General features: G+C 42.9%; 3 pseudogenes; 2 read left to right on the forward strand and 1 right to left on the reverse strand.

Annotated features, from left to right (window-relative positions):
• The window catches only part of LOC123484130, a 13,831-nt pseudogene extending 8,533 nt beyond the window's left edge, over positions 1-5,298 (forward strand).
• An 11,966-nt stretch (positions 5,299-17,264) lies between these two features.
• LOC123484131 lies at positions 17,265-44,154 on the reverse strand (annotated as a pseudogene).
• An 8,646-nt stretch (positions 44,155-52,800) lies between these two features.
• LOC123484127 lies at positions 52,801-93,230 on the forward strand (annotated as a pseudogene).
• The last annotated feature ends 50,949 nt before the right edge of the window (positions 93,231-144,179 follow it).

The following is a 144,179-nucleotide window of genomic DNA, read 5'->3' on the forward strand; positions in this document are numbered from 1 at the left end:
TCTCCATAACATGGCATCTTTAAAAAAGTGCCATGTCAGATCTGACAGTTGAAACTACATTTGGAGAAATTACCTCCGAACTGACACAAGTAAAAATTTTCTAGAAGCCATTGATTTATAAACATCAAAATGTGATTATCTGTTTTAACCTGATAAATTGAAAGGATATTTTTGTAATTAAAAACATTGTTGTTTGACCAATCATGGAGGGTGTTTGTGATACAAACCATACAACATCTCAGCTTGAGGAACATTTGTTGGATTTTGGTTTGCTTGGTGGATAACTGCGGTCAAGTTATAGTTTGGGGGTGCAGAGTCATGAGGAGTAGAGTGTGAGACATCGAGAGGCTCTGACCATAGATAAACCATTGAAACTCAGGTACCACAGGACCCAAGTGTGTGTGTGCATGTGTGTGCGTGTGCGTATCTGCATTCGTGTGTGTGTGCATGTGTGTGTCCAACTGTTAATTCCTATTCCTGTGTGTGACAATGTGTGTGTGTGTGCGCGTGTGTGTGTGTGCATTTGTGTGACTATGTAAGTTCCTTGTCTGACTGTGTGTGTGTTTGTACACACTTTGGAAAACCCCTTCCCAGAGTAGCCTGAATGGGCATGCTTCCCTGTGTGTCTGTGCCACATTCCCAGCTGTCCTGTGTGGCTGAAGTTAACACAGCAAGGGGACTAGAGACCAGTCAGACAGAGGCTCTGGTTACATCCTGCTCCTAACTACTGATTTGGGATCAGTTGTCTTCAGTCTTCCGACTAGTTCTCAATTAAATCATTTTGAACTAAACAACACAAGTCCAGGACCAGTTTTTACGGGTATAGATGGCCGCAAGGAACTGGACATTCCCTGTTAGAAAGTAGTTATTTAAAGGGAAGGCAGATGAAGCACCAAACAAGGACTTTGTGTGTGTGTGTGTGCGCGAGTGTGTGCGAGTGTGTGCGTGTGACCATGTCCTTCCGGTTTAGAGACACTAAAGTAGCAGATCACTGGATCATTAAGCGCCATTGTTTTTTAAATGTATTTAGTGGGTAGATCAGCTTTAATATTGCAGAGCTCCATTGTTATTGGAGTCCCAGTTTAAAGCAATCTTGAAAGAGAGAGAGATCCGTCACACTGTTCTGTGTTCTGGTATGATTAGAACAGAATTTAAAGACCTACTCAATTATTTTGCAATTCAAATACACTACCAGTCCAAAAAATTTTGAACACCTACTCATTCAAGAGTTTTTCTTTATTTTTACTATTTTTTACATTGTAGAATATTAGTGAAGACATCAAAACTATGAAATAACACATATGGAATCATGTAGTAACCAAAAAAGTGTTAAACAAATCAAAATATATGTTATATTTGAGATTCTTCAAATAGCCACACTTTGCTTTGATGACAGCTCTGCACACTCTTGCGCATTCCCTCAACCAGCTCATGAGGTAGTCACCTGGAATGCATTTCAATTAACAGGTGTGCCTTCTTAAAAATAATTTTAATGCGTAACAGTCAATCAGTTGTGTTGTGACAAGGTAGAGGGGGTATACAGAAGATAGCCCTATTTGGTAAAAGACCAAGTCCATATTATGGCAAGAACAGCTCAAATAAGCAAAGAGAAATTACAGTCCATCATTACTTTAAGACATGAAGGTCAGTCAATACGGACAATTTTGTGCAGTCACAAAACCATCAAGCGCTATGATGAAACTGGCTCTCATGAGGACCGCCACAGGGGAATGGAAGACCCAGAGGATGAGTTCATTAGAGTTACAAGCCTCAGAAATTGCAGCCCAAATAAATGCTTCACAGAGTTCAATCTAACAGACACATCTCAACATCAACTGTTCAGAGGAGACTGTGTGAAGCAGGCCTTCATGGTTGAATTGCTGCAAAGAAACCACTACTAAAGGACACCAATAATAAGAAGAGACTTGCTTGGGCCAAGAAACACGAGCAATGGACATTGGACCGTTGGAAATTTGTCCTTTGGGCTGGAGTCCAAATTGGAGATTTTGGTTCCAACTTGCGTGCCGTGTCTTTGTGAGACATGGTGTGGGTGAATGGATGATCTCCACATGTGTATTTCCCACTGTAAAGCATGGAGGAGAGGTGTTATGGTGTGGGGGTGCTTTGCTGGAGACACTGTCTGTGATTTATTTCTAATTCAAGGCACACATAACCAGCATGGCTACCACAGCATTTTGTAGCGAGTACGCATCCCATCTGGTTTGGGCTTAGCGGGACTATCATTTGTTTTTCAACAGGAAATGACCCAACACACCTCCAGGCTGTGTAAGGGCTATTTTACCAAGAAGGAGAGTGATAGAGTGCTGCATCAGATGACCTGGCCTCCACAATCCCCCGACCTCAACCAAATTCAGATGGTTTGGGATGAGTCAGACCGCAGAGTGAAGGAAAAGCAGCCAACTAGTGCTCAGTATATGTGGGAACTCCTTCAAGACTGTTGGAAAAGCATTCCAGGTGAAGCTGGTTGAGAGAATACCAAAGATGTGCAAAGCTGTCATCAAGACAAAGGGTGGCTATTTGAAGAATCTCAAATATAAAATATATTTTGATTTGTTTAACACCTTTTAGGTTACTACATGATTCCACATGTGTTATTTCATAGTTTTGATGTCTTCACTATTATTCTACAAAAAAATGTAGAAAATAGCAAAAATAAAGAAATACCCTTGAATGAGTGGGTGTTCTAAAACTTTGACCGGTAGTGTAGGTATAGGTGTTACTTTGTTTATTGTACCTTTGTTTTTTCTACATTTGAATTTACGATTTAGCCTAATGTATTATGGCTGATACTGATATAGTGTCACATAAGTATATACAATATGGTTTTTCAAGTCTGTAATATGTATTGCTGTTGCTTAATATTATAGATTATACAACGGGTGGGTCTAATCCTGAATGCTGATTGGTTAAAACCGCATTCCAGCCGGTGTCAGTTCCACAGGGAGTTGCCATCGAAATCTATGACGTTAAAATGCCTATTTACTCTGTTCCATCTGACTGCGCAATCCATTGTCTCATCAGCCCAGCCAGGCAATTTATAAACTTGATCTTCCCACTATAAAAAGCATCTAGACATTATCAACATTTCTTTTAGACTAACATTTTCAACAGAACCTTGCTTTTCTGTCTCTCCGGCATTTGCAATATTGTTTCAATATTCAAATTCGATCTCCTGCTGTCCCATAGTAATGAACATGTTGGGAGTCGGGACGAGACAGACAGGCAGGCAGCGTTTCTCAGCCAGTCGAAATCATGAATCAGCTGGCATCATTTCTATGGAAAAAGGTACATTGAAAAAAGGTAAAATGAACGCAGCTAATTGCAGTCTTTCCAGCTTCAGTTTGAAGTGATTGTGTTACTGTAGCTGTGTTGTTGGCTAGCTCCTCTGAACAACAGTGTCCAGACAAGTGAGCACATTTTCTATGCCAGGCGAATCGTGCCTCATTAGCTCATTGTTATGGATGTATCCAAATAAATGTCACTAGAAAACAGCTTAAACAAATGCAAATGCAGCTACTTTGCTGTTATTCTGGCTGTACTTTTTGACGTGACTGTAAGTTAGCCATAGTTGGCTAGCTAGCAAGCAAGGGATAAGAACGTTGCCAGCCAGTATGGCAATGGAATATTTAGCATGAACGACTGGGTCGCGTCCATAGATACAGAACAAAAAGCTAGCAACCCTAGATCTGTGTCGGGACTATATATTGTGGAAGGATGAAATAGTATGAATAAATTAATCAAAATAAAGTTTTTAATGAAAATATGTCAATCATTATTTAAATATGTTGGTAACCCGTTGTATAAAAGTGATAATGCCCTCGGAACCGTTGTTTGGAGGATATATTCGTCTCGGGCCTAACAACACCCGTACCAATATATCCTCACAAACAATGGCTTTTCTAGCATTATCACTTAAACTCTGAACTTCTAAACTCTAAAAGTGTCCTGAATAGCCTTTAAAGACTATATTCATATAGAAGTAGAGTACAGACACTAGGTCCCTCTCTGCCGTACAGATGCAGATGAGGCCTCACTTATAGGACCTGTGACCTCCTACAAGAAAGGCCTTGCTAATTGTGTCAAGGGACTATAGCAGCTGAAAGAAATAGAAACTCCATCAGAGGTTTCAAAATCCTCCGAAGAGCCAAGTCACAGTCTGTGTTCCAAATTACACTCTATTCCCTATATAGTGCACTATTCCCTCAAAAGTAATGCACTAAATAGGGAAAAGGGTGTCATTTGAGACTCAGCCACAGTCTCGAGATGACATAGCACGCCGCATGCTCACAAACTCATATGCAGTCTGGGGAAGATGTTTCCGGTCGGACCAGTTCCTATCATTCTCACACATTTACATCTGTTCAGTGAAAAGAGGGTGATTCTATGAGAAGTTTAATTCAAGAATTCAATTGATTGTGTTTCAGATTGTAGCTTTGTACAGCTATCATTATTTGACTGTTGCATAAGACCCACACACACATAGTGTCACACACACGGCCCCCAAATAAGCCATGGTTGGGGTTGACAGGAATTTCCCCCCTCACACGCTTACACAAACACCTACACAACTGCACAGTTGGTCTATATGTGAACACACACACACAGCCCAGCTGTATGGAGTGGAAACATTCGGTGTCACACATCCCCTTTGCTGTACTCAGCGACCTTTTGATAGAAACAATGGCTGACTACCTACATTTACAAATCCATTAATTTCAAGTCAGATGATGTGGCAAAACAGTTCCTGGCGCCACTAGGTTTCCATTAACCGGGTGTCTACGAGATCTGTCCCTGTCATACACTTTTTTCAGCAATGGGAAAACTTAGCCTGACACTTATCTAGACAGACTAAGCAGAATGGATAGATGTGGCCTCAAAATCTCATGTGTATCCGAAAAGAATGGGAAATTCCCATAAAGGGAATTCCCAACACACTCTCTGGTTCACTTGAAAGTGGAGCGTGGCAGCTCCATACTTGGGAGCTGTAGATCATTATTAGTTATAGGTGGGTGGAGGTGGTTGGTATTATTGCCAATTCCCTTTGTTCGTTTATTTTATAAGGAAGGCCAGTTCATTGGTTTAGAGCGGTTCGCCACTTGTTGGTACAAAATGCAATTGTGGAGTATAATATGTAGGAAAGACTGGGGTTCCCCCCCAATGACTGGGGTCCCCCCCACACTGATTACAAGCTACAGGCAGCCATCTGAAAGCTCTGATCCCCTCTAATAACCCTGTTGCCTCTCCTCCCTGTAGTTAGAGCTCTGCCCTGTGTATTGAAGAATCAATGGCACCATGATATTTTTCTAACCACAGTCATCACTGGCTAGGGATAGAGGTCAAAGCGGAGGCCAAAGCCAAGGATGGTCAGATTTCTTCAAAGTAATAGTGATGCAGATAGGTTTTTTTCTATTCTTTTTGTTTTTTTAATGTAGAAAACGTAGAATCAGAGTAATGTCATACATGCACCCATACTTGTGGTCCTGTATGGCTCAGTTGGTAGAGCATGGCACTTGCACTGCCAGGGTTGTGGCTTCGATTCCTGGGGCCACCCCCCATACGTAAAATGTATGCATGCATGACTGTAAGTTGCTTTGGATAAAAGTGTCTGCTAAATGGCATATATTATGTATCTGTGATGAGGTGGTGTTGAAGGAGTCAGGCGCAGGAGGGTTAATCACAGAATAACAGGCATTTAATCCTCAAAATACAGGTTTACGCAGAACTACGTCAAATACACTCCAGGGCACAAAACAGGTGCACTGGAAAATACAAGGCAAACGGGAAAATACTCCCGTCGAACAAAATACACGAGCTCCACAATAAACAATCACCCACAAGGACAAGGGGGCAGAGGGAACACTTATACACAGACTAATTAGGGGATTAGAACTAGGTGTGTGTGATAACGAGACAAGACAATTGTGATGATGATTGGGGCGGCAGTGGTTAGTACTCCGGTGACGACGAAGGCCGAAGCCTGCCCAAACAAGGAGGGGAGGCAGCCTCGGCCGAAGTCGTGACAGTACCCCTCCCCGACGCACCTCTAGCAGCGCACCGACCCCGGCCTCGGGGACAGCCAGGAGGACCGGCAGGGCGAAAGCCGGATGGCAACGGTGGAAATCCCACAACAGGGGAGGATATCCCTCACTGGGACCCAGCACCGTTCCTCGGACCGCACTCCCTCCCACTCCACGAGGTACTGAAGGCCCCACCCGACGTCGAATCCAGGATGGCAGGGACAGAGGAGGTGGAGGAACCTCCTGCACCTCAGACTCCTGGAGCGGACCAACCACCACCGGCCTGAGGAGAGACACGTGAAACGAGGGGTTAATACGGTAATCAGGGGGAAGTAACAACCTATACGTAACCTTGTTGATTCTCCTCCAGGACTTTAAACGGCCCCACAAACCCGGGCTCAGCTTCCGGCAGGGCAGGCGGAGGGGCAGATTTTGGGTCGAGAGCCAGACCCGATCCCCCTGTACGAAAACCGGGGCCTTACTGCGATGACGGTCAGCGTTGGCCTTCTGATGACGCGCTGGAGGTGAACGTGGGCAGCGTCCCACGTCTCCTCCACGCGCCGAAACCAGTCATCCACCGCAGGAGCCTCGGTCTGGCTCTGCTGCCACGGAGCCAGAACCGGTTGGTAACCTAAAACACATTGGAGTGGTGTTATCAAATCAAATCAAATTTTATTGGCAGGTGCAGACATTACAGTGAAATGCTTACTTACAGCCCTTAACCAACAGTGCATTTATTTTTAATAAAAAAGTAAAATAAAACAACAACAAAAAGTGTTGAGAAAAAAAGAGCAGAAGTAAAATAAAATAACAGTAGGGAGGCTATATATACAGGGGGGTACCTGTGCAGAGTCAATGGGGGGGCACCGGCTGGTTGAGGTAGTTGAAGTAATATGTACATGTGGGTAGAGTTAAAGTGACTATGCATAAATAATTAACAGAGTAGCAGCAGCGTAAAAAGGATGGGGTGGGGGCAGTGCAAATAGTCCGGGTAGCCATGATTAGCTGTTCAGGAGTCTAATGGCTTGGGGGTAGAAGCTGTTGAGAAGTATTTTGGACCTAGACTTGGCACTCCGGTACCGCTTGCCCGTGCGGTAGCAGAGAGAACAGTCTATGACTAGGGTGGCTGGAGTCTTTGACAATTTTGAGGGCCTTCCTCTGACACTGCCTGGTATAGAGGTCCTGGATGGCAGGAAGCTTGGCCCCAGTGATGTACCGGGCCGTACGCACTACCCTCTGTAGTGCCTTGCGGTCGGAGGCCAAGCAGTTGCCATACCAGGCGGTGATGCAACCAGTCAGGATGCTCTCGATGGTGCAGCTGTATATCTTGAGGATCTGAGGACCCATGCCAAATCTTTTCAGTCTCCTGAGGGGGAATAGGCTTTGTCGTGCCCTCTTCACGACTGTCTTGGTGTGTTTGGACCATGATAGTTTGTTGGTGATGTGGACACCAAGGAACTTGAAGCTCTCAACCTGTTCCACTACAGCCCCGTCGATGAGAATGGGGGCGTGCTCAGTCCTCTTTTTTTTCCTGTAGTCCACAATCATCTCCTTTGTCTTGGTCACGTTGAGGGAGAGGTTGTTATCCTGGCACCACACGGACAGGTCTCTGACCTCCTCCCCTAGGCTGTCTCATCGTTGTCGGTGATCAGGCCTACCACTGTTGTGTCGTCGGCAAACTTAATGATGGTGTTGGAGTCGTGCCTGGCCATGCAGTCATGGGTGAACAGGGAGTACAGGAGGGGACTGAGCACGCACCGCTGAGGGGCCCCCGTGTTGAGGATCAGTGTGGCAGATGTGTTGTTGCCTACCCTTACCACCTGGGGCGGCCCGTCAGGAAGTCCAGGATCCAGTTGCAGAGGGAGGTGTTTAGTCCCAGGATCCTTAGCTTAGTGATGAGCTTTGAGGGCACTATGGTGTTGAATGCTGAGCTGTAGTCAATGAATAGCATTCTCACGTAGGTGTTCCTCTTGTCCAGGTGGGAAAGGGCAGTGTGGAGTGCAATAGAGATTGCATCATCTGTGGATCTGTTGGAGCGGTATGCAAATTGGAGTGGGTCTAGTGTTTCTGGGATAATGGTGTTGATGTGAGCCATGACCAGCCTTTCAAAAGCACTTCATGGCTACAGACGTCAGTGCTACGGGTCGGTAGTCATTTAGGCAGGTTATCTTAGTGTCCTTGGGCACGGGGACTATGGTGGTCTGCTTGAAACATGTTGGTATTACAGACTCAGTCAGGGACATGTTGAAAATGTCAGTGAAGACACTTGCCAGTTGGTCAGCACATGCTCGGAGTACACGTCCTGGTAATCCGTCTGGCCCTGCGGCCTTGTGAATGTTGACCTGCTTAAAAGTCTTACTCACATCGGCTACGGAGAGCGTGATCACATAGTCATCTGGAACAGCTGGTGCTCTCATGCATGCTTCAGTGTTGCTTGCCTCGAAGCGAGCATAGAAGTGGTTTAGCTCGTCTGGTAGGCTTCTGTCAATGTGGCTGTGCTTCCCTTTGTAGTCTGTAATAGTTTTCAAGCCCTGCCACATCCGACGAGCGTCAGAGCCGGTGTAGTACGATTCAATCTTAGTCCTGTATTGACTCTTTGCCTGTTTGATGGTTCGTCGGAGGGCATAGCGGGATTTCTTATAAGCGTCCGGGTTAGAGTCCCACTCCTTGAAAGCGGCAGCTCTACCATTTAGCTCAGTGCGGATGTTTCCTGTAATCCATGGCTTCTGGTTGGGGTATGTAACGCACGGTCACTGTGGGTACGACATCATCGATGCACTTATTGATGAAGCCAGTGACTGATGTGGTGTACTCCTCAATGCTATCTGAAGAATCCCGGAACATGTTCCAGTCTGTGCTAGCGAAAACAGTCCTGTAGCTTAGCATCTGCGTCATCTGACCACTTTTTATTAACCGAGTCACTGGTGCTTCCTGCTATAGTTTTTGAAAAACTTTTTGTTAGGTTAGTAGAGGATTGGCGGAGAGAGTTCTGGGCATATTCTGCCCATGGCAAGAACACCGACCACTCCCCTGTAGGACCGCAGGAACCTACCCACATCCTGATTTACTCGTTCCACCTGCCCATTTGACTCGGGGTGGAACCCAGAGGTCAGGCTGACCGAGACCCCCAGACGTTCCATGAACGCCTTCCAAACCTTGGACGTGAACTGGGGACCTTGGTCGGACACGATATCCTCTGGCACCCTGTAGTGCCGGGAAGACGTGAGTAAACAGGGCCTCCGCAGTCTGTAGGGCCGTGGAGAGACCGGGCAGAGGAAGGAGGCGGCAGGACTTGGAGAAGTGGTCCACAACGACCAGGATGGTGGTGTTAACTTGGGAGAGGGGAAGATCAGTCAGAAAATCAATACTAAGATGAGACCATGGTCGTTGTGGAACCGGTAATGGTTGTAGCTTACCCGTTGGGAGGTGCCTAGGTGCCTTACTCTGGGCGCACACCGAGCAGGAGGAGACGTACACCCTCACGTCCTTAGCCAAGGTAGGCCACCAGTACTTTCTGCTCAAACAGCACACTGTACGGCCGATTCCTGGGTGACCAGAGGAGGGTAACATGTGTGCCCAGAAGATCAGACGATCACGGATAAGAGCAGGCACGTACCGCAGCCCAGCTGGACACTGCGGTGGAGATGGATCTGTGCGTAATGCCTGCTCTATATCCGCGTCCATCGCCCATACTACCGGCACTACAATGCTGGAGGCCAGGAGTATGGGGGTGTTGTTTCTGGGCCTCTCCTCTGTGTCATACAGCCGGGACAGTGCGTCTGCCTTCACGTTCTTCGTATCCGGAATGTATGATAGTGTAAAATCAAACCGGGTGAAGAATAGGGCCCACCTAGCCAGGTGAGGATTCAGCCTCCTCGCTGCCCGGATGTACTCCAGGTTACGTGGTACGTCAGGGTGTTCGAGCCAATGCCTCCACACGTTCAAGGCTCGGACAACAGCCAACAGCTCCCGATCACCAACGTCGTAGTTCTGCTCCGCGGGGCTCAGCGTCTTAGAGAAGAAGGCACAGGGGCGGAGCTTGGGTGGCGTACCCAAGCGTTGAGACAGGACAGCTCCTATCCCAACCTCGGACGCATCCACCTCCACTACGAACGGTAGTGATGAATCGGGGTGGGCCAGTACTGGGGCGAACAGACCCCGCAGTTTGCTGAAGGCCAGGTCAGCCGCAGCAGACCAGCAGAGCCGGGACGGCCCACCCTTCAACAGGGAGGTAATGGGAGCTGCGACCATGCCAAAGCCCTGGATAAACCTCCGATAGTAGTTGGCAAAGCCAAGGAAGCGCTGCACCTCCTTAACCGTGGTTGGAGTCGGCCAATTACGCACGGCTGGAATGCGATCTCCCTCCATCTCCACACCTGAGATGGAAATGCGGTATCCAAGGAAGGAGACGGACTGCTGGAAAAACATACACTTCTCTGCCTTAGCATAAAGGTCATTTTCCAACAGTCGGGCCAGCACCTTGCGAACCAGGGACACATGCTCGACGCGCGTAGCGGAATAAACCAGGATGTCATCGATGTAGACCACTACACTGCAACCAAGCATGTCCCGAAACACCTCGTTCACAAAGGACGGGAAAATTAGGGAGCATTCATCAAACCATAGGCCATCACCAGGTATTCATAATGCCCCGTGGTTGTGCTGAATGCGGTCTTCCACTCATCTCCCTCTCGGATACGCACCAGGTTGTACGCACTCCTGAGATCTAATTTGGTGAAGAAGCGCGCTCCATGCATTGATTCAATCACCGAAGGAATGAGGGGGAGAGGATAACTAAATCTTATCGTCTCCCTGTTCAGTGGTCAATAATCAATGCACGGGCGCAGACCTCCGTCCCTTCTTCTTCACAAAGAAGAAACTCGAGGAGGCGGGTGATGTGGGAGGGACGTATACCCCCTGCCGCAGGGACTCGGTGACATAGGTTTCCCATAGCCAACCTTTCAGCCTGTGACAGGGGGTATATATGACTCCTGGGAGGTACAGCGTCTACCCGGAGGTTTATCGCGCAATCCCCCGCCCGATGAGGTGGTAATTTAGTTGCCTCCGTTTTAGAGAATGCTTGCGCCAGATCGAGGTATTCAGGGGGAATGCGCACAGTGGAGGTACTGTCTGGACTTTCCACCGTGGTTGCACCAATGGATACATCTAGACACCTACCCTGACACTCTCGCGACCACCCCGTGAGAGCCCTCTGCGGCCATGAGAAGGTGGGGTTATGGAGTGCTAGCCAAAGGATACCTAATACCTCAGGGAAAGCAGGAGATTCAATAATCGTAAAAATAACCTGCTCAAAATGAGTCTCCTGGGTGATCATGGTGACTGGTATCGTGATTTCCGTAACAAACCCGGACCCTATTGGTCGACTATCGAGTGCTCTGATGGGGAGTGGAATCGATAGGGGAACCAATGTTATGCCTTGACGGCATGCAAATGCCCTGTCGATAAAGTTCCCAGCTGCGCCTGAATCGACTAGCGCCTTACACTGGGGAACTACCATGAAATCGGGAAAGTGGATAGGTAGGGTACAGTGCGCATTAGAGGGCTCTGAACAAGTGTGGGTGTTCGATACCTGGGGTGATGCGTGAGTGCCCTGCCTGCCGCCTCCCGGCCCAAAAGAACGTTGACTACGACGTGTAGTGTATTGTCCCTTCGTACCACCAGAGTGGCACTGTCGCTGTCCTCCTCCCCTCTCTCGGCCGGCGGCTCCACCCAGCTCCATCGGCTCGGGATCCGAGTCGTCCGGGGTGGAAACGGGCAGACCCCTACTAGGACGTCCTCTGGCTGCCAGCAGGTTGTCCAAACGAATGGCCATGTCCACCAGTTTGTTGAAGGACAACATTGTGTCTCAGCAGGCTAGCTCACGTTGGATGTCCTAACGCAGATGGCACCAGAACTGGTCGATCAGGGCCTGCTCGTTTCACCCGGACCCCGCTGCCAGCGTCCAAAACTTCAACGCGAAGTCCTGCGCGGTCCTCGTCCCCTGCCTTAGATGGACCAGTCTCTCATCGAAGACCGCCTGAAAGAGGCGAGCGAACTCCCTGTCGTCTTCCAACGCGGCTCCTCGCCTTCGTTCCACACCGCGTTGGCCCACTCCAGGGCTTTCCCACAGAGGCAGGAAACAAGGACGGATACCTTCTCCCGCTCCGATGGTTCCGGCCTGATGCTGGTGAAGTAAATCTCCAATTGGAGGAGGAATGCCTGGCACAGCGCCGTTGTCCCATCAAACGCCCGTGGTCGGGATATCTGGATCCCTCCGGGTGCTGGGGTGTAGGTGGCTGGATCCGGTTGGCCAGCTGGTCTCGACAGATCGGATTCTCTCCTCTCCAGGCGTTGGGAAGAACCCGAAAAGCTGGCCAGCATCATGGAATGCTCCTGGACCCGTGTCACGACTCCAGGCATGCACTCTTCTCCCGCTGACTCCATATTCAGGGTGGGTGATTCTGTGATGAGGTGGTGTTGAAGGAGTCAGGCGCAGGAGGGTAAATCACAGAATAACAGGCTTTAATCCACAAAATACAGGTTTACGCAGAACTGCGTCAAACACACTCCAGGGCACAAAACAGGTGCACTGGAAAATACAAGGCACACAGGAAAATACTCCCCTCGAACAAAATACACGAGCTTCACTAACCTTCACAATAAACAATCACCCACAAGGACAAGGGGGCAGAGGGAACACTTATACACGGACTAATTAGGGGATTAGAACCAGGTGTGTGTGATAACGAGACAAGACAATTGTGATGATGATTGGGGCGGCAGTGGTTAGTACTCCGGTGACGACGAACGCCGAAGCCTGCCCGAACAAGGAGGGGAGGCAGCCTCGGCCGAAGTCGTGACAGTATCATACATGTTCATTTTCATGAGCTTTGGACACTGGGGGATTCCTGAAAAAGGAAATAAATAATACTTTCCTCAATGTATAATTTACAGTAATTTAAATTATGTTTCACAAATACCTGAGAAAATGTTAATGTCCTTGTCTAGTTCAGGTAGTCTTTTCTTGCACACCCTCGCTTACTCAGAAGCAGATGTCTGTTCTTACATCATTGGTGACTGATAGCGAACACACAGTACATCATTGGTGACTGATAGCGAACACACAGTACATCATTGGTGACTGATAGCGAACACACAGTACATCATTGGTGACTGATAGCGAACACACAGAACAGGCAGAAAGTCAGTTGGTCAGCTATTCATTACAGAAATAAACAATGACTAATTTCAGCTGTGCTGTCTTTTCAATCCATACTGTTTTTACTTCTCTGCGTGATGAAAAATTCCCGCATTTCTTTAATCAAATGTGTATGAATAGTGACTATTCATTATGAAACCCATCTATGATAAGAACAGTTGATCCTTGAAAAATATGAGGAAGCAAGCAATAAGGGAGAATGTCCTACCATTGTTACTCAATTCCTCTTCAGCGTGAAATGTTTGATTAAGTCACTCCACCTTGTTTTACATTTACATTTTAGTCATTTAGCAGACTCTCTTATCCAGAGTGACTTACATTAGTGCATTAATCTTAAGATAGCTAGGTGAGACAATAACATATGACAATCGTAGCAAGTACATTTTCCCTCAACAAAGTAGTTATCATCAAAGTAGGAAAAGACAAGTGCCATGGGATTTATTTTAAATACTCTTCAATGAGGTATGTAGTTTTAAGAGTTAAGGTTATGGGCAAATAAAACTGTATTTGATGAGTATGTAATGTTATGAGAAAACTTTACTTACAATGCATTATAATGCGGTTATAATGCACTGTAAGACTTGTCATAAAAATGTATGGCCCATTAAAGTCATTTGGGGCAGTTGAAAATTTGCTACAAAGATTGATATAACATCCTTATAATACGACATCATAAAGGCTCATACATGCTTTTAACAAGTATAAAGCCTTATACCTGTCAGTTTTAAGTAGGTGTTACCGAACTGAACTGTAGCAGACACAAATCTGCCTCACAGGAAGTACATACTGGTTACTGTGTGACTGTGACCTCATTCCTGTGTGAACCCTTAGTGCAAATGTGCAGTTACTCATGCAGTAAAACAGACAGCAAATCTACCTAATGACTAGTTTGTCCCCCAGAGCAAACTGTCTTTTGTTAAATTAATCTCGCTTGGTGTCATGTGACAGAGGGTGCTTGCTCAACCGCGCACTATGGCGCTTGGCAGGATGCAAAAATTTAATAATGGAAGTTCAGAAGATGACATATAGCTTCAAAAAGTTCCCTTTTGTAGGGGTCATAAAAAATTTAATGAATGGGGGTTGCCATTGGGGGTTGAAAATCATGTGGTTTTCCATTTCAAGAGCACATCACCCTGGGCCCCCTATGAATGTGCACTGCTTTCATTTTAGGTATGTTAAACTGGACATAGAGTGCCTTCAGAAAGTATTCATACCCCTTGACTTATTCCACATTTTGTTGTGTTACAGGCTGAATTCAAAATTGATTAAATATATTTTTTTTCTCTCACCCATCTACACACAATAACCCATAATGACAAAGTGAAACCTGTTTGTATAAATTTTTGCAAATTAGCACACCCCTGAGTCAATACATGTTATAATCACCTTTGGCAGTAATTACAGCTGTGAGTTTTTCTGGGTCTCTAAGAGCTTTGCACACCTGGATTGTACAATATTTCTTCAAGCTGTCATATTGGTTGTTGATCATTGCTAGACAACCATTTTCAAGTCTTGACATAGATTTTCAAGGAGATTTAAGTTAAAACTGTAACTCAGGATCATTCACTGTCTTCTTGGTAAGCAACTCCAGTGTAGATTTGGCCTTGTGTTTTAGGTTATTGTCCTGCTGAAAGGTTAATTAATCTCCCAGTGTCTGGTGGAAAGCAGACTGAATCAGGTTTTCCTTTATGATTTAGCCTGTGCTTATTAGCTCCATTCTGTTTATTTTTTATTCTGAAAAACTCCCCAGTCCTTAACGATTACAAGCATGCCCATAACATGATGCAGGCACCACTATGCTAGAAAATATGGAGAGCGGTACTAAAAAATGTGTTGTATTGGATTTGCCCCAAACACTGTATTCAGGACAAAAAGTTAATTGCTTTGGCACATTTTCTGCAGGAAAACAGGATGCATGTTTTGTAATATTTGTTATTCTGTATAGGCTTTCTTCTTTTCACTCAGTCAATTAGGTTAGTATTGTAGAGTAACTAAAATGTTGTTGATCCATCCTCAGTTTTCTCCTATCACAGCAACTCTCAATGTTTTAAAGTCACTACTGGCCTCATGGTGAAATCCTTGAGCAGTTAAACACAATTATTATTATTGCACATGTAAATTATTCAGCACATTTTTACTCCAGAACTTTAGGCTTGCTATAAAAAGGGATTGAATACTTATTGACTCAACATTTCAGCTTTTAATTTGTTTAAATTTGTAAAATAAAAAAAAAACAATTCCACTTTGTCATTATGGGGTATTTTATGGAAGCCAGTGACAAAAACATCTACGTTTAATCCATTTTAAATTGAGGCTGTAACACAAAATGTGGACAAAGTCAAGGGTTGTGAATACTTTCTGAAGGCACGTTCCCACAGAAGCTTACATTTAGAGTAAATATAATTTAATAAGAATATAGTAAGAGGCTCAGACAATGCCAACAGTGTCATACAGTAGTTTGGAATGTAGGCATCTAGGACCTTAATTTCTACCAGACTACCACAATGTCATTCCACAAACACATCATCCATTTACCCGCCAAGGAAAACCTTCAATTTCATAACACCGTCATCAACCATGTTTTCCCCAGGGTTCTGTGAGTATCGAGGACTCAGAGCGACTTATGTTCTTCTAGAGGACTGAGGGCAAATAACCCACACTCACATTTCACCACTGACTGACATATGATAGTCAAGTCAGTCACTTACCTTTTCAGTCACTGCTTCGAGAATGTGGGGTCCCACAGGACTCAGTCATAGCTCCACTACCATTTGATCGTGTGACTGACTGACTACCATCGGTGGTGGAGATCCCGGAAAACACACGGTCCTCCACGTGACTCACTGTCCCGTAGCCTAGTGTGGCTGCACACCACAAATGGAGAAGCATCAGTGATGTCTTTATAGGCCAAATATTCCCTGAGAGCACATCCAGTAAATATTACTCACCTTGGGAGGATGGTAATGGTGGACAGTTAAAGTCACTTCGTATCGAGGGGATGATAGTGCTACAGCATCTTCTTACTTAACCAATAACTTAGCCTACAGCTCTCTATAAATCGATTTCAGTGTATAATGTGCAGATGGATATGATTTACAATTATCACCAGAGGTCGGTCCAGGTACGAAGGAGAGAATGGACCTCCCCTATACATTTTGGGAAAATTTTAAAAGACATAAATAAAACTATACTAAATCCCCCCCCCACTGCACCAAGGAAATAAGTACAGACACAAGACACACACATCCTGCCATACTACTGTATTCCATCTTTCAAAAAAGAAAGATAAGATTTTAATATTACTTAACAATATGTTAAAAGTTAGCCAGTTTGGCTTCAGTGTTAATACAATATACACTCTATTACAGATTGATAGTGTGCATTGTTCTTTTCTTCAATTTCATTCTGAAAGTATTGTGATACAAGCTGGATACAAGTCAGGAATAGGAAAGAAAACGAAATAAAAACTGTAACTGGTACACTTTTACTTATCGGTTTTGTTAAATGGAACTGAAAAACAAACAAAAAAAGAACATTGTCAAGTATTAAGCCAAGTTCCTCTCAGTGAAGTGAGAGTTGTTTGGGCAGGGGAGAGTGCGGCAGACCATGCCCATTCCCTTGTCAGTTATCTGAATGATATGCCGTGCTAGGAATTGTGGGTAACAAGGGGATAGTAAGCCACAGTGACTGAATTAAAAGGTTTAAATTCATCATATCTATTTTTCTTCTCAGAATTTTTCCATGTATGTCTGTTTTCGGAAGGCATACATAGTAAGCGTCTTTTGACTACGAGTCAGCCAAAAAGAGAGAAAATGAATGTCAGAACATGGCTTTTTTAAGTCAAGAGAAATGCCCCACTCACAGACTAAAAAGCACACAAACGAGCGATAAAAACAAAATCAGGTAGAAAGTAGCATTTTGTGATTCTTCTTTTGTGTGTGTCATTTAATTAATTACTTTTTTTCCTCTCTCAGAGTTCTGTTTGGGGATCAGACCGGAGGATGGGTTCATGGTGAGAACCGCACAGCAACAAGGAACAAGGCGAAGGCAGCGTGGGTGGGCGCGATTTGGGCACAGCATGACTAGGGGTGTTTGCATGGAGGGGTGGGAGGGGGAAGTGGGTGCTGATTGCTTCCTGCCAAAGTCTATTTTTCTTTGCCCTACGCGTGGTCGCATCAGTGGGCGCGACGTTGCTTTCTTCAAGCTAAAGTTGGACCAGTTGATGGACAGCCGTTGTCGGGTCTGCCTGGCGGAATCCAAGCAGAACCTGGGGAGGGAAGGCAAGAGATCGTTTAAGCAATTTTTTCTTTCAACAAAGCTTTATGGAGTCAATGCGAAGCATGAGATGAATGCGTGAATAGAATTAGGTCCGTACCTTTTGAAATACTCCACCTCCCTCTCAGTCTCGTCCATGTCAGTACTGTCCAGATCAATGTCTTTGGGCAGGAAAACGTCATCTACAATAAGAGAACACTCGGTCACAAAATGCCAACTTAACAAATGTAAATGTATGTTTCATATTGTCCCCGTCTCAATATGTCTGGATGTTGTATGTGCCTGTGGCACTTCTGCAGCCCTGAAACTAACCGTCTTACAGGGATAAATAAAACTGCATAGCATAACATAGCATGCTGACCTATTGAGTTGTTTGTCTTGTCGGCCTTCTTCTTCTTGTTCTTCTTGGCCTTGGCCTTGGGCTGGGGGGACTCTGCGCTGAGGGGTTTGCTGTTCTGCTGGGGCTGCTCCGTCTGCGAGGCACGGGAGGGCTCCAACAAGGGCTGGCTCCTCTCCTCTTTCACCTGGCTCGCCGACTGCTGATGGTGCTGCCTTTTCCCGTTGCTCCTCTCCTCCTTCCTGGGTCCCGGTGCCGGAGGGGCGACCGAGTCTTCTGCGGGAAGCCTGGGTCGGGTCACTTTGGCATCTGGTGGTAGTTGTGGTGTACAGTTGGTGGTGGTCACCATCTTGGGCGCTTCTGGGGCTTTCTTGACATTCGTTGTCTCGCTGGCGGCTTGCCTGATTGGCTGCTGCTGTTTAGGCTTGGCCTCAGTCGGTTGTGGTGCGGCGGATGTGCCGTTGTGAAGGAAAGGGGCCGGAGTAGGGGCTTTCTCCCTGCTGCTCTTTGGGCTGTGCTGTGGGGGGAGGCTGGGGCCGGGGCTGGGATCGGTGCTCAGTCGGGGGATCCTTGTGGCCAGGGAGGCGCATGAGGCTGTGCAGGAGCTGGCTCTTGCCGTTGCGGGAGGGTTCTCCAGGACGTTCTGGGCCGTCTGTTTGAGGGGCTGGGGGTTGTTCTGAGGTACGGGGCGGGGAGGGGGTGGCGAGCTCCTTGGCTTTCTCCTTCTTTTTCTTCTTGGCGACGCGGAGGTGTTGCAGCTCTTGCAGCCGGAGGAGTTCCCGTTGGAGGGCCTCCTCCTCCTCCCGCCCGCCGCTGCTCCTCCAGGAGCCGCTGCTCCTGCTGCTCCTCCCGCTCGCGGCCTCCGCCTCAGACGCACCTTCTCCTCCATCTGAGCACACACAGAGACACACACAGTTCATATCCGGTTGGTCCTTTGCTTCATTTAGTAACAAAAGAAACTCTGGTTTGAACCAACTCCCTTTTGAACTAAGTCCTTCCGAAAGGATATGGTTTGCTTCGACAACACCAATGTTAAAATTACACCTTGAAGAGATAGTTCAGTCCAAAATCATGTGTGGATTATCAGTGCAACTATAGACCACTTTTGAGGTCTGAAAATGCCTGGGGTGAACGATTACTTTAAAGTGACACTTCAATAACACTGTCGTCTAAACAAAAAGGGTAACACTTCAAACACCTTAAAAAAGTTTTCTAAATGCTTTAAACCACTACCTTCTTCTGTTTGTGGCGGGCCCGCTTGGCGGCCTTGGAGCTGGATGCGGGCTTGTTGTCGCTGGCGCTGTTGATGAACTGCAGCAGGTCCTCCACCCGCCGGTGGTCCTCCACGCCGTCAGCGCCGCTGTCGCGCTCCACCACTGCCGGCTGCTCCTCCCTCTTGGGCTGCTCCTCCTTCCGCTTGGTCAGCCGTAGGCGCAGCTTCTCACGCATTTCCGCGTAGTTGCGGCTGGTGGGCGCCGCGGGGGCTAGGGTAGGAAACAAGGAAATAGGGTTTTAGATTATTCTGGTAGTTTGAGTTTAAATGTGTGTTGAATATCAGAGCCCTCAATACTAACTAATGGGGTGAGTTAACTGCATACAATGTGTTGGGGACCTAATCAAAAAGTGCTATATAAAGTGCCATCTCTCTAGACTAGGCCAGTTCAGCTGCTGGCTAGAGTGTTCAACAGGCCATTCTAGTAAAGATTTAGATATTGTATTCCACAAAATGTAATTCTACATCATAAAACACTATAACAGACTTCTGTTTCTGACTTTTCTGCAAGTTGATGCATAGTAATCTGCTCATATTAGTACATGAGTATATGCGGGCATGTCTTACCCCGCCGTGGCCGAAGAACTCGCAGTAGCAGCAGTCGCAATACTTCCCTTCCTTCTGGTTGGTGGAGGTGGAGGTGGAGGAGCTGTGCTCTGAGCAGCTGTCCTCGTCCTGGCTCTCCTCGCCGTCGCTAGCCCTGATGGTCGTACGCCCGTTGCCCTCACAACGGTGGCCCTCGCACTCGGGGTCACTAGAAGGGGTCAAACGACAAGGTCAAAATGTAAATGTGATGCCAATATGAAGTAGTTGAAGTGCCGGTAGGTAATTTCACCCAATAAATATCTGGAACTTTCTGTACTGTCAAATAAAGTGCTTCCAATTGAAAAATACTTTTTTTCCAGAAGGAACTTCAGTTGTGGCAAGTCAAATAAGATAAAGATGTATAGTAAACATATAAAACAGAAACGTTCACACATGACAGATACAAATACTTGCAAGGTATACCTTGTAAGATAAATGTAAGGCACAAAAATCTATTTCATTAAAGAGCTGTGCTATACAAGATACACACTAAGTCACACAAATCAATTTTCACTTAAAAGCCGTACTGATACCGATACAAAACTGTTAGTAGCTCTCTTGGCTTGAAGAGGTAAAGACCTGAGTCTGTTCCCTGATGGCAGTACTGCATATTGGCTGTCCAGTGGATGTGTAAGATCCAAAATGATTTCTTTAACCCTCTCACGTGTGCGCTCTTTGTAAATGTTGGAGAGCCTTTTGCCTTCTCCCTACAATCTTACCACTGACCTGCACAACTCTCTCTAGGATATTCTGACTTGCCCATGTGTTAACACAAAATGTTAAGACAGGCTCAATATAACAATCTGTAAAAGGACTAAAACAGATGTACATTAGGCCTTCTAAGTCTACGAAGGAAGTACAGTCTGGATTGACATTTAGATAAGACTTCTCTTTGTAACTCTTTTTGCTTCTTTTATTGGTGCTATTTATTTTCTCATTTAATGTTGTTTTCAGTTCCTTTGTAATGCAGGGCTTATTATTTGAAAACACTTTCACTCTTTTGAAGGGACCACTGTATCCTCACAAAAATGTATGCAATCAGACAAAGCCTCTAAAGTCTCATCCAGTGTGGCATTTTTCTGAGAACACAGTCCAATCGGTACTGTCAAAGCAGTCTCGCAGCACTGCACTGGAGGGGTCATTCCACTGTTCAACTGATTTATAGACCACTCCCTCTCTCTGTAGTTTAGTTTGGTAGGCTGGAATGAGGTGGACTGCTATATGAACCGCGGTGCTTAGGAGGAGCCTTCTGAATAGACTTGTAGGCATGTTTAATAAGATAAATTGTTTTACTACCCCTTGTTGCACATGTAACATATTGCTGATAAGAAGGAGTCTTTTTGAGAGTACAGCTGTTGAAATCACCCAGTATTAATACAATCGGGGAGTCCGGTGATTTTGACTATGCGCTGCACACATGACGTGATAACATCTGCTGTGTGAGTAACATTGGCTGTGGGTGGTACATAGACAAGAATGATAAAGAACTGACCGAATTCACCGGGCAGGTACTTTGGTCTGAAGGAGAGGGATAGTACCGCCACATCCGATGAGCAGTGTTACTCCAGAGTGGTACAGTATACTACGATGCAAGCTAGATCTACTTAGGCTTTTATAAAGCTAGCCAACTTCAGTTAACTTCACATTCCAGCTGAGACTTCATTCATACTACGATAGTGGATATTGCTCGTCCGCCTGCCTTTAACTCTAGGAGGCTTGTAACTGCGCGTGCGAGTCGCACGTGGCGAGTCGAACACCTAACTCTTCATTGAGACTGCTGAAAAATCAATCGATGGGCGAGTCAGTGCCACATTTTAATTTGTGGCGAAATCAAATGAAAGAAGAGTTTTCTTGCAAATTCAGCAGGCTATGGTGTGAAATAGGCAGTTAGAATTGCTGTCTTTATTTTATTACGCATCTTTAATGATGTCTTTGGTGTGCTTATCAATGCAACAGCAGCTTTTTTCCCACTCCGATCTAAAATAATTGTATTAGCTAATTCATACAAAAGGTGCGTGAAGTTTCAAACGCATTCTGTCATTAATAAATGTGCTAGGTATTTTAACATTACTATATTTAAACAAACACACAAAAAAACGTTGATTAATAAAATATTTACTCAGTCATCTTCGTCAAAAGAAGAATGAATGGTCATCAAACCGCAGCTCAGACACTTCATTCAGGGTAAATGGAGTTAGCCCCGAGTTAGCCTGCCCCGGAGCAAGTTAGTTCTGAAGGACTCGTTGCAATAGAAATTTACCTGGCTAAAAGGTGAGTCACATTCGTATGACCGAAGTTACCTCACTAACTCTTCAAACCTCATTCGTAGTATAGGGCTCAGGAAATTGGCAGATCTGCTCCACGCTTTGTTGACATAAATGCAAACCCCACCTCCGTGCTTTTCCCCATGTCTCCCGAGTGGCGCAGTGGTCTAAGGCACTGCATCACAGTGCTAGCTGTGCCACTAGAGATCCTGGTTCGAATCCAGGCTCTGGTCGTAGCTCTGTCGTAGCGCCGCGACGGGAGACCCATGGGGCGGTGCGCAATTGGCCCAGCATCGTCCAGGGTAGGGGAGGGAATGATCGGCAGGGATGTATCTCAGTTGATAGAGCATGGCGTTTGCAACGCCAGGGTTGTGGGTTCGATTCCCACAGGGGGTATGAAAAAAATAATAATGTATGCACTAACTGTAAGTCGCTCTGGATAAGAGCGTCTGCTAAATGACTAAAATGTAAATGTCTCTGTCATGTCTGTATGGTGTTACGATTCCGACCAAGCTCAGTTCTGAGTCAATGGCGTGTCATCTAACCATCTTTCAGTAAGACAGATCAGGTTGGCCTCTCGGTATGCCCATTGGAACGTAATGTTGAAATGTAGCTCATCCATTTTATGGAGTATAGAAGGGAGCGATGGGCTTCAAATGTTCTGGTTATGAGTAAGACCTAGTTGATTAGGAGCCACCTCAAAGCATCAGTTGGTGGTTACGATTCAATGCGCTCCAATAGCCATCGAGAGGTAGTAGGCAGAAGTAGTGCCCAATCAACTGATACGGGATCAGATTTTAATTCATACCTTTAATGGGCAATATTAGTATTCGGGAATAGGTTAATCTAATCCCAGAGCTGTGGTGGTTAAAGGCAACTGAATTAGTGCTCTGTTGACATTTCACAGAGATACATACGCTTGTTTTTGTGATAAGTCTTTGAAAAAGAACAGGAACATCGCATTAATATGAACAGCGTATACTAAAATATGTAAAATGCTACGTCATGTCTCAAAATCGATATCCATTTTACCTCGTTTTATGTCCTCCAGATTTGAGAAGAAAGATAACGAGTTAAATGGTATGTCTGTGAGGTAGCCTTAATTCTCGCACAGCATCCAGCCTAGTTGACGCAATGCTATTTTCCGGAGTTTTGACCACTTTCTTTCCTCTGGCCTCCATTGATTTAGTCACCCAAATGTTTTACCATTCTACAAGGGTAAAAACTCCAATAAATTCTGAACAGATGATAGAGACATGAGGTTTGGACCATTGGTTTTCTTAGAGGATTATCTACACAATGCGTTTTTGATTGGACACCGTATATAGGCCTTGATATTTTCTCATCGCTCTACTGTTCAATGTTAGTATCAGGAGTAGGTTAATCTGATCTTAGATCTGTGGTAAAAGGCAACATAAACAAGGGACTGACCTGCACACGCTGGGTGGGCGCTGATGGTCCCGTCGGCTGGGGCAGCACTGGGCGGCTCGGCGGGTGACAGGCACATGCCCTGATGGTGGGCCTCCATGAAGCCTGGAGCCGGGGTGGCAGTCGTTGGGAAGGGGCTGCGAGCCCATGCTGGGGTAGTGGTGCTGGGTGGTGGGGCCAGGGGCAGGTGGCAGGGCTGGGCCAGATGAGAGCGAAGGGGAGGGAGGCCAGGCCCGTGGGACTGTTCCTAGGGGCGATGGGGGGTGGGTTGTTGCCTATGGTCCTCTTTACCTATATTGTGAAATACGTCACCTGGCAGAGACATAAGAAAAAAACAAATACATACAAAATGATGCACATTCAGCAGCTGGTCAATGAAGATCAGAGACAATTTACATTAAGTCATCTCAAATGCATCAATAATGGAGGAAATACATTTACAATCTATCAACGCTAAGTCATACCCGTTTTTACCCGTACTGACCTGTTGCACCCTCTACAACCACTGTGATTATTATTTGACCCTGCTGGTCATCTATGAACGTTTGAACATCTTGAAGAACAATCTGGCCTTAATGGCCATGTACTCTTATAATTTCCACCTGGCACAGCCAGAAGAGGACTGGCCACCCCTCAGAGCCTGGTTCCTCTCTAGGTTTCTTCCTAGGTTCCTGCCTTTCTAGGGAGTTTTTCCTAGCCACGTGCTTCTACATCTGCATTGCATGCTGTTTCTGTATAAGCACTTTGTGACATCTGCTGATGTAAAAAGGGCTTTATAAATACATTTGATTTCGGGTCATCGGGTATATTCTGACCTCTGCTTGTCGATTGTGTATTCGGAACATGCCAAATTACAATCAATGCCGCAAACACTTAACACTTTCCCTTTCGCCTTCTCAGGCAGCTAGCCCTAAGAAACACTTTGCTGCATCTCAGTGGTCTAAAATGGCTTCCTCTCCTTGTCTCCTCTCCTTCATCAGCATCAGCACTGATCTGAGAATAAAGGAAAGGTGAGAGCAATGACAGAAGCAGCTTCTCAGAGATTTCCTTTCACCTTTCCTGTCACATCAGTACAGATCAAGGATATGTCAAGGAGAGGAAGCTAATTCAGGCTATTGAGACACAGCCTTGGGGTTAGTGTCTGTTAGCCCTAAGCCCCCCACCATTTTGTCACATAAGTACAGATCAAGGAAACGTCTAGGAGACATGGAGAGGAAGCCACTTTAGACTATGGAGATATGGCTCTGCTCCAATACCCACACTAGCATACTTCTTAAAGCGTCCGCATGCTTCCCAGCCGAAACAGTTCGGAAGAGTTCGTGCATATATTATGACGACATTTTGTGACATTTTTGTTAGTTTTGGACTTCAGTAAGGGTTTTTAGACTGTTTGGGCACAAATGTTTTCTTGAGGCAAGCAGAAGTCAGTAGCCGAAGTCTACACCCCTTTGTCGGTGATTGGTCAACAGTAGGGATTCTTCAATGATCTTTGTTGTCATTTTACGAGAGACGACTTACGTTTTTCATGCAAGTTTTTTCATTGTGAAATACTGCAAACATCTTAGATAGATGTAAAATTGCACGACTAAGATCTTCTCTACAAAATCGTGAATTTATGACAGATTTCTTGAGTTATCTTAGATTAATTCTGACTACGGCGTCTCAAAATGGACAACCAGTACTATTGCCATTTTTTTATCATTTTTAAAAGCGGTCTTTTTTTTGTGTGTATTTTTGTATACATTTTTTGTACACATTTTTGTACTTTTACCCTTTTTTCTCCCCAATTTCGTGATATCCAATTGGTAGTTACAGTCTTGTCCCATCACTGCAACTCCCCTACGGACTCGGGAGAGGTGAAGGTCGAGAGCCATGCGTCCTCCGAAACACGATCCTGCCAAGGCGCACTGCTTCTTGACATACTGCACGCTTAACCCGGAAGCCGGCCGCAAAATGGGTCGTCCAGCTGGCGCACCGAGGTCACAAGGAGTCGCTAGAGCGCGATGGGACAAGGAAATCCCCGTCCGGCCAAACCCTCCCCTAACTCGGACGACACTGGGCCAATTGCGCGCCGCCTCATGACTGTCACACAGCCCGGGATCGAACCCGGGTCTGTAGTGACGCCTCAAGCACTGCAATGCAGTGCCTTAGACCGCTGCGCCACACGGGAGGCCCCAAAGCGAAGGTCTTTTAAGGGAGTATGCGAGCACACTCGTTCGGGTTCGCCTTGCCGAGTTCGGCGCCAGCCAGATTGAAGCATGCTGACGCCTTTAGAACGAACCAAATGTATCGGGCATGTGGTGGTGTGCTAGTATGGATATTGAAATGTAGATGTGTGTGCCATTGGGCTAGCCCTAAGCTCCGCTCCTCCACCTCCTCAGTTTTACCTAAGGGAGTTGGGTCTTTTAGATGAAACTTGGATGTGATTATTACTTGACTGGACAGTGGTTGCTGTGCAGGAGACTGAGGCAGTGGAGGCAGAGGTGGCCATCACCACTTTGTTGGCCTCCAGGAAGGCATCTTGGAAATTGTAGAGACACTTCTTCTTGGCGCCGTTCTTCCTCTCCCTGGGCAGGGGCTGTTGCTGCTCGGATGGCGAGGGGGGAAGGAGATGAAGGGGGGTAGGCTCAGATGAGGCGGTGTGGGTGTGGTCCCCGTAGCCGGAGGAGGAGGAGGGCGGGGGAGGGGCACGTCGGGGTGGAGGGGTGGTCCCAGCATGTCCCCTGGATATGAAGACAAACATTTTATTTAACCAGGCAAGTCAACAAATTCTTATTTACAAGGATAGCCTGGCCGAAAAACATTTGAAAAACAAGAGTTAGCCGCATGTTTAAGATCCTGTGTAAGTCCAAAGATTTAGACGGGTGAGAAAGAACATCAGACACAAACCATAAGGATGGCTGTCGCTGTATACAGAGTTAAAGTGTACATTGAATTCTATGGCACGAGGGTGGGAACGATTCTACTTCATACAGCCAAAAGACACAAACACGACACTGAACCTTGTCGGGACCCATTCTTGTATAAACTACAGAGACAAAGTCACACCACACCCCTCGGGCAAAGACACTGGTCCGACAGGAAGGAGGAGGAGCTGGGGGAAGGAGGCTGAAATGGGAGTGGAATGGGGCCTCTTACTACAAGAGCAGGCATGTAGTTGCAGGCAACGGAGCTGAAATAAAATGAGGCCCTCTTCCTTTAGCCTACATCAGGGATGGCCGAATCATCCTCCTCTTGGAGAACTACTTGGTATGCAGGATTTTGCTCCAGCCCTGTTGTACCACACCTGATTGAGCTAATTAATTAATTATTCCGTGTGAGCAGCTGATTAGTAGAATCAGGTGGGCTATATTAGGTTTTGGAGTGAAAGTCTGCAGTAGGGTAGTTAGCTCCGTGGTGACGTTCCCTCACAGATCTAGGATCAGCTTTCCCTCCCCCAATCTTAACTGTAACCATTAGTGGGGAAAATGCTAAACGGACCCAGTACCAGCGTCAAGGGGCGGCTTCACCTTACACCAGCTCTCCAGGAGGAAGTTTGGTTGTCCATGGGCTAGATGAAGAGGTATGTTCTCACCTGGCAGGGGGCTCCTGCAGCAGCACCGATGGGTTCCAGTTCTTCATCATGGCAGCGTCGCAGATGTTCTCGAACTTGAGCGAGAGGCACTGCAGCGAGCTGTTCCAGTCGCCAGCGCCGCCGCCAAAGCAGTTCTGGTAGACGTGGTCCGGTAGGGAGGGGCTGAAGGCCTGCTGTTTGGGCCCAGTGTGGCTCGACATGGGGGCAGGGGGGAGAGGCTGGGAACAGGACAGAAGAGTTCTGTGTTTGATCTGACAATCTTGATGGTTGTACAGTAGGACCTCAGCGTTACTCTGGACCCTGACCTCTCTTTTGACGAAAATATCAAGAATATTTCAAGGGCAGCTTTTTTCCATCTTCGTAACATACTTTTATCCAGAAATGATGCAGAAAAGCTAATCCATGCTTTTGTCACTTCTACATTAGACTACTGCAACGCTCTACTCGCCAGCTACCCGGGTAAAGCACTAAATAAACTTCAGTTAATGCTAAATACGACATTTTGAGTGCTAGCCTTGCCACACGCTAGTCACAAGCCTCCTTATTGTCCATAGAATTTCTAAGCAAACAGCTGGAGGCGGGGGCTTTCTCATATAGAGCAATATTTTATGGAATGGTCTGCCTATCGCAGACTCATCTCTTCAGTAGGTCCTACGATTGAGTGTAGTCTGGCCCAGGGGTGCGAAGGTGAACGGTAACTGCCCTTGCTGTCTCTGCCAGGCCAGCTCTCCTCTACAATGGGATTCTCTGCCTCTGACCTATTACGTGGGCTGAGTCACTGACTTACTAGTGCTCTACCATGCCGTCCCTAGAAGGGGGTGCAGTATCTATGCTGCAATAGTCTATGTGCCGGGTGGCTAGGGTCAGTCTGTCCTATCTGGCGTAATTCTCCTGTCTTATCTGGAGTCCTGTGTGCCTGATGACTCCTGGCTGTTTTTGACCCTGCTGGTCATCTATGAACATTTGAAATTTTATTTTATTTTACTTTTATTTAACTAGGCAAGTCAGTTAAGAACAAATTATTATTTACAATGACGGCCTACACCGCCAAACCGGACGACGCTGGCCAATTGTGCGCCGCCCATGGGACTCCCAATCACGGCCGGTTGTGATACAGCCTGGAATCAAACCAGGGGGTCTGTAGTGACGCCTCAAGCACTGAGATGCAGTGCCTTAGACCACTGCGCCACTCGGGAGCCCTGATGAACGATCTGGCCTTAATGGACATGTACTCTTATAATCTCCACCCGGCCCAGCCAGAAGAGGACTGGCCACCCCTTAGAGCCCGGTTCCTCTCTAAAGTTTCTGCTTTTCTAGGGAGTTTTTCCTAGCCACCGTGCTTCTACATCTGCATTGCTTGCTCTCTGGGGTTTTAGGCTGGGTTTCTGTATAAAAACTTTGTGACATCTGCTGATGTAAAAAGGGCTTTATAAATAAATGTGATTGATAGTCCTACAATAAAAATCATTTTATATTGAGCTTGCTTTTCAGTCCAGGAGTAGACTTAATCTGGGTCCGGGAAACTGGCACATGGTGCTTGGACCCTCAGCCCATATTAATTATGTGTCTGAGAAAAAAAGAAAAAAAAGTAATGCCAATAAATGGAATAAGGACCCCTAGTCTCTCAGCATATTTCCAATAGTGAGGCTTTTTACAACAACACTTGGCATAACCAAGTAGATTTGAGCTCATTTGATACAATGCGACCTCTTGTGGTATATCCATGCAATTACAGCAGAATTTCCAACCAAAAGGTATAACAGTTGAATCACTTCCAGACTTCGGTGTAAATCCCCTGAAGGGAATGTATCAATGGGCAAATTCGTTTTGCATGGCCCAGTGCCCCGGTTGGGTGGAGATTTCACTTAAGGACCAATGAAATGGTCTAAGATTTAAAACTCCACCCACCCGGGTCACCGGGCCATGCAAAACGAACTCGCCCAATGAAAAGTTCCCAGGGTGAAACCACCCAGAATTACCAGTTAAGAGGGATATGAGAGGTGTTACCACTCAAATCATATCCTTAGACTTAAATAATGTAAATCCCCATCAGTTTTCTAGACAATGTATAGCCAAATACAGTGTCTGTAACTAGGCTGTGACGATTATAATTTTTGGTAATGATTGTCATGCAAATGACCACTGTTGAAAATTTGAACTTTGAAAATTTGCTACAACATACCTAATGAATACAACACAGCTTTGGTGAAACCGCTGTCTCAAAAACAAATGGATTTGAATGCTTGGAACTTTTGGAAATGCAGCTTCTCCTCCCGACCATGCAGTTCTGCTCGTAAAATGATTACCAACTTTACCCACTTCATGTAAAAATGAAAAACTGCTATTGGGTAAACTACACATAGTTCTATCCCCCATTCTCCTAAAATGAATGTACTAAGTCGATTATGGCGAGACCATTGAAATGGCTTTCACATATCAACATCCTTACAGAGCAGTGGTAAGATCAGTAAGGGACACAAGTAAAGGAAGCCTGTATCTGTCGAGCATTCAGGAGGAGTAAATAGAAGCTGCCCCTAACCTCAGACACAGGGTCAGATTTCAATCACCCCCCGACACCCCAGGTCAGTATTGGAAGTAGGGTAATAATCTGACCTTAGATCTGTGGTTAAGGGCAACATCTACCCCAAGCTAGTACAGTTTTGGTGGTATGTGTGTGTTCACTCACATTGCTGTGTGAAAGGGTGGGGCTGGGGTAGAGTGTGGGGTGCAGTAGAGGCCGGGGCAGGTGGGAGAGGTTGTGCAGAGGCAGGTGGCCGTGGATGTGGGGGGTAGAGGTGGAGGGCTGGGTGGCTGGGGGTCTTGTCGCCGCCCCGGTGAAGAACTGTTGGTGGCCGGAGGGGGGCGCGTGGAGCCGACTGGGGGAGGGGGGGGGAGCTGGGCCCAGGGGGGCGAGGGAGGACAGGTCCTGGTTGCACACATGGCACTCGCAGGCATGCTGTTGCACCTGGAATGAGAGAAACAAGATAGCTACCGTGAGTTTCTCTTGTCGTTTTGTCTCCTCCTTTCAGCATTAAGACTACTGTGCGAGCGTTTTGAGCTAGATGGTGACATACCCAAACGGTATGGTATGTGGAGGCTGTGTGCCCCATGCATTGGAATCCATTCAAATTGAATAGAATCTTTCTCTAGGTATTTTATATCTCAGTAGGTTAACCTGATTAGAATTCTACCTCAAGCCATAGTTGTGTGGTGTGGTTGTACCTGTTGCTGGGGGTAGTAGGGCGGAGGGCTGTTTCTCTTCCCTGGGGAGAGCTCCCCCCGCTGCCCCGGAGGCTCCCCGCCCGTTCTCCCCGTCAGCCTCCTCCTCATCGCCCCACCGACGAACTACTGCTGCTGCTGCTTCCTCCAGGAGACTGGACAGAGAGAGAAATCAGAGGAAGATGGGAGAATGAGGTGGAATGGAAAGAGACAGAGAGAGAAAGATGGAGGGGGGGAGAGAGGGAGGGAGGAGGAGGGGGGCAGAGGATGAGAGGGAGAAAATGTTGAGGAAAAACAGAGGGAGGAGAGGGGAGGATAGGAGATGTGGGGGGAGAGAGAAAGAGAGAAAGGCAGCAGGAATGAGTCAGAGTCAAATAACATTTCCTCAATCAAATCTTTCCCAGTCCAGGAACTTGGCACAGAAATTCAGCAGAGAAATGTGCCAAAGTTGCATTAAGGGGCACCGTCACACACGGTGTAGGTGAAGTTACCCAGACGCTGATCTTGGGCCAGTTTTTCATTTTCCCCCCAAATGGTTAAGGTTAGGATTGGGGGAGGGGAAGCTGATCCTAGATCTGTACCTAGGGTAAACTTAACCCCGGAGCTGTCAACCACCCACACACCTCATCTTTGAGCGCCATGTTCTCCCCGCCTCCGTTGAGCTCGCTGTGCAGGCCGTTCATGCCGGCCACCACCCCCGGGTCCTCGTAGCCGCCCATGGGGTAGATGTCCGCAAACTTGCCCAACAGAGGAGGCACTTCGTCATCGTCGCTACCACTGCGAGGAGAGGAGGAAGAACAAAGAGAAAGTGAAAAAAAAGAAGGTAAATATTTAATGATAAAATGATTATAGGAAATTACATTACATGATTAGAGAGCACATACCTGATAACAAGGACTTATAACTACATATACCACAAAAGTAACCATAACCCCAATAAATACAACCATAACTCCATCTAGATAATGGGATAAATCCTGCTGGTATCATGAACTAGAGCTGGGCAATATGAACCAAAAATCCATATCACAATAAATTGGATGTATTATCACGATAATGATAAATTCAACGACAAGTTTATAACATTAACAGTAATTTTTTATATTACCCAAAAACTACTACTTTGAATGTTGCAGTTATCAATTGCAGCTATCAACAACTACACATATTAGCAATCCTATTTCATACTTCACATTTCTCTAGTAGGGACCTATAGGTTATTTATCGTAACGCACAATGTCAGCAAAATATCCACGATATGGTCGTGGTCGATCATTTTGCTTGATCGTCCCAGCTCTAGCATGAACTGATAAGGCCTTTCTTTGTGCATTTAGTACCAGTCAAAAGTTTGGACACACCTACTCATTCAAGGGTTTTTCTTTATTTTTACATTGTAGAATAATAGTGAAGACATCAAAACTATGAAATAACACATATGGAATCATGTGTCATGTGGTAACAAAAAGTTTTAAACAAATCAAAATATTTTATATTTGAGATTCTTCAAATAGCCACCCTTTGCCTTGATGACAGCTTTGCACACTCTTGGCATTCTCTCAACCAGCTTCACCTGGATGAATGCTTTTCTTCACTCGCCATCCGACTCATCCCAAACCATCTCAATTAGGTTGAGGACGGGGGATTGTGGAGGCAAAGGTCATCTGATGCAGCACTCCATCACTCTCCTTCTTGGTAAAAAAGCCCTTAAACAGCCTGGAGGTGTGTTGGGTCATTGTCCTGTTGAAAAACAAATGATAGTCCCACTAAGCCCAAACCAGATGTGATGGCATATCGCTGCAGAATGCTGTTGTAGCCATGCTGGTTAAGTGTGCCTTGAATTCTAAATAAATCACAGACAGTGTTACCAGCAAAGCACCCCCACACCATAACACCTCCTCCTCCATGCTTTACGGTGGGAACTACATATGCGGAGATCATCCGTTCACCCACACCGCGTCTCCACAAAGACATGGTTGAACCAAAAATCTAAAATTTGGACTGCAGACCAAAGGACACATTTACACCGGTCTAATGTCCATTGCTCGTGTTTCTTGGCCCAAGCAGGTCTCTTCTTATTATTGGTGTCCTTTAGTATTGGTTTCTTTGTAGCAATTCGACCATGAAGGCCTGATTCACACAGTCCCCTCTGAACAGATGATGTTTAGATGTGTCTGTTACTCGAACTCTGTGAAGCATTTATTTGGGCTGCAATTTCTGAGGCTGGTAACTCTAATGAACTTATCCTCTGCAGCAGAGGTAACTCTGGGTCTTCCATTCCTGTGGTGGACCTCATAGAGAGCCAGTTTCATCATAGCGCTTGATGGTTTTGCGACTGCACTTGAAGAAACTTTCAAAAGTCCCACTAAGCCTCCAGGCTGTGTAAGGGCTATTTTACCAAGAAGGCGAGTGATGGAGTGCTGCATCAGATGACCTGGCCTCTACAATCTCCCAACCTCAACCCAATTGAGATGGTTTGGGACGAGTCGGATGGCAGAGTGAAGGAAGAAGCAGCCAACAAGTGTTCGGCATATGTGGGAACTCCTTCAAGACTGTTGGAAAAGCATGTGGTTGAGAAAATGCCAAGAGTGTGCAAAGCTGTCAAGGCAAAAGGGTGGCTATTTGAAGAATTTCAAATATCAAATATATTTTGATTTGTTTAAAATTTTTTGGTTACTACATGATTCCATGTCATTTCATAGTTGAGAGGTAAAACATACTAAAAGCAAATACATTACAATAATGTACCTATATATACAGTGGGGAGAACAAGATTTGATACACTGCCGATTTTGCAGGTTTTCCTACTTACAAAACATGTAGGAGGTCTGTAATTTTATCATAGGTACACTTCCAACTGTGAGAGACGGAATCTAAAACAAAAATCCAGAAAATCTCATTGTATGATTTTTAAGTAATTAATTGGCATTTTATTGCATGACATAAGTATTTGATACATCAGAAAAGCTTAACTTAATATTTGGTACAGAAACCTTTGTTTGCAATTACAGAGATCATACGTTTCCTGTAGGTCTTGACCAGGTTTGCAAACACTGCAGGAGGGATTTTGGCCCACCTCCATACAGACCTTCTCCAGATCGTTCAGATTTCAGGCCTGTCGCTGGGCAATACGGACTTCAGCCCTCCAAAGATGTTCCTATTAGGTTCAGGTCTGGAGACTGGCTTAGGCCACTCCAGGACCTTGAGATGCTTCTTACGCGAGCCACTCCTTAGTTGCCCTGGCTGTGTGTTTGGTCGTTGTCATGCTGGAAGACCCAGCCACGACCCATCTTCAATGTCTCTTACTGTAGAGGGAAGGAGATTGTTGGCCAAGATCTCGCGATACATGGCCCCATCCATCCTCCCCCTCAATACGGTGCAGTCGTCCTGTCCCCTTTGCAGAAAAGCATCCCCAAAGAATGATGTTTCCACCTCCATGCTTCACGGTTGGGATGGTGTTCTTGGGGTTGTACTCATCCTTCTTCTTCCTCCAAACACGGCGTAGTGGAGTTTAGCACCAAAAAGCTCTATTTTTGTCTCATCAGACCACATGACCTTCTCCCAAATTCTCCTCTGGATCATCCAGATGGTCATTGGCAAACTTCAGACGGGCCTGGACATGCGCTTTGGCATGAGCAAGGGGACCTTGCGTGCAGCGTTGCAGGATTTTAACCATGACGGCGTAGTGTGTTACTAATGGTTTTCTTTGAGACTGTGGTCCCCAGCTCTCTTCAGGTCATTGACCAGGTCCTGCCGTGTAGTTCTGGGTTGATCCCTCACCTTCTCATGATCATTGATGCCCCACGAGGTGAGATCTTGCATGGAGCCCCAGACCGAGGGTGATTGACCGTCATCTTGAACTTCTTCCATTTTCTAATAATTAGCCCAACAGTTGTTGCCTTCTCACCAAGCTGCTTGCCTATTGTCCTGTTAGCCCATCCCAGCCTTGTGCAGGTCTACAATTGTATCCCTGATGTCCTTACACAGCTCTCTGGTCTTGGCCATTGTGGAGAGGTTGGAGTCGGTTTGATTGAGTGTGTGGACAGGTGTCTTTGTATACAGGTGAACGAGTTCAAACAGGTGCAGTTAATGCACAGGTAATGAGTGGAGAACAGTAGGGCTTCTTAAAGGAAAAACTAACAGGTCTGTGGGAGCCGGAATTCTTACTGGTTGGTAGGGTGATCAAACACTTATGTCATGCAATAAAATGCAAATTAATTACTTAAAAATCATACAATGTGATTTTCTGGATTTTTGTTTTAGATTCCGTCTCTCACAGTTGAAATGTACCTATGATAAAAATGACAGACTCTACATGCTTTGTAAGTAGGAAAACCTGCAAAATCGGCAGTGCTTATCAAATAATTGTTCTCCCCACTGTATATATATATAGTACATTATTGTAATGTATTGCTTTTTTAGTATGTTTTACCTCTCAAAAGTTTTTCTGTGATATTTTATTGCTTTTACATGACTTATACTCAGGTCTCGTTTGGAAAATACCATTTGCTATTGTCTTCTGAATAAATAACTTCAAATATTTTATAAAACAAAGAAAATGCACCCTGGTGGACTTTACAAGGTGGTGATGACCCCTTCTGGCAGGATGAGCGCGGTGCTGCTGTATGGTGATGGGGGAGCTGGAGGCCGGAGCGGACGCTTGAGCTGCCCCGGAGGAGAGAGACTGGGGGGTGCACTCGGCCAGGTAGTCCCGGTGCTGTGGGGGGCTCCGTGACCTGAAGCGGCAGCTTGATGTGGAGTCTCGGCAATGGGCGAGTCCATGATGCCGCACGTCAGGATGTGGGAGAGGCTGCAGTCGTCGCAGGTGCATCTGGGGGAGGAGGGAGGATTGTTAATTAAAAGGGGGGTTTCACAAAGGTTGGGTAGGTGGCCAGTGGTGGTGTTCTAGGTCATCGTATATTGATGTGGTTCATGAGATGCTAAACACTGCTATACCCATTTCCTTCGGATCACTGAATAACACTGGGTACTGGCTAGAAACAATGGTTTGTTTTACTTTGGGTTAATAAATGATGAATAAAAACATACCCGGACAAAAAGGTTTGAATGTTTCATTGGACTTGTGTCATACAAAACCCATAGGTTAAAAAAAAAAGTATTTTACTTAGACACGCAACAAAGAAACAAACGCACCATCTGTAAATCACAAGCAAAACGAATCCTACAAACTCACCGTCTTCGAATAATTGCAATTTGGACAGTCTGGAATGCTGAGACGAGAGGAGAGCATTCTCATCGTGTCGTCAAAGTTACTGTCACCAGCTAAAGATTTCTTACTGTTGGTTAACTGCAAAGAGAAAAATAATACAATTCACGTACAGAAGTTTAAAAAGGTACACGGTCAAAATCTGTCCGACCAGTTTAACTATTTGTCCATCATACCTGTTCTTCTATAAACCTCCTCTGCTTAAAGAATTCCCAGTCTTCCTTCAGCATCCGTTGTTTTGTTTTCAAAGTCTGGAAATAGGTAGACATTAATTATGAGCTTTGACAGATTGAGGTCGAAATGTCGGCTTTTAATAAATAAGAGCACCTATTCACCTTTTCTCTGTTGGACTATATAAATAATATGACATAAATAATAGGTAAAAGGGTTAGGGGAATAAAAAAAGATAGACAATGCTCACACCTACAGTAATTGTCTTATATTACATGTTTGATAAACCACTTACATTTTTGCTAATTAAAGACTTATGTGGTTCCGTCCGTTGATTTGTGAGATTCTGGCCCTCTACCAAAAGCAGCTGCCAGAGAGAGAAAAACTAATTGTTAAGCATCAGAAAAACCAAAAGAAAACCTTCAGGACATCACAATATGTCATGGACATTTATTTAAGTCCCATTGTCACACACAAGGAACAGCCCGTGGAGAGTATCAGAGAAGCAGGGAGTATATGTGTGTGTATGTGATGTGTTTCTCTCGGTCTGTGTGTATGTACCCCTGTTCGTCGACGTAGTCAGTCAATCCTCTTCTCACACTCCTGCCACTTAGCCGCCACGCGGCCATCTCCTGCTCCAGGCTGCTGGTGCTCTCCAGCAGGGTCCTGTACATGTCCTCGCTGGCTCAGTCGGTGGGGAGGCCATGCGTGCCTAATCAGAAATTGCATAATTTTTTAAAGGAAACATTGAAGACACAGCTAGGCCAGTTTATCATACAAATGGCCTATTTAGGTTTGAGGATCGACCCGGGTTTAATGATGTTGCTATACTAAGACAAACTAAACGAAGGGATTATATAAGGAGACTATAAAAAAATATATATAATAATCCTCACAGAAGCATACACTTCAATAACATTATGAGAAATCCGCTCCTTAATGGCTGTTTTGTCATTAGACTCAATCTTACCTCAGCTGTGCAACTAGTGCTGGTAAACTGCTGTGCAGGATGGGCTTCCGGAGAACACCAGGTTCTCAAAAGGTGCTTGCTGTGCAGCTCCCACGTCACCTGGAACTTCTGCAGGTGTTCGTTCTCCTGTGGAACCCAGACAAAAAAAAAGAAGTGTTAGAAAAACAAGTTTATGCGGCGGGTTCAGCTGCACGCGCAGCCTCCGGTCACCGTCTACTGTGTTGGCATAGGGTCGAATCCAGCCCTTTGACGCACAACCTTTCTGTCTTTCCCCACTATCATCCTCTATCACTATCTGCTAACTAAAATTAAAACATCTGAAAATCCTTTAATATACAGTGCGGTCCAACATTATTAACACCCTTTGATGAAGATAACAAAAATAACTGCATAAAATAAATAATTAAAATACTGTGCTATATTGTATGCTCAAGCACACATCAAAAACCACAAAGGAATACTTAATTGGTCACAAAATCTACATTTTAATGGCATCTCAGTCTCGGACTTGAAACCCATTGAAAACATGTGGTTTGAATTGAAGAGGGCAGTCCATAAGCACAGACGAAAGGATACTCAAGGATCTGGAAAGGGTTCTGTATGGAGGAATGTTCTAAGATCCCCCACAATGTTTCTCCAACTGGTGTTTTGATTAAATTTTTAAGGCTCAAAGTGCCGTTATCCTCAAAGGTGGGGTTATTGGTGTCTATAATTTTGACCCCTACAAGTGAGATAATTTTTTTGTATTACTGGATAAACAAAATCGCTTTCTCTGAGCAATTGTATTAGTTTAAAATATAATTTACTAAATGTCTTTGAGCATAAAATATAGCTCAGTATTTAAATTATTTATTTTATCCAGTCATTTCTGCTCATCTTTGTCAATAATCTGGACCCCACTGTGTGTGTGTATATAACTTAACTGAACGTCACCATTGTCAGGTGGCTTAACGGTTGCCACCCCATATTCCAGAACCACAGCAGTGGCAGCTGCCCAGGCTGATGACTATTGGGTCCCTAAGCCAAGGCGAGCAAGTATGAGTCATCCTGTGACACCGTCTGTGGCTTGTACCTGAGTCTCTCTCGTGGAGATTCTAAAGCCTATGTTAATCCTGGGTGCGTAGCATGAGGCAACGCCACTTATTAGCCTTCACCTATTGGGGGCAAGTCTGGTCTAAATCCTGACGGCTGTCGCCAAAACTCAGGCTAAACCCCAAAGAGACACTGAGCAACACCAAGCATTGTCCTCTGTGCTAGTTGATGCTAACAAAAATGGCTAACACAAAGGCACCTCAGTAAGGCAATAAAAGGTAACGCAAAATAAGCCAATGCAAAAACTAATGCAAATATTGAACAAAGGCTTAGCACAAAGGCTAGTACAAGGCACAGAAGGCCAACAGTAAGGCTAACAGTAAGGCTAACAGTAAGGCTAACAGTATTAGGTAATGGCTATGCAATGGCTAAATAGAAATGCTAACCCCTTAAAAAGTATTGAGCAAGACTGTTTGTTAGCCCACTGGTCTAAGACTAAGTTATTTCTAATGCTAACGTGATGTTAATCTTTAATGCTATTGCTAACAGCGGAAGACCTACCCAGGGTAAGGAGGAAGCTGCTGATGGTGGCGCAGCCTGCAGAGGGCGCTGTACCCTCCAGGAGCAGCGTAGATGAACTGGTGGGCCTGGGGCTGAGCTGTGCGGCCGGGCAGCCGTGGAAATGGTATAGGGGGGTACCACCTTCATTTCGCCAGGACGTAATCAAGGCCTGCTGCTCCAGCCTCTGCAGAGCTGGGTAATGGTCCTTCTCGCATTGAGCCTTCCGGAACAGGAGGTGGGTAAGATGGACATCATAAGACCTGTGTGTACAATAATAGGCTAAACAATAGAACAGCTAATACTTGTAGTGATTATCTGTAGGTCCGTCATATGATCAGACCTAAATAAATGCATCTCAAACACTTCAAATGACTGAGTTTGATTGGGCTTCGGTACAATCAGAATAGATGGTTTAGCCTATAGTAGGAAACAACAGAGGAAGGTTTTCATTTGGAAATGGCTTACATTTTCAAGTATTTTTATCTGGCAAAATTGGGTAAGTGAAAGTGAGTGTAACCACTCCTAAATAATAATTTGGTACCTTTGTCAGATAACTGATCACTTTGAAGATCAAAGTGAAAAGATGGATTTGGAAAAGAGGATGGTAGTGGATGGGAGAGCATGGAGGGCAAAAAAGGGAAGAAAGGAATGAGGCAGGAAGAAAGCGAGGAGATGGAGGTAGGAAGGAGATATGTAAAGGAATGTAGGGAGGGAAGGAAAGATGATAGGAAGGAATAGAAACAGGGGGAAAGAGAGGAATGCAGAGGCAAACGGAGGGAGGGGGAAGACATGCTGCCTTCTCTCTAGCTGGGTTTCTTACTGTCCACCAACTCCTTCATGCCCTCCCTTGTCGGCAACCAGGGTCGTGGTCGCCGGACAGCGGCGTGCCTGTTCATGTAGATGCACTAAAAGACTAGGTAGCGCATCTAACCAGTGGTCCTACAGCTGCTGGGACTCGGGGATCGGTAAAATCTTCCCAGAGGGGGTGAAGGCTAAGAGGTAATTTGATGCATCAGTGAGAGGTCACTGGGTGCTCTTAGACAACTGTTTTTATGAAAACAGCCCAATCAAACCACACATCAACAAACTTCCCTCCCGCACGAAGCGATGGTTGATGATCAATAGATTACGACTGACAGGCAGAAGAAGAATCATGCTGGTTTTCCAACAAAATTTATAGTTAAAGACCGAAGCAAAACTATTTCCAAACATTTTAATGAAAGTGGGGAACAGCCAACTTTCCACGACCGGCTGTGCCGGAAGTCAAGAGTCAACAAAGCATGTGAAAAGAATTTCCAAACAAGAGAATGTAAAAACTCCACCAAACTCCAACTAAAAACAAAAAATTACAACTGCCGCCAAAATTCCCATTCATTAAAATCACAACTTAACCAACACCCATCTATTTTTGTGACTACATGGGCCTATTCAATTGGGTTTTTAAGTATTGAAACCAAACCATATGGATTTGAATGGAAAGTATTTTAATAAACATGAAAAGACAAATGTAAGAAGCTTAACATCACTTCAAATAGCTACATGTATATTACACAGCATATAAACACTCCAAATAGGCTGTGGAGCTAGACAATATATGAAAATGAATTATTTAGTTATATTATTCAATTATTTCAAGAAATACATTAAGAAGTATTTATGAAAAGTGGACATAGTAGGCTGGTAGGGAGCATAAGCGATTCAGCATTTAAACACTTTGTAGTATTAATAATTAGTTATAAATTGCCCATATAGGATGTGACATAGAATTAAATATAAATTAAAAATTATGGATAATAGAAACGAAAATTTAATTGAAATTTTTTACTAAATACTTTGCTACAATGACATACTTTAGTTATCTACCCACCCTTGCCTCCCTTTCGTTTTAGTATTACGCTTTGGGATATGTGTTTTTTCAGATTGCACAATGATTCTTTAGTTGTGGAATTTACATCACCGCACTCCTTCTCTTGGTCCCTACTCCTTGTAAGTCACCTTGATTTATCAGTTTTCTTTTAAGGAAAATATTTGTAATGAATCATGAAGAAGCAAAGCACAAACAGACACAAGTAGATTACAAATGCATCCTGGGCCGGGCATGCCCTGAGCCTATGAAGTGAGCGCTACTGAGCGAAATTGAGCTGGGCGAGATTGCCGACGCTCCAGCCTTTGGGGGAATCTCGGAAATTGGGCACGCCCGCCTTCCAGCTCCGCCACATACTCTGGTCCTAACACCCACCACAAAAGAGCAGATCAACGTGACCTAAGCAATAGCAGGGACATCTGTGGTAGTAATGTGTATTTCATGGAATGACTTTGACTGATTCCGAGAATCATTATTAATTTTTGTTTTAACTGCTGGGCCGCACAAATCAAGAATTTAGGTTGATACACGCCTCTGGCTCAAATGGCTCTAGAGACATGTTCAGACCAACAACTGTCTATCATACTGCGTATAATAGTAATAGATCATGCTGCAGGCAGCATATAGACGCATTCTCAAGCTTAAAATCATACTAGAACTGAGCACATTACATTTTATTACTTTTAAATTAAATGGAACATGACCAACAACAACAAAAATCTTCACTAATTTGGTTTTGATACAGATAACAAAAAATATTTGAGATCTGGAGGGACTAGATATCAGTCATGGGCAGTGAAATATTTTAAGCAACCAACCAAATTCACATAGAAATGTGAGTTTAGATGTACCATTCTACTTGAAAGCAAGTTAGGAAGCGAGTGTTTCTATGTGCACTATTTCTATGCTTCCTGCTCTTAAGTTTTGTTTTTGAGTCGTTTACTTTTGGTTTTTACACCAGCTTCAAACAGCAAAAACAACATCTTTGGTTACTGGAAAATATATTTGCTGCCGTTTAGATGGTACAATGATATCTACAATACACTAGCTTATTTTGTCGATAACGAATGGCAACCAGAATGGTAGAGCGATTTCTGCATAGTGTGCAACTTTTTAAATAGTATTTGTATTTCCTTTGAAACATTGAGAATTTCACTGAGGCTGCCTGGAGCGCTACATGAGTGTGTGTTTGCACGTTTGAGACTATCCCATTGGTTCATTGCACCAGGCAAGCTTCAATCACTGCAGTTAGAGAACTAAAACTAGTTGTGTTGTTTCGGCCTTGACTCCAACCATAGATTTCCAAGTAAGTCCGTTCTGGGGGCGCTGTGAAACCAGAGACTGTTCAAGAGAGAGAGCCGGGCCAGGGTTAGTATTATCTGACAATGCTAGGAAAGGATGGTAGCACAGGTGGTGCCTTCTAGAAACTTCCTGGAACACATAGCCTAATATGTCAAACGACAAACACTTACTCTTTGCCTGCCGTGGTATCTAGTGACCACCACAACGTCATCCAGCCTACCGGTTACAACTGCACACTGTGTCAGCAGTATAGGATGAGGTCGGGGCGGGAAGAGTTGGGAGGTTGGGGCGCAAGCACCATTGGCGTCGCCTCGCGGTTGGGTGTCGGCCCAAGCCCTCCGCTACCCACAGGCATGTGCAAAGCAGGAAGTTTGCTCTGGGGGAATGAGAAATGAGAAAACAGGAACGTGCATACACCAATAAATGCAAAAAAGATAATGCAACCAATGCTGTATCATAAACGTGAGTTAACGAATCAACACTTAGGTCTGTCCTCTGAAGTATTTCATTGCAGCAAAGTGTAATAGAGGTCGATGCTTATTATACTAGAGACGCACCCAGAACAGGAAGGAAATTCAGAGAATCAAGCAAATAGCAGAAAGAAGAGGGAAAGAAAAACAAGTGCATTCCAGGACAGAGGGGCACTCCAGGAATTGTGTTCCTCAACTTGGAATTCCCATTAACCTAGCCATTAGTTAGGACGTCGCTAACACAGAGTGGCCCTTATGAGTGAGGCAAGGCAGCACACGCTGAACAGCCATTAATAGAAGGTATCAGCAAGAGAGACATCTAAACACTGGTTTGGCTTTCTGTCTGATGTCATTGTTTCCCGCCTGATAGTAGTAAAGGAGGAAATCCAAAGCCTCTATAATGCTGAGTCATCAGACAGACGAAACTGTAATTGCTATACAATGTGTGTGTTTGGGTCAGGACTCAGGGCAGCCAGCCCTGCTGTACTCCACCTCAGCGTGCCTGGTGTGTGTGGTTCGCGCGCCTGTATGGTGGGCATGCTGGTCTGGTACGCTGGCGATCGGTGTTCTCTCTCCTGGTCATGGTTCGAGAGCACTCAAATCGGTGATGCATTGTGGGTAAATGGTGACGGACTGACGCATCTACAAATAATAATGAGTAGCGGCTTATGATACAAGGTAAACAGAGATCAGTCAGCCAGCAGTCGCCCTGCAAGCCTCCTGTCTGTCAATGTACCCTCTTTATTCCTTGTTGTGCTCTACCTTTAGTATGCCTGTCATCATCTCGCTCTTTGCGCGTCTCTCTATGGGTGTGTTCGAGAAGCACTGCTTACAAAAGCCGACTAGACGAAAATCAGCCAAGTGAATGGGAGGCATCACGCGACAGTCCGAAAGTCGGACACTGTAGTGGTTTTCCAACGACGAAGTGTCAACATACTGCTATTGTTTAGTAGTTGTTCTTTGCAAAATGTCCAAAAAAAAACATTTCTACACCGCATATCACACTCACAAACTGGAGAAACAGAACGGTGTTAAATTAATTGATTACAGAGTCTCAATTACCACTTTCGTTTGTATCCCCTGTATCTTTAGAATCGCAGTAAAGTTGGTTTCCTGTTTCCAGGTCACATTCGCGTACGGTCAACCAAAAACACCTAATGATTGATTGACAAATAGTGCACTTCCCACAATGCAGAGGCATTGGCTGCATGGTGCAGTTGGTGAGAAACAACTACAGCAGCCGAAGGCGACTTCTTAAGAAACTGCATGACAACTGATCACGGTTTTGTCAAGTTCATGCAGTGCGACCTGGAGAGTGCAAGTAGGAAAATGTTTGTTCGCATAATGCAACACACTTTGAGGCTAGACAAAATGTATCTGCTTAGGCAACGGCCGGTTTCTGTTGCCTGATATGATTACCAATGCCTGCCTGCATCCATCTGGACTTGGCTGTCTACTTCCAACTGTACACAAATATCCACGCCCAAGCTTGGCCTTTGTCATTCAGTTCATTGGTCCAGCCTCTGCCACTGCATCACCCTACTTCTCCCTCCCTCCACCACCCCTCCACCAGGCTGTAGTGACTCACCACCTGTGACTCCTCCAGGCAGGCGCATTGGCGGTCCTCTTCTCCACCGTGTGCGGCAGTTGAGCCACACCCCACAGAGGCAGCTGCAGGCAGCAGGGGACTTTGGGGACTCATGCCACCCGTTCTGCCCCCGCCAGGGAGGCCCGTGTCAGGATGGGGTGTGCTGTCAGGCTTGCGCTCACTCCGGCACAGGAGGCCGAGCGGTGGCCTGTGTGGTGGAAAATGTGAACCCTCTGAAAACCAGGCCAAATGTGACGGGGTCTGGTGGTTTGAGGATGGGAGTGGATGTCAGTTGAGCGAGAGTGTGTGTAGGACTACTGTAGTGGCAGTAACAGTAGCTATAGCTTTTCCTCCAATATGTAGCCTACCCAGGCAGGTTCCAAAGTTAATTGGGCAAGTCAGTCCACGAAGTAAGCACAAGCGGGTGGAAAATGTTTTAAATTGGAAACTGATTGGTAGCTATTATTGGTCATACGGTTTAGGATGGGCCTTCTGTTTCGACCACTGCTTTCATATATGTGTGTGCCTACTGAGCGCCACCCCCGGGGCTTTTCAGTCCACACAGAAAGTGACACTCTGTAAGGACAAGCTGAACGCTGATGCTGATCTATGTTACCGTGCGCTAACTGGAGAAGCTGCAGAGACAAAGTGAGTGAGTGCATTACCTGAGGACTCCAGAGAAGTCCGAATTCACCGGCCCCTCCGAAAGCACTGTGGCGTGTTGTTCATGGGGACCTGGAGGACACAAAGGGCCCGACATGGAACCAACACCTCCGGAGTCACCCCTCTCAGTAGCTTACTGATGCCAAGCGTCCATTTACAAAGGCTATCTGAAGCATGTTAAGCACTTGACTGGCTGGGGGCTATGCCCACAATTAGTTAGTCTCCAAATTACGTTATTTGAACTACAAATAAAACACAAAGCAGTTGATGATGTCTGTCTGGCGATATTTCAAGGAACCTATGCAGATATTATGTTTCATATTAATGAGGATCCAGCAGTATATTGACTCGGCCAGCAAGTTCACCTGCTGTTTCTGTCCTTCCACAGTTGATCTTTACGTAAGCGGGGTGTAGTGCACGATTTGGAGTTGATAGATCAATACAGTGTATGTATGCACTATGCAAAGATTTTGTAAGCATCTGAAGAATGAATCAAAAGACATTGATGAAGGTTAGCAAGAGGTTTTTTATGAGAGAAAATTATATTACTTCTTAGATGTAAATAATAAGTCTGACTAGTGTAAATACTGAGCAGATCTAGGCAAATTCCTTCCACAATCAGTTAAGTTCATCTTGACTTTCCAAGAAACAAAGATTTAAGATAAGACCACTATCATAATCACTGATGTTGCTAGACTATATTACCGTTCAGTGTATTCACAATATGCGTTCTCCTCACAATTTATTTTCTGGAACACTTTGTCCCACATCCCAAATGGCACCCTTTTCCCTCCATAGTGCACTACATTTGACCAGAGTCCTGTGGGACCTTGTCAAAATAGTACATTACTATAGGGGAATAGAGTACCATTTAAGAATGCAACCTGTCACCTCTGCAAAGTCTCCCTCCCATGCTTCTTTGTTTGTCTTGGGTGGGCCTAGCCCAAACCTCCCCCAAGACAGTAGCTTAGATGCCATGTAAAGTAAGTACACTACCCAGCATCTCTCTTGACAGCCGTCTTTCTCTCTCCTTGACTACACAACCAACTTAACATGTATAATTTGAGCCAATAACCAGATCACCTGAAAGAGATAGGGCCAACTGAATGTGTATGGTAGAGAAACTGTCTGGCATATAAGGCTAGCTAGGCTAATTAAACTCCAATCTTTGAATGAGTAGAGTGCAATACAATCTCTGCGTTGCCCATTTTTGCTCAAATCAGACTTCATGGATTTGCTTAGACAGTGACTAGGTATGCAAGTTATTAACAAGTCCGCATTATGGACTTGTTTGGGACTATTGGCTCATCATGAAAGTTCTTCAGCCCTACAGATGGTAAGACCGATACGCATATGCCAATGACGTCACATGCAGTAGGCTAGTCTTCGGAGATTAGTGGATGGTATTTCCCTAGCTAATGTTGTCTATATAGAAGAAGGAGCAGACAAGGCATTGCTACAATATATTGAAGGGAGACCAAAAACCATGAGTGAAACCAAGACACTCAAATGCCATTTGACAGCCAAGTATATAATTTTTAGCTATGCCATTGGTATATTGCAGGATGTGGTGGTTAGTGGAAGTAACTTGGCTCACTTGGCTGTCTGACAGTAGTCTTGCAGTTGTCTTACACCTTCGACCTAACTAGTAATGACCTACCTATTAAATAATTGGTTTGAGTAAACAAACTGTGGCCTACTTAGCAGGCTAACTCGATGAGCTTGCGGCAGACTCGACTGAGACTTCCTGTTTGTAAACAGTAACGTTAGTCTGGTGAGCCACTACTCCTGCTAAAATTGTGAATCATGAGCTTAGCAGACCAAGAAATGAAAGGCCAGCTGGCTGTCCGGGTAGTCTCGCGCATTACTAGCTAGCTAAATACTGTTAATAGTTAGCTGCTAGTCGGGTACAATACTACAGCGTAAGTTTTAGGCACCAGTGCAGTGGCGATGGTCGTCATAGCTAACGTTTGTTGCTGGCTAAGCTGGCGTGTAAACTAACGTCCCACTCACACACAACGTCGCGAACAGTTAGCTAGCTAACGTAGTTAGCTAATAAGATAACGACTGTCCAGTAAAACAAATTCTGCTATTTTCGGGCTGTCAACATTGTGGTTGTCGAGTAGCTAGAACAAGACGGCCCTTAAACGTCAGCCAGGCTGGTCATGTTCAGGATTGAGCAAAGTAGTAACGTTAGAACTAACGCGTTACCTTATAAAGAAAAGTTCACTAGTTAGCCAGCTAAACTAACTTGTTGGCTGGCTGTCGACGTCAGGTTGCCATATCAGGAGTTAGCTAACGTTAGCTAGTTATTTCAGCTTCCTCAGTAAGCCAACTTCTTAACTTAGCTTCTGCTTCTGAGGAATGTCAGACCTCAAATGTATCGCAGACTCTAGTGTTCAACACGTCGACTGTATATTCTCACCTCTCCGTTCAGGCCTGTGATAGAGGCCATGTTCCCATTTCCAGAGCTCCCTGATGTCAAAAAGCCCATGGCAGACACGGGTGTTTCCAGTAGCTTGAGGACCTAGGGCCGTGGCTGAAACCCCGGCCTTGCCACTGGTACTGCAGACAGTACTACTGCAGCTACTGCTGCCACCGCCCCGCTTGTTCTTCTGCGTTTAGCTCCTCGTTCCCAGCATCGGTTGGACTCATTTTTCCCACAAAAGTCAGAGACAAGCTTGCCGTCATACAGGCAGGGTCTCGATTCGGGTGGAATTTCTAGCTCAAATCCCTCTGGTATAAATAGAGGATATTTTAAAGACTTCCAGTAAGACAGCCACCCAGTGCCTTCAGAGTCCTAACAGACTTGAGATTCCAATATGGCCACTGGACAGGAATTGGCTGCTCGAGCTTACGTTGCAACAGTCACGTCCCACTCTCTCTTTGAGGATTCATGGGAAATGCTGTTTTTTAAATTAGTGATGTGAGATGAATGATGACAAACTGGTTTTCTGACTGTATCCCCCAAAATTGGGGAAAAACGCCAGAAGTGACCATTCATGATCCACATTCACAACCACTCCTGTTCATCAATGCAAGTGGCAATTTGTAGGTTATTGGTTGTGTTTGTGTCCTCAGAGAGGAGTGTGGCAGAAGTATTTATAATTTCAGTCGAGTGATCTGTGCTAGGTCATGACAGATTGTTCATTGCATTAACTAGGCTTCACCATTTATATCCTTGTTCATCTTCGTCCAGTGTGTGAATCATTTCCCTGGAGGGTAGCTTTCTCCGTCTCTGCCACTTGCGTTCTCCAGCCTCGGTCTGTAGACGTACTTTCCATCCTAACGCTCTTACCCTCATCTCAGCTTTCTCTTTCTCCACTTTCTCATGCAAGTATCCTGGATATCTCTGGTGGTGAGCACTTGAGCAGCCAGATCGTCCTCCACCATCTCTGCCTCTTCCAGAGTCTCTCCTGCTGGGCCCACTGGTCTGAGAACCTGGCCTTGTGTCGAGTCCAGTCCAGCACTAAAGATTTGTTCTGCTCCCATTTTCACTTTCTGCTCAAACTTAGCAGAATATTGGTCGTTGGTCCTTGTGCTTGGGTCTTCATGCTCCTTTCTCCTCTCTCCTCATCCATTATGTCCCCTTCATACGTTCAAAACCTTGACTTGAGTTTTTTCCAGCAGTTGGAGCAGCTTCGGCAGCAGCCCGCTCTGCTGTTGCCACTGCCTTGGCTTGAAAAGGGTGCATCCTTACATCTTACAGGCCTGTGAGAGACAGATAGAGACAGTTCAATTGCTGCTAGCTTTATGTCCTTGTGTGCACATACAGTGCATTCGGAAAGTATTCAGACCCTTTGACTTTTTCCACATTTTGTTCGTTACAGCCTTGTTCTAAAATTGATTAAATAGTTTTTTTTCCCTCATCAATCTACACACAATACCCCATAATGACAAAGCAAAAACAGGTTTTTTAGAAATGTTTGCTAATTTTATTAAAAAATAAAACATGGAAATATTATATTTACATAAGTATTCAGACCCTTTACTCAGTACTTTATTGAAGCACCTTTGGCAAGCTATTATAGCCTCGAGTCTTCTTGGGTATGACGCTCGCTGCCACCTTTATTCGGGAGTTTCTCCCATTCTTCTCTGCGAACCTCTCAAGGTCTGTCAGGTTGGATGGGGAGCGTTGCTGCACAGCTATTTTCAGGTCTCTCTTAGAGATGTTTGATCGGGTTCAAGTCCAGGCTCTGGCTGGGCCACTCAAAGACATTCAAGAGACATGTCTGAAGCCACTCCTGCATTGTCTTGGCTGTGTGCTTAGGGTCTTGTCCTGTTGCAGGTGAACCTCAAGGATCTCTCTGTACTTTGCTCGTTCATCTTTCACTTGATCCTGACTAGTCTCCCAGTCCCCTGCCGCTGAAAAACATCACCACAGCATGATGCTGCCACCACCATGCTTCACCGTAGCGAAGGTGCCAGGTTTCCTCCAGACGTGATGCTTGGCATTCCAGGCCAAAGAGTTAAATCTTGATTTCATCTGACCAGAGAAAATTGTTTCTCATGGTCTGAGAGTCTTTATAGTTCCTTTTGAGAAACTCAATCGGGCTGTCATGTGTCTTTTACTGAGGAGTGGCTTCTGTCTGGCCACTCTACCATAAAGAGGCCTGATTGGTGGAGTGCTGCAGAAATGGTTGTCCTTCTGGAAGGTTCTCCCATCTCCAGAGGAACTCTGGAGTCTTTCCAGAATGACCATCGGGTTCTTGGTCACCTCCCTGACCAAGGCCCTTCTTCGATTGCTCAGTTTGGCCGGGCGGCCAGCTCTTAGGAAGAGTCTTGGTGGTTCCAAACTTCTTCCGTTTAAGGAATGTTGAGGCCTCTGTGTTCTTGGGGACCTTCAGTGCTGCAGACATTTTTGGAACCCTTCCCCAGGTCTGTGCCTTGAACAATCCTTTCTCGGAGCTCTACTTCCTTCGACCTCTTGGATTGGTTTTCGCTCTGACATGCACTGTGACACAACTGTGGGACCTTATATAGACAGGTGTGTGCCTTTCAAATCATGTCCAATCAATTGAATTTACCACAGGTGGACTCCAATCAAGTTGTAGAAACATCTCCAAGGATTATCAATGGAAATATGATGCACCTGAGCTCAAGGTCAGGTCAAAGGTTAGTTGACCCGAACATAAGCTTTCCTATGATATTTGTTAATGAATGTGTAATAACTTGTTCTCTACTGCCATCATTTGTCATAGGGTAAAATCCTATGTGAAAACTGAATGGGATGGGGGGATGTAAAGAAAGAGTGATAATAACACACAGAGATCTACCACGTGAAATACTAGGCACACATTTTCCATCTCTAGGGACTAGACCTTCAAAAGAATCACTTTGAGACATCGACCCAGAATGGTTGACAGCCAAAATTTGGTGGTCTCGCGAATGGACTCTTATTATTGGCTACTTGTGGGAGGATTAGGCCTATAATTCCCAAGGCTGATATTGAATGAGTTTGATCATTTGGGGCAGATGACCCGCCTTGCCCCTAGCACTGCATCACTTCACAATCACATTTATTTATTTAACCTTTATTGTACAGAGACTTTATTGTCCCAATTGAGACCAGGGTCTCTTTTTCAATGGTGCCCTGTGTTACAACAAACAACGATTCAAACAGCTTAAGAGATACAGTTACAAACAGAGCAGAAATTATATACAGTTTAAAGTTTTATTTGTCACATGTCCAGTGAAATAGTGGAAATAAATAGGGATTTCTGTTTTTAATTTTTATAAATTAGCAAAATTGCTACAAACTTGTTTTTTCGCCTTGTCATTTGGGGTATGTGTGTAGATTGATTGAGGGAACAAATTATGTAATCCATTTCAGAATAAGGCTGTAACGTAATTCAAAATATGGAAAAAGTCAAAGAGGTTCTGAATACTTTCCCGAAGGCAGGGATTAGGAAAGTGACTGGTAGCAGGATAAATATTAATAATAATAATAGTAAAGCAGTTGGCAGCAGCATAAGTGGTGAGTGGGTGTGTGCGTGGTGGTGAGTGTAGGTATGTGTGTGTGTGTGCAAGAGTGTCAGTGTAGGCGTGATAGGCGAATATACATGTAAACAGGAGTAATAGTGACCAGTAGCAGGATAAATAGAGTAGATACTAATGGTAATGGCAATCAATAATCAATTAACAGCAAGCGGAGTGGTAGTAATAAATCTAATCAATAATCGATTTTAGCAGAGTGTAGGTGTGGGGAGTGTGTGAGAGTGGGTGTGTGTGGTATGTGGGGGGTGCGTGTGAGTAAGAATGACAGTAAAGGTGTGTGTGTGTCTGAGTGGGTTAGAGACCTGTGGATGGGCATAGAGTCAGTGTGGATAGTTTGTGGGAGAGGGAGAGCAGTAGTTGTTAGCCATTTAAGGGGGATAGAAGCTGTTTAGGAGTCTGTTGGATCTAGGAAAAATGTATCTTTCCTAGATCCTTTCCTCCTTTCCTAGCTCTCCCTTTTCCTAGCTTCCTTGCCTTCTTCCTTTCATTTCCTCCTTTTCTTTCCTAACACTTTCCATCTCTATCTCCCTTTCCCCTAACTCCTTTCCTTTCCTAGCTCCTTTCACCTACCTTTCCTTGCTTCCTTTCCTTCTTCCTTTTTCTTTCCTAGATTACTTTTCCTCGCTGCCTTTCCTTTCCACCTTTCCCAGCTCCTTCTTTTCCTCCTTTCTAGGTTCCTTTCCTTATCATATCTACCTCCCTTTATCTCTCCTTCTTCCCTATCTCCCTTTCCTTATCTCTTTTCCTAGCTTTCGAGTTTCCTTCCGTTCCTTCTCTACATCCCTTTCCTCGCCTCTTCCTATCTCCCTTTCTTTATCTCCTTTCCTTTTCCTAGGGAAGGGCTTAAGAGATAGGGAAGGTGGTTATATCCTGCCTAGTTGGCCCTGTCCAGGGTAACTTCAGACAGAACCACAGTATCCTTTTCAGGGTCTGGTCTGGCTCAAACAGAGTTGTCTGCTTAGTTTCTATAGCCACAAAGTCATAAACCCCCGCCCATTTCTACAATTTATCTTCTTAAAATGTGATTTTAACCCTAACCAGTAACCATAACCTTAACCACACTGCCTAACCTGTGCGTAACCCTAACCTTAGAATTAAGACCAAAATGCACATTTTTGTAGCCAATTTTGACATCGTAGCTGTAGAACCTGACTTTGTGACCGCGGAATCTGACTTTGTGGCAAGGCTACTGTAGAAACTCAGAAGCAGGGCTGACACCTGTGTGAAATGCAAGGATGAGCCACAATAGTGGAATTTGCGGTTCGACTTCAAAATAAAAGTATCCCATTGAAACTGTAGTGGAAATACAAATAGTGGAATAATGCCATATTTGGACTAGATAATACTTAACAAGTTTGGAATGTTGTTATATAATTTTAAAATGAATACAATAATTAATGCAGTAAGAAAAACTGTTCAAATCCCACTGTGGATGTATTAGACTGCATATCTGCATTGGGGACATATATATATATTCAGTGCATTCGTAAAGTATTCAGAACCCTTCACCTTTTCCAAAAACAGGTTTTTAGAAATGTTAGCAAATGTATATTAAAAAAAACCCCGGAAATATCACATATCGATCCTGACTAGACTCCCAGTCCCCGCCGCTGAAAACCATCCCCACAGCATGATGCTGCTACCACCATGCTTCACAGTAGGGATGGTATTGGCCAGATGATGAGCGTTGCCTGGTTTCCTCCAGACGTGACGCTTAGCATGATCAATGGAAACAGGATGCACCTGAGCTCAATTTAGAGTCTCATAGCAAAGGGTCTGAATACTTATGTAAATAAGGTATTTCTGTTTTTTATTTTTAAGACATTTGCAAACATTTCTAAAAAACCTGTTTTCGCTTTGTCATAATGGGGTATTCGTGTAGATTGATGAGGATTATATATATAAAAATATATATTTTAGAATAAGGCTGTAAGGTAACAAAATGTGGAAAAAGTGAAGGGGTCTGAATACTTTCGAATGCACTGCATGCGCTCTGTGCAGCTTTACCTATGCACCCATTAAATGGGGTATCAGCCTACTCAGTGACACCCACAGATAACATTTCCAAAGAATTTACAAAAATGTTAGCGTCATAGCTCTTATTGCAGGACTTTGACTGTGGGGAAATCACCTCCCCAGTCATTCTATTGTGTGTATTGGATAAAAATTGTGTATGTGTGCCATTCAGAGGGGTGAATGGGCAAGACAAAATAATTAAGTGCCTTTGAAAGGGGTATGGTAGTTAGGTGCACCGCTTGAGTGTGTCAAGAACTGCAACGCTGCTGGGATTTTCATGCTCAACATTTTATTGTGTGTATCAAGAATGGTCCACCACCCAAAGGACATCCAGCCAACTTGACACAACTGTGGGAAGCATTGGAGTCAACATGGGCCAGCATCCCTATGGAACGCTTTCAACACCTTGTAGAGTGCATGCCCCAACGAATTGAAGCTGGGGATGCAATTAGGTAGGTATCCTAATGTTTTATACACTCAGTGTATGTATGCCCCCAATGCAATTATGCAGTCTAATACATACACAGTGCGATTTGAACTTTTTTTTTACTGTTTATTGTTAAATAAATTATGTATTGTATTTATTTGTATGTTATATAACAGCATTCCAACCTTGTTTAGCATTATCTAGTAATATTCCACTATTTGTATCCGTTTCAATGGGGAACCTTTATTTTGAATGCGAACCGCAAATTCTACTGTTGTCCTTATTGTGGGTAGCTTCACACAGGTCAGGGACACAATGCCAATGGGCGCCGAATTACATTTTATACAGTGAGTAGTGAGCTAGCTGTATTTTCTTCCCAAATCCCGGGAGTGGAACTTTTTGCACCAAGAAACACAGAGAGATAAAGGTCCGGACAAAAGCTGCAGGTACATTTTCTGACCACAATCAGTTGCATATTTACGTTTTTTAAGCACAACAACAAGCAGTCAAGCTAGCTAGCTAACTTTAGCTATCAAGCTAAGTTTAGTTAGCGACGGTCTAATGACCGTGTCATGTGACTTAGCTGGTTAGTTAGGGAACGTTAATGACGTTTGTGTGTAGAGCAAGCTAGTTGGGTACTGTAGGTAGTTATAAATGTTAGCTCTCGTGTCACCGCTAGTTTCCGCGTTTGGTGAGTGTACTCAGCTGAACAAATGCAGAAAGTGGCACATCCAACGTTAAGCAACGTGTTGCGTTCTTCTGACTGACTGTCGTGTCGTCATAACTAATCTGTAGCGTTACAGCTAGCAGGCAACTGTTACTGTACCTGCTGGCTAGCCAGCTACGTTGCAATGTTGTCTAAGTTAATGTTTCCGTAGCTAGCTAGTTAACTAAGACATATTATAACGTTAGCCAGGTAGCTACTAGCTAGTATTATAAATCAAAAGTTAGTTCTGCTTTGTTAGAATGGAATGCTAGGCGTAGCAGCGAAGCCAGACAACGTTTCAGGGTTTAACTCACAATCAATTAAGTTAGCCAATAGTTTTATTTTGATTCAATAAATGAGATAGGATAACCAGCAGATGAATAATATAGCTAAGTTGCAAACTTGTGAACTCTACCGTTTACGTGTCCATTATGACGTTTAGTCCAGATGGGTGAGTTCGTTTTGCATGGCCCCGTTTGTATATTTTAGACACTCCGTTGGGGCACCGGGCCATGCAAGCGAACTAACTTCTCCTGTTTATTTCAATATTCTCTATAGAGGCCAACAAATCACTAAATTCAGACATTTAGGCCTAACAACACCCTCTGTTATGGAATCAAGTGTTCAACTTGGAAATGTAATTTACATACACACTAAAGCTTCAATTCTGATGTCACACTTGAATTGGTTTATAAAATAGCCTAATAACAACCATATCCAACATTACCAACAGTTTCCAACAGTTTCCCTCATCCCCTCATTCCCTCATCCCCTCATTTGGATATCTTTTGTATATTTGGTTCATGACATCATGTCAATCGCTTCCTTCACTGAATAGGATGCATCAGCACCCTCATTTTAAAGTACAACATGACTTTAATGTTATAATGAGTAGAATGTTGAGGAAGAGTATAATGTTCTATGTTCAGAGGTCTAAATGGTAATATTCTTCGCCTCCTTAAATCCTTTTTTTAAACTCTGTTTTCCATGACGTATACGGTCTAATATCTGGTCATCTACAGGAAGCACAGTTGTAGCCACAGTCTTGTGGTATAACCAGGAGATAAGAGAGAACAACTATGTTTGCCTACAAAGCAGGAATGGTAAAAGTCATAGAACAGTAGGCCTATACACTGAGTGCACAAAACATTAGGAACACCTACCTAATATTGAGTTGACCACTTTTTGCCCTCAGAACAGCCTTAATCTGTCGGGGCATTGGACTCTACATGGTGTCGAAAGCGTTCCACAGGGATGCTGGCCCATGTTGACTCCATGTCTTTTGGGTGGTGGACCATTCTTGATACACACAGGAAACTGTTGTGTGTGAAAAACCCAGCAGCGTTGCAGTTCTTGACACACTAACCGGTGCGCCTGGCACCTACTATCTATACCCCGTTCAAAGGCACTTAAATATTTTGCCTTGCCCATTCACTCTCTGAATGGCACACATACACAATCCTTGTCTCAAGGCTTAAAAATCATTATTTTAACCTGTCCCCTTCATCTACACTGATTTGAAGTGGAATGAGCAGGTGTTCCTAATGTTTTGTATACTCAGTGTGTACTACCAGGGCACTGAAGGTTAAAATGTCTGTTTCCTCCACCAGGACGAGATTCTGTTTAACAGTCATAGAAGTTAAGACTGAAAAGAATCAGCAAGACCTGACCCTCCAGTCCTTAAAATGTTCTTGAATGTCAGAGTGGATGCTTCCTCCCTCCATGCTAGACATGCAGGGCCGCTCCTAGCCATTTGGGGGCCCTAAGCGAGATTTTGTTGAGGGGCCCCCACCCTCAAAACATTTTAGTGGCCACCCTCTTGACTGTGGAGAGAGAGGGACATTTAGTTTTAAAGTTAATTTCCTGCAATTCTACACATTTGCCATTCGGTGTAGAGAAAATGTTGCAGTTTTAAAACAATGATTCTGCAATTCTACACGTTTTGCAATGGAGTCTGGTGGAGAGAACTTTGCAATTTTATAACAATTTTCATGCAATTCTACTCATTTTGCCACGGGGCAGAGAAAGCTTTTGCAGTTCTACAGCTAATTTCCTGCAATTCTGCCACTTTTTCCAAAAGGGTGGAAAGACATTTTTTCAGTTTTAAAAGGTAATTTCCTGCAATTATACACATTTTGTAATTTACATTTACGTCATTTAGCAGACGCTCTTATCCAGAGCAACTTACAGTTAGTGAGTGCATACATTTTTCATACTGGCCCCCGTGGGAATCGAACCCACAACCCTGAGCGTTGCAAAGCGCCATGCTCTACCAACTGAGCTATGCCATGTTTACATGTTATGCCATGTTATTTGGATAAGAGCGTCTGCTAAATGACTTAAATGTCAATGTTATGTTATCTGAGTGAGCATGACTAACAAAATCAATCGGGGCCCCCTGGCGGCTGGGGGCTCTAAGCGACCGCTTATGTTGCTTATGCCTGGAATCGGCCCTGCAGACATGGGTCAAGATCCCTGCACAAACAATGATTGTGTGGTGATGAACTAGCCTATCCAGCAGCATAGCTGTCCAACCTAATTTGTCAATTGCCATTGTATGCAAGAATGTGCATTGACATTTGTTTCTCTGGAATAGTGGCCCAACCCAGGTTCTTTATACCTCCCCACCCTATGGAGTTGCATTTAAAAAAGGCCTAGTATTTATTCTTAACAATAGTCAGCCTGTGTAATAACATTACACTTTTTTTACACCTTGTTATGTTAAGTCTTAGTAAAACAGAATCACCAGACAAACAAGAGTGCCATGAGTTTAGGCTACATTATTTCCCGCAGCAAATCAATAACTTGAAAGGAGGTTGAGGTGTTGACCACCAATGCAGCTACCTGGGTCGATGCCCTCTATGTTATTAAATGTGGTGGTTGGCAGGGACCTATTCATGCCCTCCTATCTGTTTGTTTTCAGGAATGTCCGAAGTTAGTCTTGAGGCTGAGTCCGGGAAGGCTCCAGCCCAGGGACTGCAAATTAATTCTTCTAAGGAGGCTCAGAATACTGAGGACTTTCAAAGAGAGAGCGAGGAGGATGCTCACAGCTTTGATAGTACTGAATATGTTCTGAACAATGATGAAGTGCCTCATGATGACAGAGCTGAAAACGACAGTGATGTTCAAAATGACAACGATAATGCTGAAAACAGCGATGATGCTCAAAATGATGATGATGTTAAGAGCGACAATGACATTATGCAAAACAGTGTGAATGCTGAGCATAATGATGGTGTTCCAAACACTAGTGGCAATGCACATTCCGAAAATGCCGGTGCTAAAAGGGAAAATTGCCATATAGTGACTACTGATGATAATACACCAAAGGAAGATGATCCCCAAAAGAAAAATGAAGATTCTCTCACTCATACAAAGGTGACATATTTATATTCAATGCAGACAACAGCTCTGGGAATCATTCATTCCAGTACTCTCTGGTTCATGTTGCTATATGTCACAAAAACGTGGATATCGTTATTATGATATCCAATGCTGATATAGCTAATTAACCATTTCTTAACAAAATACAACATGAACTCGAGTTAAAGCGCTGAATCAATAATTATTGATTTTAGATTTCCCCTTAATCGTTGATCCCTTTTTTGTGGTTGGTGCTTTCCTCTTATGTTTCAAATTTGTCTGCTTGGTGCAACTCTAGTAGGAGTAGAGGCTAGTCCATTTGTGTTGTTGGTGTAACTTTTGCGTAACTATCTTTCTTTTTACGGGGTATACTTCCTGATTTGTTGTGTTGTACTGTGGTGTTTGGTGGCACCAGTGAAAATGCTGGTGATGGCCTCTGCTTCCTGTGAATTCCCCTGCATGCATTCTCCGCCTAATGCCAATACAATTGTTTCATTTAATTTGTATTTTTATTGATTAATTTTAGTGAGTTGTGTTTACAGGTACATGCCATGCTGTTATGTTTGCCTTTGAGTCTCAGCATACCAGCCAGTAGCCACCTTTATGCAGTGGTGATACTCTTGTCCCCATCCTAGCCATGGTGTGGCCTGTACGTGTGACCGATCCCAGCAATTATAAGAATCCCACCCAATGTTTCCTGTGTGTGTGGATACAGCACCCTGAATTCAATAGGCCTGTCACATGGCTGGGTAATCGCTGTAGGCAGAGGGATTTGGACTGCTGCCTCGATGTTCCCAGGCAATGTCAGATCCCCTGCTGTTGTGTCCGAGCACTCCAAGCTGTTAGTTCAATGCAGATTCACTTGGGTCGTTCCCAACGTTGAATGAGTAATTGTGCATCATAACGGAGTGTGCTTCAGGTGGCGATGCTCTCCTGAAGTGTTGTGGCTTCATAGTGACTGACTCTTTCTTTGATAGCCTTTCTGTCTTTTTTGCACTCACTCTCTGTAATGGGCTGCATGAAGTAGTCACATACTATGCAATCACTGTACCCATCTCGCTAGTAAGCCCCGGTTGCTTTACATTCTGCCCTGCTTTTTAAGAAGTGAGCCTTGCTTTCCTCCCTCAGCTCAGCTGATCAGGAGGCTGCTGTTGTTATCCTTCCCTCCCCCCACTTGTTAGCTAGTTTCCAGGCTACTGAACTCCAGGGGCCTGAGCTTTGTTCTCTGACATGCCAAACCTTGCCCCCATGTTCACCCCTTTCAGTACCTTAGAACCATTTCTGTTTCTTGTAACCAGTCTATTTGTTCTTCAGGAATTGGTACTGCTATTAGCTTTTGCCAACAAATGTATTTAGTCTAGTCCTAGATATACCGGTAGTTGTTGAGGGCTGTCAGGTGTCTATCAATACAGTTGCTGACTTTAAAGTGTGAACACTGGTATACCCAACAGCTCTCTGATGACTTGTTACAACTCATACTCTGGGTGGACAGATAGACGGGAGTCTGTCTTATCTACCTCGACAGTTAGACAAGCCTACCTGTGGATGTCTCTGTTGCCTGCCTGCGTGCATGTGGACGGCTTGTGGCCTTTTAAACATTAATGTTGTGTGTTATCTGATACCTGGTGCTTTCTGCACTGTTGACAATCCACTGCCAAAGCAGTCCAAATCATTTCAAAGTTGTTGTTGCTTGTGGAGCTGGGTTCTGGGCAATGTTTAAAACAAGTCCAATGACAGAGAATATCTTCATACACTGAATCCTATTGAACAGAGAGTGTAAGAAGGTGTGAGAGGGAAGAATTGGCCAGGGTAGGGGAGGGAAGGGCAGGGATGGTTGTGTGAGCTGGTAAGGCCTGAGGGAGTGTTCGCCCAACAAAAAAAAATATGCCATAAGCAAATCAGATGAAAAAAAGAGTAATCTAAAGAATGAAATGTATAGGAAATGCATTACTACCTATGCTTTGTCCTAATGCAATGGAATAAGGAGAAAGTATACTGGCCTACTTCTACCCTGGACGAGCCTCCCAAATATATTGAGGCCAAAACTCAAACACAACAGTCTTAATTAGGTTTTGTCATCTGGATCGGTTCATGTACCCTTGCACATACCAAATGAGACACATAGTGTATTTTCCCATTTGCATGGAGTGCGAGATAATAGTCATATTTAGGCAGCAACAAATTCATGTGTGGCCTCCAGATAGGTTTGAACAAGCAGATAGCCTACTCTTGGTTCATAAACTTGATCCCGCCTGGTTCCCATGAAGCAGACCTGTCCCTTTCTCTGGTTGATTTTGTCTCACTCTGTGATGCCATTTTAAATCTTGTTAAGGGCTTGGCTCATCCTCTCATTTTGAAGTTAGCATTAGCACTGCTTGCTCTCGTTAGCATGGTCTGTGAATGGAGCAGTTAAGCTTACTTGCACCACACCCAAGCATTTATGCTAGTGCTAGCCTATGTTGGCTAGCTGTACAGTGGAGGCTATCTGCATTATTTAGACATCAGTCCAAGGCCATTGAGGAGCGGAGTTCATGTTTGACTGTGGTATTTCCAAATAGTAATAAACCCTTGGCAATGGTAGGAGACCGTGTCAACCTCCTGCCACAGTGGTTTTAGAAACGCGAAATAATGTAGCTGCTATCAGTTAGCTACTGACTGAGTGCTATCAAAGTGCTAGCCTTCCACCGTAACTACGCCAAGTTGGGTATCCTGGCCCAGAAAATGCAACACTTTCGTCATTCAGGCTTTTGTTTAAGTGTGATGTGTGAACAGCATTCTATTGTGTCCAACTTCCAAGAGGAAGTTATGGTGGTGTTGTAAGCCAATGTGCCAAAGCCTGACTTACTGATGTAATACAGCTGCCTATGTCATTAACATTTATATCTGGCATCAAAAGGCCAATTATTAACCACCGTTACAGTAATTCCACATGGGTCTTGTCAATGATTACAATGTCATGAGGTTTTCTATCTACGGACTATAGCCTAATAATACCTTTTCATTTCCTATAGAGAATTTGGAATTGATGTTCGTTGAAGTGTTTAATTAAAATTGTAGCTGTCCTTGACCCAAGGTTTAAGCAAAGCCTTTAAACACAAACAGATTCATGCTTAATTGACCAACACAATTCATGCTGCATGAATAGGGTTGGTGTTGCTGCTTTAGCAAGTACGCCCATCTGTATTTTTAGCCTCTGCTGACGGTGACTCAGACAGTCAGTGTGGTTCTGTGGGAAAAGGTGTGAATGTGCTGCGTGCTCGTCACACTTCTCACTGTCCTACATATTCTCCCTATGGGTGACGGCATGTGACTGAAGTGTCTAAATGGCTTGAAGGGTTGCCCTTTGGCTCACTTCTTAACAATATCATACCAGACATTTAGCCCTATCTGTTTTGACAACTGGAATTTTTGTTTGGTCTGGTGTGTGGATATTTTTTAAAAGATTGACTGACAGCGGCTTCACCCTTGTGTTTGTTGAATTTGCCTTGCCCAGATTCCTTGGAGCAGTCCTAGTTTATAAATATGAAGCAGTACAATAACTCTGCTTGACCCAGATAGTTCTGCTTTGTCTGAGTTAATGAGAGGCAATTTGAAAATCTATGTCACTCAGTCATAGCACAGCGTCTCAATCCTAAAGGGCTAAAGAGATGGTTGGATTTTTTTGCCCTGATAACTATGGCAGACCTGGAATGGCCTGGGAGAGGCCCACGTAAAAGCATTGCCATGGAGACCGGGTGGATCTTTGGAACAACCGAAGGACCATGCGTTGATTCCAGTTCTATTTATGTAGAGTAGAAATTGTTAATTTGGTTGCAAGAAATATTTGATACTGCTCAATCAGGGCAGTGATAGCTAGCTCCAAGGCTCAACAAACCATTTGAAGTTGTCCTATTATTCTTGCTCTCTGAAGAGGTTAGGTGAGCTTGCATGTGAGGTAACAGGTGTAATTCTCTGAAGGTTGACCTTTTATGCAATAACTCAGCGTGAGCTTAATACACTGTTTAAAAACCATCCTAATACTGCAGGATGTTATCTCAATGTATTGTTCATCACTTCTGGTGGCGGTGACCACAAGATGGCAGCCCATAGACATCAAATTCTGTTGAGAGAGTCCCCTCTGCTTACTCTTCTAGACAAACTTTAGGGTAAAAGCATAGGCCTACAGCTTCACTCATGCACAGTGCACACTTGAGGTAAATCTCATGCAATGTATGAAACACTGTACTAATCTCTTACCATAGCTGTTTGTGATTGCAGGAGAGCACTATGGATGAGGAGGTCCACAGGAGCCCTGCGGCAGAGATATCGGTCACCAGCAATGGAGACTTGGAGGAGAGCCACGAGGATGTGTTCAGGGTAAGGGCTGGACAGAGCATCCCCCTTTGGCACTGTACTCACTCACACACTACACATAAATAAATGCACGCACTGCTTCTCAAAACTATGAGATTGCACTTGAATATGTACTTGAAAGGGAACCACATTATTGCGACATACAGTGGGGGAAAAAAGTATTTAGTCAGCCACCAATTGTGCAAGTTCTCCCACTTAAAAAAAGATGAGAGAGGCCTGTAATTTTCATCTAGGTACACGTTAACTATGACAGACAAATTGAGAAAAAAAAATCCAGAAAATCACATTGTAGGATTTTTAAAGATTTTATCTGCAAATTATTGTGGAAAATAAGTATTTGGTCACCTACAAACAAGCAAGATTTCTGGCTCTCACAGACCTGTAACTTCTTCTTTAAGAGGCTCCTCTGTCCTCCACTGTTACCTGTATTAATGGCACCTGTTTGAACTTGTTATCAGTATAAAAGACACCTGTCCACAACCTCAAACAGTCACACTCCAAACTCCACTATGGCCAAGACCAAAGAGCTGTCAAAGGACACCAGAAACAAAATTGTAGACCTGCACCAGGCTGGGAAGGCTGAATCTGCAATAGGTAAGCAGCTTGGTTTGAAGAAATCAACTGTGGGAGCAATTATTAGGAAATGGAAGACATACAAGACCACTGATAATCTCCCTCGATCTGGGGCTCCACGCAAGATCTCACCCTGTGGGGTCAAAATGATCACAAGAACGGTGAGCAAAAATCCCAGAACCACACGGGGGGACCTAGTGAATGACCTGCAGAGAGCTGGGACCAAAGTAACAAAGCCTACCATCAGTAACACACTACGCCGCCAGGGACTCAAATCCTGCAGTGCCAGACGTGTCCCCCTGCCTAAGCCAGAACATGTCCAGGCCCGTCTGAAATTTGCTAGAGTGCATTTGGATGATCCAGAAGAGGATTGGGAGAATGTCATATGGTCAGATGAAACCCAAATATAAATTTTTGGTAAAAACTCAACTCGTCGTGTTTGGAGGACAAAGAATGCTGAGTTGCATCCAAAGAACACCATACCTACTGTGAAGCATGGGGTGGAAACATCATGCTTTGGGGCTGTTTTTCTGCAAAGGGACCAGGTCGACTGATCCGTGTAAAGGAAAGAATGAATGGGGCCATGTATCGTGGAGATTTTGAGTGAAAACCTCCTTCCATCAGCAAGGGCATTGAAGATGAAACGTGGCTGGGTCTTTCAGCATGACAATGATCCCAAACACACCGCCCGGGCAACGAAGGAGTGGCTTTGTAAGAAGCATTTCAAGGTCCTGGAGTGGCTCTAGCCAGTCTCCAGATCTCAACCCCATAGAAAATCTTTGGAGGGAGTTGAAAGTCTGTGTTGCCCAGCGACAGCCCCAAAACATCACTGCTCTAGAGGAGATCTGCATGGAGGAATGGGCCAAAATACCAGCAACAGTGTGTGAAAACCTTGTGAAGACTTACAGAAAACGTTTGACCTGTGTCATTGCCAACAAAGGGTATATAACAAAGTATTGAGAAACTTTTGTTATTGACCAAATACTTATTTTCCACCATAATTTGCAAATAAATTCATTAAAATTCCTACAATGTGATTTTCTGGATTTATTTTTCTCATTTGTCTGTCATAGTTGACGTGTACCTATGATGAAAATTACAGGCCTCTCTCATCTTGTTAAGTGGGAGAACTTGCACAATTGGTGGCTGACTAAATACTTTTTTCCCCCCACTGTAATAATTAGGACATAATTAATAGGTAGGCTTAGCAACCGCAATCAGAGCCAGTGGGACAATACACTGATCGATTGGGCAAGAGGAGTTTATTTTATTTCCGAGAACATGTCGAAATCAGCAGTTTGCCCAAGTCAGATCCACACCAGCCTCCACATGAATGAATAGCCCTGCACTGACTGGCATAATTTATATAGTCATTCATAAGGCACAAATAGGCTTGGCTTCCATTGCTCTTGTTAAAAAAAAGAAAATCCACAAATGTGATGGATAAATTGGCCAAAGAAATACCTTATCGGTAACACTTTACTTGACACCCAGCGTAAAGTAATAACCATGTCATAATATGTCATAACAGCTGACATAACTTGTCATAACCTGTTTGTAATATGGTCATAACACTGTCATGACGCATATATTTAGACCTGTTGTGACATACAGTATGTTGCGTTTATTTTATGGCTAGTTATGACACCTACATAGTGTGAAAACCCACAAAAAGTACCACACAAGGCAAAAACATTACATTACACCATAGTGTGAAGTGTCAACAGTATGTTTATGTTATATACTTTTTGGGAAATTGACCATATAAAATATAATTGTAATTGCGCACGCATTGATGTCAGACATGCACCAACCCCAATGCTCTGTTTCTGATGTCTGGGATGAATGCAGGAGCAGATTTCAGGAGCAGGACAAGACACCCTCTTTTTGACTGATGACCGATGTATGGACGTGTATGTGATAGGCCTATCTGGCGTTTATGATTGATGGTCATAATGCTTCTTGACATTGTCAAAGTGTATTTTCTTAGTCCAAGTAAAGTGACACAGGGTGGTCATAATGCTTCTTGACAGTGTCATAAAGTGTATTTTCTACAAGTTATTTAAAATATGATGAAAAAACATGACTGTAAAGTGTTCATTACAACAACAACAACATTTAAGAAACAAACTTTCAAACGATAGGAAACTAATTGGCCCAAAACATCTTTGTTTTTAATGTGGGTTTTGACACTCTTATGTAGGTGTCATAACCAGCCATAAAATAACGCAATATATGTCAAAACACTTGTAAATATATGGGTCATCACCGTATTACGACCATATTATGACAGGTTATGACAAGTTATATCAGCTGTTAGGACATATTATGACATGGTGATGACCATGTCATAATGTGTTATGACACTGGGTGTCAAGTAAAGCATTACCAAATGATCTCCCCAGCAATGAGAGTCTAGGCCTATTCCTCGAAGATAGTCTAACCCTATTCCTAGTGCCATAGAATTATTCAATAAAGGATTTCATTTCATATAGCTTGCCACTGTAGCTACATGATTGTAGTTGTAATCCGTAGGATCAGGCAGCAGGTATTAGCCTTATTATTATTAGTATTATTATTAGGTATCAGGATGGAAATGTATGCACTCGCTAACTGTAAGTTGCTCTGGATAAGAGCGTCTGCTAAATGACTAAAATGTAAATGTAAATTAGCCACTCTCTGAGGAGGATAATTGGTTGTCAGTGAAATTCCGTTTCAGCCCTAGTCTGTCGCAGTGCGATAAGACGTCTAGGTGTCTAGACTGTGATCCTTGGCATGGCTTTTAACAGGCAAGCAGTGTCCGGCTTTGTTTATTGTCGCATCAATTTACTAGACATAAATGAAGTTTGGAAGATATGTCTTTCTAAGGATTACATCGCTGCAAGACATACTATGGATGGACCAAGGCGCCGCTATATACAGGTAACTGACAAAATAAAGGAAACGCCAACAGTGTCTTAACCCATTAGTCTAAGCCCTGTCTAAGCCGGGTAAGGGGGGTTCTACTAAGCTATATGGAATTGTTTTAAGAAGGTCATACCAACGATCATTTTGCTATTTGATTTAGAATTTTAAGACCCCTTGAAGTATTAAAAATATATAAAACAATTATTTGATGACAATTTGTATTTGGCCTTACTGCTACTTATTAGCCCATAAAACGCTTTGAATAACAGATTCACTACATGTAACAAAAAATCTGAAGGAAGTTTGTTCTGAAGTGTCTCTCCTATATCTGAGAGATATATATATATTTTTTATTTTTACATGTATTTAACTCCCTTATTTTTGGCACTAAACAGTTTCCACATATACACTATATATACAGAAGTATGTGGACACCCCCTTCAAATTAGTGGATTCGGATATTTCAGCCACACCCGTTGCTGACAGGTGTATAAAATCGAGCACACAGCCATGCAATCTCCATAGTCTAAACAGTGGCATAGAATGGCCTTACTGAAGAGCTCAGTGACTTTCAACGTGGCATAGGATGCCACCTTTTCAACTAAGTCAGTTCGTCCAAATTTCTGCCCTGTTGAGTTGCCCCGGTCAACTGTAATTGCTGTTATTGTGATGTGGAAACGTCTCAGTAGCAACAACGGCTCAGCTGCAAAAGTGGTAGGCCACACAAGCTCACAGAACGGGTCCGCCGTAGTGGTGAAGCACGTAGTGTGTAAAAGTTATCTGTCCTTGGTTGCAACACTCACTCACGGAGTTCCAAACTGCCTCTGAAAGCAACGTCAGCACAATAGCTGTTCGTCGGGAGCTTCATGAATTGGGTTTCCATGGCCGAACAGCCGCACACAAGCCAAAGATCACCATGCGCAATGCCAAGCGTCAGCTGGAGTGGTGTAAAGCTCACCGCTGTTGGACTTTGGAGCAGTGGAAACTGGGTTTGGCGAAAGCCAGCAGAACGCTACCTGCCCCAATGCATAGTGCCAACTGTACAGTTTGGTGGAGGAGGAATAATGGTCTGGGGCTGTTTTTCATGGTTTGGGCTAGGCCCTTAGTTCCAGTGAAGGAAAATGTTAATGCTACAGCATACAATGACATTCTAGACGATTCTGTGCTTCCCAACTTTGTGGCAACTGTTAGGGGCAGGCCCTTTCCTGTTTCAGCATGACAATGCCCCTGTGCACAAATCAAGGTCCATTCAGATGGTTTGTCGGGATCGGTGTGGAAGAACTTGACTGGCCTGCACAGAGCTCCATCGAACCCTTTTGGGATGAATTGGAACGCCGACTGTGAACCAGGCCTAATCGCCCAACATCAGTGCCCGACCTCACTAAAGCTCTTGTGGCTGAATGGAAGCAAGTCCCCGCAGCAATGTTCCAACATCTTTTGGAAAGCCTTCCCAGAAGCGTGGAGGCTGTTATAGCAGCAAAGGGGGGACCAACTCCATATTAATGCACAGAATTTTTGATGAATTTGGAGTGAGATGTTCGACGAGCAGGTGTCCACATGTAGTGTACTTCCATAATTTTTTTCAAACTGTTACCGGGTGACCATCAGACGAGTCTTGTGAGGCCTGTGGGTGTCCTAGAGCAAAACAACGTCGTGTTTGTGAGAGTCTCACCTTTTAGTTTATAGCCCAAACTGTTAGGACGCTACAGCTTGTGGAGGCTGTAGAGCAAAACTGAGAACACCATCGTGTTCGTGAGAGTCTCATCTTTCCATAGGTGTCATAAGATTTTGTAGGCCAAACTGTTCGGACACTACAGATAATGTTGTGAGAAGACCAATTTTCGGGATGTCTCATGGTCTGACAAACACCACTTTAGCTCTGTCACCTTTCACCGCAGATGCGGAAGTGCGACATCGGTGAATTGAGGCGCATCCTATCGCGAAAACAACAACTGAAAGATTTTTATTGGGATTTTTGTATTATGCTTATTAGATTTCACGGGTTCGCAGACATGTACTCTAGGGGGTTAATAGGGCGTTGGGCCACCACAAGCTGCCAGAACAGCATCAATGCGCCTTGGCATAGATTCTACAAGTGTCTGGAACTTTATTGGAGGGTTGCGACACCATTCTTCCACGAGAAATTCAATCATTTTGTGTTTTGTTGATGTTGTTGGAAAATACTGTCTCAGTCGCTGTTCCAGAAACCCCATAAGTGTTCAATTGGTCGAGATCTGGTGACTGCCATCGCATATGGATTACATCGGTTTTCATGTCATCAAACCATTCAGTGGCCACTCGTGCCCTGGGGATGGCGGCATTGTCATCCTATGGGGCATAGCCATGGTAGCTAAAACAATGGGAAACTGGGCCTGCCCAGCATTTTTATGACCCTAAGCATTAATTGTTTAGGAATTTCTCAGGAACCACACCTGTCGACGCACCTGCTTTCAATATAGTTTGTATCCCTCATTTAAAGTAATATGATGCCCCAGCTGTGCAGTTAAAACAGTAGCAGCAGCTCTTTTGTGGCACCACATCATGGGCTTATACTTTTATATAGGCTACATACAGTGGGGAGAACAAGTATTTGATACACTGCCGATTTTGCAGGTTTTCCTACTTACAAAGCATGTAGAGGTCTGTAATTTTTATCATAGGTACACTTCAACTGTGAGAGAAGGAATCTAAAACAAAAATCCAGAAAATCACATTGTATGATTTTTAAGTAATAATTTGCATTTTATTGCATGACATAAGTATTTGATCACCTACCAACCAGTAAGAATTCCGGCTCTCACAGACCTGTTAGTTTTTCTTTAAGAAGCCCTCCTGTTCTCCACTCATTACCTGTATTAACTGCACCTGTTTGAACTCGTTACCTGTATAAAAGACACCTGTCCACACACTCAAACAGACTCCAACCTCTCCACAATGGCCAAGACCAGAGAGCTGTGTAAGGACATCAGGGATAAAATTGTAGACCTGCACAAGGCTGGGATGGGCTACAGGACAATAGGCAAGCAGCTTGGTGGGGAAGGCAACAACTGTTAGGCGCAATTATTAGAAAATGGAAGAAGTTCAAGATGACGGTCAATCACCCTCGGGTCTGGGGCTCCATGCAAGATCTCACCTCGTGGGGCATCAATGATCATGAGGAAGGTGAGGGATCAGCCCAGAACTACACGGCAGGACCTGGTCAATGACCTGAAGAGAGCTGGGACCACAGTCTCAAAGAAAACCATTAGTAACACACTACGCCGTCATGGATTAAAATCCTGCAGCGCACGCAAGGTCCCCTTGCTCAAGCCAGCGCATGTCCAGGCCCGTCTGAAGCTTGCCAATGACCATCTGGATGATCCAGAGGAGGAATGGGAGAAGGTCATGTGGTCTGATGAGATAAAAATATAGCTTTTTGGTCTAAACTCCACTGCGTGTTTGGAGGAAGAAGAAGGATGAGTACAACCCCAAGAACACCATCCCAACCGTGAAGCATGGAGGTGGGAAACATCATTCTTTGGGGATGCTTTTCTACAAAGGGGACAGGACGACTGCACCATATTGAGGGGAGGATGGATGGGGCCATGTATCGCGAGATCTTGGCCAACAACCTCCTTCCCTCAGTAAGAGCATTGAAGATGGGTCGTGGCTGGGTCTTCCAGCAACGACCCGAAACACACAGCCAGGGCAACTAAGGAGTGGCTCCGTAAGAAGCATCTCAAGGTCCTGGAGTGGCCTAGCCAGTCTCCAGACCTGAACCCAATAGAACATCTTTGGAGGGAGCTGAAAGTCCGTATTGCCCAGCGACAGCCCCGAAACCTGAAGGATCTGGAGAAGGTCTGTATGGAGGAGTGGGCCAAAATCCCTGCTGCAGTGTGTGCAAACCTGGTCAAGACCTACAGGAAACATATGATCTCTGTAATTGCAAACAAAGGTTTCTGTACCAAATATTAAGTTCTGCTTTTCTGATGTATCAGATACTTATGTCATGCAATAAAATGCAAATGAATTACTTAAAATCATACAATGTGATTCCGTCTCTCACAGTTGAAGTGTACCTATGATAAAAATTACAGACCTCTACATGCTTTGTAAGTAGGGAAAACCTGCAAAATCGGCAGTGTATCAAATACTTGTTCTCCCCACTGTATATTATAATGTATTAGCTACCGGTATACCAGTGCCTTCAGAAAGTATTCATACCCCTTGACTTGTTCCACATTTTGTTGTGTTACAGCCTGAATTCAAAATGGATTAAATGGATTATTTTTCTCACCCATTTACACAAACTACCCCATAATGACAAAGTTAAAACATGTTTTTAGACATTTTTGCTAATTTATTGAAAATGAAATACAGAAATGTCTCTTGCATAAGTATTCACACCCCTGAGTCAATACTTTGTAGAAACCCCCTTGGGGGCGATTTACAGCTTTGAGTCGTCTTGGGTATGTCATTATCAGCTTTGCAAATCAGGATTTGGGGATTTTCTCCCATTTCTCCTTGCAGTTTTCTCAAGCTCTGTTAAGTTAGATTGGGAGCTGTGGAGAACAACAATCTTCAAGTCTTTCCACAGTATTTCAATGATATTTAAATCTGGAGTTTGGCTAGGCCGCTCAAGGACTTTCATATTCTTGTTCTGACGCCATTCCAGCGTTGCTTTGGCTGTATGCTTGGGGTCATTGTGCTGTTGTAATGTAAATCTTCGCCCCAGTCTAAGGTTGTTTGCACTCTGAAGCAGGTTCTCATCAAGGACTTGCCTGTATTTGACTCCATTTCATTGTTCCCTCTATCCTTACCAGTCTCCCAGTCCCTGCCGCTGAAAAGCATCCCCATAGCAAAATGCTGCCACCACCATGCTTCACAGTAGGGATGGTGTTAGACGGGTGATGAGCTGTGCCTGTTTTTTTCCAGACATAGCACTTTGCATTCAGGCCAAAGAGTTCTATTTTTGTCTCATTAAACCACGTAATTTTTGCCTTATGATCCGAGACTTTCACTTGCCTTTTTGCAAACTCCAGGCATGCTGTCATGTGCTTTTTTCTCAGCAGTGGCTTTCGTCTAGCCACTCTCCCATATAGCCCAGATTGGTGAAGTGCTGTGGAGACTGTTGTCCTTCTGGCAGGTTCTCTGTAGTTCTGGTCATTGGGTTCTTGGTCACCTCCCTGACCAATGTCCTTCTTGCCCGTTTGCTCAGTTTGGTCGGACGGCCAGCTCTAGGCAGAGTATGGGTTGTTCCATATATATATTTTTCAGTTTCCCAATGATGGAGACCACTGTGCTCTTGGAAACTTTCAACACTCTAGAAATAGTTTTATACCCTTCCCCAGATATATGCCTCCAGGATATACAACCTATGTTATCACATATGCAATAATAAGTAATCCCTTCTATATTTAGAAAGTACTGCACTTGAATATTAGCTACCAGTATTAGGGTTGGGCAGTTTCCAGATTTTCACATCGTCATACTGCCCTTCTCTCATCCCAGGATTTACGGTATTACTGGCTTAGTACACAAGGGGGCGCCGAAAAATGCAAGAAATACCATTGGGCATCGGTTACCAGAATGCTAACAAAATTAGCACAAGTAATAGCGAATTTCCATGGAGGCTGCTAGCTAAATATGCTAACAAGCGGAAAGACAGGCAATCCAGCTCATAAAGTTATACATACAGTATATAGGTAGGAGCTACAGAATGGTGAACGGAGAGACATTGTGCAAAGGAACACATTTTGACGCATGTTTGTCTGAAAGAAGAAACGTACTGCTTCTGAAGTGAGGGAAAAAGTATTTGATCCCCTGCTGATTTTGTACGCTTGCCCACTGACAAAGACATGATCAGCCTATCATTTTAATGGTAGGTTTATTTGAACAGTGAGAGACAGAATAACAACAAAAAAATTCAGAAAAACGCATGTCAAAAATGTTATAAATTGATTTACATTTTAATGAGGGAAATAAGTATTTGACCCCTATGCAAAACATTACTTAGTACTTGGTGGCAAAACCCTTGTTGGCAATCACAGAGGTCAGACGTTTCTTGTAGTTGGCCACCAGGTTTGCACACATCTCAGGAGGGACTTTGTCCCACTCCTCTTTGCAGATCTTCTCCAAGTCATTAAGGTTTCGAGGCTGACGTTTGGCAACTCGAACCTTCAGCTCCCTCCACAGATTTTTTTTGGGATTAAGGTCTGGAGACTGGCTAGGCCACTCCAGGACCTTAATGTGCTTCATCTTGAGCCACTCCTTTGTTGCCTTGGCCGTGTGTTTTGGGTCATCGTCATGCTGGAATACCCATCCACGACCCATTTTCAATGCCCTGGCTGAGGGAAGGAGGTTCTCACCCAAGATTTAACGGTACATGGCCCCGTCCATCGTCCCTTTGATGCGGTGAAGTTGTCCTGTCCCCTTAGCAGAAAAACAACCCCAAAGCATAATGTTTCCACCTCCACGGTTGACGGTGGGGATGGTGTTCTTGGGGTCATAGGCAGCATTCCTCCTCCTCCAAACACGGCGAGTTGAGTTGATGCCAAAGAGCTCGATTTTGGTCTCATCTGACCACAACACTTTTTCTTCCATTTGCGAATAATCGCACCAACTGTTGTCACCTTCACACCAAGCTGCTTGGCGATGGTCTTGTAGCCCATTCCAGCCTTGTGTAGGTCTACAATAAAATAATGTGACGGGTGAAATGAAGAACGCAATCTGCTTTATCTCCTAACGTATTGCACAAGTTGACTGCAGGTATTTACTTAAAGTATCTACAAATATTAAAATGTATTGAAAAACTTCAAATAAATAGTTTCAACGGTATTGACGGTATTGAAAAACCATTCCGTGGCTATTTCCAAATACCCCAGTATGCGGTATACCACCCAAGCCTAACCAGTATACATGTAATCCTACGTATGTAATGGATCAAACCATAGGCCTATTCTTGTCCGTTGTCCATGTGGTATTGTTGCTGCTGTTTTGCTACTGGTGGGTGGTCCACAATGTATAAAAAAACATTTGAAGAATTCCTACAGAGAGATGGCAATGCGCTCTCTATATAGCCCCATGTTTATACTGTATTGATTGATGAATATATCATACTAATCCACATTAGAAAATGCAGACCGATGGTACATGGTATTAACATGAATGTCTAGACAGACATTGTGAAAATTGGTCACATGCAGTTCAAATCCCATCGATCCTCTATTTATGTCACTGACGGTAAAGGTTTTGTGACCATTGTAAGCACACAGAACATCGCCCCATTGGGGTCTTGCTGTCTAATTTATGTTTAGGGATAGTGCCATACTTTGTTAGGCTATATGATGTAGTAAGTGGCAAGCAGTAATGCTACATTTCCATAAGGACAGTTACAAATCTCTGACATATAGGCCTATTTTATGATGGAATAAATTGTAATACATGGTACCGGAGTCTGGCGTAGCAGTAACGCTTCTGACTTGAGACCATATGCCCCCAAGGCGATGGGGGTTCGAGTCTCTGCTCACCCAACTGTTTGTGCCCTTCTTTACTGTACCTCCACCTTGGTTTGAGGTTACTTGGAGGTATTTGGGCCACACATTCTGAACATGGGGAGCTTACCCCTATCACTCAGTTTTTTTTGTGTTAGCAGTGGCTATAGTTAGGTTACGTTAGCAGTGGCTTTTGAAACATCCGAATCAACCCGTAGATGACCGTTTCTCCTGGCCCCATAGATTACATTCAGGGTAAGTGACAAACTAGAGCCAAGTATAAAAATGAAATAAATAATGAAGGTGTCCTTTAATATGTCATACGAATCATCATGTTATTTACAGTACATTGTCATGATGTGTAGGATACATGATCATTGTCATCTCCCTTTAAAGTAAATTCCAATGTGTTGCCCGATGGTGGCAACTTCATCTCTTACACTGGACGTCAGCCAATAGCTTTGAGGTCCCTGGTGTGATTCATGGTGATTGAGAGGAAACAAGCAGAATGTACTTAAAGGGATAATCTATACTGTGCAGGACACTTGTTTCATGAAGTCCTAATGTTGTCAGAGGGAGTATTTTTCATCTTAGTGGCGATTGTAGTTACATTTCGTGATAGTCTGTGACACTTTCGATGTTGTCTGTGTATGGGCACATTTTTGATCATTTAAAATCTGCATTGGTTCAGTTTCTGTAAACTGTGAGAATGCATCAACTTAGGTCAAACTCATGGGCGTTTTCTTCAATGTGAACCTCTATCCTCTGACTGATACATTTTTCCTCTGTGACTTTAGGACCCTTCTTACGGTGACCTGAATCTGTCAGAAAGCCACATCCGCTCCGGTAACTTTGCCTCGATGACAGAGGGCATTATTGAATCAGGACCATACAAAGGTACAGTAACCAGACTATCAAGAAATGGCGTGCAGCAGCAAATTGAATGTAAAGACTGTTTCCAGTGAGTGCATGTTTTTCCTTTTCTACAGTAACCTGAGTACCTGGTACACTTTCTTTAAAATGTTTGTTTTTTGGGGGGGCTAGATCAGCTTTAATATTGCAGATAGATTGTGTAATCAATGTAATTGTCTGCATCATTTCCAATCCCCCATATATATATTTGTTTGTAAATATATACAGTACCTGTCAAAAGTTTGGACACACCTACTCATTCCAGGGTTTTTCTTTATTTTCTACATTGTAGAATAATAGTGAAGACATCAAAACTATGAAATAACACATGGAATCATGTAGTAACCAAAAAAGGTTCAACATATCAAAATATACAGTTGGGGGAAAAAAGTATTTAGTCAGCCACCAATTGTGCAAGTTCTCCCACTTAAAAGATGAGAGGCCTGTAATTTTCATCATAGGTACACGTCAACTATGACAGACAAAATGAGAAAAAATTATCCAGAAAATCACATTGTAGGATTTTTAATGAATTTATTTGCAAATTATGGGGGAAAATAAGTATTTGGTCAACAACAAAAGTTTCTCAATACTTTGTTATATACCCTTTGTTGGCAATGACACAGGTCAAACGTTTTCTGTAAGTCGTCACAAGGTTTTCACACACTGTTGCTGGTATTTTGGCCCATTCCTCCATGCAGATCTCCTCTAGAGCAGTGATGTTTTGGGGCTGTCGCTGGGCAACACAGACTTTTAACTCCCTCCAAAGATTTTCTATGGGGTTGAGATCTGGAGACTGGCTAGGCCACTCCAAGACCTTGAAATGCTTCTTATGAAGCCACTCCTTCGTTGCCCGGGCTGTGTGTTTGGGATCATTGTCATGCTGAATGACCCAGCCACGTTTCATCTTCAATGCCCTTGCTGATGGAAGGAGGTTTTCACTCAAAATCTCACGATACATGGCCCCATTCATTCTTTCCTTTACACGGATCAGTCGTCCTGGTTCCTTTGCAGAACAACAGCCCCAAAGCATGATGTTTCCACCCCCATGCTTCACAGTAGGTATGGTGTTCTTTGGATACAACTCAGCATTCTTTGTCCTTCAAACACGACGAGTTGAGTTTTTACCAAAAAGTTCTATTTTGGTTTCATCTGACCATATGACATTCTCCCAATCCTCTTCTGGATCATCCAAATGCACTCTAGCAAATTTCAGACGGGCCTGGACATGTTCTGGCTTAGGCAGGGGGGACACGTCTGGCACTGCAGGATTTGAGTCCCTGGCGGCGTAGTGTGTTACTGATGGTAGGCTTTGTTACTTTGGTCCCAGCTCTCTGCAGGTCATTCACTAGGTCCCCCCGTGTGGTTCTGGGATTTTTGCTCACCGTTCTTGTGATCATTTTGACCCCACGGGGTGAGATCTTGCGTGGAGCCCCAGATCGAGGGAGATTATCAGTCTTCCATTTCCTAATAATTGCTCCCACAGTTGATTTCTTCAGACCAAGCTGCTTACCTAGTGCAGATTCAGTCTTCCCAGCCTGGTGCAGGTCTACAATTTTGTTTCTGGTGTCCTTTGACAGCTCTTTGGTCTTGGCCATAGTGGCGTTTGGAGTGTGACTGTTTGAGGTTGTGGACAGGTGTCTTTTTATACTGATAACAAGTTCAAACAGGTGCCATTAATACAGGTAACGAGTGGAGGACAGAGGAGCCTCTTAAAGAAGAAGTTGCAGGTCTGTGAGAGCCAGAAATCTTGCTTGTTTGTAGTTGACCAAATACTTATTTTCCACCATAATTTGCAAATAAATTCATTAAAAATCCTACAATGTGATTTTCTGGATTTTCTTTTCTCAATTTGTCTTTCATAGTTGACGTGTACCTATGATGAAAATTACAGGCCTCTCTCATCTTTTTAAGTAGGAGAACTTGCACAATTGGTGGCTGACTAAATACTTTTTTCCCCCACTGTATTTTATATTTGAGATTCTTCAAATAGCCACCTTTTGCCTTGATGACAGCTTTGTACATTCTTCACATTCTCTCAATCAGCTTCATGTGCTAGTCACCTGGAGGTGTGCCTTGTTAAAAGTTAATTTCTGGAATTTCTTTCCTTCTTAATGCGTTTGAGCCAATCAGTTGTGTTGTGACAAGGTAGGGGGGTATACTGAAGATAGCCCTATTTGGTAAAAGACCAAGTCCATACTATGGCAAGAACAGCTCAAAAAAGCAAAGAGAAACTACAGTCCATCATTACTTTAAGACATGAAGGTCAGTCAATACAGAACATTGAACGTTTCTTCAAGTGCAGTCACAAAAACCACCAAGCACTATGATGAAACTGGTTCTCATGAGGACCGCCACAGGAATGGAAGACCCAGAGTTACCTCTGCTGCAGAGGATAAGTTCATTAGGTTACCAGCCTCAAAAAATGTAGCCCAAATAAATGCTTCACAGAGTTCAAGTCACAGACACATCTAAACATCAACTGTTCAGAGGGGGACTGTGAATCAGGCCTTCATGGTCTAATTGCTGCAAAGAAACCACTACTAAAGGACACCAATAAGAAGAAGAGACCTGCTTGGGCCAAGAAACACGAGCAATGGGCATTAGAGCGGTGGAAATTTGTCCTTTGGTCTGGAGCCAAACTGGAGATTTTAGGTTCCAACCGCCGTGTCTTTGTGAGACGCGGTGTGGGTGAACGGATGATCTCCGCATGTGTAGTTCCCACCGTAAGACATGGAGGAGGTGGTGTTATGGTGTGGGGGTGCTTTGCTGGTGACACTGTCTGTGATTTATTTAGAATTCAAGGCACACTTAACCAGCATGGCTACCACATCATTCTGCAGCAATACGCCATCCCATCTGGTTTGGTGGGACTGTCATTTGTTTTTTAACAGGACAATGACCCAACACACCTCCAGGCTGTGTAAGGACTATTTTACCAAGAAGGAGAGTGATGGAGTGCTGCATCAGATGACCTGGCCTCGACAATCCTCAACCAAATTGAGATGGTTTGGGATGAGTCGGACCGCAGAGTGAAGGGAAAAGCAGACAACAAGTGCTCCACATATGTGGGAACTCCTTCAAGACTGTTGGAAAAGCATTCCAGGTGAAGCTGGTTGAGAGAATGCCAAGAGTGTGCAAAGCTGTCATCAAGGCAAAGGGTGGCTACTTTGAAGAATCTCAATTATAAAATATATTTTGATTTGTTGAACACTTCTTTGGTTACTACATGATTCCATGTGTTATTTCATAGTTTTGATGTCTTCACTGTTATTCTACAATGTAGAAAATAGTAAAAATATAGAAAAACCCTTGAATGAGTAGGTGTTCTAAAACCTTTTTGACCGGTAGTGTATAATATATTATTTCTATTTTTTGCACTGTATTGAAAATCATACAATCAGTATTTCAAAATACCCCGGTAGATGGTATACCACCCAAGCCTAGTTTGCGTTATTCCCTTGTTTCGACCCTCCACGTCGCCCTCCTCATTCAACCCCGGTGTTCCAGTTCAGGTTGCAAAATGCAAGGTACTTTGTTTGTGTTGCCCTAACAAGCTGCCCCTATGTCCAGCACCAGAGATATGGATAGATGAGGACGGCATTTGAATTTATAAAGGAGGAGTCCAATTGAGTTTTAATGAATCGCCTCTGATCTCCGTTTGTTTTCCTCCTGGCTCCCCTTTCATTATTGCATCGTCGTTACACATGCAAATAAATTATCTCTCTCCCCCTTGGCAACGGATTGGAGGCGCTGGCGTCCGAAGGTTGCCGCGGACCCTGAGTGGCCGCCGTCCCCCTCTCATGTCATGTAGATATCGTTATCACTCGGAATTCATCAAGACCTATTGGAAAGTTTTTCCACACAAGCTGTATAGATTTGAGGCTGTGGTGGGAACTGGAAAATACTGTACCTTGGCAGGCCCATTCAAGCCTATTGAGGGAAGTGAAGTCACTGAACACAAAGAGACTTGACCATAGGGCCAAGACATGTTTGCATCAATTGACTCTTGTGACTAATTAACTGGAACCAAAAGGTTTCACTTCAGTGATACAGTATCTATGCAACAATATTCAACACATGACGTCACATCAGACCGCCTGGTTCGATTCATTACATTTTACATTTTTGTCATTTAGCAGACGCTCTTATCCAGAGCGACTTACAGGAGCAATTAGGGTTAAGTGCCTTGCTCAAGGGCACATCGACAGATTTTCACCTAGTCGGCTCGGGATTAGAACCAGCGACCTTTCGGTTACTGGCACTACGCTCTTAACCACTAAGCTACCTGCCACCCGATTCCAGGCTGTATCACAACCGGCCGTAATTGGGAGTCCCATAGGGCGGCTCACAATTGGCCCAGCGTCGTCGGGTTTGGCCAATAGAATGTTATATATGTGGGGGATACAACCATCCCAGCTCTGCAGATTTTGCTGCGAAGAGTCAGAATCATTAGATCACTTGTTTTGGTACTGCCCATATGTAGCTTGTTTTTAATCGCAGGTTCAGGAATGGTTGAAGAATTACAACATTTACCTGGAGCTAACTCTGCAAATAGCACTGCTGGGGATTTGAAAAGTCATAGTCATAATAAATCGATCAATATTATAATAATACTCTTAGCAAAACATTTTCTTTAATTTACAATCTGTATTGACTATGAGAATAGAAAGGTTCAGGAAAGGTTCATCACAGTAAAAAAATATATGGCTAATAGAAACCAAAACTGGATGGTGGGAGGGGTTGAGGGGAGCTGAAGGGTGGGGCTAAAAAATAATAAAAAATAAAAAAATAAACAAGATGACTAATGTAAAATATACTGTGTCCGTAAAATGTATATAGTATGTAAGTTATAAGCAGGAAGTAGAAGCCTAATATTGTTGTCCATTAGTTTACTCTAATTAAGGGAAGGGATGATTGGGTTAGGGGAAAATATACAAAATATATATTTACCATAAAATACATGGGCATGAATTATTGTCAAAAATAATAATAATGAAGTGGGTACACTTTGAAAGTGGTAGTCCTTTCCGACATAGCTAGCAGACATGGTAGCATACAGTATTGTTGGTTGATAGTAGCCACATACTTATCATCACAGAGGCTTTGTGTGATGTGTTGAAACGCCCAGTCATCACCAGCAAGGCGAACCAGGGTCGAACTGTGTCCCAGGCAACAACTTTGAACTCTGCTGTTTGTGGTATACCTGCCTGTTTGTGGGTATGTGGTGTTCATGAGGACACACCACTTTTTGGAAGCGAACCACTCAATTTCGTCCCTACGTTATATCGGCATCGAACACGTCACCCTCCCTAGGAGAGGGGGTGACCTCGACAATTTATTGTTAAAATGAGAGGCTGCCTGGATCTTTAATTTAAAGACCCTTGCTCCCTTCGGTCTCAACGTTGACTTTGATCTGAGGCCATTCTTGTGATTATTGTGATTTTGCTATTCATTGTAAATGTTTGTAGGCCTATGTAGCCAAATTGTATCTATTATCTTATGCTATCCATTTATGTTATATTTATATCTGTAAATTAACCAAAGATATCAAGCCACACCCAACCATTATTACAGACACCTGTGTGTGTCCTTTGAAACTATATAAACTAGTGACCCGCAGTGTTTGTCGTTATACTCTGATGAAGACAGCTTGTCTGAAACGTTTTGGCTATTAGGTTATTCAATTATTGCATCTGAGCTCCTAGAGTGTGCGGCTCTCCTTTTCTTTTTCAAGTGTTCTACTCTGCTAGCCAGCACCTCGTGCCTAAACAGGTGTGTGTTTATTTCGCCTCCACATGAGGACACATCAACACACTGAGAAGGTTCCTGACCTGACCTGGGCCAGTATTCACAAATTGTCTGATCTAGGATCTGTCCGAATGATATTTTATTTATTATCATCTAAAGGGCTAAATGTATCTTAGCTCAGCACTCCTACTCTGAGACACTTTATGAATACAGGCCCAGACCTGACCTGTCACATCTCAGCTGGCTAACCCATAAAAGCGTCCAAAGGCAAGTCTACAAAGATAGTAAGGCCGTAATGATAGAACACTGTCATTTTACAGCAAAATCTCAGTGCTATTCGTTAAAAGTCGAGCATAGGCTTAAATGCGAAGTACAAAACCGTTATCCCATGGAGTTTTCACTGAGAAGTAATATCAAACAAAAAGCAAGGTGCAGGTACAGTACACTGTGTCCAATGTGGTGTCAGGTAGTCCAATTGCTCTAGGAGTCTTTACTTGGTAAAATATCAACCTAGTTGCGCCACTGAACCCATTGGATCCCATTTTAGTCCAGTGGTACTGTTCTGTGCCTGTCATCTCCAGATTACACCCCCTATTTGGTCTTAGTGGTGAGCCGCCCCATCTATAGTGCCATTTAGACCCAAAGGAACACCCAAGGAGGACCCGTGGGAGATTTCATTTCACAGCTCTAGATAGGGAGGTGTTGATGAATTGACTCACTAATCAATCACCACTGTTGCCTGCTGTTTCCAGTGTCAGCAAGCCAGCCCACGTCTCCCGTGGCACCTGTAGCTCCCAGCTCGGCGCGGCTAGCCGCCTGGCGCGACCAATCAGCGATAGTCAGGCTGAGATACAGAAAGGTACCCGCAGCAACAGAGACGAGATGTATACGGACCTGCTTTCTGCTCCCTCTTCTTTCTGGTTGGGCTTCTCTCCCTTGCTCCTTCCTTTTATCAAGGCTCTGTGTCATTCCTTTAAAATCCATCGTCCACGTCCTTCTTCATCGACTTCTACTACCGTTTCTCTTCTGTCTTCCCGTCCTTCCCCTCTCTCTCCCTATTCATACAATTTCACCTTTGGCTTTGAGCTGCGAATGATGCGATTACCTTGACGGTGGTCTCCGGTTCGTAACAGCTGAGGTTAGGCTACTGGCAACTAATTCTGACGGTTGTCTGCATTTCTCCCATAGCTGGTTATAGGGGACCTCTTCTTGTTTCAACATTTCACAAACGCACACTTGCTAGGACCAACCAAGCCTTACACAGCTTCACCTGAGTTTTAATCAGCATCCCAGCTTAACTCCTGTATCCTCCTTGCATCACTGGGCTCCCATAGTTCCTTGCAGGTTGTCTTTGCCTCCCTCAAACTGAAAAATCTCCCTTCTACTCTAAATGAAACTCCTTGCAGTTGCTTATCCCTAATTTCTTTCCCTGAAGGTGAACGTATATACTTTGTGTAGTATTTCACCTGTAGATGATAATCGTTAAAGTATCATAGTCAGCATCTAACTTTGACTCAGTGTTTCCATGTTCCAGTCTGACTGGAAATTATATATCAATCCTATGATTGATTCACCAGTCTCACATCTACATTGTATATTCTCTAACACTTTATGATATCTTACCAGAGCTCCCAGCTAACAGATACAGCCTCTCTCAACATTCATGACAGTCGCCTTTCTCTTCAGGCACTATGCAAGGGCAGCCACAGAGCGGGCCGGTGGTCCTGGCAGACGACCTGAAGAACCCGGCCATGGAGAAACTGGACCTAGTGAGGAAGTGGAGCATCAACACGTACAAAGTAATACTTACCACCAGCACCTACTGCCCCCCTCTTTCTTCTCTCACTCACACATTCTCAACATTGTTTTTTCACACCTCTATCTCCTTAGTCCCTCCCTCCTCTCACAATCCATTTCCGACTTAGCAGGTAGACTACCCCTTTTCCTTTCATTGTTCAACCTGGCTGGCATCTGCAGCTGGCATCGCAACAGACACACACAGCATTTCATAGCCATAGTTGGATTGGTGAGCTACCTATGATCTCATCTGTCCATAATTCCCCATTGTGCTGTGAATGTTTACTGATGGCTCCCCTGCTTTATTGTACACTCACAAAAGAATAAGACAAAAGGGTTGCTGTAGAACATCTGATGCAGCCAAACTGTTTCTCAGTGATACTACACGACACTACATACTTTTAATATCCATTAAAGATATTGCCTTGAATGTGATCACAACTTTAGATAACCTTTAAATAAAATCTGTCTGCTCCCCAGAGGCTTTAGCTCAGAGGGCTAACATGGTCTTGAGACATGTCGATGACCTGTGTTTGGTACCTGGGGTTGGTTACACTAGGATCCTAACTATGCTAATGTTAACTTGTTCTCAACCGAACATCAGATACACTAGAATGCTAATGATGTTAGCGCTAACTTGTTTGAAACCCAAGGTCAGCTACTCTTGGATGCTAACTATGCTAACACTAAGTTGTTCGAAACCCCAGGTCAGTTACACTGGGATAATATATGCTAACACTAACTTTTTTGAAACGGTCAGTTACTCTCGAATTCTAACAATGCTAAATCGTTCCATTTCTTTGGTCTGTTACACTAGGAATGCTAACGCTTCTCTCCCCGCAGTGCACCAGGCAGATCTTGTCAGAGAAGCTGGGCCGTGGCTCACGGACGGTGGACCTGGAGCTGGAGGGGCAGATCGAAGTGCTGCGTGACAACAAGCGCAAGTACGAGCACGTGGTCAAGCTGACCCAGACACTGGCCAACCAGCTCACCCAGATGATGCAGACTCAGCGGCAACTGGGCGACGCCTTCGCTGACCTCGGCCTTAAGTCGCCGGAGCTTCATGTGAGTCAGCCACTCGGTTTTGACCTTTGACCTAAACGAGCAACCTGGAAGCTCGTTTAGTTTAAACTAATTAGTGATACAGGATAATTTTTTTCTTCATGCCCGTAATGTTAATGTAAGTTTAGGATTGGGGGTAAAGTAACTTCATCCTAGATCTGTGGTTTTGGGCAACTTCTACCTTGTAAGAATGGCCATTTCTGGTTCTGGTTCTTTCTCAATACTCTGAAATGACTTCCTTTCTTCATCATTTTATTTTTTCATAACCACTGATTGCTAGGTGAAAGGACTGGATAGGTTTCCACTATTCTGCTTTCACCTGTCAGATCAGTCAGTGATTACTTAGGAAAGGAAGATAAGACTATTGACACCCAGCCACATTCTGTTTTTCTCCCCTTTTTTAAAAACTTGAGCTGCTACAGGTTGCCTCAGTGCGGATGATGCTGAGTGGGTTTACTTGTGTTGAATTCTCAAACACACTAAAAGCCTTTGATAAATTGTTTTCATTTGTCTCGAAATAAAGTGGATTTAAAAGACAGACCGCTTAATGCAAAGCCGGACCTATTTTATGTGACTTAGCTGTTTTATACATGATGCATCATTTATTATTTGTAGTAAATGCATTGAAATAGTAAGAAATACGAAAACAAATATCCTTTTTCTTTGGGGCGCACTGACTCTCTTGCACTGGCTCTATGCACACTCACACATACTACACTAGCACTGTGGTTTTGGGCAACTTCTACCTTGTAAGGATGGCCATTTCTGGTTCTGGTTCTTTCTCAATACTCTGAAATGACTTCCTTTCTTCATCCAGATGAAGTACTCCTAAGTGGCGCAGTGTACTCCTGAGTGGTGCAGTGGTCTAAGGCACTGCATCGCAGTGCTAACTGTGCCACTCAGAGATCCTGGTTCGAATCCAGGCTCTGTTGCAGCCGGCCGCGACCGGGAGACTCATGGGCGGTGCACAATTGGCCCAGCGTCGTCCAGGGTAGGGGAGGGAATGGCCGGCAGGGATGTAGCTCAGTTAATAGAGCATGGCGTTTGCAACGCCAGGGTTGTGGGTTCGATTCCCACGGGGGGCAAGTATAAAAAATAATATGTATTCACTAACTGTAAGTCGCTCTGGATAAGAGCGTCTGCTAAATGACTAAAATGTAAATGTAAAATGTAACACACACACACACACTATATACTGTACGCTCACACACACACACATGCATATTGTCGCTACACACACTCACACATAAACACACTTTCACTCTCCTCACATACACTGCTGCTACTCTGTTTATTATCTATCCTGATAAGGGGTTGGAACCTAAATTATTTCCCAATCGTTTCGTTCTATAGAGAACCATTTTTTTTTTTGTTCCACTGTTTTGACCAGCAAAATTAAGTTCTGAACCGGACGAACCCCAAAGAAGTAATGGTTTATATCGTTATTTTTGTAACTTTTAAACCTCTGAAATCATTATTGTTTTACATTTTGCTCTACATTAAATTACTTCACCAATGGATAGAGCATCTTGCTATGGTGCGGGCAAGCTACAGTGGGGAAAAAGTATTTAGTCAGCCACCAATTGTGCAAGTTCTCCCACTTAAAAAGATGAGAGAGGCCTGTAATTTTCATCATAGGTACACATCAACTATGACAGACAAATTGAGAGAGAAAAAATCCAGAAAATCACATTGTAAGATTTTTAATGAATTTATTTGCAAATGATGGTGGAAAATAAGTATTTCGTCACCTACAAACAAGCAAGATTTCTGGCTCTCACAGACCTGTAACTTCTTCTTTAAGAGGCTCCTCCGTCCTCCACTCGTTACCTGTATTAATGGCACCTGTTTGAACTTGTTATCAGTATAAAAGACACCTGTCCACAACCTCAAACAGTCACACTCCAAACTCCACTATGGCCAAGACCAAAGAGTTACATTCATCTCTAGGGAGACAGAATGCGTCTCCTTCCTGAGCGGTATGACGGCTGCATGGTCCCATGGTGTTTATACTAGCGTACTATTGTTTGTAGAGATGAACGTGGTACCTTCAGGCATTTGGAAATTGCTCCCAAGGATGAACCAGACTTGTGGAGGTCTACATTATTTTTCTGAGGTCTTGGCTGATTTCATTTGATTTTCCCATGATGTCAAGCAAAATGGCACTGAGTTTGAAGGTAGGCCTTGAAATACTTCCACAGGTACACCTTCAATATACTCAGATGATGTAAATTTGCCCGTCAGAAGCTTCTAAAGCCATGACATCATTTTCTGGAATTTTCCAAGCTGTTTAAAGGCACAGTCAACTTAGTGTATGTAAACTTCTGACCCACTGGAATTGTGATACAGTGAATTATAAGTGAAATAATCTGTCTGTAAACAATTGTTGGAAAAATTACTTGCGCCATGAACAAAGTAGATGTCCTAACCGACTTGTCAAAACTATAGTTTGTTAACAAGAAATTTGTGGAGTGGTTGAAAAACAAGTTTTAATGACTCCAACCTAAGTGTATGTAAACTTCCGACTTCAACAGTACATGTAGGTAGGGATAAAAGTGACTAGGCAATCAGGATCAGGGGTTGGAACCAGTTCAGGGAACAGAACTGAAAATTATCATCAGACATTTTGAGGAATAGAACCAGAACCAGAACCAGAACCGAGAACAAACGTGATCAGTTTTTTTAAGCACGGGAACCGGTTAATAATGTTATTTTACGCCCTCACTATCACTCAAACTTATTCCAGTGTCTGCCTGCCCGCCAGCTGAAAATCTTTGCCAGTGTGTTTGTAGGCTACCTTACCCTCCCTCCGAAGCATGCAGTCTACTGTAGCTACCGACTTTACAGGAGTGATTCAAAAATTAGGGAGATGGATTTTTTAATTAGAGAACAATGGATTAACTTTTTCAATTCTGGTTAAGGATACTATAGATATCACATTTTACATTGGATTCATTATTTTTAATTCTGGTGCCGCTCTACACACACAAACTTGTTAGCTAGCTCTGGTCTGCACTCAAACTCTAGGCGGCATTATGTGTAACGTAATGGAACTGAGTGTCATGATCAAGGGCTAGCTCTGGTCCTATGTTTGTTAAGCCAACTCTGAAGTTCAAAGACATTCAAAGTTTCTTCAAAGAAGCCACTCCTTCGTAGGTATAATACTGTGAGCCTAATTCAGATCATGCATGTCATAACATGCTCAGCGCTTCATACCCAGCGCTCTCCTCACCCGCAAAATGTATGTCGCAGCCTACACTACACTTGTCTGTCCAATGCATGTACTTACAGTGGGGAAAAAAAGTATTTAGTCAGCCACCAATTGTGCAAGTTCTCCCACTTAAAAAGATGAGAGAGACCTGTAATTTTCATCATAGGTACATGTCAACTATGACAGACAAATCACATTGTAGGATTTTAATGAATTTATTTGCAAATTATGGTGGAAAATAAGTATTTGGTCAATAACAAAAGTTTCTCAATACTTTGTTATATACCCTTTGTTGGCAATGACACAGGTCAAATGTTTTCTGTAAGTCTTCACAAGGTTTTCACACACTGTTGCTGGTATTTTGGCCCATTCCTCCATGCAGATCTCCTCTAGAGCAGTGATGTTTTGGGGCTGTTGCTGGGCAACACGGACTTTCAACTTCCTCCAGAGATTTTCTATGGGGGTTGAGATCTGGAGACTGGCTAGGCCACTCCAGGACCTTGAAATGCTTCTTACGAAGCCACTCCTTCGTTGCTCGGGAGGTTTGTTTGGGATCATTGTCATGCTGAAAGACCCAGCCACGTTTTATCTTCAATGCCCTTGCTGATGGAAGGAGGTTTTCACTCAAAATCTCACGATACATGGCCCCATTCATTCTTTCCTTTACACGGATCAGTCGTCCTGGTCCCTTTGCAGAAAAACAGCCCCAAAGCATGATGTTTCCACCCCCATGCTTCACAGTAGGTATGGTGTTCTTTGGATGCAACTCAGCATTCTTTGTCCTCCAAACACGACGAGTTGAGTTTTTACCAAAAAGTTATATTTTGGTTTCATCTGACCATATGACATTCTCCCAATCCTCTTTTAGATCATCCAAATGCACTCTAGCAAACTTCAGACGGGCCTGGACATGTACTGGCTTAAGCAGGGGGGACATGTCTGGCACTGCAGGATTTGAGTCCCTGGCGGCGTAGTGTGTTACTGATGGTAGGCTTTGTTACTTTGGTCCCAGCTCTCTGCAGGTCATTCACTAGGTCCCCCCGTGTGGTTCTGGGATTTTTGCTCACCGTTCTTGTGATCATTTTGACCCCACGGGGTGAGATCTTGCGTGGAGCCCCAGATCGAGGGAGATTATCAGTGGTCTTGTATGTCTTCCATTTCCTAATAATTGCTCCCACTGTTGATTTCTTCAAACCAAGCTGCTTACCTATTGCAGATTCAGTCTTCCCAGCCTGGTGCAGGTCTACAATTTTGTTTCTGGTGTCCTTTGACAGCTATTTGGTCTTGGCCATAGTGGAGTTTGTAGTGTGACTGTTTGAGCTTGTGGACAGGTGTCTTTTATACTGATAACAAGTTCAAACAGGTGCCATTAATACAGGTAACGAGTGGAGGACAGAGGAGCCTCTTAAAGAAGTTGTTACAGGTCTGTGAGAGCCAGAAATCTTGCTTGTTTGTAGGTGACCAAATACTTATTTTCCACCATAATTTGCAAATAAATTCATAAAAAATCCTACAATGTGATTTTCTGGATTTTTTTCTCTCAATTTGTCTGTCATAGTTGACGTGTACCTATGATGAAAATTACAGGCCTCATCTTTTAAGTGGGAGAACTTGCACAATTGGTGGCTGACTAAATATTTTTTTCCCCACTGTACATGTAGGTAGAGTTATTCAAGTGACTATGCATAGATAATAAACAGAGTAGCAGGGGGAGAGGGGAGGGGGAGGGGGCAAATGCAAATAGTCTGGGTAGCCATTTGATTAGATGTTCAGGAGTCTTATGGCTTGGGGGTAGAAGCTGTTTAGAAGCCTCTTGAACCTAGACTTGGCGCTCCGGTACCGCTTGCCATGCGATAGCAGAGAGAACAGTCTATGACTAGGGTGGCTGGAGTCTTTGACAATATTTAGGGCCTTCCTCTGACAACGCCTGGTATAGAGGTCCTGGATAGCAGGAAGCTTGGCCCCAGTGATGTACTGGGCCGTACGCACTACCTTTGTGGTGCCTTGCGGTCGGAGGCCGAGCAGTTGCCATACCAGGCAGTGATGCAACCAGTCAGGATGCTCTCAATGGTGCAGTTGTAGAACCTTTTGAGGATCTGAGGACCCATGCCAAATCTTTTCAGTCTCCTTAGGGGGAATAGCTTTTGTCGTGCCCTCTTCACGACTGTCCTGGTGTGCTTGGACCATGTTAGTTTGTTGGTGATGTGGACACCAAGGAACTTGAAGCTCTCAACCTTCTCCACTACAGCCCAGTCGATGAGAATGGGGGCGTGCTCGGTCCTCTTCTTTTTCCTGTAGTCCACAATCATCTCAAGTACTCAGCATATGTGGGAAAATAACACATATGGAATCATGTAGTAACCCAAAAAGTGTTAAACAAACCAAAATATATTTGAGATTCTTCAAATAGCCACCCTTTGCCTTGATGACAGATTTGCACACTCTTGGCATTCTCTCAACCAGCTTCACCTGGAATGCTTTTCCAACCGTCTTGAAGGAGTTCCCACATGCTTAGCACTTGTTGGCTGCTTTTCCTTCACTCTGCGGTCCGACTCATCCCAAACTGTCTCAATTGGGTTGAGGTCGGGGATTGTGGAGGCCAGGTCATCTGATGCAGAACTCCATCACTGTCCTTGTTGGTAAAATAGCCCTTACACAGCCTGGAGGTGTGTTGGGTCATTGTCCTGTTGAAAAACAAATGATAGTCCCGCTCGCAAACCAGATGGGATGGCGTATTGCTGCAGAATGATGTGGTAGCCATGCTGGTTAAGTGTGCCTTGAATTCTAAATAAATCACAGACAGTGTCACCAGCAAAGCACCCCGACACCATAACACCACCACCTCCATGTTTCTACGGTGGGAACTACACATGCGGAGATCATCCGTTCACCCACACCGCGTCTCACAAAGACACAGCGGTTGGAACCTAAAATCTCCAATTTGGACTCCAGACCAAAGGACAAATTTCCACTGCTCTAATGCCCATTGCTCGTGTTTCTTGGCCCAAGCAGGTCTCTTCTTCTTATTGGTGTCCTTTAGTAGTGGTTTCTTTTGCAGCAATTTGACCATGAAGGCCTGATTCACAGTCCCCCTCTGAACAGTTGATGTTAAGATGTGTCTGTGACTTGAACTCTGTGAAGCATTTATTTGGGCTACATTTTTTTGAGGCTGGTAACTAATGAACTTATCCTCTGCAGCAGAGGTAACTCTGGGTCTTCCATTCCTGTGGCGGTCCTCATGAGAACCAGTTTCATCATAGTGCTTGATGGTTTTTGTGACTGCACTTGAAGAAACTTTCAAAGTTCTTGAAATGTTCTGTATTGACTGACCTTCATGCCTTAAAGTAATGATGGACTGTAGTTTCTCTTTGCTTATTTGAGCTGTTCTTGCCATAATATGGACTTGGTCTTTTACCAAATAGGGCTATCTTCTGTATACCACCCTACCTTGTCACAACACAGCTGATTGGCTCAAACGCATTAAGAAGGAAAGACATTCCACAAATTAACTTTTAACAAGGCACACCTGTTAATTGAAATGCATTCCAGGTGACTACCTCATGAAGCTGGTTGAGAGAATGCCAATAGTGTGCAAAGCTGTCATCAAGGCAAAGGGGTGGCTATTTGAAGAATCTCAAATATAAAATATATTTTGTTTTGTTTAACCCTTTTTTGGTTACTACATGATTCCATATGTGTTCTTTCATAGTTTTGATGTCTTCACTATTATTCTACAATGTAAAAAATAGTTTAAAAAAGAATGATCCTTGAATGAGTAGGTGTGTCCAAACTTTTGACTGGTAGTGTATGTAATTAAGTCCTCACTCTAAAAATAATTTGCCCATGACATTGAGGGGTCACTCAATATCCATTAATCTCGTATTTTAGGAAAGTAGAATTTTGATCATATTCCAACGATAATGTGCTTGCACAGATAATACTATTCTATGGTATTTCATATCTTATTGAATTGTCTAAAAAGTGTGTGATGTAATCTTGTCTTTCAGGAGGAGTTTGGCTACAATGCTGACACTCAAAAACTCTTGTCCAAAAATGGGGGAGACCCTAATGGGGTCGAATCAACTTTTTCATCGCCAGCGTGAACACACTGGTGGACAAAACAATTGAGGACACTATGATTAACATCAAACAGTATGAAACTGCCAGGTAATGAGAATATCAGTTTAAATTAGTTTACTGTTACTTGTTGACTGACTTACATCCTCTTATTGAACATTTTGAGGGCATATGTTTTTCCTAGTCATTTTCTGAAATTGACTCAGTTTAGGAAATTGCCATGTCCAGTTTTTTGTTTGTATTTATTATGGATCCCCATTAGCAGCACCTACACTTCCTGGGGTCCAGCAAAATTAAGGCAGTTTATACAATTTTAAAAACATTACAATACTTTCACAGATTTCACAACACACTGTGTGCCCTCAGGCCCCTACTCCACCACTACCACATATCCACAGTACAAAATGTGTATAGTGCATATGTAATCGTGTGTGTGTGTATGCATGTGTCTGTGCCTATGTTTGTGTTGCTTCACAGTCCCCACTTTTTCATAAGGTGTATTTTTGTCTTTTTAAAATCTAATTTTACTGCTTGCATCAGTTACTTGATGTGGAATAGAGTTCCATGTAGTCATGGCTCTATGTAGTACTGTGCGCCTCCCATAGTCTGTTCTGGACTTGGGGACTGTGAAGAAACCTCTGGTGGCATGTCTTGTGGGGTATGCATGGGTGTCCGAGCTGTGTGCCAGTAGTTCAAACAGACAGCTTGGTGCATTCAACATGTCAATACCTCTCACAAGTAGTGATGAAGTCAGTCTCGCCTCCACTTTGAGCCAGGAGAGATTGACATGCATATTATTAATGTTAGCCCTCTGTGTACATCCAAGGGCCAGCCGTGCTACACCGGTTCTGAGCCAATTGCAATTTTCCTATGTCCCTTTTTGTGGCACCTGAACACACGACTGAACAGTAGTCCAGGTGCGACAAAACTAGGGCCTGTAGGACCTGCCTTGTTGATAGTGCTGTTTAGAAGGTAGAGCAGCTCTTTATTATGGACAGACTTCTCCCAATCTTAGCTACTCTTGTATCAATATGTTTTGACCATGACAGTTTACAATCCAACTTTCTCAATTTCCACATTATTTATTACAAGATTTAGTTGACGTTTGGGGAGGTATCATCAACGTTTTGTAGGATTTTGTTTGACTGTTTGTCGTGTTACTATCCCTAACTTGGTCCCAGATCTGTTTGTGCTGTATAACCAACTCCTCTGGTCATTGTCTGGCAAGACGATGACCATAGGAGTTGGGCAGACTGCTGTAGTACCTGAAGTATGTAAGTTAAAATAATTGTATGTAGTTGACCTCCGTCTGCTCTTTGACGCCACTGTAGGTTGAATATGACGCGTACCGCACAGACCTGGAGGAATTGAACCTGGGCCCGCGGGATGCCACCACGCTTCCCAAGATAGAACACTCCCAGCAGCAGTTCCAGATCCACCGCGAGAAGTACGAGAAGATGCGCAACGATGTCTCCGTCAAGCTCAAATTCCTGGAAGAGAACAAGGTACTTCAGAAGCTAGTTTTAGCTGCCATGTCAGGAGTAGGCTTAGTCTTTTTTTTTGCGTCAAGGGCTAGTACAGAATACATGTGACCAGATTTTGCGTCTTTACTAGGATGTAATTGACTTGTAGGGCTTGTAGGGCTGGGCGATATGGCCTTTTTTTACTTATGCGCGATTTTTAAATAAGCATTGTTGTACGATTAAAGGTCAAATACACTGGATTTCAAACAGTCAGCAATAATCTAATGAATTCAGGGCTTGTGAAGTTATACCTAGGATAAATATAAGACTTCCACAACCATAAGACCCACTAATAATGTAAGGATTTTATCAAAATAGTTTAACCTGCTTTTCTTTGTTGCTATAATCACTGACTAAACAGCTGGTAGAGCAGACTGACTAAAATGCTGCCAATGGTACGCCAATGCCCCGCGCGACAAACTGAATCAATGGGCATTCCAGAATCAATGGGCATTGATACTCTCGTTTTAGTAGTGTCTGCTCTGCACACAATTTGAGTAGTTGAGACATGAAAAGGATATCGTTAGAAAAGTTAACTTCTCCTCTGTTATAGTAAAACAATGTCTCAATGTGTTTTGGTGTCCATATGACCAATTCTGTTGGACCAAACCTCAAATGCAAATAGCAAGTTGAAACTGCGTGTCAGAGAGGAAGAAGTAATCTCTCAACTTTGTTGGTGTGAGAGGCAGGGGGCGGGGCTTGGTGTGTGTGTGTGTGTAAACCATAGAGGAAGAGGCGAAGCAAGAGGTTTCACTCTTGCTAAAATCGGTCAAAAATAAGGCCAATGTGTTTCTATGGGCTCTGGTGCACAGAGGAGCGAAAGAGACGAGGCCAAAAATACAACACGAGAACAAGTAGACATAAACGCTCATAAAAACAAAAAAGAACAAAACCTTGATTCTTCCAATACAGGCATTTGGAATATCGCGCAAAAACATAATTTCAAATTAATTAGATATATCGCCCAGCCCTATTGTCTTGGAACCTTTGCTGCCAACTAGGGTAACCGGGATCCCGGGACTGTCCCGGGAACACTTCACAAAAAATGTAATGGCAAGACCCGGGAAATTACAACATCTTTCCCCAATGTCAAACGAATGCAATTCCACAAAATACACAACATGCGCAGCAGCAGATTAGCAAAAAATTAAATAGCACATTATCCAAACAGGTTGTCGCATGGAAGCCTTCTTTAGCCTAGCGTATTTACTTCACACAAAGTCGCCATGAATTCAAAGCACGCATAATTGACACTGCCGGACTACAGACAGTCACAAATTGTATAGGTATATGCACAGTTCACTACATAGGCATCTCTGTCACAGACAATGAAGTCTGTTAACAATTCAGAGAGGCATGAGGGAAAATTCTATCTTCTCCTATTCTAGAGCCTAGGCTATTTTCCTATCCAGTCCCAACCCCCACTGAAACCCAAAATCCTGACTCCTGTCTCACATGAAAATTCTTAACTTTATTCTGTAATTCATGGGTTGCATTATTAAAGCACGTCTCTCGCTTATGCATGTCAAAATACCGCTATAACATTTCCCCCGCTTCTCTGCGCTGTCTCGTACTTGCTGCCTATATGAGAGCTTCGGTAGAGAATGTGTGATCAGCAAACAGTATGTGAGTAGATATGGACATTTTTTAAACAGAGTTGGTCCCTGTTAAGATGCCTTGATATTGAAACAATTTCCACTCTTCATCTCCCCGTTATTCATGAGCTGATCTGCTATCTGTATAATCAACTCGATTTTGCCAAATGAGATATTCTGTCATTCGTTGAAGGTAGTTATCTAGCAAGCTTAGCGGCTTTGGTCATTTTATTTTTGTTTGACTGCCGTTACAAAGTTTGTATGATTCGATAACGCTGTACTCGGGGTGCGTCCCTGAGCGCGTTCTGTGTCGAGATAGTGGCGCAGCCAAGCCGACAAAGTGACGCAGCGCCCCTCTGTTTGGGGAGAACACTGGCATAGTGACCATATCTTGGTTTTAAATGCTTTAAGTGGGCACTTAAGATATTTGCGGTATTTCCTGTGATTCTTGGGATAAATATGAATTATTCCCACTATTGAAACTTGGTAGATTTTCAGGAAAATAATCATCATTACATCATGTAACATAGTAAATGTAAATCCTGGACACTCAAATTACTATTATGTTACATTTGGTATGGTTAAAAAAGACTGATGGTTACTTAAGCAAAAACGAACATAGAGTGGTTGGACGGGTGGGCGTATAAAGCGAATGTCTAGCAACCCAAAGGTTACGAGTTCAAATATCATCACGGACGACTTTAGCATATTGGCTAATGAGCAACTTTTCTAAATGTTTAACATATAGTACGTTTAGAAAATTCTTAACATATAGGAAATGGGTGGTAGACATCCACAAATTAGTACATACCATACTAAACATAACATATCATATTAAATGGAGTGTCCCGGAATTACCTACAGAATAATATGAAATGCTCTGAGACCAGGTTGGCCAAATATAAAACTGACCAGTGTTGCTGTTTGAAAAGTCTGCTGGGATATTTGCTAAAGCAAAACAAACTGGTCCATTACACAGTTCTTCAACAGGCATTAAATGCGAGTATGTGTTTGTTTACTCTGGTGTGAGTGCTCATGTCCTCCTCCTGTTCTTCCTCCTCTTTCTCCTCCCCCTCTCCCAGGTGAAAGTGTTGCACAACCAGTTGATCCTCTTCCACAATGCAATCGCGGCGTACTATGCGAAACCAGCAGCAGCTGGATCAGACGCTCAAGGAGTTCCACATCAAGTTGAAAATGCCCGGTGGCGACACGCCATCTTGGCTGGAGGAGCACTAATCAACCGACCCACCCCTCCCCAAAAAATCCACAGTGGTTTGGTCTGGAGAGACTCCAGAATGATCATGAAACAACAGGAAACGCTCTCCTCTCCCTCTCTGCCTCTGTTCCCTGCACTCTTCTTCAGGATTGTAAAACTTTTTAGGCAAAGCGAAACTAAGACGAATAAATAATAAAAAAACAAAGAAATATTTATCAATCTCTTGGTCGATAAACTGTCAGTTCTGTTTTCTACTATGCTCTTGTTCTTCCTGTACAAGGAAATCCATTGACCTCTGTTTCTCTCGTTCTCTGCTTTTTACTTGGAACTGCTGCAATTCTTTTCGAATCATGGGAAATTCACTTTTTAGGGTTGATTTGACAAATCTAGTGAGAAGCACGGAGATGTTAAATACATTTTGGAAAGTGTAAAAGGCCTTTTACTCCAGCTTATGAATGTTGCATCTCGACACCTCAGAGACGTTTTGGGACAAAATGGCGTTGTGTTCTTGGCTACATCCAGTTGGTTAACTTATCTCCACTTTTTGTAAAAGTCTGGCCACCCATTGATGAAGTAACACTAATGATAGGCATCATTACATTTACAAGATGCATCATAAGCTTGACGTTACACCTGTTATACCCAGTGTAAGACTGTAGGAAATGGATTACACGCCTTCTTGGAATTCTATACGGTAGATTAGATGGTTGGTTTTCAGTCATTGCATTATACTTTAATGAATAGCACCGCTGACCATTTATAACAAGCATCAATGTCATGTTTATGGTGCTATTATGTTGCAATAATGGTGTGCAAGTAGTGTTAACCATTTGTGTTTGTCTTCAATCATGGGTATATGATTAATTATTTAATTGAAAATGTGTAATTCTAGAGAAATTGAAGGACCAGCCTTACCACATGAATTTGATGTGCCTTGTTTTATGTCTGTACAACTCTCTCGCTCAGTCTGGTGTTTCAACTAAACACAAACCCCCTCACACTGCCAGCTTCAGGATCACATATGGTAGATGGATAGATAAAGAATGGACCAAACATACCTACATCACATACACTCCATACCAACATAAACCCCCTCAATTATCCTATTTCACTATTACCTCACCATGTGAATAGAATCGTTTTTGCTGCATTTGAGAAGGGGGGTAAATACGAGTCAACAGCTAGCGATTTAGCTGCTAATTAGCGAGTGAGACAGTATCTGCTTTAAAACTATCCTATAAGCTATGCGAGAATGTAAATGTTTGCATTTTAGAATCAGAGCAACAAAAGTTCAGTCTTGGAATTGTACAACGACAATCTCTATGCTAGATAACGGCACAAACAGCACATTGTTTACAATGTGACATTATTTACATTACATTATAGTGAAATAGGGTGATTCCCTTGACTTTCCAATTGCAGTCACTTTTTTAAAAAGTTTTCTTCCTCCTCTCAAATATATTATACCACAAATGTATGTACTATGAGACTAATGACAAAACCCTTGTAAGAACTTTGTATTTGAGATTAAACCTAAATTAAGTGGACTTGAAAAACTTTGTACATAGGAAAGACCAGCATCCTCTGCCTGAGCTGCTAACCTTTTGAATAGTTATTTTCTGAATATTATAGTTATTTCCTTCGAGAAGGCCAACTGGTATTCTATCCAGCTGTCTTTTCCTAACGGACAAAATATGGCATGGGATGTCATAATAACGTCATTCTGGTTGTAAACTGTTTTCTGGTTGTTGAAATGTCAGATAACCAGATGACAACCAGGTGAAGACATCTTTTTCATGACGCCATATTTTGGTTATCTGGTAAAAATGACATCTAATCACCTTTCCTTTAGAACTAGACCATAATGTTCACAAAAGACGTCTTAATGATGTTATTGCAACCACTTTTGCCCAATGGGGTTCCTCTGTCTTCTATATGTACCTACAGTACCGTTCCTGCTGTACATCAGCTTGTATGTGTTGTACATCAATCTGTTGTTCAATGACATGATGTAAGCATAGATAAATATATATATTTGTAATTTCCTCTTTTACCTTAGATATAGGGTATATGAATGAAGCGATGGGGCATTTTTCTCATGCTGATTAACAGATGTTGAGACCAAAAACAGGTTTCTGAATGTTGTGTAACATCTTTTGGGGAAAAATTAAATGTTTTCTTCATAAATGGCTCCTTTGGTGTTTTGTTTTCCAATAATTGAGTGTGAGCATTTTACATTTTCACAATGTCATTGCATTTGGTGCCTTTGTTGTATGATTTGTGTGTGTATACATTTAGCTGATTTAGCCTCACTGAGTGGGATATTTTTGCTTTTTTGGAGCAGTTCCAGTGCATCATCTCCTTTGAGTTGAAGCTTTTCCAAGTGGAAAGCGTTTATTTTATAATTACCTACCTGCAACACCCCAAAAGTCTTAAGCGTCACAGGATCTAGCTGATTTGTTAAAAACCAGAATGGATGTGAAGTTTAACGTCTGTCTTCTCAAAGCCATTACAAATGTAAAAGCATGTGCTTGTGGATGTCAAGGTGACGTGTATGCGGGAAACGAAGTCAAAGCGCAGGACACCGAACTACTGGCAGAACGTACTTTACTCAACACAGTAAAGAAAGTACAAAACAAAACTCCAAACAGGGGAGGAACAATAAACGCATACAACCAGCACTGCCGACCTAACGGAAAACAATCACACACAATAACATTTTTTGTCATTTAGCGACACTCTTATCCAGAGCGACTTACAGTTAGTGAACACATTTTTTATATACTGGCCCCCCATGGAATCGAACCCACAACCCTGGCGTTGCAAACGCCATGCTCTATCAATTGAGCTACATCCCTGCCGGCCATTCCTCCCCTACCCTGGGCCAATTGTGCGCGCCCCATGGGTCTACTGGTCGAGCCGGCTGCGACTGGATTGAACCAGGATCTCTAGTGGCACAGTTTGCACTGCGATGCAGTGCCTTAGACCACTGCGCCACTCAGGAGTACAATAACCAATGAGAGACAGGGGGTTATAAAGGGAATACAATATAACATAATGTGAAACAGTTGAAAACAATCAGGACAAACTAGACAAACACCGAAACATAGATCGGTGGCAGCTAGTACTCCGGGGATGACGTAAAGTCGAAGCCTGCCCGAGCAAGGAGGAGGGGCAGCCTCGGCTGATTCCGTGACAGTGGAACTGATTTGTCAGTGCTTAATAAATTGCTGTTCGCTCTGCAATTTGTCAGAAATTCAACTTTGCTGGCTCCTGGTCAGTTTTCAAATATTTCATTCCTCAGATTCTATTGTTTGTCATATTTATGATTGTACAATTCAAAGCCTAACAGTTTTAAACAGTCAATTTGTGGTCATCAGACACAACAGTGTAAGTGCTCACTCACAGCATCTATTATTCATAAGCATAGACTCTTTGTGTCTGTATGGTATCATATGTTCTTATGTTTGCCTGGATGATATGTTACTGTAATATAGAATGATCTGTACTGTAATATATAATGATCTGTTCTGTATACACGTTTGGCATGTAAAACACCTGCATAAAGTAATGTGTGCCTCGAGGTGTGACACATAAAACTTAAGTATATCCTAGCTCATCCCAGGCCTAAACACACTAACAACAACAGTAACCATAAAATCCAGGCAGCATAAAACAACCCTTGACACCAACAACACATCTGTCACCACAGTGAGGGTGCCATGGTGACAAAGTGGCGCCCCCACCCCTTCCCTCTCTGTCACCCCAGATCACACTCACAGCCCTCCCTTGAGAGACTGGTGAATTCTGGAAGGGCTCTATGTTGTGTATGTGCCCCACTCCTCCCACCACACTTGAATGGGAAGTAAAAGAAGCTTGTGGAAACTGATTGGATTAGCCAATTACACAACAGCCACCGCATCATCAGCTAGCCTAGCCAGGCGCATTAGTGAATTAGCATAGAGCCCAGTACCGCATTGGCATGATGGCTAGGCTAAGTATCCCCAAGTCTTTATGGGGGGATTTATGTGATCGGTGGCTCAAATTAGGATTTTGCATTAATATAATCATGAGTCTGAGGTGGGCAGTATGGAGAGGAACCTGAAGGTATAGGCCCTGAGAGAGATACCTGCTTCTGCTTGAGAGGGTGTGGCTGTCACTGTCACTTATGTCCAGGCGGTTGACTCTGAGCATATGGTTTAGCACACACACACACACACTTCAGGGAAAGGATCTTAAACTTGTTATATCGACATTACATGTGTGTGTATGTGTTCACATTTTGTGCCGCTATAAAACATGGGTCCAAGGCCCATTTAGCAGAGGGTCTCACTTTAGCAATTACACAGCACACTTACAATATGTCTGCCTCCCAGAGGATGTCAATGGAAATTGATTGATATTTGTACTAAAACTAACACCACCAGCAGCTGATGTGTATCTAGTGTTTTTGGTCATTTTTATTTGTTATGTTTGCTAAATCTAGATTTAAAAAACTGAGCCCTGAGTAAAGGTGAAATTGAGAAAATGTATAAGCCTACTGTATAACAGTTTAGTTTCATTGTTATTATATGACATTTCTGGCGGGTTTCCAGATACAGATCAAGCCTAGTCAAGGACTAAAAGCACTTTCAATGGGATTCTCCATTGAGTAAGGTTTCTAGTCCAAGTCTGAGCTAACCAGTGTATGGGAAACCGGCCTTAGTGCCATGCTATGACACCCCTGACAAAGCACAGCTGGATAGCAACCTCTCTATGTCAGTACAGTCATCATAATGCAAACTGCTACTACATCTGTCAAGACAATTGTCATGACAGATGTAGTAGCAGTTTTCATTATGATGACTGTACTGTAGTAACAGTTTGCATTATGATAGCTGTACTGACATAGCACACTGCCCACCAATGAAAAGTCTTAACACCATGTCCCTGTCATAGTGACACTGTCAAATAGAGTTTAACCACAAAAAACATAAATCAGTGAGGTTTTTGATGATTTATGTACCAAGTATACTTGTTGCAAATCACATCATCAACAGGTGCCCAATTTCTAATGGTAATTGAATTAAGAAATCTGCCACAGGTACACTTTTCATCAACTAATGCCTATATCAATGTCATCCAGTTCTCTCAGGACAATTCAAGTTTATGCATCTGCTCCGCTTTGCATAATTGTTCCAAATCTCTAGTTGAGTAAAATTATTATATGCTCATCCTCAGACTAGTTGAGCCGCCACCTCAGCAAGAGACATATGGCTTCGAGGGAAGAGGGAGGAGAAAGTGGATGTATTTCATTTAGAAATGGGGCCTTGCATGGAAGGACTGAGGACTAATTCATGTGTTTATTAATTAATCCCCTTGACTGTAGGTTTTCATTTATTTATCAACCTCTGTCTAGGCTATGAGACTTGGATAATTGTCTGTCACTGCGGAAAAAATTGAATAGCCATATGATTTCAAATATGGCGGATATGAAGATTTGAGCCAGTTTGCTAAGGCAGGAAAATAATCCTGACAACAGGAAATGTGAATTATTATGTGGATTATAATTCATGGACATTTTGTAAGTGTTGATACATTTTCATAAGGAAAATCAAGTCTGAAATTGCCGCTTCTTATACTGTAGTAGCAGTTAATTTGATCAGAGATGGTTACAGTATAAGCAGAAAGCTTATTATCGCATCAATAATTCATAATGCATTTAGGGCTTTAAAACTATGGGCTGGTCAGTGCCATTAGATATGGGATCAGTAGCGTTGCATGGCATTCATCTTGAAGTAGCAAATAAGTGTAAATGTTGTTCACAATTGCATAGCAGCTCCTTTGCAACAAAGGCTGGCACTTTAATACAACATATAGGGCTGGTTTCCCAGACACAGATTAAGTCCTGGACTATTAAACTCTCTAATTGCTTTTAAATCCTGGACTAGGCTTAATCTGTGTCTGGAAACCGGTCCATACAGTATAACAACCTATTACCTACCTTCATTTCAGTTTTAATCTATTTTCTTCACACACACTCTCTCTCTCTCTCTATTATTGGATGTAAGATGTATGGTGTAGCCTACCTTTTGCCTGTAAACTTCAAATTGGGGGTCCAGCCTTCTAGGTGGGTTACCCTTAGGGACCAAACAGGGGTATAGTGGCAGCCCACAGTCATAAAAAAAATAACTGGACATACAGTAGGGGGAGATAGTGTTAATCTTCGGTCAAAGGTGAGGGGTCTAATGGGAATTTCAAGGTGAACAAAAAGGAGAGCAGTCAAAACAATCAAAATCATCTCAGTTTATTTACGTTTCAACAGGGAGACACCCAGCACAGAAGCAGAGAAAATGTCTAACTCGGCCTCGCAAAGAGAAGGCTCTATATCCTAATTACACAGCACCAAATGTTCTGTAAACAACAGCCTGGGAGGCTTGTAGGAAGTCAAAACAACTTTGTCAGCTGCTACAGAATCACATAGTGTTTCACAAAATACAACAAAAATCAGTGTCCTTGGAATTCCAGTCTGACGTCAATCACTATCAGCAGATACACTATGAGTTTAATCCATAACATACAGCATCGAGTCCATCAACCCACACCTTGCACAACCAGAAAACTGGAAATCATGTGTAATATAGAAAGGAAAACATATAAATATGCTAAGCATTGTGTTATTCACTCTAAACCGAATAAGAACTTTATTCATCTGAAATATTCCCCATTACAAGGGGTCAGGGTCAGAATTTAACGATTAATAGTTATATAAATGTTCTACTCCTGACCTTAAATGCTACCAAGCAACTGTCACCTTTCTGTATTATTCTCTACCATCTTACTCACCATTCTCTTCGGTCCTCACTCTTCTCTCCATCTCCAGGCACTCTCTTCATCTTCGTGGCCTCCACCAAAATAGTCACCTTCAAAGACATCAGTAGCTAGCCTATAATATGTTTCCCCCACAGGTGGTGATTTTATACTTCTTCAAGAAATGCTGACTAATACTATTGTAGAGGCCTCTTTGCAAACTGCATATACGTAGTTTGCAAAACGCAAAGCGTATAGCTAACAAATATAGTGTCGAAATGTTGACATTCAACATAGGCTTATTACATTGTAATAAGACATCAATAACCTCAACAAGACGCGTTGCACCAAATTGTCATAACATTTGTCACCGGCTGTGTATGTCGCGCGCCTCAGCGCAGGATATGGGTGGACACACCGCGTTCACCTGCCCCAATCAGGTTTGAGATTGCGCACGCGATCGCTTTGCTGCCTCCCGGCTGCTGCTGCTGTTGCCTCTGCCGCCCTTCAATAGATTCTCGTCCTCAAAGCAGCCGCAACGAACAGAGGACTCCGTCGCTGCTCTAACAACCAAATAAAAACAAGATACACCTTTTCTTTATCTGAAAAGTACGCCTACTAACTAAAACGTTTCCCGTGCGGATTACCTGGTATGTATTTTACCCTCCTATCTCTCTCGGTAAGTGATTAATCAGTCGATTATTTGCTCATTTAGAGTCTGCAATTAAGTAGCTAACTCATTGCAACTGTGAAGATGTGTGAAATGACATCATGCAAGTCAATGCTTCTAAACAGTTATTCTTATATAAAGTTTATTCGCTCTTTGTATGGATGTCTGTGCATAAGGTTGTATTAACCTTCATGTATTTGCCAGCCTAAATTCCTTCCTTCGTTTTTAGGGTTGTTTTACAACATGTTGTAGCCTACTATGTGAATGGTACAGGATAGGCCATTCAATCCAACAATTATTCCTAATTCTATGGATAGGACAATGTCACAGGATAGAGATATTGTAGCTTAGTATCTTTGATAACAATGCACATTTCATGTCATGTGTGAGCATACCATATTGTATGTTAATCTATTCTGGCTTTACAAATATTTTATGTATTTGTTGTCAGAAAATAATACAAGTGGTTACAGTTTTGCCAAATAGCTATCTGTTAAAATAATCAATATGCTTGTATTTGGCTTTAACATTTTAACATGACAGAATTAATTCACATGTCCTTAATTGAATAAAATTAACAGTGATTATTCAATGTTCTAATTGATTCAGCTTTGCCACCAATTAATAATGTAAGTTTGCCAATTGCCATCAATTGATTTTGATTTTGATGGCTTGGATTTCATTTATTGTAAACTGTGTAAAGTCTACTAAACTGCATTAGCCCATCTTAGATTGATGATATTGTTTTGTGTGAAATAGTATTACCATACAAAAACAACTCTATTTCATCCACTAAAACACCTGCCCCATCTCTTTGAAAACACATTCATCCATTGCTGTATACATGTACAATGTTGGTGTTGCAGTTTACCCAATCTTCTCAAAACAAGAGTGAAAATTACAACTGCTTCACAAGCAATTCCAATGTTGTTGTGGATGTTCTCAAGTCAACTAGTAGCTCTGTGACCCCTCAACCTGCGAGGCTACATGTAAGGCTTTGCAACTCTGCCTGCGTTGGTCAAATCCCAAGACACCCGCTCTTCTTGGCCTTTGTATGCCATTTCTCATGCTGAGATGAATTAGAGCCAATCCATTCAAGTGAGGGGAACAATGCCCAAGAAAAAAAAAGTTTCTCCCCTCCCGGGTCTGGTCGGCGGTGGTTAGTATCACCCCCGTTACCATGATACCGGGACCAGCAAGGAAAACTACATTTTGTGGCGCCATCACCATCTTATAACAAAAAGGGCCTTGGAGGAGGCTTGATTGATTTGTGTGGGAGCAGGAGCAGGATAATAAAAAAGGGTGAATTTGGGGTCTACTTTTCTGTTTTCTTAAATCCTGTCTATAAAAGTGTTACAGCTTAGATTGTTGTAGAAGGTTGGGTTTACCCATGCTTTTGCACAAAAAAAACCAACTTTATTGGATTTGAATTGGAATGTGATTCTGAAAGGATGTCACTGAAATATTTTATTCTCTTCACTTTGTGAGATTAGCCTTTCATCTCCCTTTCTTTTAATGGTGGAAATCACATTTAACTGTTGCTGTGCTGCACTGTCATGGAAATGGAAAAAGTAAAGTTAGGAGTGGAAAATGCAATGTCTTCACTACAACACTGACAGATTAGAAGCCACAAAATGCATCGAAAAGAATAATGGGACTTTTAAAAAGTCTGTATAACTCGCTGTGACGATATCTTCAAACACAAACCTTGCCAGGTTTGAGGATACAATAAAGTACATCTTCCGGATTCATATTACATATTTACTCTGTGAGTTAGATGAATGTTAATATGTTTTAACTGTTTAGGATTGGCTTTGGTAATACAAAAACTACTTTATTATTAAGAGGGTGCGTAGTATCATTAAGCACTCTTGTAATTTAAACCACATATGGGTCACCTATAATCAGTCTTTCTCGTACAAGGGGCTGGGGTATTTGTCTTGCTCTGAGCTAATGCCCTGGGCACCTTGTTTTCCCCCTCTCAGTAAACATCAGGTGTTTTCAGTTCCTCCCTGCTTCCCCCCTCCTGTTATCACTATGGTAGACCTCTCAGCAGCGTCCCTTCCTCATCTGACTAGGGCCTAGGCCAATCACCGCTTTCTGTGTGGGTTGAATATTTCTATGAAAATGAAGAAGCCATTTTGAAATGTTATTTCATTTAAAATGTTAATTTGAATAGAGACAGATACAATAACACCATTGACACAATAAATACACAACAGTCACACACGTTAACCCACACTAATTTCCAGTGCTTGTCCCTAGATGAGCATTAAAGTATATTTAAAAATCAAATCTGGTTGTACGGTACTATAAAAGGTGTTTTTCTAGCCAAAATTCTAAATACCAATACTAGAGGCTCAGTTAGTAGAACTCAGTATTCCATAACCTCCAGGCTAGACCATTTCACCACCTGTTAGCAATGGAACAAGGGGGACGGATTCAAACCTTTGTTTTGATGCTTACCTCAATTCATTGTGTTTCCCTGTTCTGTGTGTTCCCTTCTCCCCCTCTGTCAATGGATCTTCCATCAATATAATTGTCGCATCTTCCAATCCCCATATGTTTTTCTCTCGTAAATATATATATATATATATATATATACATACGTTCACATACATGTACACATACATATAAATACATATACATACACTACCGTTCAAAAGTTTAGGGTCACTTAGAAATGTCCTTGTTTTAAAGCTATTTTTTGGTCCATTAAAATAACATCAAATTGATCAGAAATACAGTGTAGACATTGTTAATGTTGTAAATGGCTATTGTAGCTGGAAACGGCTGAATTCTAATGGAATATCTACATAGGCGTACAGAGGCCCATTATCAGCAACCATCAGTCCTGTGTTCCAATGGCACATTGTGTTTGCTAATCCAAGTTTATCATTTTAAAAGGCTAATTGATCATTAGAAAACCATTTTGCAATTATGTTAGCACAGCTGAAAACTGTTGTGGCCTTCGTGAGACTAGTTGAGTATCTGGAGCATCAGCAATTGTGGGTTCGATTACAGGCTCAAAATGGCCAGAAACAAATAACTTTCTTCTGAAACTCGTCAGTCTATTCTTGTTCTGAGAAATGAAGGCTATTCCATGCGAGAAATTGCCAAGAAACTGAAGATCTCGTACAACGCTGATCTCCCTTCACAGAACAGAAAGAGGAGTGGGAGGCCCCGTGTACAACTGAGCAAGAGGACAAATACATTAGAGTGTCTAGTTTGAGAAACAGGCGCCTCACAGGTCCTCAACTGGCAGCTTTAAATAGTACCCGCAAAACACCAGTCTCAACGTCAACAGTGAAGAGGCGACTCTGGGATGCTGACCTTCTAGGCAGAGTTGCAAAGTAAAAGCCATATCTCAGACTGCCCATCTTAATCTTTTATTTTTATTGGCCAGTCTGAGATATGGCTTTTTCTGGACAGCTCCGATCAAGACTATCCCTATTAACGTGATATGAAGGTCCAATGAAGCGGATTCTAAACTACAGGACTGTTTCGCTAGCACAGACTGGAATATGATCCGGGATTCATCCGATGGCATTGTAGAATTTAACACATCAATCACTGGCTTCCTTAATAAGTGCATTGACGATGTCGTCCCCACAGTGACCGTACATACATATCCCAACCAGAAGACCTTTAAACAGGTTAACGTTCACAAGGCTGCAGGGCCAGACGGATTAACAAGACGTGTACTCAGAGCATGCGCTGTCCAGCTGGCAAGTGTCTTCACTGACATGTTCAACCTTTCCCTGACCCAGTCTGTAATTTCTACATGTTTCAAGCAGACCAACTGAAACTGGATCCTGGACTTCCTGACGGGCCGTCCCCAGGTGGTGAGGGTAGGCAACAACACACCAGCCACGGTGAACCTTAACACGGGGCTCCTCAGTGGTGCGTACTTAGTCCCTCCTGTACTCCCTGTTCACCCACGACTGCGTGGCGCGCACAACTCCAACACCATCATTAAGTTTGCAGACGACACGACAGTGGTAGGCTTGATCACCAATGACGATGAGACAGCCTACAGGGAGGAGGTCAGAGACCTGGTAGTGTGGTGCCAGGACAACAACCTCTCCCTCAACGTCAGCAAGACAAAGGAGCTGATCATGGACTACAGGAAACGGAGGGCCAAGCACGCCCCCATTCACATTGACATTGGCAACTGCTTGGCATCCGACCGCAAGGCCCTACAGAGGGTAATGCATACAGTCCAGTACATCACTGGGGCTGAGCTTCCTGCCATCCAGGACCTCTATACCAGGCGGTGTCAGAGGATGGCCCTAAAAATTGTTAAAGACTCCAGCCACCCAGTCATAGACTGCGCTCTCTGCTACCGCACGGCAAGTGGTACCGGAGCGCCAAGTCTGGGACCAAAGGCTCCTGAACAGCTTCTACTCCCAAGCTATAAGACTGCTGAACAGTTAATGAAATGGCTACCAGGACTATTTGCATTGACCACCCTTTTTTCCCCCACTGACATTCTTGTACACTCACTGGATTCTACCCGCACACTCTCACACACACACACACACACACACACACACACACACACACACACACACACACACACACACACACACACACACACACACACACACACACACACACACACTTGTCATTTTATTGTGTTACTATTTCCTTTTCGTTCTTTTTTTTAACTCTTTGTTGTTGGGAAAGGACTCGTAAGTAAGTATTTCACGGTAAAGTCTACATCTGTTGTATTTGGCGCTTGTGACAAATAAAAATGTATTTGATTTGTTGTAGTATACTGTAGAATACTGTAGTATTCACATTTAACTCTAGTATAAATACTGTAGTAAAAGAAAACTGTAGGATATACTGTAGTGTTTTTGCAGGCTGTAGTATACTGTAGTATTTACTGTAGTGTTTTTTGCAGACATTACTGTAGTATTTACTATATTGTTAATGTTTTATTATATTTGACATAGAAGTGGAGGCTTTCTCCTTCAGGACGTAGGCAGGAATGAGGTCTGAACGGATAGTTCAGAGCTTCTGCTCTTCTCTATAACCTGTAGGGTTTATGCTTGACTTGTAGGTTTTCACTTATGGGTGGCACAAATTGCGATATGGGAGAGGAGAATGGGAAGGGTATATGCTAATTAAATGCTGTAGTATTAACTATAGTTAAAAAAGGGTAGTGTTTTTGCGGACTGTAGTGTTTATGCGGACATTACTGAAGTATTTACTACAGTGTCTTTTTTGCAGATAATACTGCAGTATTTACTATAGTATAATACAGCATTCTATAGTAAGTACTACACATGATCAAGGGATAGTACAGTGTGTAGTATAGTATTCTACAGTATACTACAGTTACTATAGAATTCTATAGTAAGTACTGTAGTATTCTATTGTAAACTGTAGTATTTTTTTATGTGGGACTTGAGAGCTCCCGTATTAGTTACATTAGGCTATATCTTATGACTACAGTGCCTTCAGAAAGTATTCATACCCCTTGACTTATTCCACATTTTGTTGTGTTACAGCCTAAATTCAAAATTGATTAAAAAAAAAAGAAATCTCACCCATTTACACACAATAACCCTATAATGACAAAGTGAAAAACATGGTTTTATACATTTTTGCAAATTGATTGAAAATGAAATACAGAAATATTACAGAAGGATTCACGACCCTGAGTCAATCATTTGTAGAAGACCTTTGCTGGCAGCGATTACAGCTGTGAGTCTTTCTTGGTATCGTCTTGGATTGTGCAACATTTGCCCATTATTCTTTCAAAATTATTCAACCGCTGTCAAATTGGTTGTTGATCATTGCTAGACAACCATTTTCAGGTCTTGCCATAGATTTTCAAGTAGATTTAAGTCAAAACTGTAACTCGGCCACTCAGGAACATTCACTGTCTTCTTGGTAACAACTCCAATGTAGATTTGGCCTTATGTTTTAGGTTATTGTCTTGCTGAAAGTTGAATTAATCTCCCAGTGTCTGGTGAAAAGCAGACTAAACCAGGTTTTCCTCTAGGATTTTGCCTGTGCTTAGCTCCATTCCATTAATTTCTTATCCTGAAAAACTCACCAGTCCTTAACGATTACAAGCATACCATAACATGATGCAGCCTCCACTATCCTTGAAAATATGGAGAGTGGTACTCAGTAATGTGTTGTAGTAGGATTTGCCCCAAACATAACACTTTGTATTCAGGACAAAAAGTGAATTGCTTTGCAAAATTTTTGCAGTATTACGCTTTAGTGCCTTGTTGCAACAGGATGCATGTTTGGGAATATTCTTTCTGTACAGGCTTTCTCCTTCTCACTCTGCCAATTAGGTTAGTATTGTAGAGTAACTATAATGTTTATGATCCATCCTCAGTTTTCTCCTATCACAGCCATTAAACTCTATAACTGTTTTAAAGTCTCCATTGGCCTCATGGTGAAATCCTGAGCGGTTTTCCTTTGTCTCCGGCAACTGAGTTAGGAAGGACGCCTGTATCTTTGTAGTGATTGTGTGTATTGATACACCATCCAAAGTGTAATTAAGAACTTTACCATGCTCAAATGAATATTCAATGTCTGCTTTTTAAATATGTTTACACATCTACCAATAGGTCCCGTTCTTTGCGAGGCATTGTGAAAACCTCCTGGTCTTTGTGGTTGAATCTGTATTTGAAATTCACTGCTCAACTGAGGGACCTTACAGATAATTGTATGTGTGGGGTACAGAGATGAAGTAGTTATTAAAAAATCAGGTTAAACACTATTATTGCACACAGAGTAATCCATGCAACTTATTATATGACTGTTAAGCAAATCTTTACTCCTGAAATTATTTAGGCTTGACAAACAAAGGGTTGAATACTTATTGACTCAAGACCTTTCAGCTTTTTATTTTTTATTAGTTTGTTAAAAATCTAAATTCATAATGCCACTTTGACATTATGGGGTATTGTGTGATGGCCAGTGAAAAAAAAGTATACATTTAACCCATTTGAAATTCAGGCTATAACACAACAAAATGTGGAAAAAGTCAAGGGGTGTGAATACTTCCTGAAGGCACTGTATGTCCCAAATGGCACCCTATTCCCTATATAGTTCCCCTATATAATTCCCTATAGCCACTTTGGGCCCTGATCAAAAGTAGGGAATAGGATGCCATTTGGGGATGCAGCTTATAAGTTATAGCTTCTATATAGCTTTCTGCTGTATATTAGGCCTTTTGAATGTACAATGACAGAGCAAAACTTCCAGACTTGAATCTTTCCATTCTGAAACCCTTTGTCTCAGACTCACAGGCTGTGATTAAGGGATTGATCCTAAGCTCTGGGATTTGTTGTAAGTGCTGCCATGTTGGAAGTCTATAGCACGAAAAGCCTGGAAGAAAAATGAGATTGCAGGTGTTTGTGCTGCTATTGGGGCTATGGGCATTGGTACAGTACTGCATGTTCCATAGAGAGATATGTGATTCAACTATTCGCACTGAGATTTGCCAGTATTTCTTTTATGAGATCTGGAGTCCTATTTCCTTGGCAATTCCTTGTGTCTTTCTATCAACATTTCCATGATAGCATTTATGTAGATCAATGTAGGCTGGCCATGTGTTATGATTTGTCAATGAGTTATGCAATTAATCCTTCCTTGTGTACAATTACAGTATGTTCTAGGGACCCTCTATAAAATATACCATTTCATTAACAATTTCCTCATACTGTCAGGTTGTCCACTCTAGGAAAGTAAATGAATGACCAAGTTGCATTAAGGAGAACTCAGTTCTGTCTGCCTCAGCATCATTTGCAAGATACAGTATGTCTTTGAGCTCCATAGTTAATTACATTTTCTGGGTTTTATATATGTTTTGAAAGACTTAACATGATGAAAAGACACTAATGACACTTTCATGCAGTGGATTTAAAAGTGACACTGTTAATGATTGTGAGATCAGAGAGATGTTTTCATGTACCTTTACTAGTTATTGTATTATATAGCAGTGTTGTAATACTTGAGAATGGTCTCAGTCACAAATCCGGTCTTGAGACTGCTTTTTTATTGTTTCAGACTTGGACTTGGATAATTTGTACTCTGTCTTGACTCGGTCTTGGAGCAAAACACAGATGACTTGAAATTACTGATCGAGCCCCAGACCAGCCTTTATTGCTACATTTTCATATCAAAATGTTTGATAGGGAGTATAGTACACAAAGTACAGATATAGCAACGTGTTCAAGGTGGATGCTGAAGATTTTGGAAAGACTGGTCACAAGATGCTGCCTAAAGTTACACATCCGACAACAGAGAAAGACTTCTACTTTGTACTCCTGAGCGGGCGCAGTGGTCTAAGGCACTGCATCGCAGTGCTAACTGTGCCACTAGATCCGGTTCGTATCCAGGCTCTGTCGCAGCCGGCTGCAACTGGGAGACTCATGGGCGGCGCACAATTGGCCCAGCGTCGTTCAGGGTAGGGAGGGAATGGCCGGCAGGGATGTGAGCTCAGTTGATAGAGCATGGCGTTTGCAACGCCAGGGTTGTGGGTTTGATTCCCATGGGGGCCAGTATAAAAAAATATGTATTCACTAACTGTAAGTCGCTCTGGATAAGAGCGTCTGCTAAATGATAAAATGTAAATGTAGTATGAAGAGTTTCCGTAATCATCTTCCTCTATACCCACATATTCAACTACCTTCATCTGAATTGTAGTCTAAGACAAGGTTTCGTTTTTACAACGTGGACTACCTAACCCAGAAACCCACTTTCTGTGCCTTATGGGTTTAATCATCTGTCCAGCCACTCCTGGGAATGGATGACCAACTGTAGGCCTCCCTTTTAGCGTGTTTGAAGAGATCAGTTTGAGTAAGGTGATCTTGATCACATAATGAGTAGTTCCTTGGGATGCAATGTGATTTGTAGATCCGGGATTCTGGGTACTGCATGGGCAGTCAGACTGCAATGCAGTTAATCTCAAACACACACTTTGTTTCCCCAGATTTACCTTCTCTAATGGCTCAGAGGATCAATGGTGAAAACCAGACAGAAAATATGTGGTAGTGATTAGCTCCTACACACTCACTGGGCAGGCTTCCACTGAAGTCCAATGGTCCGGGTCTGGCATTAGAGGTGTTTTTGCATTACATCATATAAGCAACAGATGGATGAGAAGTTAGCAAAAATCGTTAACAAAATGTAGAAAAGCTGTATTAGATATTGAGGCCTTTTTTTGTTTTGGAGGGTTTGTTGTTGTAGTGATGCCATCATGTGTGTGTGTGTGTGTGTCAAAAGTAAGAGAGTGAAAGTATAGAAGCTGATTTAGGCAGGTTTGTGGAATTGTTTATTTCAGTAAGAGATAATCATGCCCTAAAAACTAGAATTAAAATTACAATCTTTTGCTATAGTGGCATGAATCTAACCAGTCCTTTGACCATCTGCTTCCACCTTCTGAGCTCCATCTTGTTACATTGATTGAGATTAGATTTGAGATTTGAGATTTTAATAGTCACATGTACAGGGTTGCAGATGTGATTACAGGGGGGCGGTGGGAGCAGGTAGCTGACTAGTGGTGGCTATTCAGCATGATAAATGTCCATTGTGGAGGGGGTGTAGGGTAGAACCTATTGGCCAGTCTTAGTTTTTGCCATAATGCTCCTATACTGACAAAAACTGTAAGACTGGATGTTGTACAAACAAAATGAGGGCTATCAGTAATGAATTATGAAGGCATTCAAAGTTGGAGAGACATTTGCATGGTTGAAACATGTAATTCGAATGGCCAGTGGCCTTCTCTTACGTATCTCTCCTTATATATCTTACTAATGTTTACCTCAGTAAGAGTGTGTATAGGTTAACTTTTATTGATGAATCTGTCTGTCTGTCTGTCTGTCTGACTTCTGTATGACACCATCACACCACAGCTAATTTGGAAAACTCACGGTGTGACAAATATGGAGGCGGCCATCCGTGTCATCCGTATCCCCAATTTCCTTTACCCAATTACAAAACAACTGGAGGAGGAAGAAATAATTGGAGCATGCAGAGATATTTGAATAGAGATATTAATTAAGTGTCATTACTGTCACCTTCAGCTGGCCTCTCGCACCGTGAATGAGATGATGATGCTGAGAAAATGAACAGCAGTGTATTAATAGCAACAATTTGAAAACATATTTAGTCTGTAGACCACTGTTGAATCAGAGCAGGGAGACAGGGGACAGTTTGGAGGAAGAATGATGATAATTTTGGTGATCACAGATAATAATATAATATGCCATTTAGGCAGACGCTTTTATCCAAAGCGACTTACAGTCATGTGCGCATACATTTTTACATATGGGTGGTCCCGGGATCGAACCCACTACCCTGGCGGTTACAAGCACCATGCTCTACCAATTGAGCTACAGAGGACCAGATAGATAGACTCTAAAAACCAAGGAGTTTTGGAAATAACTTTATCTTCATGTTTTTGATTGCCATTTGTTATGACTGCTTTCCAAACCATAAAGTGCATCCATTGCACATCTAAAATTGTTATGTAGCTTAATCGAGTACAACGTAATGTTTAGTCTGGCCAAAAGTGTTGTCTGAATATTGTTAGGTGAACCTCTATATTATTCAAAAATAATGTATTTGATTAGTATTAACTACTCTAGTCTGATCACCCATTGCAAAGTCCACCATGGCCTTATCATCCATGTCCATTATTCCAGTGTCCATAATTGCTAGTAGACCAAAAAACAAAATGTGATAATCTGCTGAAAGCTCATTAACAGCCGGGAGATTTGTAATGAACTGTTGAGTTCTGTTACACCCTTACACCCAGTATAATGACCTGTCCCATACACAGCTTTGGTTGTTTGTTTGTATCCTTGATCATGCAGAATATGCCTAACCAGCCAGCCTTGTCTCATAGACTAGACGTAACATAGTAAATGTAAATCCGGGACCTCAAATTAGTATGATATGTTATGTTTGGTATGGTTACATAAGACAGAAGGTTACTAAAGGCAAAAATAAAATTAGGGTGGTTGATTGGGCGTATGACGCGAACGTCTAGCAACCCAAAAGTTGCGTGTTTCGAATCTCAGTACGGACAACTTTAGCATTTTTGCTAGTTAGCAACTTTAAACTACTTACTACTTTTTAGCTACTTTGCAATTACTTAGCATGTTAGCTAACCCTTCCCCTAACCTTAACCCTTTAACCTAACTCCTAGCCCAACCCCAACCGCTAACCATAACCCCTAGCCTAGCTGAACGTTAGCCACCTAGCTAACGTTAGCGTTGGCCTCCTAGATAGCATTAGCCACGACAAATTGGAATTCGTAACATATCATACGTTTTTGCAAATTTGTAAGATATTGTATGAATTGCAATTCGTTAAATATTGTACAATTTCAATTCGTAACATATCATATGAAATGGATGATAGACATCCACAAATGAATACATACCATGCGAAACGTAACATATCATATTAATTGGAGTGTCCAGGACCCCTGAGTCCAGGTTGAACCAGTAACAGATCCTATAGTCTGATAATGTACATGTTGCATTTGATGATTTGGGATGCTATGGAATAGAGGTCAAGCAGTAGTTCTCCTTATCTTACAATTTTCCAGCAAAAGTAGAAGTTTAGACGCTAGTATCCTTCTTTGGATATATTTTATTGGTCCCAAGTTATCACAGCCATCCCAATAGGGAGGGACATACTGTACCATAAAAACAATGTAGTGTTTGAAAACCTCAGTCAAGAGATGAGATAGGGGGAAGGAGGGAAAGCGGGAGGGAAAGTGTGTGTATGTGTGTATGCATGCGTGTGTGCCGTGTGTGGTTGTGTGTGTGTGTGTATGGGGAGAGGGCTTTCACTTGATAAGGAGCTAATTTGACAGATGGTAGGGGCCAGAGTATGGACGCGTTAGATAAAATGTTTGCTCAGCAAGAGTCTAAATGGTGAGTTTCTATTGGTATGAGGTTCAAAGCTGGGAGGTTTTAATCCAGGAAAGGGATTTGGTTAGATGTGTGCAGTTCGTTCATGTTTTAACGTTAGTAGAAAGTCTAAAGTCAACTTCCCCTCCTTCAAGGTCCATTAACATGTCAGGTTTGCATGTTTGATTCCCAGTGGATCTAGGCCTATCTGTGTGTAGCATAATCCAAACTGGATTTCTATAATGATTCATTTGTTTGAATTAGTTTGATTTTAACCTCCCGTTGTCCGAGGGTCAAAATGACGCTGTGTTGAAACAACTTTATTTAATTTTTATATTTTTTGGATCATTTGAGAGAAGGAGGCAGTGATACTTTCTTTAAAGTCTCACTGCCTCCTTCTCACAAATGATCCCAAAAATATAAAAATTAAATAAAGTTGGTTCAACACAGTGGGAGGCATTTTGACCCTAGGACAACGGGAGGGTTGAATAGAAGATTTATGATAGAAGATACCCCATGAAATGTGAAGTGACATCTTATGAAGTATCTTGGTAGAAGTGTCTCAAACTTTCAAAGGAAAAGCTCCTCTGAGAATCATGAATTCATAATATATTTGCATAGGAGCAAGTACATGTTGCTTTCGCTGTGTTGAATATTGCATCAACTCAGAAGTTTATGTAAGCTGTCTGTCTAGTTGTATCCAAATGGCACCCTATACCCTATATAGTGTACTACTTTTGACCAGGGTCCATAGTGCTCTGCTCAAAAGCTCTGGTCAAAAGTAGTGCACTATATAGGGAATAGGGTGCCATTTGGGAATGCAGGCTCACTGTCTGTGGAACCTAGAGGACAGAACCTGCTTAGGACAGCAACTTGGACATCTTTTGGTTCGGTCTAGAAGAGAGATTAATATTCATAAGGGACATGTGCAATTTCAGTTACTAGGGCTACTTATACTGGTTTATAATGTTCAATCAGAACATACAGGCTCCATTCGAGCTCCTAATCTCAGTCTTAATCTCAATCTTTCAAAGTATTTGATTAATCCCTTTTCTTTCCTGAATCCGATCAGGATTTGTCTAATAAAAGCCCCGTTGTTCACACCATTGCCTAACATCCCCTCCAGACACTGAATGGCATATTTATTAATCTGTTGTTTGAGTTAGGCTAGTTGTTGTTGATATTCATAACAGTGAGACTGATGAGGTTTTTGGTCTGCACTCAAAACTCATCAGGTACAGTGACACATTTTGCTCTGAATAACACATATTGCAGTAGAGGAGTTGCGGTGGATTCAGTGATGTATGAAAGGGATAGACCAGAGTAGACCAGTCTACGAGCAGAGCAGACTAACAGCAGTATCGGGATCACCCGAGACAGGAGATGTTGTTGCTGCAATCTGTTGTCTCCTGCCATGTCTGAATGATGTACTGCAGTGCTCTCTGCTGCTGTTGCCAGTGACTGTTGTCCGGCGTGTACTGGAAGCGTCTGTCACTGTTTGCCACACGCACCCATAAGGCGTCATTTCATATCCCTTTCATTGAAAGAGATTGTTTGACTGGAGAGGCTCTTTTGTCTGGGTATCTGGGTAACTGTGTGTGTTTGTGTTTGTGTTTGTGTGTAAATGCCTGTGTGTGTTTAATTTCACACAGTTGGCATATCCACCTGCTCGCCCATCGTTTGCTCTGCAGAGATCCTCTCTCTCACTCACACTCCCCTCCCTAACTTGTTGCTATGTGCATGTGCGTGTGTGTGCGTGCATGAGTGTGTCACTCACCTCCCCATCTAATGTGTAAACAGACTGAGTCAGAGAAGGGGAAGTGAGGAAGCGGTATGCTGTACATTTTACATTTACGTCATTTAGCAGACGCTCTTATCCAGAGCGACTTACAAATTGGTGCATTCACCTTATAGCCAGTGGGATAACCACTTTACAATTATTATTATTTATTTTTTTATTATTTTGGGGGTGGGGTGGGGTAAGGGGGTGTTAGGAAGGATTACTTTATCCTATCCCAGGTGTTCCTTAAAGAGGTGGGGGTTTCAAATGTCTCCGGGAAGGTGGTGAGTGACTCCGCTGTCCTGGCGTCGTGAGGGAGCTTGTTCCACCATTGGGTGCCAGGGCAGCGAACAGTTTTGACTGGGCTGAGCGGAGAACTGTGCTCCGCAGAGGTAGGGAGCCAGCAGGCCAGAGGTGGATGAACGCAGTGCCCTCGTTTGGGTGTAGGGACTGATCAGGAGCCTGAAGGTACGGAGGTGACGTTCCCCTCACAGCTCCGTAGGGCAAGCACCATGGTCTTGTGCAGATGCGAGCTTCAACTGGAAGCCAGTGGAGTGTGCGGAGGAGCGGGGTGACGTGGAGAGAACTTGGGAAGGTTGAACACCAGATGGGCTGCGGCATTCTGGATGAGTTGTAGGGGTTTAATGGCACAGGCAGGGAGCCCAGCCAACAGCGAGGTTGCAGTAATCCAGACGGGGAGATGACAAGTGCCTGGATTAGGACCTGTGCCGCTTCCTGTGTAAGGTAGGGTCGTACTCTCTGAATGTTGTAGAGCATGAACCTACAGGATCTGGTCACCGCCTTGATGTTAGCGGAGAAACGACAGGGTGTTGTCCAGGGTCACGCCAAGGCTCTTCGCACTCTGGGAGGAGGACACAACGGAGTTGTCAACCGTGATGGCGAGATCATGGAACGGGTAGTATTCCCCGGGAAGAAGAGCAGATGTTTCAGAGGTTCAGCTTGAGGTGGTGATGTCATACACTGATATGTTGGCAGACATGCAGAGATGCACTATTCGCCACCTGGTATCAGAAGGGGGAAAGGAGAAGATTAGTTGTGTGTATGAGAATGATAAGGAGAGGCATGGAGGAATGACAGAGCAAGTGATGGTGTATAGCGAGAATAGGAGAGGGCCTAGAACTGAGCCCTGGGGGACACCAGTGGTGAGAGCATCGGGTGCGGAGACAGCTGCCACGCCACTTGAGTAGGAGCGACGGTCAGGGAAAAGAGTGAGGGCGGAATGCCCAGCTGGGAGAGGGTGGAGAGGAGGATCTGATGGTTACAGTATCAAAGGCAGCAGACAGGTTAGAAGGACAAGAGAGAGGAGAGAGAGAGTAGAAGAGAGGAGAGCTCCGTGACACAGAGAAGAGTAGTCAGTTGAATGACCAGTCTTGAAACTGACTGGTTTGGACTGCAAGAAGGTCATTCTGAGAGAGATAGCAAGAGAGTTGGCTAAAGAACGGGGCACGCTCAATAGTTTTGGAGAGAAAAGAAAGAAGGGATATGGTTGTAGTTGTTGACATCAGAGGGATGGGGTTTTTTTGAGAAGGTGAACTCTGCCCTCTTGAAGACGGAAGGGACATAGCAGGGTCAAGGATGAGTTGATCAGCGAAGGAGGTAAGGAGAAGGTAAGAGATGGTCTGGAGAAGAGAGGAGGGATAGGTAAGCGGGCAGGGTTGTAGGGGGCGGCGACAAGTCGCAAGATTTTATCTGGAGAGAGAGGGGAGAAAGAAGTAAAAGATAGGGTAGGGAGTGTGAGCAGGACAGCAGGTCATTTGACTTAACAAACGAGGATCGGATGTCGCACAACCTTCTTTTCAAAATGGGTGAGAATATCACAGAGAGGGAGGGGGGAGGAGACGCAGGAGGAGAAGGTGGAAAGAGCTCTAGGGTTAGAGGCAGATGCTTGGAATTTTGAGTGGTAGAAAGTGGCCCTTAGCAGCAGAAACAGATGAAGAAATGTAGAGAGGAGGGAGTGAAAAGATGCCAGGGTCCGCAGGGAGTCTAGTTTTCCTCCATTTCCGCGGCTGGGAGCGGTGAGCTGCAAGAGATCAAGACGGAGCTGGAGGGGAGGACGAGGGACGGAGGATAGGGGAAGTAGAGAGTAAAAGGATGCAGAAAAGGGAGGAGAGGAGGGTTGAGGAGGCAGAATCAGGAGATTGGAGGGAGAAGGATGATGGGGCAGAGGGAAGAGATGATAGGATGGAAGAGGAGAGAGAAGGGGAGAGAGAGAAAGTGCGACGGATTACCATCTGAGTAGGGGAGAGTGAGAAGTGAGGAGAGGAGAGAGAAAAGAGAGAAAGAGGGGAGAGATGGAGGGAGTTGCAGGGAGATAGTAGAAGAACAAACTAGTAGAAGATGATAATATTGCCTGCCTGTGAGTAGGTGGGAGAGGGTGAGTAAAAGAGGAGAGGAGGGAAAGAAGGAGGAAGAGAGAAATGAGTAAAGGTAGACGTAGGGAGGTTGAAGTCCCCAGAACTATGAGGTGGGTGAGCCATCGTCAGGAAAGGAACTTATAAGGTGTACTAAGGATAAGGCTAAGCTTTCTCTTTTCCTAGTAAGTTTGGTTTGAAAGAGAATATAAATATACAGTTAGAAACGAATAGACAGCCCAGGTAAAGGACTATGATATACAGCTGAAGTCGGAAGTTTAATACACCTTAGAAAAATAATTTAAACTAGTTTTTCACAATTCCTGACATTTAATCTAGTAAATTCCGGTTAGGGCAGTTAGGATACTATTTATTTAAGAATGGAAATGTAGAATAATAGTAGAGAGAATGATATTTAGCTTTTATTTATTTCATCACATTCCCAGTGGGTCAGAAGTTTAATAACTCAATTAGTATTTGGTAGCATTGCCTTTACATTGTTTAACTTGTAAACCTGGGTAGCTTCCCACAATAAGTTGGGTGAATTTTGGCCCATTCCTCCGACAGAGCTGGTGTAAGAGTCAGGTTTGAAGGGCCCCTTGCTCGCACACGCTTTTTTCAGTTCTGCCCCACACATTTTTATAGGATTGGGGTTAGGGCTTTGTGATGGCTACTCCAATACCTTGACTTTGTTGTCTTAAGCCATTTGAAACTTTGGAAGTAGGGGGGTATTGTCATTTGGAAGACTCATTTGAGACCAAGCTTGAAACTTCCTGACTGATGTCTTGAGATGTTGCTTCAATATATAACATAATTTTCTTCCTCATGATGCATCTATTTTGTGAAGTGCACCAGTCCCCCCTGCAGCAAAGCACCCCACAGCATGATGCCGCCAACCCCGTGCGTCACGGTTGGGATGATGATCTCGGCCTCTGCAAGCCGCCCCTTATTCCACCAAACATAACGATGGTCAATGACAAAAGTTCTATTTTTGTTTATTAGATCAGAGGACATTTCTCCAAAAAAACGATTTTGTTCCCAGTGTGCAGTTGCAAACCGTAGTCTGGCTTTTTTTATGGAGTTTTGGAGCAGTGGCAAGTTTTTGCTGAGCAGCCTTAGGTTATGTGATATAAGACTTGTTTTACTGTGGATATAGATACTTTTGTACCTGTTTCTCCAGCATCTTCAATGGTCCTTTGCTGTTGTTTGGGATTGATTTGAGATAAAGTAGTATTTAGGAGAGCAGAACGCATCCCTTCCTGGAGCGGTAGAGTATGGATGTTATATTAAGTGTACAATGAACGTGGTAATTAGGGTTGGAAACTACCAAGGATGAACCTGAGGTCTTGGTGATTGATTTTCATGATGGAAGCAAAGAGGACTGAGTGAGTAGGTGAAATAAATCAAGAACCTCCAATTGACCATATGATGTAATTAGCATAGAAGTCTAAAGCCATGACATAATTTTCTGGAATTTCAAGCTGTTTAAAGGCACAGTAACTTAGTGTATGTAAACTTCTGACCACTGGAATTGTGATGCAGTGAATTATAAGTGAAATAATCTGTCTGTAAACAATTGTTGGAAAAATTACTTGTGTATGCACAAAGTAGATGTCTAACCGACTTACCAAAACTATAGTTTGTTAACAAGAAATTTGTGGAGTGGTTGAAAAACGAGTTAATGACTGTAGTAAACTTACGACTTCAACTGTAGCGTGCTGATTTTACTATGGTATCTTGAAAAGGAGCCGAACAGAAAACACGATCCCGGTATGAAGATTCATATGATGATGAAAGGAAAAGAGACAGAAGACATAGTACAAGTAAAAGAGTTATGAGGTAAACAATTGTAAAATATAGCTAAGAGATATGAAGAAGACATGAAAGAAGGAGGGCAATATGACTACTTACACACGTAGAAAGTAAGATCGAGACCCTTGAGGGATTAAAACATAGAAGTAAAAAAGGGAGCATTCCCCCACTGGAGCTCTCCGCAAAGCGCTTTAATAAGTGGCGATGATGGCAGATGCAGGATTGGTTAATCAGAGATGGACCCTCTCCCGCCCCGACTGTGCGAAAGTGAAAAGCCCTGGTGCTGCGGGGGTTAAAGCACTCAGATTGTGTGTGTGTCTGTGTGTGGGTGTGTGACTGCGGGTCTGTGCTGGAGCTAAAGCACTCAAACAGCCACAGAAGAACCTCCCGGGGAGATTACAACTTGCCCTCTGACCGGAGGAGGATTTGTCCTGAGGGCCCCCAATATTGGAGTAGGAAGGACAAGATGGTGGTGGGCTAGGGGGAAAGTAATATGCCACATGGTCTAGGTAAAGAATGTCACTAGAGTTGGGGGAACCACACACACACACAATCAAATCATGTCTTGCCACCATCCTATGTGTAGAATCTGGTCACAGTATCCTCAGGGCTAAAAAGCCACTCAAAATCACACTACCTCCTTTAAAGATAAACTAGCGAGCCTTTGTGGTCCATCTTAACCCTTTCTCCTGTGGCCGGGGCACATCGTCCCCAGTGGTTAATGAGGCTGGGTGGGGCAGCCCTGTCAGCTGATAAAGACTGATAGGAGTGGGAACGCTGCAGGGCTGACAACAGGTGGACTATCACAATGAGACACAAACAGTCGTTGGGTCACTACCTAGTAAGCAGGGGATGTATGTAGTAGAACATTAACTGTGACAGTGCCTCGAGGCATTACAGAGTTACAATGTTTAATGTTTTTAGAAGTGAGAGAACCTGTTGTTGTCTTTTGGGGTCTGTCTTTCTTTTGTCTCAAGATGCCCCAAACTAGCAGTATACCCTAGTATTATATCCTTAATATAAATTATTGGTATCAAGGATTGTGACTGAATGTGAAATATTTTGGAATTTCTGTCCTTAGCTTGATGCTTAGAGTTATGCATTGACATGTATGGTTTGGTTTTATCAATGGGCTTATAATATACAGTGCATGTCCTGTTGGAAGGTGAACCTGTCGAGGCACAGATCTGGGGAAGGGTAACAAAAAATGTTGCAACACTGAAGGTCCCTAAGAACACAGTGGCTCCCCCATCATTCTTAAATGGAAGAAGTTTGGAACCACCAAGACTCCCTAGAGCTGGCCTCCCAGCCAAACTGAGCAATGGGAGAAGTCTTGGTCAGGGAGGTGACTGAAAACAGGTACTTGACAGAGCTCCAGAGTCCTCTGTGGAGATGGAAAAACATTCCAGAAGGACAACCATCTCCGCAGCACCCCCACCAATCAGGCCTTTACGAGAGTGCAGAGGAAAACCATAGTAAAAGGCACATGACAGCCCGCGGAGTGTAAGGAAGAAGACCATGAGAAACAAGATTTTTGGTTGATGAAACCAAGATTGAACTCTTTGGCCTGAAAGCCAAGTAGGATGAGGAACGATGAACAGAGCAAAGTATAGAAGATCCTGCTCCAGAGCGCCAGGACCTCAGACTGGGGGCGAAGGTTACCTTCAAAAGGACAACAACCTAAGCACACAGCCAAGACAAAGCAGGAGTGTTGGGACAAAGTCTCTGAATGTCTTGAGTGGCCCAGCCAGAGCCTGGACATCTCTGCAGAGACCTGAAAAGGTGTCTCTGCTACCGCACGCCAGAGTGCCAAGTTAGGTCCAAAAGGCTCTTAACATTTTACCCCAAGCCATAAGACTGCTGAACAATAATAAAATGGCCACCCGGACTATTTACATTGAACCCCCTTTGTTTTTACACTCCTACGGTACAAATGACCTTGACTAACCTGTTCCCTCCCGCACATGACGGTATGGTACTCCTGTAATAGCTGTTATTGTTATTTTATTGTGTTTGTTTTTATTATTATTTTTACTGTATTTTATTTAGTAAATATTTTTTAACTCTATTTATTGAACTGCATTGTTGGTTAAGGGTTGTAAGTAAGATTTCATGGTAAGGTTTACAGCTGTTGTATTGGGATGTGAAAAATAATATGTGTTTGATTTTGATTGATTTGATTTGAAATAGTGTGCAGCGAGCTCCCCATCCGACCTGACAGAGTTGGAGAGGATCTGCAGAGAAGAATGGGAGAAACTCCCAAATGCAGGTGTTGCCAAGCTTAACCTCCTGAGTGGCGTAGTGGTCTAAGACGCATGAGGTAAGGCAAGAGATCGGCGAATCAGGCTTGGCAGCCGGCCGCGAGAGACTCATGGTGGCGCACAACTCCAGGGTAGGGGAGGGAAGGCGGCAGGGATGTAGTAGTTGATAGAGCATGGCGCGTTGAAACGCCAGGGGAGGGTTCGATTCCACGGGGATAAAAAATAAAAAATATTACTAACTGTAAGTGCTTCGATAAGAGCGTCTGCAAATGACTAAAATGTAAATGTTGTAGGCGTCATACCCAAAAAGACTTGAGGCTGTAATCGCTGCACAAACTTGCTTCAACAAAGTACTGAGTAAAGGGTTGAATACTTGTGTAAATGTGATATTTGAGTTCAGGCAGTATCTATGCAGCACTCATCACTCTCCTTTTTGGTCAAATAGCCCTTACACAGCCTGGAGGGGTGTTGGGTCATTTTCCTGTTGAAAAATAAATGATAGTTCGAACATGAAGGCCTGATTCACGCAGTCTCCTCTGAACAGTGATGTTGAGATGTGTCTGTTACTTGAACTCGTAACATTTATTTGGGCTGCAATTCTGAGGCTGGTAACTCTAATGAACTTATCCTCTGCAGCAGAGGTAACTCTGGGTTTCTTGTGGGGTGTGTGAGGAGAGCAGTTTCATCATAGGTGATGGTTTTTGAACTGCCCTTGAAGAAACTTTAAAATTGGATTGATGACCTTCATGTCTTAAAGTAATGATGGACTGTCGCTTTCTGGTATTTGAGCTGTTTTGCCATAATATGGACTTGGTCTTTAAAATAGGATTTGTATAACCCAACTGTCACAACACAACGATTGGCTCAAACGCATTAAGAAGGAACAAAATTAACTATATTAAAATATATTTTAACTTGTTTAAAGTGGTTATAAAAATAGTGAAAAAAATAAAGAAAAACACTTGAATGAGCAGGTGTGTCAAACTTTTGACTGGGAAAGTAAATGTACAAAGAAATCTAACAACCTGTTTTGGCTTTATCAATATACGGTGTGTAGATTGATGAGGGGAAAAAACAATTAATCAAATTTAGAATAAGGCTGTAACGTAACAAAATGTGGAAAAAGTAAGGGTCTGAATATTCAATGCACTGTATGAATATGCAGCACATTCAGATGTGTGTTATTAAAGTAGTAGCATGTATCTCCATCGAGCACAGAACCTGCAGTGGGGGTTTGTGTGTGGGTTTAAATAAATCACATTATATTTTGTATATGTGTAAACAACAGGTGTATACTAGCAGGAAATGTTACTTACGGACCCTCCAACAATGCAGAGGGAAAAAAATAGAAATAATAGAAAAATAGAAACATAATAACAAGAGGAATAAATAACAATGAGTAACGCTAACTTGGATATAGACACGGGGTACCAGTGAGGTAATTGAGGTAGATACACTATACATACAAAAGTATGTGGACACCCTCTTCAAATTAGTGGATTGGCTATTTCAGCCACACCCTGCTGACAGGTGTATAAAATGAGCACACAGCCATCTCCATAGACAAACATTGGCAGTAGAATGGCCTTACTGAAGAGCTCAGTGATTCACCATAGGATACCACCTTTCCAACAAGTCAGTTCATAAAATTTCTGCCCGCTAGAATTGCCCCGGTCAACTGTAAGTGCTGTTATTGTGAAGTGGAACTGTCTAGGGAGAGAAAACGGCCCAGCCGTGAAGTGGTAGGCCATACAAGCTCACAGAACGGGACCGAGTGCGGAAGAGAGGGAAATATGTCTCGGTTGCAACACTCACTAGAAGTTCTAAATGCCTCTGGATGCAACATCAGTACAATAACTGTTTGTCGGGAGTTCATGAAATGGGTTTCATGGCCGAGCAGCCGCATCACAAGCCTAATATCACCACTGCGAACAGGCTTGGCTGGAGGGGTGTAAAACCGCCGCCATTGGACTCTGGAGCAGGGAAAATTGAGTGGAATCACGCTTCACCATCTTGCAGTCCGACGGACAAATTGGGTTTGGTGGATGCCAGGAGAACACTACCTGCCTGAATGCATAGTGCCAACTGTAAAGTTTGGTGGAGGAGGAATAATGACCTGGGGCTGTTTTTATGGTTTGGCTAGGGCCCTCAGTTCCAGTGAAGGGAAATTAACGTAGCAGCATTCAATGACATTGTAGATTATTCTCTGCTTCCAATTTTGTGGCAACAGTTTGGGGAAGGCCCTTTTTTTTTGTTTCAGCATGACAATGCCCCCATAAAAAAATGGTTTGTCAAGATCGGTGTGGAAGAACTTGACTGGTGCGAGAGGTGGCCTTCCTTTGACACGCCGGATAGAGGTTGGATGGCAGGGAGCTCGGCCCCAGTGATGTATGGGCCATACGCACTACCCTCTTTAGCGCCTTGCGGTGGATGCAAGTAGTGCATATAAGGTGATGCAGCAGTCAAGATGCTCTCAATGGTGCAGGCTGTATAATTTTTTGAGGATCTAAGGGCCCATGGGGGGAAGAGGCATTGTATGCCCTCTTCATGACTGTGTTGGTGTGTGTGGACATGATAATTTTGGTGATGTGGACACGAGGAATTGAAGCCGAACTGCTCCACTACAGCCCGCGATGTGGATTGGGGGCGATCGGTCCTCGTTTCAAGTAGTAAGATATTTGTTTGCGAAAAGAGGTTGTTGTCCTGGTACAGACCCTGCCAGATCTCTGACCTCTTCCCCTGTAGGCTGTCTCATCGCCACCCCGGTGATCAGGCCTACACCGCCGTGTATAGGCAAAATTAATGATATGCAAAATTAATGATGGTGTTGGATCGCGCAGAAGGGGGCAATGCACGATCCCGAGGGGGTGAGGGTAGTGTGACGGATGTGTAGTTGCCTACCGTAACCACAAGTGGCCTGTCAGGAAGTCAGGATCCAGTTGCAGAGGAGGTGTTTATAGGGTCTTAATTTAGTGATGAGCTTGGAGGGCACTAGACTTTGAACGCTGAGCTGTAGTAATGAAAGCATTCTCAAGAAGATGTTCCTTTTGTTCAGGTGGGAAAGGGAGGAGTACAATAGGGATTGTGATCGGGATCTGTTGGGGGCAGTATGTGAATTGGAGTGGGTCAGGGTGTCTGGGATGATGGTGTTGATGTGAGCCATGACCAGCCGTTCAAAGCATTCATGGCACAGATGTGAGTGCTACGGGAATAGTATAGAATGTCTTACAGGGACATGGTGGTTGCTTGAAACATTATGTAACAGTTGGGTCAGGGAGAAGTTGAAAATGTAATTGAAGACACTGCCAGCTGGTCAGCGCTTGCTTGAGTATGCGCTGGCAATCGCCCGGCCCCTGTTTGTGAAGTTAACTGCTTAAAGGTTTAAACATGAGGAGACGTGATCACACAGTGGACCAAAACCTAGAGCTCATCCGCATTCTCCAGTGATTGCATGTTGAATAGAACGGAGGGCTGAGGCGATATTAATCTCCTGTAGTTGTCGGGTATCCTACAGCGCCATCCCCTCCTTCTTGAGTGTTGGAGATTTGGGCCGGTTGACAAATCAATATATATTTTCTTCCTGTCCAAATGAGGTTAGTGATAGCGTTCGATGTCAGAAGATCGGGTGTGGAATAACTTGACGGCCTGGCAGAGCGCGTGGGCCTTCCTCTGACACCACCTGGATAGAGCCTGGATGGCAGGGACATACGATACCTTTTAGGTGAGGTTTATGCCAAGTAGGAAACAATGGGGGAAACATTATGTACAAAAAAAGATACGCACAAAAAAATACACAAAATAGCACAATTGGTCAGGAACCCGTGAAACGGCGCATTCCTCTAGCGCATTCTCCAGGGTGTGTGTGTGTGTACACGATGCGACTCGGAGCAGCTGACGTCGCAACAAATACAGTATGACAACAACCAGATAGGCCAGTGAGCCAGAGAAGGCGGCTGTAGCAGCTTTAACCACCTCCCTCCCACTGCCTTTTTCCCAATAGCATCTCCTAGCATAGCATAGCCTCAGCCTAGCCAACCTAATACACATATAGCAGCATCCTTTTAGAAGATGACTACCATGGGGACAAGTGCTCCTCAGGCCCATGAATAAGACATGAGGAGGGGCGGTCAGGGACGAGGACAGGATAGCTGAGTGACTGGAGAGGCAACACGAGGCCGGCGTGACGCCAGCATATGAATTAGTAAAGGACCCCTGGGATCGAGGACAGGGCGCTAACGGATGCAGCGCCGCTGCCATGACACAGCAAGATCCAGGAAACAGCATGCCTTTGGTTAAAATAGACTAAAGGTTAGCATAAACGCTTTAAATCCCTGACCCAGGGTCAGTTTGAGTTTGTTTTGGCTAAATGGGTAATGTAGGGTTGGAGTAGGAAAAGCTGATTTAAGTAGAGCTTAGGGGGCAGACTGGAGCACCCCTTTCCTTTTACTGATGTTTCCACTGTACCATTACTATGCCTCATATCCAGTTCCCTTGTTTTATCAGGTAGCTATCCATTTCCTTGTTTGGACATGAGTGGTATCACATGACCAAGGCCATGTAGCTTAGGTTGTAAGTGATGGTTGTTTGAAAGAGAGTTAGTACAGAACTATGGGCATTGATTTGAAAAGGAAGGATGATACTGCCTTCTTATGGGTGGTTTTATAAACAGACAAAGGGATTAGGATGAGAGAAATGTGATTGAGTTTCTGTCGCTATCGCATTCCTGGAGGCTACTCCATATAATTATCAGACAATACCTGGAAAGTACTGTACAACAGAAGGTATTGTTAAAGTGGACCTTAAAGAGGTGGCTCACCCAAATTAAAAATGATATATTGGTTTCCTTACCCTGTAAGCAGAAAACACAGCAATCCATGCTTGGTTTAGTTTACTTGCCATTTCTCCAAACTATTTAGCATTTTTTCAAAGACAGTGCAAGTAATATCCCCGATATTAACATGCTTTGCATTTAATGTACAAATCATCCTGAATTGAAATTGACTGAGTAGCTCAATAAAGTAACTTTAAGATGATTTAGGATGAACCACAAAACAACATTTAAGAATCAGGATTGATGAAATATGATATGGTGCAGGACTGGTTCAGTTGAGGAATAATTATATATTCAGGTTTGGTAGAAAAAGTTTAAGTGGTTGTTTTGGTTTGAGCTATTTCTCTCAAATTTGCTCCTTTATGTTTTGTGCTGCTCCCTGGCAACAGGTTTTGAGATATCAGGTGCTTTGCATGTTGAAATGTGGGTTATTATGGTAACGATGGAGTATTACTATCATGCAAAGGTGAAGATGATGTATATGCAGTAGATTGTACCAGTGATAAATGTAGGTAGTAGAACAACCATCATCCAATCTATGATATTTAATTCCTACATGAGAAAAACTTCCACTGGAAACTTTAGTAAAAAAAAGAATAAAAGGTTATACTCCAAAACATAAGGTAAAGAAATGGATGTTCGTAACCAGGAAAACGAAATAGGTTGGCAAATCCATGTTAGTCTGCACTCTGTGCTTTGGAAAACATCAGTAACCACGGACGAAATGTGTAGATAGTGTCACCGGACATTTTACACCCAACAGGTTGACTTCAATGACTTCAAAAAGAACAATGGAGTCTTCATATCCCTGTTGTGGTTTCTAACTGGGGGTTCCCCTTCTCTCTTTGATGTGTCGGACCCTAAATTTCCCAATTTAGATTGTCCTGGGGACGACACGGTGACTGCCCCCCAAAATCCTGTCTTGTGTGTTTTTGTACCCCCCATGGGTTCCCCAACGACGACCTCCACAGAACGTCCAGAACCCCTACCAAGGCCCAGTTTGGAGTGATGGTATACGGATGCAAGATGGAGACAGAGGAATCAGAGGGAGAAAGCCGTGATGGACATAGGACAGCAACACTTCATCTCATTTGCCTCAGGGAAAGGCTGTTGTGTAGTATTTTGGCATTTAACCCTGAGTGATTTTATTTGTTTTAAAACCACAGACAGTTTATAATTTTTCGACATACTGAATAACTTCAGTTTAAGTTGCGTGAAAGGTGTTAGTTGATTGGGCTACTTCAAACTGAGCACTGGCCCTCTCAGGAATAGGCCCCACCCAGTGGGTAGTGTGATGCGTGTTATGAGCAGCCCGCGGCCGACAATGAGACAGAGAGTGCAGCAGCGCTGCCACCACCGCCAGCACACCCGACCTCTCCCCAATGTCGGGCCACACCCCTCCCCTTCCACCTCCCCCCCCCCTCCCCCAATGAACCCCCCTGCACCCACACACTACCCCCCCACCACTACGCCCCACCGACACCACCACCCCTGCCCCCCCAAACGCCTCCCTCCTCCCCCACCACCAACCCCTCTCAGCCACGGGTGCGGAAGAAGGGCGGGTGCGGAGCTTTTTCTGGAAGCCCATCCCGGAGGAGAAGGTGCGGGGCCAGCCCAACATCTGGACCAGTGGGGTGGCTGCCAGCAGCAGTACCAGATCGACGGCGCCGTGGGAGGAGCGTTGGCAGCAGGAGGAAGTGCAGGGACAGGAGGTGCCGAGACCGCGGATCCTCTCAGCCCGCATCACCCGGTCCAGGTCCTTCAAGGAGAACAAGGACGAGGTGAGTTGACTGGGTGGATTGTGAATGATGGATGGGGATAAGCTCTGACCGTTTATGTTTTACTGGTGGAATTACGGGACGAAGAGTGTTGGAGGTCACTTCACTAGAAAAAGACGTTAGAGATAATGTGTTAACAATGATTGGGGTTGTAAATGAAAGATTGACTGGTTGGTATGGCAGTTTACTCTGTAGTAAAAACAATACAACAAAACATAAATTGACAACAAGACCAGTATAGACAGACACTATGTACTGTACCTGAACCTGAACTCAAAGGTCATTCTTGGAAGTACTGAACTTATTACAGAACACAAGCTTACAGAACACTACAGCACAGCAAATAGTTGTTGAGGGATGGAAAAATGCTAACCGATACAAAAGCCAATTGTAGGCATGCATATCTCGAAACAGGAAACGTAAGGCGATGGGAGCATAGTGTAAATCATTGTATACCCCTGAAAAAGGTTGAAGAAGTAAAGTATACCCACGTGAGGTTAGGAAGCTAATGTACAGTTTGAAGTTGAGCAACCTGGAGGGAATATGGGTTATTTCACAAATCCTATTCCTCAAGGGACTCCAAATATAGCAACATGCTACGCACTACTCCTGGAGAGCCCTTTGAGAGAGGGACATACAGTGCCCAGAAAGTATTCACACCCCTTGACCTTTTCCACATTTGTTGTGTACAGCCTGAATTTAAAAGGATTGAATTGAGATGTATGGCTACACACAAACCAAAGTAAAGGGAATGATGTTTTTAGAAATGTTTAAAATAATTATAAATGAAAAGTGAAATGTCTTGAGTAATAAGTATTCAACCCCTTTGTTATGGCAAGCCTAAATAAGTTCAGGAGTAGAAATGTGCTTAACAAGTACATAATAAGTTGCATGGACTCACCTGTGTGCAATAATAGTGTTTTAACATGATTTTTGAATGATACCCTCATCGTACCCAATACATAATTATGTAAGTTCCTCAGTAAGCAGGAATTTAAACCAGATTCAACCACAAAGACCATGGAGTGTTTCCAATGCCTCGGAAAGGGCACCATTGGTAGATGGGAAAAATTTAAAAGAATTGAATATCCTTTTGAGCATGGTGAAGTTATTAATATCTTTGGATGGTGTATAATACACTCAGTCACTACAAAGATACAGGCATCCTTCTGACTCAGTTGTCTGAGAGGAAGGAAACGTCAGGATTTCACCACGAGGCCAATGGTGACTTTAAAACAGTTAGAAAGTTTAATGGCTTTGATAGGAGAAAAGAGGATGAATCATCAACATTGTAACTCCACAATACTAAATCAAATCAAATCAAATCAACCTTTATTTATAAGACATTTCAGACATGGAATGCAGAGGAATGTGCTATACAGGAAAAACAATAAAAAACAATGAAAATTAAAGCTGAAATATTTATACAAAAAACATAAGATAAAAAACAAAAGAATGACACATATGAACAACTAAAAAGCACCCTAAGGAAAAGAAAAGCTAAAAAATATTTTTAAGATCTCTTAAATAGAAACTTCCCAGGTCTCTGCAGGCTATTGGGGGATAAAACTAAAGACTGCATCTCATGCCCTTTAGGTTTTGGGATAGTTAAAAGGCAGTGCATAGGATGAGGGGACCTACTGGGTACAAACTTAAAAGCATGTTGACATGTATTGGGGTGCACAATCATGGATTGATTTAAAAACTAACCTAATTGACAGAGGAAAAGAAGGAAACCGTACATAATAAATATTCAAAAATATGATTCTGTTTGTAACAAGGACTAAAGCAGGAAGACGAGGGGATAGGCGGAAACGGGTTAATCCGCCCGCGAGATGATTTAAAAAAAAAAAAAAAAAAATTTTTTTTGTAAAGTATAATAATGCGCTGCAAATTTTTCTATAAAATAAACTGCTGTTCAATTGCGTCACTGGATGGCGCAATAGCAATTGTGTTAAGCAAGCAAACTGTTTATACCGGGAGAAAGTAGGTAAGCAGAGAATGAGCTATTGTTTTGCCCGCGATATTTATTATGGCTTCTACTTTTAACATTATGTGTTTGGCACCTCATTGCCCCAATATGCTGTCAAAAAAGAGAAAAGTGGACGAGAGTGCAGAGTGTTCCAAGAAAAATGGTATCCCATTTATTCACGGAAGAATGGGAAATCTGTATGTTTGGTGTGTTAGAGCATGTTGCAGTGCTAAAAGAATATAACCTTCGGCCGCCACTATGTGAGTTTATGCCGACAAATATGACAACTTTCAAGGACAGCGGAGATAAGAGAAGGTGAATGAACTGTTGGAGCGGGTCTGAAGAAACAGCAGTCCGTGTTTACTCACAGCCGTAGACATCAGTGACGCTGCAGTGAAAGTAGTACCTCATTGCTAATGAAATCGCGAGTGGCTTCAAAACCATTTAGTGAGGGTGAATTTGTAAAAACATGCATGATGAAGGCAGCGGAGGATTGTGTGCCCTGAAAAGCGGCAGGTTTTGCAAATATCAGCCTGACAAGAAACACAGTTGCAGACAGGATTTCGATTTTCAGTGGATTTGGAAGCATTGAAGCAAAAAGTAAAGTATTTATTGCGAATGAGAAAGCAGGAATTAGAGATGATGCACAACCGGCCATTTATGAGATGAAGATACCGAGGAGGGAGTTGGTGCGATGACAGATACAACGACAGCAGGAATTTTTAACGGGGACAGGGTGGAGTGGACTGGTCCACGCTGTCAGCCTGGCTACAGATGGTGCGACTCAATGATGGGAAAAAACAGGGTTGGGACAAAGTTCAGAGAGAAAGTGAAATCTGCAAATGGAGGGAAGTGATTTTTTGACTTTTCACTGTATTTTGCACCAGGAGGCTTGGTGTTGCAAGTCAAAAGATGGATAACATGAAGGTGTATCCAAACTGTTAACTTTCATCCGATCCAGAAGCCTGAATCACCGCACTTGACAGCCTTCTCAGAGAGAAAGACCACATCTATGGCCTGCCATACCACACTGAGGTAAGATGGTTAAGCGAGGTGCTGTGCGAGGGTTTTGATAAGAAGAAATTGAACAATGGAAGAAAAGGGAACAGAGAATTTATTCCGCAGAATGGATGCAGGACCTTGCATTTATGGTGGATGTTACAGAGCACCTGAATAACCTTGAACAAACAGCTGCAAGGGCGCAACAAAGTTGTACGCAGTATTATGACAGCATACGCTTTTCAAGTTGAAGCTGTCATTGTGGGAGAGAATTGGGTGGTGATGCAGCCACTTCGTGAAAATGTGTGCGACTCAACATGTGGAGAATGAAGCAAAGATAAAAAAAGGACTGTACGGGAGTTGAGCAACGCTTTCAGATTTATGTTGATGTTTTTATGTTGATGTGCTATTGTTTTTAATTGTTTTTATTTGTATATTTAACCTATTCTTGACTTCTGTGGTTTTGCACTTGTTTGGGGAACAGGATTTCATTATTTTTATTACATTTCTGCCTGAGAAATGACACCCTGATATAGTCTGTGATGTGAAACTTCTGGAATCACTGAGGCATTGTGTGTTGTGTGTTTTTGTCCTCAGAACTTTCAAATAACTTGAGGTGTTTTATGATTAATAGTGATGTTGTGTTTTTGGACACTGTCCTCAGGCTCCAGCTTTATGTTTATAAGTTTTTATGTTGATGTGCTATTGTTTTTAATTGATTTTATTTTATTGTATATTTAACCCATTATTGACTCTGTGGTTTTGCACTTGTTTGGGGAACAGGATTTCATTAATTTTTATTACATTTCTGCCTGAGAAAATGACATCTGATATAGTTTGTGATCGTGAAACAGTTCTGTTAATACTGAGGCAGTGTGTTTGTGTGTTTTTTTTTTTAGAATTTTCAAATAAACTTGACGTGTTTTTATGATTAATAGTGATGTTGTGTGTATATTTTTGGACACACTGTCCTCAGGCTCCAGCTATGTTGTATGTGATGGATTAAAACAAAGGTGGCCTTGGGAATAGATTTTCCTCCATGTGGCCCCCTGAGCTAAAATGAGTTTGACACCCCTGCACTAAAGTAATATGCAAAAAAATGTGGCAAAGCAATTAACTTTTTGTCCTGAATACCAAGTGTTATGTTTGGGGAAATCAATAAACACATTACTGAGTACCACTCTCCATTATTTTCAAGCATAGTGGTGACTGAATCAGGTTATGGGTATGCTTGTAATTGTTAAGGGACTGGGGAGTTTATCAGGATAAAAAAGAAACAGAAAACCTAGAGGAAAAACCTAGTTAGTTGCTTTCCATCAGACAGTGGGAAATGAATTCACCCTTCAGAAGGACAATAACCTAAAACACAAGACCAAATATACACTGGAGTTGCTTACCAAGAAGACTGCCAGGATTTGTGGTGATGTACCAAAAAGGGATACTTTGGATTTGGGAAATGAAGCCCATTATATACATGTACTTCCCCAGAGTCAGATGAACTAGTGGATACATTTTGATGTCTTAAGGCCCAGTATGAAGGAACTTAAAGGTAGTTCAGGGAACCAATGCTAACTGGAGGAATTGGAAGTATAGGCAGTAGGAAGTATTTTTATTACAATTTTATTTTTTATGAGTTATTTGTCAGGGACCATGTACAATTTAAACAAATCACTGAGACTGCATTCGATGCATTGTACGAGCATTGTGGCACCATTGTACAGCAAATTTTATCAGCAGGCCCTGGGCAGGTGTACAGTAAAAACATGCATCAGAGTTCTTCTGGCTGGCATCTATGTCCCGTCTGTGCCACCAGTATGTAACCAAACCCTCAATGTTGCCCAATTTCTTAAAACCCATCAAAGTTGGAGAATAGTTTGAAGAAAACAGATATTTTCAAATGCACACTGATTTTACCAAGTCATTGTAAAAGGAAGTCTGCCCTATTTTGCTCTTAATACGATCCCTTTGCCATAGGCTAGTGTAAATGGGGATGATGGCTTGATGACAAAATTTTGATAGTTTTACCTTTAATTTATTTATTTTAATACAATGACTTTTGGGCATCATGATGTAATAAATCACTCATTTTTTCAGTAAAGCTCAGTTTTGGATTTGTCACTTTTTCGAAGAGTGATGTAAGACGCGGGAGTGGGAAGCAAGTACAGGGAGTGAATTTAATAATAAATGGAACAAAACAGGAAACACGAGTAGGCATAAACATGCAACACAGGAACAGAATCAATAACGCAGGAAGGAACCAAAGGGAGGACGAAAGGGAGGTAATCAGAAGGTGATTGAGTCAGGTGGCCTGATGATGAGGCAGGTGGGCATGATGAATCCCAGGACCGGTGACCTCAATGGGAGAGGGAGTATATGTGAAGTGGGGTTGCCATCTCTCCTAGTATTCTTATTTTGAAACCTATGCCCCTATAACAGACACAAACTATTTGATATAAAGCAACCCTTTAAAGAGTGCAGACAGCACCAAATTCAGACTCACTTCAGCCATGTATGCAGTCATCCAATACTTTTAAATACATGAGGGGGGAGTAAACGAGTGCCACTTTGGAGAAGGTTAGAGAATGGAAACAAAGCTGTAAAACATTATCTTAAAAATAAACCATCAACTTAGTGAACACATTGGTGTTTAAGATGATTGTGAAACAAGTTTGAAGAGTTAGATTGGGGAAAATTGTTGTATTTTGTAGTTTATTTGAAAAATACAAACTTTTAAAATACTTGAAATAGTCTAATCAAATCAAATAAATTGTATTGGTCACATACACGTATTTAGCAGATGATATTCGGTTTAGCAAAATGTTGAATATAGCTTTATAGAGTTTGAACTAAAAGGCAACTATTTTTTTGATATTAAATACAGGCTAGAAAAACAAATATATTTGAAAGTATTTTGAATACTCTCAGAAAACCAAATAATATTTGAAGGTATTTGAATATATGCAAGTTATTTGAAAAATATATATTTATTTGATGGCTGCCAAATATTTGATGAAGAACCAAAAACTACAACAGTTTGTGAATTATCTAAAATATTATCATTAGCACATGGTTTGAAGTCTCAGATATGAATCCTAATATAGCCTATACCTTATAATTAAATATGAGGGACATGGAATCACCTCAACATTAGAGTATACCACTTTTGAGTTAAAATAACTAACAAATATATTTTCATAATTTTGATTACATAGGACTTTGTAAATCGCGTTATAAGTGGAATAAGGAACAGTGATATTCCTCTTGTGTACAGAAGTTAAAAAACTCTCACCCCATTGCTATGCAATTAAAAATGCAATTACCAAAGTATTAAGAAATGCTAATAAAATGTCTCCAAAAGTAATTACAGTTTTATTACACAGGCACAAGAACAGTTTAATGTTAAGTGTAACTGAGAATGCTAAAAGAACAAATATGGTATTAAGGTCCAAGGAAACAAAAATCAGAAAATGCGCCTGAAGACACAGAGAAATGGAAATATGTTTTTTGTATTCTAAACTAGCCCTTTAGAGATGGATAGTGAGAGTTCCCAATAAGGGGTGGACATAAAATATGTAAAATCACCTGTAAATCAGCTCAATGTGATTTTAATTTAGGAAATCTGTTCCCAAGTATTTCACGGATAAATAGTGAGGCATATGTGATGTATCTCAATGTAATCAAGGTTGAAATGATTCTGTTTTTGTAAATACTACATATTTGGGATTCATGCAGTAAAATGTGAAATGTACAAATTATTTATAATTATGTTAGTCCTCGACCACCCGCTCAAGGAAAAATCGTCCCACGGCTGAATGTAATTGGGGAAACCGGTATAGTATGTTTGAAACAAGAAACTCACTCAGATGGAAAAGAGTTTAAGTGTTTTTAGTAACTATTCAAATTGCTGTTTGCAATGTTTGAAATGCTTTTAATTTCTGCAGTATTTTAGGATATCAACCAATTAATTGCAGCTTTAACTCAGTGGCATGTTGGAAGAGTAGTTGGAAGAGTTGGAGCTTTCAAACCTTTTCCGTGGCATGTTGGAAGAGTAATGAGAGCTAATGGGGATCCCTAATAAATACAAATAAAATGTTGAAAGAGTCATATTACCTGTACAAAATATATTTGGTTTTTTGTTTGACTTGATTATTTACACGAGGAATGGAATTCAGGAGAATGGAATTTACAGAATGTTTAGATAGAAATGTATTGTGTAGATCAAATATGACTCAGAAAGATTTGGAATAGTATAGGAAATTGTGCTATTGTTTATTTTTATTTCAATATGCAGTTCAACCCTGCCATAGTTGAAGGCAGCCAATCCAATAGTTTCTGAAAAATAGTCACTTCCTGAGATCTGTATTCAAATATTTTAAAAAAGTAGTTGTTTCTCAGATTGTAATCAACTATTTTTAAAAAGTAGTAGTTTTGGGAATCTGTATTCAAATAGCCTTAGTACCTCCAAAGCCTAGTACCCCCATAGTTTTAACTATATTTAAAATATATATCCCAGGCTGGGATTACCATTGTTGATTAGCTGTTTATTTTTTCATTAATTAGGCTATTTTCTCTTTATATATGTTATCACTTGAAACTCATGGACAAATGGACAAGATATACAAAAAATAATACTATAATGAATAAGTTTTGAAAAGTAATACATACCACGTTCAAAGGCACTTAATTTTGTGTCTTGCCCATTCACCCTCCTACAGGCACACATACAAAATCCATGTCTCAATTGTTCAAGGCTTAAAAATCCTTCTTTAACTTGTCTCCTTCCTTATCTACACTGATTTAACAAGTGACATAATAAGATCATAGTTTCACCTGGATTACTGGTCAGTGTATGTCATGGAAAGAGCAGGTGTTTTAATGTTTTGTATATAGGTAGATTAAATCAAATAAATGTATTGGTCACATACACATGGTTAGCTGATGTTATTGCGAGTGTAGCAAAATGTGCTTCTAGTTCCGAAGTGCAGCAATATTAGGAAGATTGCCATAGATTACCTGTTATTTAAAAAATTACTGAAGATCTGGTAACTTTGGTAAATTACCGGTAGCTTTGCAACCCTAATTAGCATCACATCATTCCCACATGTATCCTCCTGAGAATCGTGTTTCCCTTCTATGTTCTCAGATCAGCATTCTGGACTCCAAGCGGGAGAAGGTATTTCCTCAAGCAGTTAAGAAGATGTTTCTCCTCCTTCTCCAGTTCTGTTAGATAGTTACATAAAGCGGGATAAAATTCCACCGATCGCCTGAGGGAGAGAAACACGACGCCATTGTGTAACTGGTTTTGTGGAGGCGCCCTTAGTGTAACGCTAGGGACACTTGGGATAATGTACGGTGCATAGATGTTGTGTGTGAGGCTTTTTGATTTAATTTTAGTATTTAGCAGACACTCTTATCCAGAGCGATTTACAGGAGCAATTAGGGTTAAGTGTTTTTTATTTTATTTCTATTTTTTTAGGGGCTAGATAAGTTTTAATATTGCAGATAGATTGTAATTATCAACGTAATTGTCTGCATCACTTCCAATCCCCCCATATATATTTTGCAAATATATATATATATATACAAATAAATAATAGATACATACATACATACATACACATATAAATACATATACATAATATATATAAATTTTTTTTAAAATATATTTTATTTATTACTAGTGAACAACAACGCTAGGCCTCTACTTCCAGCTTATACATATATATAATATGGACACAGTCAATTTTAAAAGATCTATTTGGTTTATTTTTACTCCTGAACTTTTCTACCCTCAACCTCCTGATCATTTTCATGATGTATCTGGTTTGCTTTTATATGCCATATCTTTCAAACTGTGCTTTTCACAAAAGTTTTAACCTATTTACATATTATGTGCCTTGCTAAGGGCACATCAGCAGATGTTTCACCTAGTCAGCTTGGGGATTAAACCAGCGACCTTTGATTACTGGCCCAACGCTCTAATGCTAGGTATGTCGCCCCCTGTATAGTTGTCAATGGGGTAGAGTGTCTCAATCTGGTCCTGAGGACCCAAAGGGGTGCACATTTTGTTTTTTCCTCAGCACTACAAAGATAAATCATCAAAGTTGATGATGAGTTGATTTTGCTACGGCAAAAACAAAAAGTGTACCCCTTGGGTCCTAGGACCAGGATTGAGAACCACTGGGTTAGGGTATTTCAATAGTGGGGCGAGGCCAACTACAGTACAACTAGTATGTACTGTCTGTGCCTGTTGCAACTGTTGTTCAACAGCATGACCTATGAGTGACCTTTATTTGTGTGTACCGAACACGTCGTGTGTAAGTGATGGTGTTTGTGAGATGATGGGGTGTTTTTGTGTTATCCCTGTGCAGGTGTGTGAGCATGCATGCTCCCGCGCAATCGGGTGTACATATTTGCGTCATTCATCTGTTTCTCTGTACCTGTTCATAGCAACCAGGTGCTTAGTGGACAGTCAGCTCAGTTCCCACTGGTCACCAGAGTAATCAGACACAGCTTTAGCCCTTATTTTATCTGTCTGACTTTTCATTGCGAAACAACGAGCTCAAATGCTAAATGGTCCAACTCCCAAGGGACCTACCTTGCGCTCAGATTGAAGTGTAATGATTCAGCATTTCAGCGACTGAAGCCAATCAAGACAATTCTGAATTAATCCAAACTCAGATCACTTAAGTAATATTATCAAACCTATACTATATAGGAGATATTTATTGTAATATAACCTGCCATGACAGTATAGTGTTTAAATAAAATGCTATTGAAATCCTTTGGGTAAATTCTAGCTTGTTTGAATCTGTTTATGCTTGTATTGTCTTATTTGGCAAGGCAACACTGTGTACAGTTGGATGCAGAAACAGTGTTAGAGGCTACAATTTCCCTAAATGCCAACAAAAGCCAGTTGATGAAGGTTCCCGATTCTGTATTAACTTTGTCAAAACTGGGCTGACACAAGGGCATGGAGGTATGTAATTAAGTTACTTGTAATGTTGAGCCTAAGACTTGAAAACTACATAGGGATCAGAGTCCCTGTATGAAAGTCCCAAGCTCAAGCTTTACATAGATTCTATCCTATCAAGTGTTTTAGGCCTAATTTATACCTTACTGGGTACACAAATCAAATAAAGATTTAGCTACACAAATTGGATGTCCATGCGTCTTTCATAGCAAAAATATGCAAACGGTGCAGCAAGATTTTGTAAATTGACGCAACTACACAGGATCGCCATTTTGCATAGTTAATATGCGTCTTGCTATGCATAAATTAAAGTATAAATAAGGATTAGACTAATCTCGCCCTATAATCTCCATGCTTTATACAGCAGTACTTTAATGAAAAACCCCAGAAACCCTATTTCTAATAAATATTTATTTACCCAGCCTTACGGGCATATATGTATATTAGTGTGTGTGTGACTGGAGTGTCTCACTCAGACACACAGTTAATAAGTATGGTGTGGGGACATGATGGCTGCAGAAGAAGTACAGTCTGGTGTTACATAAGCAATCTGGAGTGGCTAATGCTAACTCGCTGTGGGGGTGGTAGACTGGGGAGAGAGTTGTAGCTGGGATTTGCAGGCCAGCACAGAGCATGTATGTATACACTCAGCTTGTACAACTGATGTACAAAACATTGACAAATGGGTGTGATTAACTGATATTTATATTTTTTGTGATATAATGGAGAGTTTGCACAAAAATGTTAGAAACATGGGGTTCACAACGTTGGTAATTATTTTTGTTTGAAAAACTCTCCCTTGTATAAAACGGTTGTGCCAAATGCGTTTTAATCATTGTATAAGTGTGCACGGGGCAGAGGGCGATTATAGGACGCTTTGCATGGCTCCCCTGATATTTCCATTGCATTTGACTCTTATCACAAGAGCACCTATCAACACTGCCCCGCCACACTGGATTTGGACACTTTCGTATGTAACACAGTCGCAGTGCAGTACAGATATTGTCACTCACAGACAAATTTGTTGCATGTGGCTATCGTCACCCCAGTGTTTACTCTAGCATGTTGCCAACAGTAACTCAACTACTTACAGTATGTTATTCATTATTCATGTGATGGGAATCTTGAATGCAGAAAAGAGGCAGGTTTATAATGCTAACTAGGCTAACTAGACATTTAAACATAATCTCCCCTTTCAGTTGACTCCAATGAGAATATCATATTTTAAGTGATTCCCCCTGATTTGATATGACACAACCCAATTTCCACAGAATGCATTCTTACTGAATTAGCGGCATGGTGTTGCAGTTGTACGGGCTCCCACCGCATCCCCGAACAATAAGGATTTCAGTCAGTGGAAGATCCACCTCAGGCCTGGGCATCGGGCTCACACATCGGGTGAGGAGGAAGGTGGATTAGTGTGCAGACAGAGAGTGAGAGCCTGTGCTGGGTTACCAATGAACTGAGCTAACTGTCTCGGTACATTTCAACAATGGGTATAAGGCTTTATAACTTGTTTATTATGAGCTTTAGGTTATTCTATTATAAGGTGTATAATATGTTGTGTTTTTTAACTGACGGGTATAATGCGAGCGAGTAAGAGCCTCTTATAACAAAGCTTATAGTAGTTAAGTCACTACGAGCAAATTGTAACCGACTAAAAATTGCTTTTATTCAGTAGGATCCTTATGAGAGTGATAATAAGATATTATAATGGGGTATATGTACATGCTTACAAAATCTTGCCATGCATTATAACCGCATCATAATGCACTATAAGGATATCACTGTGTCATCTCATCCAGGTCCAATCACTCCATCGCTGAGGACATTCGCCAGGGAGACGGCAAGCTGTACAGAGCTGAACTCCTCAAAGACGCTCAAACTCCTGCCGAGTCTGAAGAGGTGTGTGTGTGGTGTGTGTGGGGGTGTGGGTGTGGGGGGGGGTGGGGGTGTGGGTGTGTGTGGTATGTACAGTACAGTCAAAAGTTTGGACACACATATTCAAGTTTTTTTATTTTTTTTATATTTTTTACATTGTAGAAGTAATAGTGAAGACATCAAAACTATGAAATAACACATATGGAATCTTGTAGTAACAGAAAAGTGTTAAACTCTTCAAATAGCCACCCTTTGCCTTGATGACAGCTTTGCACACTCTTGGCATTCTCTCAACCAGCTTCACCTGGAATGCTTTTCCAACAGTTTGAAAGAGTTCCCACATATGGTGAGCACTTGTTGGCTGCTTTCCCACTCTGCCCTCCGCTCATCCCAAACCATCTCAATTGGGTTGAGGTGGGGATTGTGGGAGGCCAGGTCATCGATGCAGCACTCATCACTGATGCAGCACTCATACCCTTGGTAAAATAGCCCTCCACAGCCCGGAGGTGTGTTGGGTCATTGTCCTGTTGAAAAACAAATGATAGTCCCACTAAGCCCAAACCAGATGGGATGGGATCGCTGCAGAATGCTGTGATAGCTGATGCTGGTTAAGTGTCCTTGAATTTAAATAAATAAGACAGTGTCACCAGCAAAGCACCCCCCACACCATAACACCTCCTCCTCCATGGTTTACAGTGGGAACGAACATGCAGAGATTATCCGCTCACCCACACCGGCTCACAAAGACACAGTGGTTGGAAACAAAATTCAAATTTGGACTCCAGACCAAAGGATAATTTCCACCGGTCTAATGTCATTGCTCGTTGAGATGTGTCTGTTACTTGAACACTGTGAAGCATTTATTAGGCTGCAATCTGAGGTGCAGTTAACTCTAATGAACTTATCTTCTGCAGCAGAGGTAACTCTGGGTCTTCCTTTCCTGTGGCAGTCCTCATGAGAGCCAGTTTCATCGGAGCGCTTGATGGTTTTTGCGATTGCACTTGAAGAAACGTCAAAGTTTTGAATTTTCGTTTTGATGACCTTCATGTCTTAAAGTAATGCTGGGCGTGTTTTCTTTATATTTGAGCGTTATTGCCATAATATGGATTGGTCTTTTACCAAATAAGGCTATCTTCTGTATACCCCTACCTTGTACAACACAACTGATTGGCTCAAACGCATTAAGAAGGAAATCAATTCACAAATTAACTTTTAAGAAGGTATACCTGTTAATTGAAATGCATTCCAGGTGACTACCTTTATTTATTTAACACCCTTTTTGTAGTAATGATTCATGTGTTATTTCATAGTTTTGATGTTCTTACTATTATTTACAATGTAAAAAACTGTTAAAAAAATAAAAAAAACCCTAATGAGTTGGCGTGTCCAAACTTTTTGATGGTAGTGTATGTGTGTGTGTGTGTGAGGGAGAAAGAGGAAAGAAAGATAGAGAGAGGGAGAGTAAATGACAGAGAAAGGGAGAGAGAACACAATGTACAGAAGCAATGCACACAGTTTTTGAATAGGATACTAGCACAACCCAGTAGCATAGGTTTCCTCATATCTATGATAGAAATACTGTAAATCATTCTGAAATGGATGGAGCACAATAATTAATGATTTAATGACAGACATTTTATAAATTATGTGTACATCATCACATTTTTTAGGTAATTTGTGTTGTTGAGGTTGGGTTTTATGGATTGCACATATTGGAGCACAATATAATTTTTATGCCATTTAGCAGACGCTTTCATTAAAAGTGACAATCAGTCATGTGTGCATACATTTTCATATGGGTGGCCCCAGTGGGAATCGAACTCATGATCCCGAGTTTGCAAGCACCATGCTCTACCAACTGAGCCACACAGGAACATGTTTGTATATTTATTGTCATATCCACAGGTAAAGAAACTGAGGGCGTTCAAAGGGGGACTCCAGTAAACTGACTCTGGCAGACCCTCATGTACCTTTGATCCAGGTGCCTCGGTAAGCTGCACGCATTGGTATTACAGCACAAAAACGGATTGGCAATAGGGCAGTTTGGACAAATGCTGGTCCATCTTTAGCCTAATGAGGGCCGGTCTAAATCTTTTTGTTGTTGTTGTTGTGCAGAACAATCAATATTTGCCTAATAAAGAGGGCCTCAACAAAATAAATGGGCCGTTGTGGGGGCCTTGAGGAAAAACATGGGACCCTGTCCGTCCCTGTTACTGCATGAATCAATCAAATCTTGATTCACTTATCAATCAAATCAGCCATTTTAAGCATAACTCCATGAGTCTACCTACACAACTGTTCATTCTGAAATTTAATTTGCTCAAAAGGAAAATGAATGGTTATATGCTATAGCAAAATTGTGCAGGTTTGAGAAATTGACTGAGTACTTATTTCATTTAAATAAACAGGTGTGCAGTAAATGATACTGTACCTCAGGTCTATTCTACTGTCCTTCGAGGGCTGAGCTTCTGCTGGTTTTCTTTTCTCCCTGGTAGTTAATTGATCAAGGCAAGTGTAAATCAGTACCTGATTAGGAAAGAATGAAAAACAGCAGTGCTCTGGCCCTCGAGACCGAGTGCCTGGAGTTGTATAGCAAACTGTACTATTCTGTTCCCGTGCCAGTGAATCTGACACCCCCTGTTCTCTGTCGCCTGCCAGATTTGAGGTGCGCATCGAGGCCATGGTCCTGCGCGAGGATTTTTCCGTCCTGCGCCGATGAGCCATGAGATCGATGTCATCCGCGTGGCCACCAAAGGTAAGATGATGACACATAACCGCCCGCGGCGCGCCACACACCATCGGTGGTGACCCAGATATCAGAGTCGCAGCGCTGAGGTGGACAAGGACCCGGGGTGCGGTGCGTGCCTGTCATCTGAGCTGCCGCTGTATTCGGACAGAGATATAAAGTAGATGAGTGATAGATGCAGGTAAGGTTTGGAACCGGTTCAGGGAATAGAACCGAAAACCGGAAAATATCACAATTATTTGAGGAACAGAACCCAAACCGAAACAAAAGTGATCTATACTGTTCCGGTACAGAACTGTTATTTTAAAAGCATGGGAACCGGTTAATAACATAGTTCAGGGCATTTTCTAACAGTCCGACAAAAATCGCAACAAAGCGCCTATGTAAAGCCCCCACTCTGTCACTCAGAAACGTATTCCGGCTTCTGCCTACCAACTGGAAATCTTTGCCAGCGTGTGTGTAGGCTACCCGCCCCTCCCATCTGAAGCATAGGTTACTGTAGTCTATTGACGAAGTTACAAGCGTAATTCAGAAGTTAGGGAGAGATGTTTAATTAGAGAAGAATGGATTGACTTTTTTCAATGCTAGTTAAGATACTATAGTTATCGTTTCACATTGGATTGATTAGCTACAAAAGTTAAGAAGTGTTTTTAATTCTAGCTAACGTTTTCTCTGGTCCAACGTTAAAACCAACTCGGAAGTACAAAGACATTCAAAGTTCCCCATAGAAGCCGCTCCTCCGTAGGTATAATTATGTGGGCCTAATTGAGATAATGTGTAACATAACAAGATGCCCAGCGCAAGCAAGCTTGCCATCCTCTCTCGCTCTTTTCTCACCCTCAAAATGTAAGTTGCATCTCGTGCCCTGCACTATGACTTGGCAGCACAGTGTGTATGTTTGTCTTTCATTATGATTAAACCATGCAGGTACGGCAAAAATACAATTTGCTCTTAAGGACTTTCCTATACAGATTAAATTGTTTACCTGCACCACAGCAAGTTGCTCTATCCGCACTGATTGGTGAAGTAATTTAATGTTGAGTTAAATGTAAAAAATATATATATATATTTGAGAGGTTTAAAAAGGAACAGAAAGAAACAATATAAACCAGTACTTTTTTTTGGTTCTAACCGGTTCAGAACTTGTTCTGTTCAGAACTAAATGATTTAAAAAATAATTTTGGTCCCAAAGGTTTTCAGGTTAATGACAGAGATTGGGGTTCATGCAATGAAGAGACATGTACATACAGAGATACAGAGATAGTAAGATACAGTGGGGAGAACAAGTATTTGATACACTGCCGATTTTGCAGGTTTTCCTACTTACAAAGCATGTAGAGGTCTGTAATTTTTATCATAGGTACACTTCAACTGTGAGAGACGGAATCTAAAACAAAAATCCAGAAAATCACACTGTATGATTTTTAAGTAATTAATTAGCATTTTATTGCATGACATAAGTATTTGATACATCAGAAAAGCAGAACTTAATATTTGGTACAGAAACCTTTGTTTGCAATTACAGAGATCGTGACGTTTCCTGTAGGTCTTGACCAGGTTTGCACACACTGTAGCAGGGATTTTGGCCCACTCCTCCATACAGACCCTCCAGATCCTTCAGGTTTCGGGGCTGTCGTTGGGCTATACGGACTTTCAGCTCCCTCCAAAGATTTTCTATTGGGTTCAGGTCTGGAGACTGGCTAGGCCACTCCAGGACCTTGAGATGCTTCTTACGGAGCCACTCCTTAGTTGCCCTGGCTGTGTGTTTCGGGTCGTTTGTCATGCTGGAAGACCCAGCCACGACTCCATCTTCAATGCTCTTACTGAGGGAAGGAGGTTGTTGGCCAAGATCTCGCGATACATGACCCCATCCATCCCCCCCAATACGGTGCAGTCGTCCTGTCCCCTTTGCAGAAAAGCATCCCCAAAGAATGATGTTTCCACCTCCATGCTTCACGGTTGGGATGGTGTTTTGGGGTTGTACTCATCCATCTTCTTCCTCCAAACACGGCGAGTGGAGTTTAGACCAAAAAGCTCATTTTTGTCTCATCAGACCACATGACCTACTCCCAATCCACCTCTGGATCATCCAGATGGTCATTGGCAAACCGCAGACGGGCCTGGACATGCGCTGGCTTGAGCAGGGGGACCTTGCGTGCACTGCAGGATTTTAATCCATGACGGCATAGTGTGTTACTAATGGTTTTCTTTGAGACTGTGGTCCCAGCTCTCTTCAGATCATTGACCAGGTCCGCCGTGTAGTTCTGGGCTGATCCCTCACCTTCCTCATGATCATTGATGCCCCCACGAGGTGAGATCTTGCATAGAGCCCTAGACCGAAGGTGATTGACCGTCATTTGAACTTCTTCCATTTTCTAATAATTGCGCCAACAGTTGTTG

This window comes from Coregonus clupeaformis, unplaced genomic scaffold, assembly GCF_020615455.1.
Source record: "Coregonus clupeaformis isolate EN_2021a unplaced genomic scaffold, ASM2061545v1 scaf0202, whole genome shotgun sequence".
NCBI lineage: Eukaryota > Metazoa > Chordata > Actinopteri > Salmoniformes > Salmonidae > Coregonus > Coregonus clupeaformis.